General features: G+C 37.8%; 4 protein-coding genes across 8 annotated transcripts; 3 read left to right on the forward strand and 1 right to left on the reverse strand.

The window, feature by feature from the left end:
• Positions 1-13241: 13241 nt before the first annotated feature.
• On the reverse strand, positions 13242-39604 carry CHMP4C (charged multivesicular body protein 4C). The gene is made up of 5 exons (XM_079901779.1): positions 39409-39604; positions 19158-19335; positions 16871-16985; positions 13691-13856; positions 13242-13508 (listed from the first exon to the last, which is right to left on the reverse strand). Exons 1-5 carry the CDS (start codon positions 39596-39598, stop codon positions 13444-13446), a joined length of 714 nt encoding a protein of 237 aa, XP_079757905.1. The 5' UTR covers positions 39599-39604; the 3' UTR covers positions 13242-13443.
• Positions 39605-49080: 9476 nt separating this feature from the next.
• Positions 49081-78164, forward strand: ZFAND1 (zinc finger AN1-type containing 1). 4 transcript variants are annotated; one of them, XR_013824434.1, is made up of 9 exons: positions 49081-49943; positions 52816-52858; positions 53807-53846; positions 56267-56391; positions 56479-56570; positions 57345-57466; positions 74972-75127; positions 75218-76550; positions 77528-78164. XR_013824434.1 is itself a non-coding variant. In XM_079901140.1 (9 exons), the coding sequence occupies exons 1-9, from the start codon at positions 49889-49891 to the stop codon at positions 75386-75388; spliced, it is 900 nt and encodes a 299-aa protein (XP_079757266.1). In that variant the 5' UTR covers positions 49081-49888; the 3' UTR covers positions 75389-78164. The 4 variants fall into 4 exon arrangements, 3 of the variants coding, with proteins under 3 accessions (XP_079757266.1, XP_079757264.1, XP_079757265.1); XM_079901140.1 differs by adding an exon at positions 55166-55261 and having other exon boundaries at positions 75218-78164; XM_079901138.1 differs by having other exon boundaries at positions 75218-78164.
• Positions 78165-78589: 425 nt separating this feature from the next.
• SLC10A5 (solute carrier family 10 member 5) lies at positions 78590-80411 on the forward strand. The gene has a single exon (XM_079901928.1). It carries the CDS (start codon positions 79008-79010, stop codon positions 80322-80324), a length of 1317 nt encoding a protein of 438 aa, XP_079758054.1. The 5' UTR covers positions 78590-79007; the 3' UTR covers positions 80325-80411.
• Positions 80412-86585: 6174 nt separating this feature from the next.
• IMPA1 (inositol monophosphatase 1) lies at positions 86586-107813 on the forward strand. Of its 2 annotated transcripts, none has more exons than XM_079902065.1 (9): positions 86586-87043; positions 90040-90102; positions 90482-90615; positions 92430-92534; positions 93723-93768; positions 95993-96101; positions 97923-98031; positions 105090-105241; positions 106108-107813. In XM_079902065.1, the coding sequence occupies exons 1-9, from the start codon at positions 86663-86665 to the stop codon at positions 106221-106223; spliced, it is 1215 nt and encodes a 404-aa protein (XP_079758191.1). In that variant the 5' UTR covers positions 86586-86662; the 3' UTR covers positions 106224-107813. The 2 variants fall into 2 exon arrangements, with proteins under 2 accessions (XP_079758191.1, XP_079758192.1); XM_079902066.1 differs by having other exon boundaries at positions 86959-87043; positions 89985-90102.
• The last annotated feature ends 36366 nt before the right edge of the window (positions 107814-144179 follow it).

The raw sequence follows: 144179 nt of genomic DNA on the forward strand, positions 1-144179 counted from the left end.
AGGGATTCCAAAGACGACTTACTTTCAGGCTCAGTTAAACCATATGTCATGCCTTGTTGCCTAGTTTATAAAGAAGCATTTATCAATTCTAAAGTTTCAATTAATAAAATGCAAACTATTAGCGATTTTCCACGAACCGAGCTGCCTAGGGCAGATTTTAGCCGGCGGCTAATACTCGGCTTGACGATGAGCTTGGAGTGCCGCCTAGTGGGAACGACGCGTGGTAGCACTTGATAGCCTCGCATTCTGCGGAGGAAAAAACTATCAGGAGATGTCTGAGAGGCTACAAATTGAAGATCTCTGTCTGGCTGTTGTTTTACGGGTTTGTCAGACCTAAAGGAGATACATCCCAAGGAGATTTATCTTGAGAGACTATCTCATCTAAGAAAATGTACTACCCGAATGAGTGAACTCATCCCAGCTAGATCTCAAATAGCCTACAGAGGAATGTATTTCATTTACTGTAGAATTTTTGGTGAGTTTTTACATTTACCTTCATAAAGTGAGAACATAAAATTTACCCTTGCCTTACCCATTTTTATATCTGAAATGCTAAAAGTCATGATCAACTATTTTTTAGTTGTAATAAACTTTGCAATGTATCCATTTCTATTAGTTTACCTATTTTTCACTTAGGTTGCCAGCTACACAAGGTTGAAAGGTGTCTGTCTCTAAAGATTTTTAATAATTCTACTCCCAATATCACCCTTTTCATTTTTTCACATTCTCTTTATTCCTTTATCAAAACTTTTCTTGTGTTTTAATTCCTTTTACGGCTAGTTTTCTAAAAGTGGTATGTTTGAAAACTTTTTGTCACCTTATTTTGAAAAAAATAAAATTCTTCCTCTTTTCTCCATATCTTCCATTTGAGGGAGAGGTTGATTTTTGAAGAGAAGTGGCTTTGCTCAAATAATTAAAAGATGGAAAGCTGCTTCTTGGAAATAGGAATTTTTCCATTCTGTCAAAATATGTCATAGAAGCTAAAAAAAAACCTCCTGGATTTTCCATGTACCCTGTTCCTTCCTCAGTTGCAATTTCCACTAACTGGCTATTAGCCAGTCCTCTTCCACTCCACCCTCTTCTCTCTACAGCTGCAGTTTGCTGACTCCAAACTCTGACTCTTGTACAGGTTACCCTCTGCACTCCAGCCCTGAAATCATCAATGTGCACTAAACATCTCAGTGTTGATGTCCAAAACCAAACTGATCCCCTTCCTCTTACCCAGGTCTGATCCACCTTCTGATATCCCTATTTCATAGAAAATGGCACAACCATCTGCTGAGCCTCTCAAACCAGTACTTGAGGGTATCTATGACCCCTCATCTAAACCCCATTGCGGTGCTCTCAGTTTACACCTCTCAGTGGGTCGTTCTGTGTTCACTTCACCTGTCTCCAATCTAGTCTTTATTTTTGTGGTAGACTGGACTTTGTAAAATTACAAGCTCATCAACACTTAAAAATCCTTCCTTGACTCCCCAGTACCTTCAGCATAAATCCAAATCCTATACTAGGATATTTGAGACCTTCATCACCTGGCTCCTATCAGCCTCATCTCTCCCCACCCTCTGTCTTACACCCAGTGTTCTGGCCATCCTAGACCCCAGCATAATCTATCACAATGCCCTGCCTTAGCCACTGCCCGCCAGCTCCTTGGACTAGACACTTCAGTCCTCAACTCAAGCAACAGCTTGTCCAGAAGACCAGCCTAAGGCATCCAAGCAACAATGGAACACTTATCACATCGCATAGGCTCAGCGGCCATGGCTCACGGGCACAGCCACTCCGCGGCATGTGGGATCCTCCCGGACCGGGGCACGAACCCGTGTTCCCTGCATCAGCAGGCGGACTCTCAACCACTGTCCCACCAGGGAAGCCCTGCACTGTCTTTTGATGTGCCAGCCCTCCCCCAACCAGGAATAGTGGTTAGGGCAGGAATGAGGTTACCCATTTTTGAAAACTTAATGCCCTAGAGAGTAGTTGTTTTACTTATTGGAGAAGTTGTGAACAAGATGACAATGGAGAACCTTTGTGACTTCTCGTGTGCCAGGCACAACATGGATGTTACCTGTATGGTTATATTTAATCCTAATTTTGATCTTATAAAGATATTTTTAAATATTTATTTTACACATGAAGAAAACAAGGGTCAACAAAGTTAAATTATCTAAGGTGACTGTGGTGGAAGCTATAATGTACTTCCCACATCCCCTTCAAGATATTACTGACTTTCTCATCTCCTTGAAATGTTGTCTGTGGCACTCTTCTTCACGCCAAGACTATACCTTGTATCAAGGCAGCCACATTCAATAACCGATCACTATGGGGGATTGCCTCCACTCAGATACCACTTCTTATTGTCTCACAGGGTTAGCTAAGGCCTCCGTTTAGATTGCATTGCAGCTCAGCTTCTCCTTCTATCTAATCCTTTCCTTCGGTATTGATGCCAAAAGTACCCCTTATTAAACTTCCTGTGTTCTTTTCCATCTCAGAGTCAGCTTCTCAGGGAACCTGGCTGGTAATAGTCATGCAGCTAGTAAATGATGGAGCCAACACCTGGACCAGATCAGCAGCCTACAGCAGGAGCTGTGCTCGTGATCCATTAGACTACACCACCTCCTACGATAAACAAGCCTTACTTATCTTTGTATCCCTGGTACTAAGCATAGGTACTCAACAAATATTTGTCAATTCACCTTTTTATCTGTTCTTTTGACTTGGTTGGTTAGGGTTATTTGTTGACAGTTCTTGCCCTCAGGAACCTCACCATCTAGTCTATTGCCACAGAGGGGCGGGAAAATTATATTCTAAAGTTCATGATTTTAGGATCAGGTCAATAAATGATCCATTTAATTGCTTCAAACAGTACAAAAACGCTCTAATTTTAGACTTTGTTTTATTTATCAATGCTTTTAGAAACTCAAAAATTTAGCAATTATATTTCTACCCTTTAAATACAAGCCTGATCCAAGTCTTATTGATGTTATTTTAGTAAATACCTTTAAGGCCATTAAAAAGCGAAACATTTTAAGAGAAGGAGAGAAAAGAACTCACAGGCACGTAATGACCCTTGGGTCTACCAGGAGTGTTCATGTCACACGTTTAGCTCTCCTGCACTTTACAGTCTGCTCTGATTGACTTCAAGCATTGTAGTCATCTGAAACCTTTAGCTATGGCAGAATGCTCCAGATCCTGTCAACAAACATCTTCGGGAAAGAAATCAGAGTAAAAACAACTCAAATTCCTTTGAACCTTAGTTTTTTTCCTTTTTTAAAAAACTTTTATTGGAGTATAGGTGTTTTACAATGTTGTGTTAGTTTCTGCTGTACAGCAAAGTGAATCAGTTATACATATATCCACTCTTTTTTAGATTTCCTTCCCATTTAGGTCACCACAGAGCACCGAGTAGAGTTCCCTGTGCTAAACAGTAGGTTCTCATTAGTTATCTATTTTATACATAGTAGTATATATATGTAAATCCCAGTCTCCCAATTTGTCTCACCCCACCCCCCTTGGTAACCATAAGTTTGTTCTCTACATCTGTGACTATTTCTGCTTTGCCAATAAGTTCATCTGTACCATTTTTCTAGATTCCACATATAAGCAATATTATACGATATTTGTTTTTCTCTTTCTGACTTAAGTTCACTCTGTATGACAATCTCTGGGTCTGTCCATGTTTCTGTAAATGGCACTATTTCATTCCTTTTTATGGCTGAGTAATATTCCACTGAGTAGAGTTCCCTGTGCTATACAGTAGGTTCTCATTTATGTTAATCACAATCTCCCAATTTGAACCTTAGTTTTAAAACATGATCTTGAACTTGTAGATCTTGACTAAGAACTACAAATGGGCTAACTTTTCCAATAGGGGTCGAGGGAACCTGTTAGTAGCTCAATCTTTTCGGCTAAAGTTTGCTTTCTTTCTCTGCCAAAAGCATAATTGTTCTTTAAAATAAAAAATTAAAACTCTGTCAGAAAAACAAATAAACAATTAACTAATTAATTAGAAATGCATCCAATCTGGCCCAGTTTCTCAGGAGTTTATTACACAGTTTTAGGCTTATGTAATTTTGCATTGTCCAAAGTAAAATAACCTTCTAGGAGAAATACCAGTATGACGCACTCACCCTTTTCACAGTCTGGATTTCTACAGCCAAGGAAAGACAAGGAATGGTCCTTTCTTAGGTTCTACTGGTCTGGAACTATTTTCTTAAGGATTTTATGCCTGTGTCATCTTGTGAGAGAAGCAGTGGTATCAGCAGAAGTACAGAGAAGAGGTTAAGTATATAGGTATTGAACTAAAGGAGAACTGAATTCAAATTCTTAATTTAGCAATTGTGTGTCCTCAGGAAGTTGCTTCATCTCTTTGAGTCACTTTCAAGCTTATTATTAATGACTACTTATATTAATTAATTAATACCTAATTCATAGCCATGTTTTACAAACTAATGAAATATTGAATAAGACTTTTGCACTCAGTTGGCATAGAGATAGCACATGACAGATGGTGATAATTGTTACCTAACATGTCTCTGTTGCTTTGAGAATTGACAAGGGGAGGAAGAAAGTATTTATTAAGCATTAATTTTGTACCAGGTACTGTACTAGTTTTACATACATATTCCCATTTAATTCTCATGATAATCCAGTGATATCAAGGATAGTGTTCCTATTATATCATAGAAGAATTTCATCCTCAGAGAAATTAAGAAACTTTCCCAAGGTCACAGAGCTAGACTGTGACCTACCTAAGAGCAGCATCTGTGTCTTGCTTAAATTCACAATATCTATCATCAAGTAGTCTTTCGTGAAAAAATATATGAACAAATGAATAATTTGGGAATGCATAAACTAAACGTAAGCCTTATTTCCCATGTAGTGCAGACTGTGCATACGTCACATTCAAGGAAACAGGAGTCTTACTGAAATTTTAACAAATCATGTAGACTGTTATTATGCATTCATAAAAGGTACTGAGAGTGGTACACACCATTTTATGCAGAATATTTTGTTTTATACAACATACTTTATTTCCAGGTACTTAAGGAAATCTGTATCCAGTTATTAGCTGACCACTAATGAAACAGAGACTCCAATGGACACACACAACAAAAACTACAGACTTTAAAAAACTAGTTCAGAAAAGTAACTAAACAAGCAAACAAGTTCAAGAAACAACAAACAACACTAAGGGATGGATTATAATATTTGAATATATGATATTCAAAATATCCTGTTTTCAACAACAAAAAAAATATGATGAGACATACAAAGAAACAAGACAGTATGGTCCAAACACAGGGGGAAAAGAAGCAATCAATAAAAACTATCCCTGAAAAAGCCCAGATGTTGGACTTATTAGACAAAGACTTTAAATTGGCCATTTTAAATGTGTTCAAACAGCTAAAACAAACAATTCCTAGAGTACTAAAAGAAAGCATGAGAACAATTTCTCACCAAATAAGAAATATTCATAAGGAGAAAGAATTTCTAAAAAAGACCTAAATAGAAATTCTGAAGTTGAAAAATATAACAACTGAAATGAAAATTCACTAGGGAAAATCAGCAGCAAATTTAATCAGGCAGAGAAAGAATCAGTGAACTTGAAGGTAGATCCATTAAGATTATCTAGTCTGAAAAGCAAAAAGAAAAAATGAAAAAAAAAAAAAGAACAGAGCCTATCAGACCTGTCTGATAACACCAAGCAAACTAACATATGTAATTGGACACCCAAATAAAGAGAGAGAGAAAAAGGGAGCCAAAAGCATATTTGAAGAAATAATGGCAAATATATCCCAACTTTGATGAAAGATATGAATCAACATAGCCAAGAAACTCAATAAACCCTAAGTTGGAAAAACTCAAAAAGATCCACACCTGCACACATTGTAATCAAATTATCAAAAGGCAAAGAATCTTTAAAGTAGCCAGACAGAAGAGACTCATCATGTACAAAGGATCCTCAGTAAGATTAACAACTGATTTCTCAACAAAAACCACGGAGACCAGAAGGAAGTAGCATATTCAAAGTGCTGAAAGAAAAAAAACAAAACAAAAAACTGTTACCCAAAACTTTATAAACAAAAAAACTACCCTTCAAAGAATGAAGGAGAAATTAAGATACTCCCTGATAAAGAAAAACTGAAAGAATTCATTGTTAATAGACCTGCTTTATAAGACAGGCTAAAAGAAGTCCTTCAAGCAGAAATGAAAGGACACTAGACAGTAATTTGAATCAACACAAAATAATAAAGAATAGCAGTAAAGGTAACTATTGCTAGGTAAATATTAGACAGTATTAATGTAATTTTTTGTTTGTAACTCCTCTTTTTTCCCATTTTATTTAAAAGACAAGTACATGATGCAATAACTATAAATCTATGTTGATGGGCACATATGCCTAAAGATGTAATTTATGCAACATAAAGGGGGATGGAGATATATAGAAACAGAGTTTTTGTATACTATTGAAGTTAAGTTTGTATTAATCTGAACTAGTTATAAATTAAGGTGTTATTTGTAATCCCCAAGGAACTCACTAAGAAAATAACTTTAAATTACATAGTGAAAGAAGCTGCAAGGGAATTAAAATAGTACACTAGAATGTATTTATTTACCATTTATATATTAACTTTTTAAAAGAAGCGAGTAATGGAGAAATTAAGGAGAAAAGATAGACATAAGACATATAGCAAACAAGCAGCAAAATGACAAATACAGTAACTACATTAAATAGTAACACTTAAATTCTCCAATTAAAAGGCAGAGATTGGTGAATAGATAAAAACAGAATATCTAATTACATGCTGTCTACAAAAGACTAACGTTAGATTCAAGCACAGATATAGATTGAGAGTAAAAAGATGGAAAAAGATATCCCATGCAAACTGTAACCAAGAGAGCTGGAGGACCTATAAAAACACGAGATAAAACAGACTTTAAGACAAAGATGTTGACATGGAAGAGATGGCAGGAAAACTAAAGTAAACTTCTAATTGACTAGAGCTTGGGATAGAGGTCACAGCTAGAAATATACATGATGACAGGACTGTTATATTAAACTTTAATCCCCATACTAGCTCAGAAGTTAAAGTATAATATTTAGTAAATATTGGTTGACTGAATGAATAAATTTATACGTGAAATCGAAGTCATTCTCATAGAAGCGTAGTTGAAGCTATAATTTAAATGATATCTATGAATAGTATAGAAGAAAGAGAGGTCAAATAGCTAAATTATAGAAAATCTGGGAATGATTCACATTTATGAGTCAGGAAGAAGACTGAGTCTTCCAAAGAAAAAGAAATGCAAGAGTAGAGATTGAGGAAATACAGGAAAGTCGCAGAGGGCAAGGAGTAGCAGACTTTCAAGAGTACAGGACACACACTTATTGTATTAATATAGAGAGTATGTATAATTTGTATATAAGCATATATAATCTACATACACACATTTCATATATTTATAGATATATTACATGTAATCATGTCACATGCCACATACATGTCATCCTTTCAGTGCTTCATCGAGAAGTATGAATTGGAGTTTTTTTCTGGATGCTGAAAAGGAACACTCAGCCCTCCTGATACCACAAATAATAGGGTATATATAACTTTCAGTAGCCTGTAAATATCGGAAATGTTCAGGAGAATCATTCATAATCAGAGGCATTACCTACTTGCTCAGTGCTCGAATATCTCCCTTCTGAGTAACAGTTTTATTGCTTTGCCCTGTTTGTACGTCCTCAATGTATATCAAGTCTTTTTTTTTTTTTTTCTGAAAAGTAGCTCCAATGTCTTGTATAAAGTGCAATAAAACTTCTAGTCAGTCAGGAAACAAATGATGCAAAGTAAATTTGAAGTTAGAGGAGTATTTTAACTATTTTAAGAAACATTTTCTCCATGAGAAACATTAATATCTGTCTTAAATTAAAGAAATGAAAGGAAGTAGAGAGGTGAAATAGACATTGACTAACAGTTCATCAATTTGTTCCATTGGGCTGTAATGTAATGCTATCAAGATATTCTTATTGGTCCTAGCTTCTCTGAATTTTTCCCTTAAAATATTTTTTTCTTTCTTCTTGCTTGGATTGCTAACTTTGACACATTATTCAATTTGTTTTAGTAAGACATATACCACTGTGGTGTATAAACTATTTGCTGCTCCAATTTCTACTAAATAAATCAGTGCTTAGACTCTATGTTTGCCAAGAATAAGGAAATGCTGCAATTCAGAGTTAACTATTCTCGGTTGTTGAGTGGACATGTGTGGTTTGAAGCAGTGTTTTTAGGTTTAGGTAGATAACACCCCTTCTCTCTTCTTCAGGTAGGAGCACCTTGATTATGTTTTAGCAAACCTCCCTTCCTGCTTCTCAGTTCATGATGGTCCGGGTAGCTACTCCAGAGTTACTTATATGAGCCTACCTTGGTCAGTCAAATATTCTGGCTCTGGAATTTGATTCTTGAGCAGAATAACAGCTTGGTAGAAATGGTAGCAGTTTACATTTCCTCATCGTTGTCTACTCAGAAAAAGGAGTCCCTTAGATCTGGCTGCTGTGAATTCCAGAGCCTCTCTGGTTTCTAATCTTCCTCTGATTTGCATTTCAAGTGTTTTCTTTGATTATAGGAACTATCCAAATCACTTCCAAAAAAATCCAAGTTTGTCTCTTAAGCTACATTGTGTGTTTCTTACAACCAAAAAGAAGGAGAAAAGTCTAAGTGATACATTGGAAAACATTTTATTTAAAAATATGAAACAGCACTGCCCGAATGGAGATCCACCCCTGAGGTATCCCTGTAATATAGTGAAACCAATTTTTAGCAAACATACCAGAATTTATAACTTCCAAACAGAAGTTTTTCCATTCTAAGATGCATTGCTGGAAGCACCTTTAGATGTCTGATTAATACCTTTATTCTTTTCAATACCTCTTCAATCTAAGGATGATTTACTTTTCACCTTTCTTCTCATTTCTTTCATTCCTTCTTACTGTCAACAAAGGGGCAACAACATTATAATTTTATTTCAAAATATTTTATTTCTTTTTAGAGTAGGAGGTCACCTTCTGCAAAATTTATTTTATTTTTAACACTTCGGCATTTTAGTACTTCAAATCATGCATTACTTGTGCACTCATGGCTAATGAGGAACTGATCTTCTTACCCAAAGCTAACCAATAGAAATATAATGTGAGCCACATCTGTAATTTTTAATTTCCAAGTAGCCATATTCAAAAATGGTAAAAACAATCAGGTGAAATAAATGTTAATAATATATTTTACTTAACCCAATACATCTAAAACAATATTTCAACATAAAATAAATATAAAAGTACTAATGACACATTCTACATTCTTTTTATACTAAATCTTTAAAATCCAATACAGTAAGTCCCCTACATACGAACTAGTTCCGTTCTGAGAGCATGCTCGTAAGTCTAATTTGTTTGTAAATCCAACAAAGTTAGCCTAGGTATCCAACTAACACAATCGGCTATACAGTACTGTATTCTAATATGTTTATAATACTTTTCACTCAAATAATACATAAAAAACAAACACAAAAAATAAAGAAAACATTTTCAATCTTACAGTACAGTACCTTGAAAATTACACTAGTACAGTACAACAGCTGGCATACATGGGCTGGAATCGAGTGAACAGGCAAGAAGAGTTACCGACTGGAGGAGGGAGAGGAGGTGGGAGATGGTAGAGATGAAGGATCATCAGCAATAGGAGACGGAAGGCAAGCTGAAATTTCACTCACACCTGACGTTGAGGGCACAGTTTCTGGTTCCTTGCTGGATTCAATTCTATCTACCCTCTTGAAAAAAATGATCCAGTGATGTTTGAGTAGTAGTTCTTTTTTCTTGTCATAGATGACACTGTAGCACTGGATTGCATTCCAAACTGCTGCTGCAACCTTCATGTACCATTCTATGTTCAGGTCCTGTGCCTCAAAAACTAACAGTACCTCCTCAAATAAAGAAAATCCCCTTACCATTTCCTGCATCGTGAATCTCTTCGGTTCTTCAGTTATTTCTTCTTCCTCTTGTCTCTCTTCATCCTGTCTCTGGACCTTCAATTCCAACAGGTCTTCATTAGTAAGCTCCTCGTGTTGCACAGTAAGGAGTTCAGTGAAGTCGTCCTCTTGCAGATCTAGCTCCAGCTTCTTGCTAATGGTCACTGAAGACCTCTTTGGACTCCTCATCCACCTCCTCAAATCTACGAAAATCATGAACAAACTGCAGGCATCCTGGGCTTGAAATAAAGATGCTGTACTACTGTACTCTCTACAGTACTGTATAGTAAAGTACACAAAAGCACAACCACTTGTAGAGGATGCACACACATGATAATGTACGCCAAACACATGAACTAACTTACGTGACTGGACATTCAAACGCACGTTCACATCTTCAGAAGTTCATAACTTGAAGGTTCGTATGTAGGGAACTTACTGTATATATTTTACACTTAGAGCACATCTCAATTCAAATGCAAATTTCAATTAGAAATATTTATTCTGTATATATATATTTTATAAATTTTACAGTTGAAAAAGTATGTACCCAAGTTTTTTCAAGCATACTTAACATTTTCTTATAACCAAATTGAGCACTAGTTTTTAAATTTAAATTAATTAAAACTAAATGAAATTAAAAATTCAGTTCCTCAACTGCACTAGCCACATTTCAAGTATTCATTTCATGTGGCTATTGGATACTGTTTGGACCTCACAAGTCTAGCAGAACTAGCTAGGAATGTGTGTTTAAGTAGGTGGGGAGAGATATCCAAACATGTCTCAGGTCTCATGAGGTTTTGATGTTTAAGTTATGTTAAGCTTCACAGAACTGTGGGTTTATAGTTTTAATCAAACTTAGAAATTTCTCAGCCATTATTTCTACAAAGGGTTTTTTCTATCGTATTCCCTCCCCCCTACTCTCTCCACCCTGAAAAAAAAAATCCATCCAGCCCACCACCACAATTCCAGGACTCCAATTACATGCATGTTAGTTTAATATGGTCTCACAGCTTACTCTTGTTCTATTTTTTTCCAGTCTTTTTTTTCTTTAGTATTTTATTTAGGATAATTTCTGTTGCTATGTCTTTAAGTTCACTAACCTTTTCTTCTGCAACATCTAATCTGATGTTACTCCCTCCCACTATATTCTGTATTTTCATTTCAGATAATGTATTTTTCATGTCTAGAATTTCAATTTGGGTCTTTTTTTCATATCTGCCATTTCTCTCTTCATTGTGATCATGCTTTTCTCTTCTTTCTCAAACATAGGGAGTATATTTATTATAGTAATTTTAATGAACATATGAAATATATTTATAATAACTGTTTTAATAACCCTTGCCTTCAAATTCCATCATCTGTGTCATTTCTGAGTCTGTTCTTACTGTTTGATTTTTCTCTTGGTTATGGGTTGTATTTTCCTGCTTCTTTGCACTCCTGAAAATTTTTTATTGGATGCCAGACTTTGTGAATTTTATGCTGTTGGGTGCCAGTTTTATTTTAGTTGTTTTTTTGTTGGTACTTATTAGCTTTTATATTCCTTTAAGCATTTGGAGGTTTTGTTCTGGGATGCAGGTAGTTTACTTGGAATCATTTCATCATTTTGAAGCTTGCTTTTAAGCTTTTTAGGGTGAGCACAGAACAGCCTTTAGTCTAGGCATAATTTGACCTCACTAGTGAGACAATACCCTTCTAAGGACTCATTTGCTTTGTTTCCCTCTCATTTGTTTCCCTCTCAAGAATCATAGTCTAGTGCTGCCTGCTGTCAACTGTCTGGAAACTGTTGTCTCACACATTTTGTCCAATTTTCTAGTTATTTGATGGTAGAAGGTAAATCCAGTTCCTGTTATTCTATCAGGACCCAAAAGATGTAAAAACTTAATAGTCATTCATATAACAAATCTTTATTAAATGCCAACTGTATGTGAGGGACCGTGCAGAGATACACAATGGGATTGAACTGGAAAAGATACAGTCCATGACCTCAAATTACCACAGCCCAGCAGGGAAGAAGAAGAATAAAGTGATTGTTCAAGTAAATATGCAACATAAACCATGATAGATGATAGGAGAGAAAGCAGAGTGCTACAAAAGCATATAACAGGGAGACTTGATTTAGTCTGTGCAGTCAGGGAAAGTTTACCAAAACAAAGGACACTCTAAGATTTAAGGGATAAGTAAGATGTGGTATCTGTGTTGTAGAGGGTGGGAAGACTGCTAAGAAAAAACAGCATGTGCAAAAGGCCTGTGGCAAGATGGAACCATTAGACATCATCAAGTCCAACCCTTAGATTTCCCAGTGAAGACACAAAGGCAAGACACAAGAGTTTTTGACTTGCCTAGTTGTACTGTGTTAGTGTCAGAGCAGGAGATGGAATCCAGAACTACCTCCAGGTCTAGTGTTCTTTCCATCCCATTAGACCTTGTATCCCCTAAGCAAATGTGGGGAATTACTAGATCATTTTCTGTAATGATGTTTGTCATTTTATGGTGCATGAACCATTATGGACAATACATAATGTTGTACTTTCACTTAAAGATCATTATGGCCAAAACTTTATTCAAGATACACTTTTAATTTCCTTCCTATATTTTTACGTATTTACAAGGAATATGATGTAAAGTATAAATAAATGTACAAGAAAGCACAAAACAGAAAAGAATGAATATTCACACATTTAGCACGCTGAAGCCATAACAGCATCATAATGGACTGGGAACGTTAATGCAGCCCCCTAAGTGACTAAATTATACCCAGGAGATTCTTGCTCAGCAGTGTAAGCTGTTAGTGCTTCCGGACATTTTGTGAAATGCATCCATTGTCCCATTCCAAGCTTAATTGGCATAATAAATGTCAATTAAAACTCCTTTAAGATTTTAAACTCAAGTGAAACTATTTATGTATAGACTCACACAAGACTTCTCTACAAACATGTCTCCTATAAGAGATACATTTCTTATACATTCACCCTGGGCTACAACATGGATACAGCACAGCAAACTTGCATTCTCATAGGAAAGGAAGTTATTTTCCCCATCTTTCCTAAACATATCACTCTTAAGTTGCTTATAAACTGTTATATGTTTTATACGTTCATAGAATTCAGTTTTCTTTCAACAAATATATAGAGAGTACCAACTACGTGCCAGGACTGGAAATAATATAATAGTGAACAAGGTAGAATGCCCCCTCCCATCAGTATGGAGAGATCCTCCAAAATGCTACCAGGAAGTCCCATTCCATCCCGGATCCTAAATCTACACATGACTCCTTTTTTAACTTTTACCTATGAGGCTTAAAAGACAATTATTCATCCAGTATAAATATAAAACAGAATCTTTGTTAACTTCTATATTTGGCAAAAACATTTTTTGTGTCTTATGTACAGCTCATTAATTTCGGTGTCCAAAAATTCTGTTTTAAGTAGCCCAAGCTGCCAATTGTTTGATATCATCACCCTCTTCTTCTGCCCTCCTGGAAGATGCTGAAACAAACAAACAAAAATGGATAAAAATTAGTAATTGGTGACATTCATACTTTCAGCACAGAAAACAGGTATGAATTATGTATTAAAAGGTATATTTTATGCAATGAAAGAAAAGTGCTAAAAGGCATAGGCCTGGCTATTATTTCAGGTAATTATTTGACCACAGGTGGGGAATAGACCTGCTCGGGATCGATGTGCAGAGGAGGAAGTGCTAGACATGCGACCTGGTACTCTGTCTGGCTGTGCTGGGAGGGAGGAGGAAGGCACATTTGGAAGTCGGATATTTGCCATCTTCTTATTTAATTCTTCCTGCTCCAGTTCCTCAAGTTCTGCCATCAGCTCATCCTGAACAGAGAAAAAAGAAAGAATTAGGGAGTTAATGTTTCAAGAAGTGGGTTTCCTCAAACATAATAACAAGAACATCTGCTACCCAATTGATATGTGAGAACCCAGTGAAATGGAATATTTATTTTAAGACTAAGTCTGTTTTGCAACACTGAGCAATAATTAAAATATGAATATTTGGGGTTGTGCAAATTTGTTGTAGTTAATCTTATAATACTTCAGTCAACAGTTTTTCAAGTAATTTGTGCTAGCTGAATATATAACCTCCACAGTGTCTAGGAAATTTACACCTTGCCTGTCATTTTTCCAATGTATCTTTTATTTTCTACTGTTAAGAATTAAGAATCTGTGAGACTTTAACTAGAGGAAATAAATATTTTCATTTGGGCTAATGCTACTGAAATAAAACAACAGGTATAGCAAAACCATAACATACCAAAAGTAAAAAGAATCAAAGGTATTATTGTTCCTTTGTCAAATTACCAAAACTAGTAAATATCATGCTCTATGTCTTAGTTAAGAAAGCTTCAACTCAAGGTAGGTACACTGTATTTCTTTCTTTTAGCAATAGCCCCAGAGTCTGGTTTAATCCTAAACTATTCTCTGTCCCAAGAACCTTACAGAGGCAAGTCTAGTTTGAGGCTTTAAGGGTAAAAGTCACCTTATGACATATATGAGATGACTTGAGATGAATAGTTCATGTCTAACTGGCTCCAAGTGTCCTCAGGTTGAGTCCAACCCCCCTGAGAGAAGTTGGGAGTCAAAACTAAATTTGTCGTCATTAGAATTCTGAGGTTGTCATTATTAGAAATGACCTAAGATGCTCTTATATTCGACCAAGGAGATTTCTTCATTTATTCATCATAGAACAAATTTACTGAGAGCTCACTCCTGGCTGAACTCAGGGCTGGGGAGACCAAGTCCAAACAACAGTCCCTAAATTTAAGGAGCATATTGAATGTAGGAGAAAGGCACAGATAATTATTCTATATTAAAGGCACAAATAATTATTCTATATTAAAATGAGAGTAACAATACTATGGGCCAAGAGTGGAGTTCCTTAAGCCAACCACAGCATTCGATCAAGTCACCATGTATCAGACATACAGTAAGCTGAATGACTGTCTGACCACCATTATATCTACCTCATGAAAAGGAAATAAACATGAAAATGTATAGCATGAGGCCATGTGAAATAGTGTGGTCAGTGTAGTTGTGGGCTTTATGATGCTCCACAGGCTGAATGAATGATGTACCTTCAGCATGAATACTCTGATATCCTATTTCTGCTCACAAAACAATTAAGAACAAATATAGCAAATGTAGTAGTAGCAGAACACACTATCCTACACTGAATGTATGCCCAGATTACCAATAGTGCTTGATGGTTACCAACAGCACTGAAAAGATATTGATATTTTCTTTAGCAAATATGTGGTGACAGAATAATCATCTCCATCATTTTCAAACTTCAGGTATCATACACTTATTTATTCATTGATAAAAGAATTTTAGAATTTAAGAAGCTTTAGAGATAGTCTAGGGATCCGGTCATTTTCATTTTATAAATAAGAAAACTAAGGGTCAGAAAAGTAAAGGGACTTACACAAAGTTTAGTAATAAATGGCAGAACCCAGAGGTCCTAATGAGCCCAGAGCTCTTTCCACCATGTCATAGTGCACTCATTAGGTGCTTGTTAGTCTAACCAGGGATAGACAAACTTTCTCTGGAAAGGACCAGACAGCAGTATTTTTGGCTTTGCAGAACGCATATGGTCTCTGTCTCGTAGCCTTTTTTGTTGCTATTGTCACTGCTGCTGTTGTTTTCTGCAATCCCTTAAACATATAAAAACCATCTTGTTCAACAGGCCATACAAAAACAGAACTTCAGGAGGATTTGTCCTGAAAGCCACATTTTTCCAACCCCTGGTCTATACTATTTTAAAAAGCTATTGAAGAAACAAACGTACAGACAACAAATAGAAAACAAATTTATGGTTACCAAATGGGAAAGTAGTGGGGAGCGAGGGATAAATTAGGAGTTTGGGATTAACGTATACACACTACTGTATATGAAATAGACAACCAAAAAGGACCTACTGTATAGCACAGGGGACAGCACTCAATATTTTGTAATAACCTATGAGAGAAAAGAATCTGAAAAAAAATAGATATATGTGTATGTATAACTGAATCACGTTTCTGTACACCCGAAACTAACACAGCATTGTAAATCAACTATACTTCAATTTAAAAACGAAAAAGTAGAATGGAGAAAGATAAAATAAAATAAAACAAAACTAGAAATAAAAAGCTGTTGACACCCAGTTCTCACTTTCAAGGATTCTGTGGAACTACATCTTACTTATTAGATGTACCATTTTTAACACTACATGAACGTAGGAAGTCAGATTCTTTGCCATTGTAATCTGAGAATTGGAAATGTTTCAAAATTTGTGTGTACTTTGTGTGTACTTTGAGTAGAACAATTGAAATTCACAGTGCAGACATCACCATTATAATTATAGCCTGTATTACTGGACTTATTAATCTCAATGGAATGTGTGTGTTAATAATGTCACTCCACATTTGCTTTGTTTCATAGCCTAAGTAATGAACAGAGGCAGCCTAACCTCTAATTTAACATGAGCATGATCTGTTTCTTGCAGAGTGACACAGTCTGCTTTGTTTTGCCCAGATGTGCGAGCACTCAATTTTTCGTAATGGGGTTTTAGGCTTCAACCATTAAAAGGCACTAACTTTACATAATCACATGCTGCTTTTCCTTAATAGCTGAAAACTTAATTAGGGGGCTATTTGCCAAACTATATTAATCTTTCCTTTAAATCAGAGCTACCAACACTTCATTTCCCTCTTAAGACAGGTACTTTTCTAAGAAATTTATTCTTTAATGATATTTAAGGAAATGTGTAAGGAAACCTGCTTGCTCCATATGATGGGAAGCTGTCTTTTTTAGCGGCCACCATACTCCATTCTTTATATAGGGTCACCCACCTCATCAAAGTTATCATCAAATCCAACTCGTTGAGAAAACGCTTCTGAGATTTCTTGGGCAACATCCTGTTGCTCTGCGATCTCTTGCATCAAATCATCTACTTTGTTCAGATCCCTGGGAAATAATATTTTATTGAAATAGTTTAGAATTTTACTTTAAAATTATGAATTTAGATATAAATTAGAAAAATGAGTCAATTTAATATAAACTCTTAGTTATTTCAGTAGGATAGTAAACATTCTGGGTGATAAGACTTATCAACTTTAAGAATTGCATTTCAAAAAAATTAATAATTCTCTATATGTACATATATTTTAAATTATGTAAATTAAATTAAATTGATAGCCATTACATTTGGGAGTCACTAGAGGGCAAATTATTTGATAACTAACAATATTTGTAGACCCATTTTGAAATTTTGTCTGGTAGGGCATATGTAAAATTTAAATATAAGCTACTATGTATTAACTCTGCAGGAAGTGGTACCATGGGCCACCAAGGACCACTGTGACTAAGATAAACTCGGGAAGCTCTCAGCAGCTGCTATCAGGGCAACTTTTTGTAGAAGGTGAACTCTGGAACTAGAGATCTATTTTCTAGACTGCCTAGTACGTCTGAGGTCCTGGCTCCCTGAGAACTTTCCCATAGCTGCTGATGGTCTGAGAGATTACCGATGAGAGCAGGATTAGGCCTATGAAGCCCTCAGAAGAATCAGCAACTTCAGCAAAGGAATCACAGGCGCAGGACGGACAGCTGCTTTCAAGACAGTTTCTAGCACCCAAGTCCCACTGGCCTCCAACCACCCACTGAAGCTGCCAGTGTCCGAATGCCAGCATCTGAGCTGCCTCTCCAGTACCTTGTCTCTGAATCATTCCTCCAACTCTGAAGCTAGGCCAAACTGATTGGATACCAGAGAAGTGACAATTTTCCTCATTATTAAGCAATTAACACTGAAATTTTGATTCCCAGTGGAATAAATCTTTTACAAGTTTTCCATACTCTATACATGGGAAAAGCTGAGTATTCTGACATAATTTCATGTAGTAATCAAAAAGAATACTTTGCCATTCTCCTATCACCCCTTATTTCTAATTCTTATATTTATAACAAATATACAAGGATTATTTATTTAAAAATCATATGAGAAAGGTACAGCTAAAGTTTGGGCCTGGGAGTGAATTCTTCTCAAAAGGAACACCCAGGGATGATGCTGCTAAACTACCCGGAGAGAAAAACTATGATTTTGTAATACATTGTAGCACCCAGCTTACAGCAACAATATAGGACTGTGACTCTGATAATGAATTGAAAGATCTCTCAGAAGCTGTCGAAATGATGGCTGATTGTCGATTGATTATCAAGGCAAGAAAATGTTAGCAAAGATGTCTTCAATGACCCCAGCCTCTCTCTCTCCCATCTTTTCCCATCCATGGAATCTTCTCTACATCCCTCAGTCACTCTTCGCCCTTGCATACCTTTGGTCCAACCTTCACTATGATATTTAACTTTGGAAAAGGATTAGGTCCTAGACATTGATTCTCAGTGTGAATATAAAGCAAATTGTTAGCCCCACTGCCACTATGAATATAGATGACTGAGCACTTACTCTGTGCCAGGAACTCCTAAGTGCAGTATATCCTGTATCTCATTGAATTTCACAATAACCACATGAGGTAAGTACTATTATTATTTCTAATTTACAGATAAGGAAACTGACTCAGGGAGAGGCAAAGTAATTTGCCCAAGGACAGTCAGCAGGATCTGGGATTATAATCCAGAAAATCTGACCCAAAATCCATGCTTTTATCTACTATTATATGTCAATGGTTCTCAAACATTGCTTAGTATCAGAATCACCTGGGAGCTTGGTTAAAAACAAAAAGGCCCAATGCTTACTTTTCTTGAAGGAGCTTGGGCATCTGTGTTCTCATTAGTAGTGATTTTGAGGTCCCCCCAAAATTTGACAAACACTATTGTATAGTTCTAACACCTTCACAGATATTAACATTTAAGCCTTTTAAAAATTATAGAATGAAAATATTTGCAGGTGGAGTGTCAAACAATAGTGAGTCTACTGGAAAACGTTAAGGGCAAAACGAATGTCCTTTATTTTTTCATGGCTTTTTTTTCTTTTGCCAATATTATTTCTGCTCTTTCTCTGAAGGAACATTCCATTCCTACATGTCAAAGAGTCTCAAATGAGTAAGCCCATTCCTGTGCAGACCATCATATACTTCCAAAGCACTGAGGGAATTTATGGCTCAGAGGGAGACTAAAGTCACTCACATGTTTTCATGAAGTGCTTTCATGGCTTTTGCTGCAATGCCCATGTTCCTTAACACTTCCGTGTTGGTGTGTGAGTTTTCCAAGGCTTCTCTCTGGAACTCAATGGTGGAAAGTGTGCCATCAATCTGAGTGAGCTGCTTCTCAAACCTCTTCTTTCTCTTTAGTGCCTGTAATGCAGCTAAATAAGGGAGAAGCCACATTTATAAGGAGAGAGCCAATCACTCACTCAAGACACTTGCTGAGCTGTTTACTCAGCACCAACCATGGAATGAGTATTGTTGAAACCAAAGAGGATACCAAATAAAAAAACTAAAGGGTAGCATCTATCCTTTCAGTTGCTTGTACCAACTACTGCTTCCTGAAACATTTTGTTATTCTTCCAAAGATCTGCCAAGTGTCAGAAGATGAAAAGTCAAAATTTCATAGTCTATAAAATATACCACAGTAGTGTTTCTGTTAATATTGGATTTTAGAAAAAGAATAGATAAAATAGAAGTAAATATCACGTAATAAGAAAAATAAAACTTTAGAGAAAGAAAGAATTTTAAGAACTATCTATTCTAGCCCTATTTTCTTATTTCAAAGACAAGTTAATTGAGACCCAGAGAAGTTATATGACTTGCTTGAAGGTAGTCAGTGACTGACAGTCCAAAGCCTAGGATGCCAAGCTTGTCTTGGTCTGAAGTGACTATGAGATGATCAGTAAGGTTACATCTAATCATAAGTGTCCATAAAATCAACACTGTAGAGTCATTCTCAAGGATTAGATGGCATACTGGTGAGGGAAAAGACTGGTGCCTTCAGAGAAATGGTATCCAAATACCCTCCCATTAACACTTAGCAAAATCTTACGTGTTTCTTTCAAAAATCACAACACTAAGAGAGTTGACTATGGCACCTTGGAAGGAACCCCGAAAAATAGGCCCTAAAATGTGAGTTTTGATAAGGCATTTAGTGAGAATGCAAGAAAACAGCAGCAGCAGAATGCTAATATGAAGATAATTAAATGGAATTGACAAAAGAACGCAAATATTTTTATGGTTTCAGAGTGAACCATGTAAGTTATTGCAACAGAGATTTCTGAGGGAAGGCTGTTTTCTAATGGTTTTGGTCAATTTCTTCTTGTTCTTCCAACAGATTCAGTATATTTATTCCAATGCTTTTTGTTTGGTGCATGAAGACTTCTAGCCATTATACTTTCCTGCTGGATTTTATTAATGATCTATGAATCAATATTAGTTGATCTCCATTTAACCTTTGCCTCAAGTTCCATTTTGTTTTCTATTAAATTAATATTTAATATAAAGTTAATATTTATCTATTAAAATTTATATTTTGTATATTAATATTAATGTTTAATATAAAATTAATCTTTCAGTTTTCTTTTTATTACAATTTGCCTGTAATAATTTTACGTGGACCTCAATTTCAAAATTATTTTTAATTTGCTCTCTTTTGATATTGCCTATTACAGATAGCATTGAGTGTTTAATGTGTGTGATTATTTTTAACCATTCAGATAGTCTCCAACTTTTAATGTAAGTTTTTAAGTTATTCTTATTTATTGTAATAACTGATATATCATCTAGTATGGTCTTTTTACTATCATATTTATTGTGTTTTCTGTTTGTTATGATTTTTATTTTCTTTTTGCTTTCTTGTCTTTATATAGATTGATCAATTTTCATTTGTCCATTTTATCCCCCTTTAATTGTGGGATAGTTATATATACTAAATTACTCTAATGGATACCCTTGTATTTAAAATATACACATATAATTAAACTTAAGTTTTCTATTCATGTTGAAAATAAATCAAAATCTATAATTAATCAGTATCTATAAAATGTATTGTCCCCAAACAAGATTGTCTTATCACCCCAAACCTCACAGTATTTGATTGAAATAATCTAGATTTTATTAGTTCCAGATGATTACCAGTTTTTTAAATTATTCTTTCAATATTTAAGGAAACATTTCTTAAGTGCAGTAAGTTTCATAGATACAATTTCAACAGTTATTTACACTAAACCAACAGAGCTTGCTGGCTTATTTTCTTACTATTGCTTCTTGTATCCTATATTGTCATGAACCCAAGAGAAGAGAGATAATGTAGGAAATAGAATATGTTAAAAACAAAACTTGTATTAGTATCTTCAGGGAGATCAAGAGGCTATTGTGTTATAAGACAAGAATGAGCTTCCATAAAAATGAGCAACTAGAAAACAAGAAAAATTCTTAGAAATTAAAAACATAACTAAAAAAAATAAAAATGTTAAAAAAGTAGAATAAATATAACTGATGACTAAATTAGTGACCTGGAATATAAAGTTAAAGAATTCTCCCAGAACATAGAATGAAAAGAGAGATAAGTTAATATATTGGAGGACAGAGCCAAGGAATCCAACATCCGTCTTACAAGGATTTCAAAAGAGAAAGAATGTTTCAGGGGGAGTGTGGATAATAATACAAGAATAAATAACAATTTCAGAAGAAAATAGAAACAACGGTGGGGAAAGAAGTAATAAATAAATTAAAGAATACGGTTTCCCCAAGCTGAAGGAAGACGATTCTCCAGAATAAAAATACTCACTGAACACTTAGATGCGAAAAGCAAAAAATAAAAGGCACATGCCTAGACCTATACTAGTGAAATTTTGTAACTCCAAGGTAAAAAAAGAAAATCTTAAATGTTTCCAGAGGAGAAACAAGCAAAGAGATTATCTACAAAGGAATGAGACTGATATTATTATCAAACGTTTGAAATACTGGCTATCCAACAGCAATGGAATAGTGTCTTAAAATTTTTGAAATGTTTTGAAGCTAGAATTCTGTAAAAATCCAAACTATTATTTAAGTCTGAAACAAAATGAAGTCATTTTTAGACCTATAGGCATTTAGAGAATTTATATCTATGCACTGTTGCCAAAAAAAAATACTTTTACTCCAGTAAAAATTTTTTTAAAAATCCAAGAAAGGACAATATAGGATACAAAAAGTAATAGTAAGAAAATAAGCCAGGGAACACTGTAGTTTAACAGTGTAACTAACTGTTGAAATCATAGTTACATAAGAGTGTTTCTCCATGAGGTCTCTCTCTTGAAAGAGAAGGCTGCCCAGAGCTCTACAGAAGCGCCTGGGGCATGCCAACAGGCAGGCTTCCTTCCAAGGGTAGGCAGGAAGCAGACAGGCTGGGGATTCTTACAGTTGCCAAAGAAAGGCTTTTTAGGTGTGGATCACTTTTCTATATTTCCCTCATGAGTGGTAACTTTCTTTCCCCGCCCCTTTCTGCCCACTGTGAAGGTCCAGGGTCAACTCGGTTCTGCTCTACTTCCCTCCCCAGGTGCAACACCACAATTTCTGTCCTTGCTGAATAGCACTAACACTTAATTTAAAGAACAGCTTTTATTTATTTATTTAATCTGTCCTTTAGGAAAGAGCTAAAAAAAAAATTAAAAATTAAAAAAACAACTGGCACAAAGGCCTTTCTACAATATCATACAATATCACTGTGGAGAGGCTGTTCATGTGAGTGACCAGAGTTGTGTGAGGGTTTTCTCCTGAATGCAGGAATATGGCCAGCTGACCTTCTGTGCTGTCACTCTGCCTGTAGATCCACACCCACTATGACATTTATTACATTGGATTATAATTTTTGTAAAATGTATTCTACGCCATCTCCCCTACACTAATTATAAGCCCTTTGTGGAAAGATACAGAATCCTATCCATCTGTTTCCCCAGTTCCTGGCACATGTCCAACAAAATACTGTACATAATAAAAACCAGTGTTTACTGAGCATTTGCTAGATGCCAAACTGGTGTTAAGTGTTTTATGTGTATTATGTGATTTATATCATTAACTCTTACAAAAAAACTACAAGAGTAAATACTATTATTGGTCCATTTTAGAGAAGATAAGATGAATGAATACTAAATGAATAAATTTGATAATTTTGTGCACCATGACAGCATGATATAACGGAAAGAGTATGGCCTTCAAAGTCAGAGTGTGAAATTTTCTTCCATGACTTAATAGATGTATATTCTTGGATAAGTCACTTTCCTTCTTGGATAAGTCATTTTCCTTCTCTGAGCTTCAGTTTGCTATTCTGGAAATGAGGACATAATCCCCAAGAGTCAGGGTGATTGTTCTAAGAACTAGTGATAATTTATGGAAACCACCTTATAAAGTACCTGTACACAGTAGAGACTGAGCAACTATATATTATTTCTATTAATAATAGTGATTTATATAACAGTCATTCATTAATGAGATTGCATATCTTATTTCTGAGACCTCCGAGCAACAAGTTACCTGTTTTTTCACTCTAACTCACCATAACAGGAACATAATATTACAAAACAGCTCTGCATTTCAATGGTACAATACATAATACTATACAGCAGAGTATCCTAAGAAGCTAAACTCCAAATACACATCTCCACCCAACATACCCAGAGGTGGAAGATTCAAAGTCCGTCTCCTTCCTATCTTGTCAGGCTGGTTCAGTGTCCATACTTATTTGGAACCTAACTATACCCATTGGCCCAAAAGTATTTTCTTTTTTTTGTTTTTGAGAATTTTTAAAACTTTTCATTAAAAAAATATGCCACGCTTCCTAGTAACAATTAATTTTACATTACTTTCTGTAAATTGAAAAATGCAATTTGGTATAAAAGATGGGGCTTTGGAATCACTAGCATTGCATTTTAATCTTACCTTTAATCTTACCTCTACCAATTAAAAACTGTGTGTAATAACCTTGGAATGTGACCTTAACTCTCCTTAAATGATGCTCCCTCAGTTGAACAATAATTATAACAATAAAAATAACACCTAGAAGATGACAATAGAACATTGTACCCTGGAGTCAGGTTTCCTTTCAAATCTAGGCTCCATCTACCCACTGCTACGTGGCCTTACATAGCTGCTTATTGGAAAATGCGAATATAACTCATGCAGTTGTTAAAGATTAAATGAAATAACATATGTAAAGAAATTAGCCTGGCACATAGTGAGTGATTACTAAATATTAGAAACCTTCATCATTACCATCATCTTCTTCACAAGATTTCAGAACTATATTTTGGGAGCCACATGATATAATGCCCAACCTTGTTAATATTTTTTATTAATAACAATAAGTTCTGGAATTCCCTGGCAGTCTAGTGGTTAGGACTCTGTGCTCTCACTGCCAAGGGCCCAGGTTCAATCCCTGGTCGGGGAACTAAGATCCCACAAGCCACATGACGCAGCTGACATAATAATAACAAGTTCTGGTTTGGACACAATTTTGAACACCTATATTAACATATGGTTTCTGCCCTTCAAAATAGTTGGGAGAAATTTAAAAATTCACCAAGATGTGAGATCTCAACTTACACTATAATCTCCATATCACAAACTACCCATTGGTCTGAATCAGACACCTAAACTCTGAAGGAGGAAGCAGGTAATGAAAGTAAGTGAAGGAGCTCCTTGTAAATTTTGGAGATTAATCCTTTGTCAGTTGCTTCATTTGAAAATATTTTCTCCCATTCTGAGGGTTGTCTTTTGGTCTTGTTTATGGTTTCCTTTGCTGTGCAAAAGCTTTGAAGTTTCATTAGGTCTCATTTCTTTATTTTTGTTTTTATTGCCATTTCTCTAGAAGGTGGGTCAAAAAGGATCTTGCTGTGATTTATCTCATAGAGTGTTCTGCCTATGTTTTCCTCCAAGAGTTTGATAGTATCTGGCCTTACATTTAGGTCTTTAATCCATTTTGAGTTTATTTTTGTGTATGGTGTTAGGGAGTGTTCTAATTTCATACTTTTACATGTACCTGTCCAGTTTTCCCAGCACCACCTATTGAAGAGGCTGTCTTCTCTCCACTGTATATTCTTGCCTCCTTTATCAAAGATAAGGTGACCATATGTGCGTGGGTTTATCTCTGGGCTTTCTATTCTGTTCCATTGATCTATATTTCTGTTTTTGTGCCAGTACCATACCGTCTTGATTACTGTAGCTTTGTAGTATCGTCTGAAGTCAGGGAGCCTGATTCCTCCAGCTCCATTTTTCATTCTCAAGATTGCTTTGGCTATTCGGGGTCTTTTGTGTTTCCATACAAATTGTGAAATTTTTTGTTCTTGTTCTGTGAAAAATGCCAGTGGTAGTTTGATAGGGATTGCATTGAATCTATAGATTGCTTTGGGTAATAGAGTCATTTTCACAATGTTGATTCTTCCAATCCAGGAACATGGTATATCTCTCCATCTATTTGTATCATCTTTAATTTCTTTCATCAGTGTCTTATAATTTTCTGCATACAGGTCTTTTGTCTCCTTAGGTAGGTTTATTCCTAGATATTTTATTCTTTTTGTTGCAATGGTAAATGGGAGTGTTTTCTTGATTTCACTTTCAGCTTTTTCATCATTAGTGTATAGGAATGCCAGAGATTTCTGTGCATTAATTTTGTATCCTGCTACTTTACCAAATTCATTGATTAGCTCTAGTAGTTTTCTGGTAGCATCTTTACAAGCAGCTCATGCAGCTCAATAACAAAAAAACAAACAACCCAATCCAAAAATAGGCAGAAGACCTAAATAGACATTTCTCCAAAGAAGATATACAGATTGCCAACAAACACATGAAAGAATGCTCAACATCATTAATCATTAGATAACTGCAAATCAAAACTACGATGAGATATCATCTCACACTGGTCAGAATGGCCATCGTCAAAAAATCTAGAAACAATAAATGTGGGAGAGGGTGTGGAGAAAAGGGAACACTCTTGCACTGCTGGTGGGAATGTAAATTGATACAGCCACTATGGAGAACAGTATGGCGGTTCCTTAAGAAACTAAAAATAGAGTTACCATATGACCCAGCAATCCCACTACTGGGCATATACCCTGAGAAAACCATAATTCTAAAAGAGTCATGTACCAAAATGTTCATTGCAGCTCTATTTACAATAGCCAGGACATGGAAGCAACCTAAGTGTCCATCAGCAGATGAATGGATAAAGATGTGGCACATATATACAATGGAATATTACTCAGCCATAAAAAGAAACGAGATTGAGTTATTTGTAGTGAGGTGGATGGACCTAGAGTCTGTCATACAGAGTGAAGTAAGTCAGAAAGAGAAAAACAAATACTGTATGCTAACACATATATATGGTATCTAAGAAAAAAAGAGGTCATGAAGAACCTAGGGGCAAGACGGGAATAAAGACACAGACCTACTAGAGAATAGACTTGAGGATATGGGGAGGGAGAAGGGTAAGCTGTGACAAAGTGAGAGAGTGGCACGGACATATATACACTACCAAACATAAAATAGATAGCTAGTGGGAAGCAGCCGCATAGCACAGGGAGATCAGCTCCGTGCTTTGTGACCACCTAGAGGGGTAGGATAGGGAGGGTGGGAGGGAGGGAGACACAAGAGGGAAGAGATATGGGAACATATGTATATGTATAACTGATTCACTTTGTTATGGAGCAGAAACTAACACATAATTGTAAAGCAATTATGCTCCAATAAAGATGTTAAAAAAAAAAAAAGAAAGAAAGTAAGTGAAGGAGAGAGCAAGAGGTTAAGGGGAAAGGCCTTCTTTGTTTTCTCACCTGTGAGAAAGAGATAGAGGAATATTCCTCTATTATAACAATAAAAAATAGTGCAAGAGTGACGATAAATGGCCATGGACACTGGCTCCAGTATCAAAGAGACAACAGGAAGAAGTGGGAACTCCAGAGACCAGGAGAGATTAAGCCTGATCTATGGAAGCAACACCACTGGGCTCCAGTCCTTGGCTGCCATGCAGACTGCACGCCCAGCCTTCCACACGATCAAAAGAAGCAAGGGATCTGGATTTGCATCCCAAATCCTTCAAATTTAAAAGCTAAGCTACATTTTTCAAAAAAACCTTGTGTGAGCAAAACAGATGATTTCTGTATGGCTGGATCCGGCCCCAGGACACCTGACACTTCTTGTGGCTTCTATCTGGCACAGTATGTTTCTCCCAAACACTAAGACCGGACGCTTCTGTTCCAAAGAGTCAAGAGGTGTATGTGAGGAGTATCCCTGTGAGCTGTTTCTCATGTGAAATGATGATGCCATGCGCCCACCATGAGATGGACAGGCTTTAACTTTGTTTTCTAATAACCAATTTAGGAAAGAAACAGTTGTATTTTTTTCAAAGACATTCGACAAATGTTGCAAGTAAAGCATCACTCCTGATTTAGCAAAGAAGGACACTTTTCGAGGGGTGTAATGTAACCTATGTAGAATGTGCAATTCAATCTGCCAAACTCCTACATGTGCTTTTAGGCAGCTGATGAAACCTGGAAAACATTCTTTCTAAAACAAAGGAATCTACTATATTCCTTTGTGGGGGAGAAACTTCCAGGGGTTTTGTCTCTTTGTATAACAGTGATGTTCCTTCAGCGACGGAGCTGCAGAACAATGTCCAGTATGTACTGCTGCCAAGGGATGCACGAAGAGCCCTTACTATACAGCCCATTGAGAACTGGGACTGAAATGTAAGAATTACCCACTTGAACCAAAATTCAACTAGCCCTCTGCAACTCTACCACATTGCCAGAGGAGGAAGGCTTTCAGTCATCTATGAAAAATAACTTCAAATAGCAGAAAAGAGTTGCAGTTTCATTGCTTAGATAATGTAGAGGGCATCTTGATTGGAAAGGTCAACCTGTTATTCTTTGCTTGTTCAAGGTGTATAAATCCATGCCATTGTTCATCTATTAGTTGGCAAAAAAAGGAAGAACATTTTAGGAACCATCATATCTAGTGACTACAAACAAACCTATCTGTGAAATATGAAACTAGATTACGACAGCTCTACTCTCTCCCAGGAACGGATGATTTCTAGAGAAGGCCTAAAAAAATGAAGCTTGGAAGATTTAATCCCAGAGAGTGCTTAAGTGACATGCCACTCACAATTGGTTATGTCCTCTTTTTCTTTTAACTGGGAAGTCTCCTAATCGTGTTGTTTTATTCGAGAAACTTCAATGTAAGCCCCATTCTTACTCACATACAACTCACTTCATTAATCAAACAATAGTTCTATTTATGGCAACTCATTATAGTTCTCGAAAAACACAATCTGAGTAAGCATCACCATGAGCATTCCATAAATGGAATAAAAACAAAATGTTTCTGTTCAAAGTCACAGGTTAGATTGGAAACAGCTGGGGAAATATTAGAAAATTCTAACATTCATTTATTTGTCCAGGGCCAACCCATTATGAATTTTCCCCAGGCTTCATCATTTTTTAAAAAATATCCTTCATCCATTCATTTCAGTCACTCCACAGGTATGCACTGGAGATCCACCACATGCTTGACACTGCAGGAGCAAAGAAATAAGGCTACAATCTCAGAGGAGGCAAAATATAAAACGGGCATTCAATCACTTATTCATCATTCAACAAGCATTTATTAAGCACCTACCATCTTACAGGAACTGTCTCCATGGATACCAACTTGTATAAGGTACATCCTTCACTTCAAGTAGCATAGGAGACATTGAGGAAAATAATAAGAGACACATACACAGCACAATGGATACACAGAGGTACACACTACACTCTCTCTGGAGGGTAAGGGAAGACCTCACAGGGAAGGTAATGAAGCCAGGGTGACTGTCTACACAGATGCTCAAACACACTGCCCAGTAAGAAGCATGAATGATGAAACATATTATTTCTAGCCCCTGACCCTCTCCCCTGCTGCAAATCTCTTTACTAAATGATGTAAAGTTTCTGGCTGAGAAATCGGAGCAAATCACACCAGTTTGCCACACTAGCTGGAACTTATAAGTAAGATCACACTTTCAGAGGTCTGGCCAATATTAAATGTCATTAAAAAGGGTAAATAGCAAGCTAAAAGAAGATTACACCACAGAAATGATGTAGTGTAGTGGGTTATACAATGGCAAAGCATATGCTTGAGAAAACAATAAAAAAGGAATGAGAGATATTCGGAGGAAAGGGCATTTGGAAGAGGAATATTGCTGGAAGCAAGCCAGTAATGTTGTACTGAATTTTGTGTTAAAAAAAAGAAGAGTGATTGATTAATATTATGAAGTGTAAAGGATTACAAAGAGGTGGCCTTAGCCATCTGAAGAAAGATAGAAGAAGACAAGGGAAATGGAAGTTATTGTCCAACAGAAATGATGTTCCTCTCCGCATCCTAAAAAGCTCACACTTACTTTTGGAGATAAGGCAGTTCTTACTGCCAGGATGTCACCCAAGAGATTAATAGAGGAGATAAATCTGAGAGGGGAAGGTCATGACCTAAAAGTGCTATTAGGCTTGAGTTGCCAAAAAAGGAAGAAATGCTTGCATAAAAGACTTTTCCTTTTTTTCCATTTTTTCCTTTTTTTTAAATTAAAAAAAAAATTTTATTGGAGTATAGCTGCTTTAGACTGCTGTGTCAAGTTCTGCTGTACAGCAAAGTGAATCATCCATACATGTACATATGTCCCCCCTTTTTTGGATTTTCTTCCCATTTAAGTCACCACAGAGCACTGAGTATAGTTCCCTGTGCTATACAGTAGGTTCTCATTAGTTATCTATTTTACACATAGTAGTGTGTATATGTCAATTCCAATCTCCCATTTCATCCCACCCACCCCGATTTCCCCATCAGTATCCATACGTTTGTTCTCTATGTCTGTGTCTCTATTTCTGTTTTGCAAATAAGATCATCTATACCATTATTCTAGATTCCACCTATATGCGTTAATATACGATATTTGTTTTTCTCTTTCTGACTTACTTCACTCTGTAAAAAAGACTCATTTTAAATATCTACCGAAATTCCTATTTTTCATAATTAATTGCTTCCAAGGTCAATTTCCAGGCAAGTAAAATTAACTTGTTATTGGAACACTATACCAATGTATTAATTAAAATCTACTTGACATTCTTTGTAAAGACCCAGTTAAGTGACCAGGCAGAATATATAACCAATTGAATGAATAAGTTTTCTACTTGCTACTAGTATTATTAGTAACCTGATAAATTGGTAACCTTTATGGGCCTGCTATTGCCTAGAATATAGAGGAAAAAGTATGAACATGAAACCAGCAAATATTAAATAGAAAAACTCAGAAAACAGCTGATTATGCTTCATTCTATAGGGTAGACATAGGTACCTATGGGTATAATTTTGTATGCTGTGTGTGTACCTTTGTGTATGTCTGTATATACGAATATGTGTATATGCATGTGTTTATATGTGCATGTGTGTATATGTATCTATATATGGATATATGTGTTATGCGTATATGTGTGTGTGTGTGTGTGTGTGTGTAATGTGGTTCTATTTCCTACTTGTAAATAAGTATTCCTTGTTCATATGATGCACCAATAGTTCCAACTACTGTGCCCACAGCTTGTAGGTGCTCCTGAGAACCAACAAACTTTACCCCTAGAGCCCCCATTAGTTCCCACTGTTTATGATTCTATGATTATTCCCCAGAGATCCTATGACCAACAAATCTGGAGGAATACCAAAAAAAAAATCTGGAGGAATACATAATTCTTATCCTCAAAGCAAGGTGACTATTACTAACTTAAATTCTTGAAGAAAGGTTTACTTTGACATTGGTGATGAACTCTATGTACTATTCTTTAGTTTTTCAAATGTAAGTGAGAGAAAAACACTCAACAAATATAATAGTTTACGTAAATATAGTTTACATGAATAAAAGTTGTCAAACTGCTCAAAAAATGATAAAACATAGGTTCTTGTGTATATGATTTTTGAAATATGTGTAAATTGGCTTAACATAATCATAACTTTTTTTTCTTGCTTCAGTCAACACAGTAGAAGTTCTGAGTTAGGATAATATCTTTGTTCAAACTCCAAGGTTACACTGACCTTCCTTTTACATGAATGAAATATACAAAAAGAATGGTAATATAAATAGCACTGCTCATTGAGAAAGGCCTGTTGAACAATGTTCCTGCTACAGCAAAGAAGACACACCCGTTATGACTGTGCAGCATATAGTGCTCTGTGAAAGAACCAAAAAGATTCACTAAAAATTCATGTTCAAATAGAGAATGAAATGTCCAAAATGTTTTGTCGCACAATTTTATTTCTCTAACTTCATATGTAAGCCAAATATAAAAGTGTAAACTTTATTAATTTAAGCTCACTGGTTGACATTCAATTTTAAGTTTTTAAATAACTTCTAATACAACGATTCCCAAATTTTAACGGAGAATAATCAATTTTTCCTTTCCTATACTTTAAAAATCACCACTCCTCCTTGCTTGCCATTTTGGGTTTGTTTTGTTTGAGGGTAGCAATTACACTGTTGGTATTTAAGTCACTAGACTGCTAGATTGAGAAGAGGTGTTGGAGGCTGCACAGAGCAGATGATGGGCAGGGCTTTAGCTATTCCCCATTCTCTCACTGGAAATTCCCACAAGATAGAAATATTTGAGAAAAGGGCTTAGCAGTGGGCTGAGAGAGCCACTGGTCCAGGTTTAAGAGCTCTTACTGCTTTAAAGTATGACCATATAAACTTCGTACTAAGTCCTAAATATTTCCAATAAGTAATTCTCTATTAATACCACTTGTTTGAGGTAAGTAATTAAAATCTCTGGTACGAGAAAGTCAGTTACTCAGGAAATGTCTTATTATTTGCTTTATATTTATTCCAGACTCTCGTTTTGTTTTTTTTTCCTTCACCTTCTGCAAATTTTTGAGCAATTGTGTATGTGTTAGAACTTCTATAAAATTATAGTCAGAAAAAGTAGGAGAAACTAAAATTACTGGTATATGCTGTAAGTTCTGGATGTAGTTTGCTAAAGCAGAGGATTGAGAGTGTAGTTTTAAAAAATAAAACCTCAATATTATTTATATATTTTAAGTGATTGTGATAATTTTGTCCCTTAAGAGCACAAATAGATTCATGTGTACTTAAGCGTATTACAAAAATTGAATACCAAAATAGATTATTCATGCCCTTTCCAAAACTGACCCCCAAAGCAAAGCATCATAAACTTTAAAACTCAGAATCAGATGTCTTGCCTTATAGGCATAGGCTAGAGTATTATGTGTTTTGAGGTTTCTTTTTCTGTTATCTTGAAAATAAAATCTGATCTGAAATAAGTAGCCCTAAATACTGAGAAACATACTAGTAATACTAAGTACATCTGAGGACAGTTCACAGTAATCTCCTGTTGTAGTTTCTTGAAACTGCATAAATCATATGATTTTGGCATAACCATGGTGTTAGTAGTAACTTTTCTACCTTATTCTATTTTATTGTGGCTGATTCAGTAAACTACAAAATAGCATAAATCAAGTAAAATTATATTTTTGCTGAATGTAAATATTTCCCCAAATATGGTGCTCTATTCCAGCTTTGTGGAATTTAAATGAAGAATAATAACAAATGAACGTTCCAATATTTATACTATAGCTTCAAATTCATGAAGGAAAAAAATAAACTAGATGTAAAGTTATATAACACAAGAAACGGTCCCAATTACCCTCATAGAAGAAGCTACGGGTTAGCCAAAAAGTTTGCTCAGGTCTTTCCATGCCCGAATGAACTTTTTGGCCAATCCAATATGATAGGTCAGCAAACTATCAAAATTTGTACCACAGATACTTGAAAGAATGATTCTAGAACAGATACACTCTATACTCTAGTTTCTGGGGAAGTAGAAAAGAAACCAGTGGTAACTAGAAGCCAATACGAGTTCACAAGGTGAAAATTTAGTTCAAAAACTAATCTCATGGGCTTCTTTTCTTTGGGTTACTGGATGATGACCAAAGAAAAAATATGGACCACCCACTGGCCTTCTAACTTTATACATACCAAAATCACCCAGAAAGCTATGAGTACCAGAATTCTAAACCTTATCCCAGATCTCTTGAAACAGAATCTCCTGCTGTGGCAGCTTAAAAAGCTTTCCAGGTGAATCTGATGAAGTTAACACACTACCAGTTCATAAACCAGCATTGTGAACCAGAGGTGTGTGAATATAGTTTGGTTTTAGGAATGTACTTTGTAAGGTATACTGAGGCATTGTTAGGGAAAAGAGAAAAAAACTTAGAGAAATAAGATGGTGTGGGCTAGAGATAGAGGTCAGGTGTATTCATAGCTAGATGAATAACTAAACTCACTGAGTGCTGGAGTGTCAAACCGGTAATCATGCCTTAGCTGAATCTTACATGAAACATCATTGCTATCATGCAGAGGTGATCCTGGAATGAAGTCCCTAGTGATGTGTCATGAGCTTCTGTCCTTGGTTCTGTCTTATTCAATAAATTTTAATACTTGGACAACAACAAAAAAGGCAGCTGAATAAATCTGTGACTGATTCAACCAAAAGAAATGGCTCATATATAAGCCAATGAAATTGGAATTTTAAAATCTTAATTTTAAGGCAACTGAAAATAAGATGATATTGAATAGAAATACATGTAAAACATGGAATGCAAGTTTAAAATATTGTTTTTAAAAAGCGGGGGAAGGGTAAATCTGGCTGGGATTTTTAATTCTTTCCAAGTCCAGTTGTAGATCCTTGCCAGGGCTCAGAGGGGAGTGGGAGGTATTAAGAAAGCGAGAAGTTTTAAAATTACAGTTTAAGTGAATAGGGCTCCCAGGAGTGGTTCAGACATTTTAGGTCCCCCCCAACCAGGGGGTAAAGCCTGATGGGAGTTCCCGAGGTGAGGGAGGAAGTTGAGGGTGGAGGTTGAGGAAGGGTCGCATTTCTATTGATCTGTCTTTTCCAGAAGAGAAATGGGCAGTTGACCTGAGAATAAGATCCAGGTATTGGATGCCCCAGGAATAAAATTCTTTTCCCTGGCCCCAGAATACACAGAGTGTGGTACAACAATTGGATAATCAGAGGCAAACAGAACACTATTGTGATGCCTGGTTGTAATTTGAATACTGGGGGACTCTGGGACCCTGCACAAGGATTGTGCAGTAATAGTACCCTATACACTTCCCTAAAGAAAACTAATTCCGGTGCCTAAGATGACTTGTCAGAAGCTCTGGGAGTGTTTCTTCACAATTAACACAGCAGGAGTATCTGTGTAACACATCCGGGTATCTGAGTGATGCCAGAGGAGAGGAGAAACAAGAGAACAGAATGGGGGAGGAAGAAAGGAGAGAAGAGATAGTGCCTCCCAGTTTAACAGCCCATTAAATAATACATACAGGTTCTCAAATTGCATCAGAATCATTGAGTTATTTGTTCAAAGTTCAGGTTTCTGAACTCTACACTCAACCCTAAATTAGAATTTTTAGGGGCGTCCTTCTGAGTATACACTTTAACCAGCATCCTCCAGGGCTTCTGATGCAGCTGATCTGAGGCCCACATTTTGAGAAATTCTATTAGGAAAAGAGGTCGCCAGGTAAGTGATATCTCCCAGGGGAACTTCCATCTGGGTCCTGCAGTCTGTGCCTGTCTCCTATTACCTGAGCCATGCTTTCGCCCTCACTAGTTTGGCACTCAACCAGCTGATACCGATGTGGTTCTCTTTACCAATTTCTTCTGGTCTCCGGTGTCTGAGATTGCAGACTTCAGCTCTGTGACAACTATCATAAAAAGCCCAAAGAGATTCCAGCATTGAGCTAAACTAGTGGGACTGTGCCCACATCCCGACTCCAAGGAAGCCCCAAACTGCATCATGACTCTGAAAACAAATTCATCCTTGCCCCCAAACACCTCAGGGCTCAAAGGGAGCCAGCTATGCACACAAGACTCTCTGCCTTGAGGTCTCATTTCACCAAACAGACACCTGGCAAAGACGTTGAATGACCTCGGCTCCGAGTTGTCACTGGAATCCTGTGAAATGAAACTGAGGAGGGATTTTGGTCAAATTCACTTCCTCTCTGTCTCAACCTCTCACCTCTGTAAGTCCACTTCCCAACAGCCTGAGGCCTAGTGATAACTCCAGCCTGGATCCACCCCTTTTCACATAGTTACATATTTGGAGTTCTTGTTCTGCCTGGGAAAATGTAAGCAACAGGGCCACCACAAGAGTGAGGGGAGAGAGTAGAGCGGTACCGAGGGGGAAGATGTCAAGGGCCACTCACTCTCTGACTGACCTGCCCTGGTGAGCAAACCTCAGCACGGGAAGCGGTAACTGAGGAAGTGACAGAGGTGGGGTTGCAGAACAGGAGACTCAGGCAAGTGACTGCTGTCCTCAACTATGTGAAAGGTCTTCACATGACAGGTGGAGTAGATTTATTCCGTGTTATTCCAGAAGACAAATTGGAGCCAGTATGTGGACCTTACCAGGAAACTGATGTCAGCTTTAAAAAAAAAAAAAATGCTATGTTATCACAAAGGGTGATATATATAAAGTGCTGAATGGAGGGCTTGACACAGTAATGTCGTTAATCATCAAACCTTTGAGGATCAACTTTATCACCACCATTATGCAGATGAAGAGACTGAGACTCAGGCCAAGTAAATGGTCTAAAGTCACACCGTTTCTAAGTGTCAGGACAGGGCCAGGAATCAAACCCAGGGCTATCTGCTTTGAAGCCCAGGCTCTTGACTACAACACTAAGTTACTTTCTATCAGATATTTACACATTGATGAAAACTGAAGAGGGATATTACACTTAAGCAAATCCCTGTGACCATCTCTTAATGATTTTATTAAAAAAAAAAAAACTCATAAGGGAGGTTAGAACAGTGACCTCTAAGATGTTCCACCAACTAGTGTGGCAGGAGGGAGTTGCAATGTACTAAAATGTTGATACCTTCAGCTCCTGAGGCCTCCAGCCTGGGGTGTCCAGAGTCCTCGAGCTGCTGGTCCTTGGTTATCCCAGTGACACATACAAACATTATCGGTGCCCATGGGTGCCATGATATGAAAAGAGTTAGGAAGCACTTCAAGACTAAGAGACCTTGTATTTCTACCCCACTAACATTACCATGGATTTAGTTTTCTCATCCTTGACCCTGGCTACAGGGCAGAATCACCTGGGGGCACCTTTAAAAAATATTGATGTCCAAACCCCACCCCAGCCAATTAGATTAGAATCTATGCGGGCAGGATCCCGCAGGCATCAAGGTGACTTTCACATACAGCCAGGACTGAAAACTGCTCTAGATGACAGTGCTCAGCAAAAATAGAAAAAAATTAAGGGACGTATAAAAAAATCTGCTTTTCCACAAAGCAGATTACTAGCTTATATAAAGCAGGAGTTCTATCATAGTAATCTGAATAAACTGCACTAAAGAATGCCTGCTCTTCTCAAGTTTTTAACCAAATTATAGATCTTGCTTCAATTGCTCCTCTTTTAGATAAACAGAGCCTTGATATCATGGCTGTTGCAAAACCAGTTTGGTGGTGCCCACTCCGGCTCTTTTTGGTAGATTATGGTAATTGCCAAAGAGGTTTGAAGTAAGAATTAGCTACCACTGCACAGCCTTGCTACAAGTTGCAATGAAAGCAAGTTTCAGACTCAGATCTGCAGATACATTTATTAAGCAAACATACATTGGCCAAGCAGGCAAAAAACAGTTTCTCAACCTGTTCATGAGCTCACTGAAGTTCCAGCTCTATGTCCTTTTAGTCTAATACACCTTATACGAAAGGCTCACTGAACACAGACAGCGACCTTCCCTGGCAGGGTGCTGTGCTCTGTGGGAGTTCAGACATCCACCTGAACCAAGGACTGGACACTACACTGATTTGATCAAGTCCCGGGTACCATCCTAACGTTGTTAGTTATACACCTAGTACATTCTTAACGCCTGTTCTTACGTGGGGAGCAAGGAAGTATCTCTAAACTATCTCAGCCAAACCACAGGTTTAGAATACCCACAATTTCACCAGGGAGATCCCATTTCTAACATTTATTATGCTAATTTAAGAGTTACTCATTCTACCAATAAAATCCATATTTGACATTGAGAATGCTAACTGTCAAAACTTCTGTTGTAGAGAACTAGATCACGGAAGAATTTGTACTGGCTGGGAGTATGGTCCTTTCTGATATGATACTAGCTGGCCACTCAACTAGTATTCTTGACAGCATGTTAGCTGACTAACCGCCTCTAGAAGTAAAACTTTAACTGCACATACATATGTCACTTTGATTAACAGGTAAATTACGGCCATTCTGACACTGACATTGTGTAGCACAAGACCCATTTAGTACTAAATATATTTGGCCTTATGTGTGTGAAAATATTTCTTGGGGGCTAACGGAAAACAGTAACCATATGTATATGAAGTTATTTGGTTTATTTGGAAGATGCTGATATTGACAGCGTTTCGAATGCATGGCCTGTGATTGGATTCTTTCCATAGTTTAGATTACAGATGGCCTCATGCTAACCAGACTTCCTACTTCCAGGGCCACTGTCGAATCAGGCTTGGGCTAACTCCAGTGAAGTTCCCATGGATAAATGATGAAAAAGAAATAGCTTTTCTGAAACCAATTGATTATTTGCACTTGATACATCTCTAGCTACTCTGATTTAAGGAAGTTAGGGTGATGTTCCTGATTGTGTTGCCTTTATTTATTTTTTTTTGGTGTCTTTATAAAGTCTACTCGTAGACACTTTATTTAGTGCATTGCCAACTCAAGAACGTTATATTATTTTACATTCTTTTCTTCTGAAAGCAAATCTATATTTCTACCACTTCATAGAAGCAGACGTTTCATTTTTCAGATTTTTTTAAGCCAGTATTTACTGAGCAACCACTGTAGATAAAGCTACATACAGATCCAAGTGGATAACAAATCAAAAAAAAAAAACACAAAAAAAACCTTTGACAGAGTACCTTGATGGGTACTCTAAGCAAATGGCAGAGTACCCATCAAACTGAAGAGGAAGGGCCCAGGAACAGAACAACAAATGGCTTTTTAGCAAGTCATATTGGCATAGTCTCTCTGTAGAAATTGCCATTTAATAACATCCCAAAATATTTCAGACACAAAGTAAAAATAGAAACCAGCACTTAACTCTAAAACAGCCTATAATGTGGACAAGAGTTACATGCAAGAGCAGAGGAAAATGAAACTTGGCCTTTTTGTTGTTGGTAGTAAATGGGCACAAATGTCATTTTTATGGAAAGAGCAGGATTTTCAAGGTCGACTCCAGGAGACATGATTCCTTTCCTGTGTTAAACAATAGCAGGGTCATTTAGGGCAAACTAAATCTTCCCAAGGCTTCATTATGACTCAAGAAGCCCAACTTGAGGATGCAAGTTCAGGGTTTGGTGGTGAGCAGAGTCCTAAATTGCCACTTCTATTTCTGGGTCTGTCACTGAACTTGTGTTACAAGAGCAAATCACTTCAACTTCTTGCTGGGTTTTTATATGTGCCACGGGTGTTGTTTAGATCTATTTTCTATAGGGAGAGCCATACACTGAAGAAACCAATTAACTCTGGCAAAGAACAAAAGGTTCAAGGTGCAAGGGGATCACCAAGAATCATTACTGACTTAAAGTCCTTTCCGCGTGGCAAAAGCCAGTGATAGAATTAATATTTAATTCTCCAACATTACTTTTTTGGTATAATAGCTCAACTGCACAACAGCCAACTAAAGTCTTCAACAGCTGAGGAAAAGGGAAACCAGAACATACTAGAATATACTTCAATGGAGATTTACAAGCAAGTTAAAATGTACGATTCAAAATACAAACACACGGCAGAAAAGTTGATATTTAGCATCGAAATCAGCAGGACTGGACCAGGGTGAGACAAGCCAGGAGCAAAATTTAAGGGGGCACCCAAAAAAGCAATAATCAAGATAAATAATATTTCAATGCAATATTTGTGAAATTCAAAATTAATGCAAAAAAAATCCACGATGAACAAAACATCACATTTCAGAATGAATTTGAAATAAAGAAGGGCTGTGCAGAACACATAAAGGCCAGCTGCAACAGAAAAGAATCAGTAATACCAATCCTGTTTTTATTTTAAATATTGATATTTTGTTCATTATGGATGCTTTTGTATCAACTTTGAGTTTTTAAAATATTGCATAAAAATATTGTTCATCTTGATTCCTGAGATATGTGATGCCTCCTTACATTTTGCCCTCTAGGACTGTGCTTTGCTCAGCTCTCTCTAACTCCGGCCCCCTGGGCGGTCATTACCAGTTTCTAGAAAGGCCATGGGAGCACACCTGGTGGCCTGGGGGACAGGTGCTGTGGGCCAGACCGGACTGTCCCCAAGGAAACGGCTGGAGGTAGGAGGGGGAGAGTTCACGCCTGGGGCCAGACCCCGAGCCTACCTCGTTTATTCTTCGTGCCGTGCTTCTTGGCCAGGCTGAGCTCTCTCTGGATTCGATTTTCCAGGTACTCCTGTTTCTTGCTCAGCATCTCTTCTGTCTCCCGAAGTCGAACCAGGGCTTCCTGGGAGCTGGGAGCAGCTCGGCTCTTGGAAGAGCCTCCCCCTTTAAAGAACTTGCCCAACTTGCTCATGGTTGTGGAGTTGAAGGGTGAGAGCGGTCCCGGGAGCGTCCCAGGGCTCCCCGGGGCCGCGCCTGGGGAACAGGTGAGCGCTATCGGGCTCGGGTCTCGGAGGCCCAGACCCGGGAAGCCGGCGATCCTGGGAATCAACACGTCGTCGGGCTTGCCCAGGTGACACCCTCTCCTGGGCATTTCCTGGCCGCCGGCTGGGCCCCGCCCCGTCGCGCGGCAGGGGCGGGGAGGGCACCGGAGTCGGACGTGGCCGACCGGCGCCACCCGGCCCCCGGGGAGTTCAGGCGGAGAAAAGAGTTGAAAAGAGCGACGGGACTGCAGCCGAGTTGCTCTTTTATCTACGCTGGGCACGCACCCGGGGGTGAAGGACTAGTTTGTGCATGGCTCAGAGAAAAGCAAATCACTCTTCCAAGGGTCTTGGGCGGGGCATGAAAGCCTGTGTATAGTAAGTGCGCTTTGCTGCCCTGGATGAACAAGACGCATAATTCCACATGTGTTTTTGTTTGTGATCGTGTGAGCACAGTGTCAGGTCTCTGTCCTTGTGAATAAGAATATTCAGGCGCGTTCATCTAGGTGTGCATGGTGTGTGTAGGAGTGTGGAGGGCAGCGGCTTGCAGGACATTTGTCTGCCACTGTGATGCAGGTGTGTGGGCAAGTAGCGCATTCTCAGGACGGCTGGTCTGACTGGGCTGGTTGCCGCAGGTGTAGAATCTGGGCAGGTTGATGTGTGCCTGGTTGCCAGTTGGCATGGGTGGATTCTAGATCATCCTTACATGGCTTGAGGTGACGAAAGACGGTGGTCATCTCTTTCCCTAATGTGAGGACTTCTGAGTGTGTTGATGGCTGCATTCAGTTCTGTAACTAGGCATCTGAAGCTTTCAGTATGATTGCTAGTGTACCAAAGCCTTTAATGGGGCGCCTGTGTTTGGATCTATGTCAAATACATTTACAGAGACACCTAAGTAACAAAAAGGAGACAACGTCTTAGGAAAAAGCAGCATTGTTTTGTTCATTCTCACTATCTCAGTCCCATCTCGTAGAGCTGTAACCAAAGAGTTTGGTTAAGATAAAGGGACCACAATAAATAATGATTATGGATGATGCAATTCAACTGAAAACCTGTACAGAGCATGCTGCGAAGAAGGGGAATATGGGATTGAGTCTATGCTCTAGTTTTCCAAGGCTAGTATGTACTCCACATAATACAGCCCTATTTGAGCAGCGTTACTCACCGTCATCAGAACCTATTTGTGATCATTAGCTAACTAACCACTGATTGTTAAAGGGGGAAAAAGCATCCATTACTATGACAGATACAGCTTGCTACTCAAGATCAATAACCCAATTTTGTCTGCCATCATATTTACTCAGAAGCATCAGGTTGATGCTTTCTATCATTTTATCCAACATTGGTAGAGCTAATGACAAAGAAATTGAATATTTTTATAGGAGGCTTACTGGTCTATATCTTACACACACAGACATGGGAACTTATCATTTCCCAATAACTATAGCCAGCCACCTCTTACCATTTCCTGCCTGGCCATCCAAAGCACTTATGGCCTGTAACACCTATGTTGCTCTAATCTTGTATATAGTACACTATAATAAGGATTGTATTTTGTTATTATCTAAATATTTCATGAATCTGTTTTGGAACTTATTTTCATGCTTAGATTTAAAACCCGTTGAGAGTGGAGAAGTAGCACATATTCTGCTGGTCAGTTTAACCAACCTTTACTAAGAGTATTCTATACATAAGGTTCTGGGAATGCAAGTGTATTCTGCCCTCTAGGAGCTTACCTTATCGTGATAGTAGTAACAGATGCCATATTTTGAGCACCTATTATATGGCAAGCACACTACATGCATTATTAATAATCCCTATATCAACCACACAAGATAGGTATTGCTGTTTCTCTTTGACAGATGAAGAACCCATGGCTCAACTGGTAACTTAGCCAAGCTCACACAGGCAGTCAAAGTGTAAGAGATCTTTCTGTTTTAAAGCTTCTGGTCTTTCTACTGTTTACATGACCTTTCCCTCCTGTGTAGTTAGGTCCAGAGGAGAAACTCATAAAGTATTTATTTCATTAAATAACATGGGAGGTAAAGAGGCTGGTATGAGGCATCAGCTTTAAGGGATCCTACAAGCATTACTGAATTCATGGAGGAGTATGTTTAAATAAGAACCTGTCCGGTATAGAAAAACATTCCCTCTGGTTCACTAACCACTATTTTTTTGTTGAGAGAACATTGAACAAGTGGAACAAAGGGACTGAAATTTATAATGAGGAGTTGCTTGACCATCCATCTGTCCATGTTTTCATCCAACAGCTATTTATGGAGCATGTCTCTGTTCCAGGCATTTTGCTAGATGTTGGGGAGGTGATTAAAAACAAGATAAGGACATTTTACAGTTTAGAAGAGAAGACGGGAGCTAAGCAAATTATCTCACAAATAATGGACTTTATAAGTTAAAGTTCTAATAAGTGCTATTGAGAACTTAGACATACAGAGACATGTAAGAACACGTCGTAGAGAAAGCTGATCTTGCCCTAGGGGTCAAAAATGGTGGCTTGAAAAAGTGACATTTAAGCTGGAATGATGAATAGAGGGTACCTAGGTATAGAGAAGGGAAATTGGTATTCCAGGGTAAGTAATCATTCATTCATTCATTTATTCATTCATTACGATTTTTTTCTGAATGCATACTATATACCCAGCACAGTTCTAGATACTAGAGATTCAGCAGTGAGGAAAGAGAAACTAAAATCCATGCATTTTTTGGAGGCTACTTTCTAGTTAGGGAATGACAGACAAATAATTAAGAAAGTAATGTACTATATGGAAAAAATAAAGCAGGTAGTGTTAGAGAATGAATATTTTATACAGTGTGTGCAAAAATCTCAAGTCTGAAGTATTAGGGTTTGAAAGAAGATCAGGGTATCTGGAGACAGAAGAGCAGAGTGCTGTGAGGTTGTCTTTAAAAGTAGTCTGAGTCCAGATCACATAGGGGCCACACGACGTGCTAAGGATCTTGTAGAGCAAATGATAATCAATAGGAAATTAGAACAAAGGAGTTAATCATTAATTTATAATTCAATGGAAAATCTGTTCTACTCAATTTGATGTGTAGCACTTTCAAAAACACATGTGGTGTGCAAAGCAAGCTACCTTTGAATTAAAAATAATTCCCTTCCATTAATATATAATCTCAATAGGGAAAAGATAATACTTGCAAACAAGCACACCATCCAAATATATATTAGTGTTTAATCCAGCAGTGGGATATAGAGAATAAATGTTTAAATCAATGATATAGAAGCTGAAAATAACACATTAATCTTCATTCAATACTCATCTTACAAATGTGGTTTCATAAAAAGTTCTCAGCATCTAGTGTATTTTTCATTTTCTAACCTCAATTGATCTCAGTTAATAAGGAGGTTGTTGGTCAAAAGAATGATCTTGTTCAGGATGATTTACCATGGTTAAAATGGCAAAGGAAATTGGAAATTTAAAGATCTGTTAAAAAGACCTAGATGTCAGGCTAATTGACACATTTTGGTTACCCCTTGAAATTACATCCATTTTTAGAATGCCAGATGAACTGTCCAAAAAAGAAGAATTACCCTTTAAACATACTGCAGAATCATCATCAAATAGTTATTTATTAAACAGCTCAACAAGCATGTACACATTCTTTCCATCAGCAGGTTTTTTGTTTGTTTCTTAGAACCAAATATTCATTGTATATAACACTCAATCACAATAATGACTACAAAAGTAGCCATTATGGAAAACAATAATTTTGCAAAAATAAAAGTTTTGTTGCCCTAATTCATAATGAAGGTCTCTGGTACCCGTGACTGAGTTTTGCCTGCATAGCTCTTTATCCATGTTTTCTCATATCTCTGTCCATCCCTGATTAGAAAGAAATTAAAGAATTTAAGGGTTAACAGATTTGGCTGTAAAGTGTTTTCTACACCAGTCACTTAATGTATATAAAAGGAGATGTAACCCGTTTACCTCAACACCATCCTTACTGCATAGCCTTCCCAAAGTTGATTCTTAACGTCTTCATTTACCTCCAGAACTTCATTATACCCGAGTGCACTCAGGTAAGATTTTGTACCTAATGGAGGAACATATAAATTATCTCCAATCCAGCTCCTTTCCCTCTCAGGTGATAACTGTAGCCTTCCTTTCACCCAAGCCCCAAACCTTGCAGTCATCCCTGACACCTCTCTTCTCTCACCCCACATCCAATCCATCAGCAAGCCCCACGTACAAAAACATGGCCACTCGCCACCACCAACCCTGCTAACACGCTGCTCTGAGCCACTCTTAATCTCTCAGTTAAATACTGCAGTAGACTTCTGACTGACCTCCCTATGATCACCTTGACCTTGCTGCTGTCTCCCTACACAGCAGCCAGAGTGAGCCTGGCTCAGAACTTTCCATTGACTTCCCACCTCACTCCAATAAAAAGACAAGATCTTCACAAACATCAAGCTCTGACATGAAGTGCTGCCAACCACACCTTCACTTCACCAGTGCCTCCATGTCCACACATCCTACCGTAACTGAAAATGGGGTCTGGCTACTCTCCCCTCAAAAGCCAATAAAGAGGCAAGGTTGGTCTGCTTTATTTTGGATGCCGGCAACCGGGCAGAGGGCGGACTCCTGTCCAAAGGCTGACTTCCCCCCACTGACAATCAGGGGGTAAGAGCTTTTATAGGTGAAGGGAGGGGGCTACATGCAGAAACAGCACAGTCAGCTCTGACAGTCATTTTGAAATTGGTCATCAGGGGTCTGACCAGCGTCATCTTGTTTTAAGTACAGTTAATCTTCAGTTCCAGGGTTGGTTTGTTTCCATTTCTTGAAGGCAGTTCTCGGAATTGTGGCAGCTGATGTCATGGACACAGTCTGGTCATCATGTAGTTAACTTCTCCACCTGATGAGGGTTTCAATATTTGTAAGATAGCTCAAAGGATAGGGCTCAGAATATTATGTATAGCCCTGAGGAGGAACTAAAAGTCCTTGAATTTGCTTAATGACTAAACTATTATTATTTGGTCTCCTTCGGCTGTTTTCCTTTGTTTCCGTATTTTCTCACTTCTCTGATTAAACTTATTCTTTGGCTAACGTTTTTTCCACAGACAAAAGGCAGGCAGAGGACATGGGGAGCAAGGACCGTAGCGTCCTGCTCTGTTTCACTACCATTCCCCCCAGTCCAGTCTGCTCCAGCCACACTGGTCTTCCCTCTCCAGCTAGAATGCAACAGGCTCACTCTCACTGAAGAGCCTTTGCACTGGCTGCTCTGCCCAGAAACCAGACATCCATTTTGTTCACTCCTTCACCTTTTTTAGGACTTTATTTAAGTATCACTTTCTCACCCCACTCTGTTTAAAATTGCAACCCTCTCCCCTCACCCATCTACTCCTACAGAACCCTTATTCCCTTTCCCAACTTTATTTTTCTTCATAGCATTTACCACCATCTATCATGTGCTATCTTGGTCTTGTTATTCTGTCTATGTCTCTTGCCCCTCCCCACTAGAATGCTCCCCATGAGAAATGAGATTTTTATTTATTTTACTCACCATTATATTCCCAGTTCCTAGAACAGACCCTAGCACATCGTAGGCACTCTATCAATATTTGTTGAATAAATGAATGAATGAAGAAATACAACATAAGTGATAAAATATTCAAGTGATGGTATAAAATACGAAAATATTTGGAAATGCATTTCCTAGATCTAGTCATCTTTGTCATGATTCTGATACAGAAGAGACACCTATACTTCTAAGTTTTAAGTCTGAAACCAGTTTGCAAAGGTTCTCAAAAAATCTCTGGCTGTCTTACCAGGGCAAAGGAAAAAACTTTGGACAGATGTTGCACCCAGCACTTTAGAAGGAAGAAATCACTTTCTCATATTAAAAATGTACTCTCTAGAAATGAATGCATATTTTAAAATATTTGATTCCTTTTCATTGGTGAGGATTTCAAGGAGCCGTGCTAATAGTAGCTGTTATTGCACATCCAAAAATCTTTTATAGTTAATTAATTATATGTGAATACCCAATTTGTCCCAAAACACAATTGAAGACATCATTTCAAAATACTTTTATGTATGTTTATCAGGACAACTAAAATTATTTTTCTAAAGAATAATTGCCTGTGAAAACTCCTTCTGAGACAAACCGTTGCTAAAAAAAGATGATACTTTCCAAAACGCAGACATGTAATGCACAAACATACACACACAGATGCACACATTGGCTGTTATAATAATAGTGGGGACAGTAGCTTTGATGATGGGTTTTTCTTTGTTCACACCCTTCCTCAACTCTACTGATTAAGCCCTAAACATTATAAAGGCTCTGAGTTTCACATAACACTGTTTTTTGTTCTTCACAATTCTGTTGCCTTCCTTTAAATGTGCCCAAGATTGCCTCTTTCACACTTGAAGTGCGGTACTCAGACCAAGCACAGTATCCCAGGTGTTTTTGACCAGTCAAGCAGAGTGAAACAAGCTACCACATCCATGTTCCTTGTTCTGAAGATTCTATTTTTATTAATACTGATTAAGATTATAAAGCTTCTGGTGCAGCTGAATGTCAATGTAGACTTGTTCATTCATTGATTCAGTGGACCGATATTTTTTGAGGCCTTACTATGTGTCAAGCACTGAACAATTCTAGGAAATATAAGAATGTATATTGGGGTAGGTAGAATAATTCCCCCCTCAAAGTTGTCCACATCCTAAACCCTGAAACCTGTAACTATGTCACCTTGTATGGCCAAAGGGACTTTGCAAGTGTTAGTAGTTAAGGATCTTGAGATGGGGAGAGTATCCTGAAATATCCAGGAGGGTCCAATGTAATCACAAGTGTCCTTAACAGAGGAAGGGCATAAGGGTCAGAGTAAGAGAAGGGAGAAGTGGAGAAGGACAGGAAAAGAGAGATATTTGAGGAGGACACATTGCTGGCCTTGAAGAAGGAGGAAAGCATCAGACAGGGAGGCAGGAGGTGAGTAATTTTTTTATAAGCCATTCAATGAAATGGGGATAATAATGGCATATATCTTAAAGTGTTGTGAAGATTAAATGATTCGTTTAAGTGCTTGGTACATAATAAAATAATCAAGAAATTTTAGCTGTTATTGTTAAGTTTGAATTTAGAATATTCAAGATTTGATTTCGAATATGGTATGCAAGATAAATTGATATTCAGGGTTATAACAAATTTACAGAAAGGTACATAAACATATAGAGACAGATTAACAAAGAGTTATACAGTGAATATCTATATAACCACAACCCAGGTCCCTGTTCTCATAGAGCTTACAGTTTAGAGGGAGAGAGAAACATTAATCAAATAATCATACAAACAAGTAGAAAATCGAGTCTGGGACAAATGCCTTGAAGGAGATACAAAGTGAATGTCATAATAGCAGGATTTGTCCTAGTCAGGAAGAACAAAGAAGAATTTCCTGAGGAAAAGATACTTGAGTCGACAGCTAAAAAAATAAAGCAGAACTTAACCAGATCGAATGGGAAAGGGAAGAGCATGCCAAATAGAAAGAACAGCAGTTGTGAAGTGATGGAGGCTCCGAGGAGCACCCATTATGAAGAGGCCTTTGAAAGATAAAGAGTGAGAGAAAGTTGGGTTGAGTCAAGATTTGAAAGACTTTAAATGCCAAGCAGAGTCATTCCTTCCTAGACCATGTGAGCTCCTTGAGGTTGGGTCTCAGTCGATTCTGTATCAAACCTAGAATAATATCTGATATATAATACATGCTCAAAAGACTTGCTAAACTGACTTGAGTGCAGAATTTATTTTGTAGCTAATAGAAGCCACTGAAGATTTTTTTTGGTCAGGTAAATTATAATCTTGCCTGGTTAGTGCTAGTAAGAAAAGTATGTAGCAGGTGCTACTTTAGCACGTGGCTGATGTCCTGGAGGACTGAATTTGGTCTGTGCATTCTGAAGGCTTCCCCAGGTGAAAGGTTAACAGAATTCCACTCTGAAGGTGGAATAAGAGTGAAACCTGTTTGCTAAACTGATCCAATGACAAGAATGAATGTGAGGGCACTTGTTAAAAACATAGCTTCCCAGGATCCATCCCAGACCCTCTAAATCAGACCCAGGGAAGATGTAAGTAGCTGTATTTATTAACAAGCACTTTACCTGATTGTTATTCTCAAGAAAGTTTGGAAAACTCTGGTATAGAAAACATTCAAAGGAAAAGGAAAGGCATGTGCCAAAGTATGAACATCTGAAAAAGCCAGAGGTATTTTATGGAAATGATTGGGAAGTAGGGAGACAAGGGGAAGCAGTTATTGCTGAGGCTGGAAACTGTGACGAGCTTTACCAGTTAAGTTTGTCCCAACTAAGCTAAAAAATCTTGTGAATAATGGAGACCCAATGGAAGATCTTAGGGCAAGGAAGTTAGTTTTTTGGGAGGAAATTACTCAAGAAATTGAAGAGTACAGGTTTGAGAGACATTTCTGAGACATAATTGAGAGCGTTTAATGGCTACTTCCATGAGAGAAGTAAGAAAGGAGAGGTGGAAAATGAATCCAAGATTTCTAATGTGGCAGACTTCCCTTGTTAGAGAGGGGATGGTATGGTAAGAAAGCATTCCAGTTTAGAATTAGAAATATGGAACTAGAAACCTCCAGTTTGGGAGCAAGTTCTCAGGGCAGAGAATATGGTTATGGGATCACTGGAACCATGGGAATTTCATTTGAATGAGGATGCAAATTGATAAATGGACCAAGCACAAAATTACAGGGAAACAGGCATGTTTAAGTAGCACCTAGAGGAGAAATCAGCAAAGGAGACTAAACAGAGATGGAAGAGTTAGCAACTGTGATCTTGGCTATCTGAATCATTTAATGCTTCCTATACTCCCAAGCTAGTGAACTGAAAAAACATTTCCATTAAGATTGGACTCATAAATAAATATTTGCCACCTATCTAGAACATTTTAACAGTAAAATTCTAGAAAACCTGCCATTGGTTGATCCAATCATCTAAAAGAAACATACAAAATCTAGATAAGCCACTGATTCTTAAATTCAAGAACACCAGAAGTCTTTGATACTTGGATTTTAGTCCTGGCTCTTCCACTAATTTGGGCAAATTATTTAACTTCTATGAACCTGTCTTCTCATCTTCAAAAAAAAAAAAAGGCTGGGATAGCTAGATTTCTTCTGTTACTTCCAGTTCTAAAATCTAAATTTTCTCCAGAGACCCAAGCAAAGTCTGAGATGAAAATTTTAAATAGATTTATTCAAGAGCAAATCTTGAAGTAAGGATACCTATTTCCCAACCCCACCCTTCCCTCTTCCTCAATGAATATTGATTGGGAAATATTTAAATTTATATAGGAGGCACTGGATATTTTTACAATTCCTCTCAGTACAGCTTTGATTGTCACTCATCCACTCTGAGTCGTGTCTAGTGTCACCTAAGTGGAATGGCATCCATTTGCACCCCACCTAGAAGAGTCTCTCCTTTCTCAGTATCTTTGGAGTGGCTTGTCAAGCACATGAAGCTCCCTACCTCCCTACATCCCAATGGAATCACCACAAGCTTTCTTCAGGACGTGTGTTAAATCAGTCTGTGCTCTCAACTGAGGGACCCTATGCGGCTCAGTGCACACTCAGGACTTCAAGAGCTAGAGACTTTTTTTTCCTACTAGATTGTAGAAAGTAAGGGCAGGGCAGAAAAAGAAACGTCTACTTTTTAAAAACCCTGACTCCTTTGCAAGGAGCATTTATATAATCAAGTAACACTGGTGTAGGACGAGTGAGGAATTGAACCAGGGTCGGTCTATTTCACTTGATTCCTGCAAATACTTGTGCCAAACTGTGCTTCCTAGAGTTATGGAGTTATGTTAATTCAAAAAAAAAAAAAAAAAACAAACCCTTGCGAGGCCGTCCGGGACTCCGATTGCAGCACGGAGGAGGGAACGCACGCACGCAATCTTCCATAAAGGCAGTTGGATATTTTCCTAAGGACTGGGCGACAGGACTTCCGCCCGAGGGAAAACCGAACAGAGAAACCACCTTTTCCTCCTGCCGCCTCACTAGGCGACCCAGATAGCAAACATTCAGAACTCAGGGCACTAGGATCAGCCCGATCGCATTCAGTACGAGCCCCGCCCCCACCTGCGGACTCCGCCCCTGGGCCCACCCCATTCCCAGCAGGCACCGCGCGAGCGACCTTGTCCCGCCCTGCCGCGGCTGTGCCCGCCTCTCGCGGCGCTGGGAGATGGCGGAGTTGGACATTGGGCGGCACTGCCAGGTGGAACAGTGCCGGCAGCGAGGTGATTCTGGAGCCCCTACCTCTGGTCGCGGGAGGGAAGGCCGTGGGGCGAGGCGGAGTCTGAGGAGGCAGGGCGGGCGTGTCCCTTGGGGGGGGGGGTCTGCCGTGACATGTGTTGATGCCCTCGATGCCCATGTTTTTTGTTGCCCTTGAGCCTTTGGAAGAGGCTTATGGTCTCCTTGGAAGGGAGCCATGCGATTCCCAAAAACATACCTTGCAGTGTGAACTTTGATTTTCAAGTGCGCCTTGCCAAGTAGTCGCTTCGCGCCCACTCCTTTCTGATGAGCACGGGTAGGGAGGACGCTTCGGTCTGGGAATCGGGAGAGTTCCCCTCTGAACCTGCCACTGCGACCTCGGGCAAGCCACTTCTCTCCCAAACTTTTTGTTTGCTTATCTGTCAGAGCAAGGAGTTGGGTGAGATCAGTTTTTAACCTCATTTTCGCGGGCTGCTCAGGAGACGAGCCCTTAGCATTTCCTTCGGATGATCATTACGCTCTCTCAGCTCTGTCACTCTTTGATTCTGATTATCACTGATTCAGTAAACATTTACTGAGCACCTCCTTTGGTGCTGGGACCACATAAGGGTATAAAATATAGCCCTTTGCACAGAAAAGCTTTCAGGATAGTTAGCTGCTTTTTTAGAGCATTAGTAAGGTGATGTTCTCTCTCCGCTGAACTGAGAGACCTTGTGATACACATAGCCCAATCTAATAGCCAGTGGTAGTGGGGTACAGGCCTTAGAAACATCTGTAGCAGGTATGTCCTGAAGCACTAGAGCCACACAGAATGCTCAGTCTTTGGTACCTGGCTTTCGCTCCAAATGGATGCTACCACATCTGGCTCATACTACATTGGGTGGCAAAATAGGTTTTATCTCCCATTGCAGCTACAGTCACTGGCAGCAGGTAGCCACCCGATCACTGTTGAGAAGGACTCTGGGGTTTAGCCCAGAATTAGTGGGAGTGCTACAGTTGATAAATGATACATGTTGTGTGTGGTGGGCAAAAGGACACAATCCCTGCTAGGTTATTGTTACTTTCAGCACTCTGATTTGTATCTTTCACCACGGGCTGTCATCTTCAGCCATTCAGCAGGCAAGAACCAATGTTTCCTTGCAGATCTTTCATAGGGAAGCTTAGCCAGTTGGGTTTTGACTGTAAGTTATATAATTCTGGTATACCTGATTATCTCTAGCAAGTCCATAATATCTACCATTTGTGACATAGTTCATCTTCCTTTCCAACTTCAGGTGTCTCTTAAAGTGTAAATACCTGAACTGAGGCAGGGTCTAGCTCTTTTGGACTAGTGGAGAGCAGTTAAGAGTTAGAATACGTTAAGTGAGTATCCTAAATTTCATTTAGCTTCTGGATGAATAGAAGGATGGTGTCAAGTGTTAGGAAATTATCTTGATCTTAACTCTTACCCCTGGATTTTCTTGGTTTGCGTCTAATATTTAGTTGGTCATCAAAGTCTCAAAATAGTGAGCATGTACATTTTTCCGATTTGAAAGAGACATAAAAGTTTTGTAAAGTATCATATACTTCAGTTTCCTTCTCTTTTTGACAAATGTATACCTACTTTCTTGGTATGAAACAGATACTTACAGTATCATGCTTTCAGGACAACAGTGACAATGCATTAAGTTCGCTTTTCAGGTGAAGGAAGAACTATATTTGGGCCCTCTTGTCCCACAAGCAGAAACATCCAGCGGTCCCTTTGGGTTATAATAGGACCTCTTCTTTTTCTTTTGGGTTAAGATACTCTGTAGGGTGAGATATTTTGGGACAATAGTAACTTTCTCTAAAGTGCAGTGCTTTTTGTTTTCATTTTGTGAAAGTGGTGTGATTAGATATAGCCAGCCTCACTTGGCTGTATACTGTAATTTAATATGAGGTACACTGAAAACAATTTAGAGAAGAAATGATTGTATTCAGTGATTTATGGTCAATTGTCACATCTAAGAATGGATACTTTCATGTGCTTTCCAAAAATTCATTTCCTAACTTAGTTGTTACTTAGTCCTAACTTAGTTTTTCCTCAACAGCAAGGAAAGAAACAATTCAGGACTAAAGTTTGCGGTATCAATCAATCCATCCATTGAATTTCTGGAATTTCTTTGAACACATCTCTACCTAGTCACCACAGGATTTTTCTGAGTTGAGTGTATTCAGAACAAGTTAATTGCTATAATTATTCTTGTTAATTACAGGTATTGCCTTACTATTCTTATCTTTTACATGTATCTCATTTGGTTTTTACAATTACCCTCTGTAGTAGGTGTGGCATATAGCATAGATACATACACACATATATACATATGCACACAAACACAATATACTTATATCTATGTCTATTTTTATGCATATTACCTAATAATAGAGCTTTGGTTTTGTATACATACACATACATACACTGTATACTATATATCAAATATATATATACACAATATGTATGTATATAATCCAAAACTCTACTGTTAAGTAACTTGCCTAGCATTGCTAGATTAGTAAGCAGTGGAATCAAAATTGAAACCTAGGATTGTCACTTCAAATGCAGGATTTTTGCATTATACAGTCCTCAGAAACACCACCTAGTAAATCTGGGAAACAAACAGAAAACTCACAGGACTTTTTTTCTTTCTGGTTTAGCATGCTACAGCAAGTAACATTTATCTTCTGATAATCCAGTTACTTTCAAAGTGCTTGAGGTTGTGATGGCTTTTGTTTAACCACTGCTTGCTGCACTAGGATATTGTTCAAAAAGGAAAGTTCTCCTATAGCCATAGTTCAGTACTTTAAGATTCTTTTTACTTAAGAAAACTAAATCAAAATCAGCTACTGACCAGAACATATAACATTTCCCCTCAATTTTAGATTTTCTTCCATTTGTATGTGATGGTTGTTCAGGAATATTTTGGTAAGTTAAGTTTTTATGCTTTATTTGGGAGTAATTTTAGTGTTTATAATATGAGATTTATTTCTAAAAAGTAGAATGATTTAAAATAGTTTTTACTTTAGCCACTGATATCTGATATTCATTATAGTAATCACTTGGGGAAAAAAAATAGACTAGTCATAGACTCTGATTACTTGTACATATATGTGGCTAGTCTTTAAACTTTCCAGAAATGGGGTGATACGTGTGATTTTTATGTAAAAGTCACATATATGTCTTTTAATCACAAGGAGAGAACATATCCACAATATAAAGGATATGGTAAAAAAAAATCCAGTGATGATTATTAGTCTTTATTTTAATTAATAAAATGAAAAGAGCCCAACCTTTATATTTCTTAAATTGAGTACTATACGTCCTTTGCACACACATCACATGTAAAGTAAAACCTGGGAACAAACAAGAATTTTGGAAAATGCATTTTCTTTTCAATTAAACTTTCAAGTATCAGGTATTTAATTTATTACATAGAGCACTGAAAGAATAAATTCTTTTCAGAAGATGATTCAGAAAGATTTATTAGAAGTAAATAAAAATAATGCATATTTTAAGTCATTCAGAACTAGAACACTCCTTTGACATTTTATTACTGATTATTTTTGAGAAATAAAAGAATCAAAAGGGTCTGCATTTTCACACACCTTAAAGCACTCAAAGTAAAGGTAATTAAGAGTGGTGAATTTTTGTACTCATATTGAAGTTGAATAGTAGTTGGGTTTTAAAACTTTTGAGACTATAGATGCTCTTTTATTTATCAGTTTATTCTTATAGGCAGAGTTGTTAATGTAGTGTGAGTGTAGTTAATCTTAAGGATACTAACCATTAAAATATCTCAAATTACTGCAGTTATCTTTAAGTACATTATTTGATTACATTTAAATAAACACTTTTTTTTTGTTGTTATTTAAGCCTTGAACACAGGAGCAGGGAGTCACATAGCTGTCCTGAGGTATGTTAATATCTCCCGGTAAAACATGTTTGTGTTTATGTACTTTCATTCAGAATTTGATTCAATTTAATCCCAGTGTACCACAGATTAAAATTTGGCAGACTAAACTGATTATGTAAGAGGGTCTTACTTTATTTATATTATTTTTCTCAGTATGTTTTAACATAAAATAGTCTACTTGGTATTTATAAATTTTTGTTCTTATAATTCTTATTCCTTTGTACTTCATTTCTGTTTACATAGCCTGCTTATAGCTTTAGGCTCTATATTTATAAATACATAATGGAATTAACATATATAATCCTCATCATATAATCCTTCCAGTTTGCTTCACTGTTTCATTCATTTTCACTGGTGCCTGGTGTTAGGACTCTGTGGTAATACATTGTTCTGACTCCATCAGCCTTATGTCACTAGGAGCAAACCTGTAGTCCAGCAAAATCTCCCTACCCTAATTTGGACCAAATCAAGAGATTAAAAAGGGCTGTTAAATAGAAGCCGAAATATCATCTTTATTACTGATAAAGAATAAGTTGAATGATATAGCTTAGTGTAGAGCCAAAAATGATATAGCTTAGTGTAGAGTCTGCAAAGGAAATCCAGAATTAGGTGGATTTGCCCACCAGTCACAGCAATGCTGCACCAGGTTAGGCTTCCAAGGAAAAAAAGAGAAAGCTGAGCCTAATGTAATTTTCTCAAATTTGTAATCAGAGAAGTTGTTCCACCTCCCTTGGATCAGAGGTCAGCAGGAAGTTAAACTGAATTTACTCTATTTGGAAAGAAGCATTTACCTCACATTTTGCAGTTGATATTTATTCCTGCCCACCATTTACCAAACACTTTACTGAGTCTCTTGATTATAGAAAATTAAGGTTAAATGAGCTTCAGTCAAAATCTGGCCCTTTGAAGTTTTGGTGATTTATTTGAGGAAATAAAAATTAAGTAACATATTGGTATTATTCAGGATTACTTGGAAGGAAATACTCATATAGAGTCATATAGTAAACATATTCATGTTTGTTATACAGCTTGTAAATCTTCCCTGTGTTTTCCTTTTTCTTATATGATTTGATTTCTATGAATGTCTCATAGAATGTCTCTCAATTAGATCTTATTAATTTAAAGGTGAAATAAAAATCTTCTACCTTTAGACCATTGGAATAAATTGGAAAAAATAGTTAAGAAGTTAATTCCAACAGGATGTAACTATCATTTATATAGAGGAATGCCCTTATAGATTTCAAGCAATTACAGTTGACCCTTGAACAACATAGGTTTGAACTGTGTGGGTCCCCTTATACGTGGATTTTTTTCACTAGGTATGTACTATACAATGCATTGGATCTGCAGGTGCAGAACTGCAGATACGGAGAGCTGACTGTAAAGTTATACTTGGATTTTCAACTGCGTGGAGGGTTTGTACCTCAGCCCCTGAGTTGTGCAAGGGTCTACTGAGTTCATTCAGTTCTAGAAACCTAGTTACTTAATATTCAAAATAGCCTGAGTGATCTGGACTTCTTTTTATCTCATAAAAGCTCTTTTTCCTCTGATGTAATATTTGCTAGTAATACAGTATTAAACACAAAATAAAGTATATCGTGTGGGACTTCCCTGGTGGCACAGTGGTTAAGAATCCACCTGCCAATGCAGGGGACATGGGTTCGAGCCCTGGTCCAGGAAGATTCCCACATGCTGTGGAGCAGCTAAGCACGTGTACCACAACTACTGGACCTGTGCTCTAGAGCCCACGAGCCACAACTATTGAGCCTGCATGCCACAACTACTGAAGCCCACATGCCTAGACCCCATGCTCCGCAACAAGAGAAGCCACTGCAATGAGAAACCTGTGCACCGCAACAAAGAGTAGCCCCCGCTTGCCGCAGCTAGAGGAAGCCCGTGCACAGAAATGAAGACCCAACACAGGCAAAAATAAATAAATAAATTTATTTTTTTAAAAAAAGAATAGTATATCATTGTGAAAACTGTCTTTAACCCTCTGTATCATGGAAAAACATATAATTTTAAGTGTTCTTTTACATGTATTTAAGCCTCTAAAACCAGTATAGAAAGTAGATATGACTTGCCATTTGAGGAGTGATGAGCTGATTACCTAAGCATATTATTATGGAGGCATCTTTGTGTGGTATGTTACAAAGTAGAAGACTAAAATTATGGAGAGTAACTGAGTAGTCATTTTAACTTGACTTAGAAGATAAGTACACCACAGTAGGAAAACTTTGGAAATGTAGAGCAGTCAGCACAGTAATCATTTCTTACATGAACAATTTTTATAATCTATGTGAGAATGTGTGAGTTTCTCTTATAAGTTTAAGCAAAAATGATATGGATATCCAGAATAGATTTGTTGATTTGCTTTAAATGTGAAATATAATATCATGTCCCCCATTTTACATTTTCAGGTTACTGTAATTGAGAGACTGAAGTCAGATACACATACATCTTACCCATGCTCATTCAAGGACTGTGCTGAAAGAGAGCTTGTGCCAGTTATGTGTCCTTATTGTGAGAAGAATTTTTGCCTGAGGTGATCACTGAGACCATTCAAACTCTGTATATCTGTTTAAGTCATATGCAAATACATGAACTAGTGTCACTCTTCTGTTGCTCATAGACATCGTCATCAGTCAGATCATGAATGTGAAGAACTGGAAATCCCTAAGTCTCGTATGGCTGCCACTCAGAAACTTGTTAAAGACATTATTGGCAAGTATCTAGAAAGCTTGTTTTGTTGTTTCCCTACTGCTCTATACTCTATATGAGTTCCAGAGCCCTGCTTCTCGTGTCCGCTTGCCAGTTATGGAAGGTGTTGTTAGCAACCCTGATGGTTATAACTTGCTATAGATTTTGATGACATTCTTGTGATAGTATTTCTCACAAGGCTTTCCAATGAAAATTTGGAAATTCTATGGAAATATCCTACCAGATGTTCTCTTTTGCTGGACCATTTATATCAGCTGGTTAACCATCTTGGCTAAAAATTGTATTCATGAGGCTGAAGTAGTGGTTTACATTCTTTAAAGACTAAAGTTTAAGCCCAGTCAGCTGTCCTATGAATGCTGCTGATATTCTGACATATGAGGAAAGAATGTATCTGTGATTTAGACCAGTCTGTCTGCTACCATGTTAGTTCAGCTGAATTTTCATTTTATATTAAGGGTGTTACTTTAAATTAAATTAAATTAATCAAATTAAAATCTTCTGTAACCAAATCTTAAAATTCTCTGTAGAAGTGTTAGTGATTGCTCCGGATTAAATAGATTTAAGCTGGAAAGAGGCACATAACTTGTTTTTGATGTGGAAATCACTTAGGTCAACTCAGTGGTATTTTTCCATTGATCATACCTATAAAATGAATGTGGTCTCTATATATCTCTATTATATGTAATTCATGTACATTTCAGGCCATAGTTAATAAAAATAAAACTCTGGAAAATGTAAAAGTTCTTATTTGCTTATATGCTTACACTTATTTCTTAGATTCCAAGAGAGGAGAGACAGCAAGTAAACGACGGAAAGGTGCAAAAAATAGTGAAACAGCTGCAAAGGTAGCATTGATGAAATTAAAGATGCATGCTAATGGAGATAAATCATTGCCACAGGTTGGTCTTAGAGATTTTAGAAAACAAAATGTTCTAAACATAGCTAGAGCTCCCTTTTTACTCTTCCCTCTCATTAAGTATGAGAACCTTATATGTATCATTTCTACTATTACATGGCATCAGTCTGCATAAATAATACATAGTTTTTATGAGTTTTTTTCACTTTATAGAAACAGCAGTAAACCATATGTATCCTTCTTCAACTTTTTTCTTTTACCCTTGGTATCATTTTTTTAAAACTTTATCCATGCTGATACATTGAGTCTTGTTCATTCATTTTGATAGCTCACATTTTTCTGTAGTGTGAATATCCATTTATCCATTCTTTTAGTGAACACAATTCAGATTTCTTGTCCAAGTTGTTTGCTATTATAAACTGTTCAAAAGTGAACATCCCGCAAAAAAAAAAAAAAAAAAAAAACTAACTGAACCGTATTTGGGGCTTCCCTGGTGGCGCAGTGGTTAAGAGTCCGCCTGCCGATGCAGGGGACACGGGTTCGTGCCCCAGTCCGGGAGGATCCCACATGCAGTGTAGCGGCTGGGCCCGTGAGCCATGGCCACTGAGCCTGCGTGTCCGGAGCCTTGCTCCGCAACGGGAGAGGCCACAACAGTGAGAGGCCCACGTACCGCAAAAAAAAAAAAAAAAAAAAAAGTGAACATCCATGTGTACTTGTAGGAACATTTCTCTAGGGCAGCTTCTTTAAAACTCCATATTGCCAATTACATTTTCTATAACAGTTCAGTACATATGTACATACATACATACCTTAACACAGTTTCAGTAAGTAACTGATGTGTATACCTTATGTGTATGTGTATTTTCTGATATTTTTTATTCTACTTTAAAGATTGTTGATTTTGTAACCCCTGAAGGATTGAGACCATCAAATTGAAAAATGCTCCTCTAGGGAACATACCTAGAAATAGAAAAGCTGGATCATGGGGTTTGCTCATCTTCAGCTTTACTAGATATTTTCAACCTTTTTTTTTTTTTTAATAGATATTTATTGGAGTATAAGCGCTTCACAATACCGAGTTAGTTTCTGTTACACAACAAAGCGAATCAGCTATATGCATACACATGTCCCCATATCCCCTCCCTGTTGAGCCTCCTTCCGATCCTCCCTATCCCACCCCTCTAGGTCATTGCAAAGCACGGAGCCAATCTCCCTGTGCTATGCTGCTGCTTCCCACCAGCCAACTATTTTACATTTGGTAGTGTATATATGTCGATGCTACTCTCACTTCACCCCAGCTTTGCTGTCCCACCCCGTGTCATTCAGTCCATACTCTATGTCTGCCTCTTTATTCCTGCCCTGCAACTAGGTTCATCAGTACCATTTTTTTTTTTAGAGCCCATATATATGTGTTAGCATACGGTATTTATTTATCTCTTTCTGACTTACTTCGCTCTGTATGACAGACTCTGGGTCCATCCACTTCACTACACATAACTCAATTTTGCTTCTTTTTATGGCTGAGTAATATTCCATTGTATATATGTGCCACATCTTCTTTATCCATTCATCTATCGATGAACATTTAGGTTGGTTCCATGTCCTGGCTATTGTAAATAGTGCTTCAATGAACATTGTGGTGCATGTCTCTTTTTGAATTATGGTTTTCACAGGGTATATGCCTAGTAGTGGGATTGCTGGGTCATATGGTAGTTCTGTTTTTAGTTTTTTAAGGAACCTGCATACTGTTTTCCATAGTGGTTGTATCAGTTTACATTCTCACCAGCAGTGTAGGAGGGTTCCCTTTTCACCACACTCTTTCCAGCGTTTATTGTTTCTAGCTTTTTTGATAATGGCCATTCTGACCAGTGTGAGGTGATATCTCATTGTAGTTTTAATTTGCATTTCTCTAATAATTAGTGATGTTGAGCATCTTTCTACATGCCTCTTGGCCATCTGTATGTCTTCCTTGGTGAAATGTCTATTTAGGTCTTCCACCCATTTTTTAACTGGATTGTTTGTTTTTTTGATATTGAGCTCCATGAGCTGTTTGTATATTTTGGAGATTAATCCTTTGTCTGTTGATTCATTTGCAAATATGTTCTCCCATTCTGAGGGTTGCCTTTTGTCTTCTTGTTGGTTTCCTTTGCTGTGCAAAAGCTTTTAGCTTTTAAGTTTAATTAAGTCCCATTTGTTTATTTTTGTTTTTATTTCTTTTACTCTAGGAGATGAGTCAAAAAAGATCTTGCTGTGGTTTATGTCAGTGTTTTTCCTATGTTTTCCTCTAAAGTTTTATAGTGTCTGGCCTTACATTTAAGTCTTTAATCCAGTTGGAGTTTATTTTTGTGTAGAGTGTTAGGGAGTGTTCTAATTTCATTCTTTTACATGTAGCTGTCCATTTTTCCCAGCACCACTTACTGAGAGGCTGTCTTTTCTCCATTGTATGTTCTTGCCTCCTTTGTCATAAATTAGGTGCCCATATGTGCGTGGGTTTATCTCTGGGCATTCTATCCTGTACTATTCATGTAAATTCCTGTTTTTGTGCCAGTACCATACTGTGTTGATTACTGTAACTTTGTGGTATAGTTTGAAGTCAGGGAGCCTGATTCCTCCAACTCCGTTTCTCTTTTTCAGGATTGCTTTGGCTCTTCAGGGTCTTTTGTGTTTCTATACGAATTGTAAGATTTTTTGTTCTAATTCTGTGAAGAATACCATTGGTAGTTTGATAGGGGTTGCATTGAATCTGTAGATTGCTTTGGATACTATAGTCATTTTCACAATAGTGATTCTTCCAATCCAAGAACTTGGTATATTTCTCCATCTGTTTATGTCATCTTTGATTTCCTTCATCAGTGTTTTATAGTTTTCTGAGTACAGGTCTTTCGTCTCCTTAGGCAGGTTTATTCCTAAGTATTTTATTCTTTTTGCGCAATGGTAAATAGCAGTGTTTCCTTACTTTCTCTGTCTGATTTTTTATTGTTGGTGTATAAGAATGCCAGAGATTTCTGTGCATTAATTTTGTATCCTGCAACCTTTCCAAATTCATTGATTAGTTCTAGTAGTTTTCTGGTAGCATCTTTAGGATTTTCTTTGTATAGTATCATGTCATCGGCAAATAGTGACAGTTTTACTTCTTCTTTTCCAATTTGTATTCCTTTTATTTCTTTTTCTTCTCTGATTGCTGTGGCTAGGACTTCCAAAACTATGTTGAATAAGAGTAGAGAGAGTGGACATCTTTGTCTTGTTCCTGATCCTAGTGGGAATGCTTTCAGTTTTTCACCATTGAGTATGATGTTTGCTGTGGGTTTGTCATATATGGCCTTTATTATGTTGAGGTAGTTTCCCTCTATGCCCATTTTCTGCAGGGTTTTTATCATAAATGGGTGTTGAATTTTGTCTAAAGCTTTTTCTGCATCTATTGAGATGATCATACGGTTTTTATTCCTTAATTTGTTAATGTGGTGTATCACATTGCATGATTTGCATATATTGAAGAATCCTTGCATCCTTGGGATAAATCCCACTTGTTCATGGTGTATGATCCTTTTAATGTGCTGTTGGATTCTGTTTGCTAGTATTTTGTTCAGGATTTTTGCATCTATATTCATCAGTGATATTGGTCTATAATTTTCTTTTTTTGTGATATCTTTTTCTGGTTTTGGTATTAGGGTGATGGTGCTTCATAGAATGAATTTGGAAGTGTTTCTCCCTCTGTAATTTTTTGGAAGAGTTTGAGAAGGATGGGTGTTATTAGCTCTTCTCTAAATGTTTGATAGAATTTGCCTGTGAAGCCATCTGGTCCTGGACTTTTCTTTGTTAGAAGATTTTTTTTTTTTATTTATTTATTTTATTGATTTATTTATTTTTTGGCTGCGTTGGGTCTTCGTTACTGTGCGCAGGCTTTCTCTAGTTGAGGTGAGCGGGGGCTACTTTTCGTTGCGGTGCACAGGCTTCTCGTTTTGGTGGCTTCTCTTGTTGCAGAGTACAGGCTCTAGGCATGCGGGCTTCAGTAGTTGCAGCACGCAGCCTCAGTAGTTGTGGCTCGCAGGCTCTAGAGCACAGGCTCAGTAGTTGTGGCACACGAGCTTAGTTGTTCTGCAGCATGTGGGATCTTCCTGGACCAGGGTTCGAACCTGTGTCCCCTGCATTGGCAGGCGGATTCTTAGCCACTGCTCCACCAGGGAAGCCCTGTTGGAAGATTTTTAATTATGGTTTCAATTTCATTACTCGTGATAGGTCTGTTTATATTTTCTAATTCTTCCTGGTTCAGTCTTCGAAAATTGTACCTTTCCAAGAATTTGTCCATTTCTTCGTGGTTGTCCATTTTATTGACATATAGTTGTTTGTTGTAGTCTGTTATAATCCTTTGTATTTCTGCCTTGTCATTTGTGATTTCTCCTTTTTCATTTCTAATTTTATTTATTTGCTTCCTCTCCCTTTTTTTCTTGATGAGTCTGGCTAAGGATTTATCGATTTTGTTTATCTTCTCAAAGAACCAGCTTTTAGTTTTATTGATCGTTGCTATTGTTTTCTTTGTTTCTATTTCATTTATTTCTGCTCTGATCTTTATGATTTCTTTCCTTCTACTGACTTTAGGTTTTCTTTGTTCTTCTTTCTCTAGTTGTTTTAAGTGTAGAGTTAGATTGTTTATTTGAGATTTTTCTTGTTTCTTGAGGTGAGATTGAATTGCTATAAACTTCCCTCTTAGAACTGCTTTTGCTGCTTTCCGTAGGTTTTGGGTCATTGTGTTTTCATTGTCATTTGTTTCTATGTATTTTTTTATTTCTTCTTCAATGATCTCTTGGATATTTAGTAGCACAATGTTTAGCCTCCATGTATTTGTGTTTGTTGCAGTTTTTTTGCTATAATTGATTTCCAGTGTCATAACATTGTAGTCAGAAAAGATGCTTGATACGATTTCAATTTTCCTAAATTTTCCGTGGCTTGATTTGTGATCCAAGATGTGATCTATCCTGGAGAATATTCCATGTGCACTTGAGAAGAAAGTGTATTCTGCCACTTTTGAGTGGAATGTTCTGTAAATATCAATTAGATCCATCTGGTCTATTGTGTCATTTAAAGCTTGTGTTTCCTTATTTATTTTCTGTTTGGGTGATCTGTCCACTGGTGTAAGTGGGGTGTTGAAGTCCCGTACTGTCGTTGTGTTACTGTCAATTTCTCCTTTCATGGTTGTTAGCATTTGCCTTTGTATTGAGGTGCTTCTATGTTGGGTGCATAAACATTTATAATTGTTATATTTTCATCTTGGATTGATCCTTTGATCATTAGGTAGTGTGCCTCCTTATCTCTTGTAACTGTCTTTATTTTAAGGTCTATTTTATCTGATATGAGTATTGCTACTCCAACTTTCTTTTGAATTCCATTAGCATGGAATCTTTTTCCATCCCTTCACTTTCAGTCTGTATGTGTCACTAGGTCTGAAGTGGGTCTCTTGTAGACAGCATATATGTGGGTCTTGTTTTTGCATCCATTCAGCCAGTCTGTCTTTTGGTTGGGGCATTTAATCCATTTACATTTAAGGTTCTTATCAATATGTATTTTCCTGTTACCATTTTCTTAATTGTTTTGGGTTTGTTTTTCTGGGTCCTTTTCTTCTCTTGTGTTTCCCACTTAGGGAAGTTCCTTTAACATTTGTTGTAAAGCTGGTTTGGTGGTGCTGAATTTTCTTAACTTTTGTTTGTCTGAAAAGCTTTAGACTTCTCCATCGAATCTGAATGAGATCGTTGCTGGGTAGAGTAATCTTTGTTGTAGGTTTTTCTCTTTCATCATTTTAATTATATTCTGCCACTCCCTTCTGGCCTGCAGAGTTTCCACTGAAAACTCAGCTGATAACCTTATGGGGATTCCTTTGTATGTTATTTTTTGTTTTTCCCTTGCTACTTTTAATATTTTTTCTTTGAATTTAATTTTGTTAGTTTGATTAATATGTGTCTTGGTGTGTTTTTCCTAGGGTTTATCCTTTATGGGACTCTCTGTGCTTCCTGGACTTGGGTGACTATTTCATTTCCCATGTTAGGGAATTTTTCCACTGTAGTCTCCTCGAATACTTTCTCAGACCCTTTCTTTTTCTCTTTGTCTTCTGGGGCCCCTATAATTTGAGTGTTGGTGTGTTTAGTATTGTCCCAGAAGTCTCTGAGATTGTCTTCAATTCTTTTCATTCTTTTTTCTTTATTCTGCTCCTTGGCAGTTACTTTCACCATTTTGTCTTCCAGCTCACTTATTTGTTTTTCTGCCTCTGTTATTCTGTTATTGATTCATTCTAGCATATTTTTCATTTCAGTTATTGTGTTATTCATCTCTGTTTGTTTGTTCTTTAGTTCTTCTAGATCTTTGTTAAACAGTTCTTGTATTTTCTCAATCCGTGCTTCCATTCTATTTCCGAGATTCTGGATCATCTTTACTATCATTACTCTGAATTCTTTTTCAAGTAGATTGCCTGATTTTTCTTCATTTATTTGGTCTTGTAGGTTTTTACCTTGCTCCTTCATCTGTGACATATTTTTTTGCCATCTCATGCTTTTTTTTTTAATGAGTAGGATTGTGTTCCAGTTTTACTGGTTGTTTGGCCTGAGGCTTCCAAGACTGGAGTTTGTAGGCTATTGGGTAGAGCTGGGTCTTGGTGCTGAGAAGAGGAACTCTGTGAGCCCTCAATCTGATGAATATTCCCTGAGGTCTGAGGTTCTCTGTTAGTCCAGTGGTCCAGACTCGGAGCTCCCACTGCAGGATCTTCCGCCCAACCCCGTGCTCACAAATCAAGATCCCACAAGCCACGTGTGGTGGCAAAAAAAAGAGAACAATAACAAAGTAAAAAATAAAATTAGATTAGGAAACTAACAGATATGTTAGAAAGAATGTAAAAATAAAAATATAGATGAATCAACAACTGGAAGGTACATCAGTACTACAGTAGTAAAAAAGAGGAGGGAAAAGAAAAAAAAGAAGGGGGGGAAGGCCTTGGCTGTGGAGAGTGGGGCCTAAGCAAGGATGAGGTTTGGGTGGTGGGCGGGGCCAATGCTCAGATCCCACGGGCTGGAAAAGGCCCTGGGGGCTGTGGGGGTGGGGCTTAGGCTCAAGGAACAGAAGGGGCTCAGGCGTGGCTTCCACTCCTGGGCTCAGAGAGCAGGAGACCTCACCTGGGAGCCTAGCAGGCTTCCTGGGCTCGAGTGGGCAGAACAGACGCCCTCCTTTCCTCTCCTGCTCCTCTGGTCTGGGGTCTGGGAGGACCTCTACTGCCTGCCTCTCCTGATCTTCCTGGCCTCCTTCCTATGCCCCCAAGGACCCACGCAGCCTGTAGTGGGCTTGGAGAGCAGGGGATCGGCCTGGGAGCTCAGCAGGTGAGTGGGCGGGGCAGTCGCCCTCTGTTCCTCTCCTGCTCCTCCCGGAGGGCCCCTTCCGCCTGCCTCTCCTGATCTCCCTGGCCTCCCTCCTATACCCTCAAGGACCCACGTGGCCTGTAGTGGGGTTTGGAGGGCGGGGGACCGGCCTGGGAGTTCAGAGGCTCCCTGTGCCCGAGTGGGCAGGACAGTTGCCCTCTGCTCCTCTCCCGCTCCTCCTGGATGGCCTCTCCCGCCTGCCACTCCTGATCTCCCCAGCGTCCCTCCTATGCCTCCAGGACCCTCATGGCCTGGATGGGACTTTGTATGTGTGTGGGTGGGGACCAGCTTGGGAGCTCAGCAGGCTCCCCGGTCCCATGGGCCAGGCGATCGCCCTCTGCTCCTCTCCCACTCTTCCCAGAGAGTCTCTCCCACCTGCCTCTCCTGATTTTCCCAGCCTCAAGGGTGCCGGTCTTGTCTGGCCTCCACTTCTCCTCCTTCCTCGGTCCCCCTACATCCTACCGGTTCACTCTGCGTTTCCTCCCATCTCCTTGGGGGTTAAAGTCCCCCACCAGTGGCTGACAGGTGCCCTAGTTGTGGGGAGATGCTAACTCCACATCTTCACGCACTGCCATCTTGCCTTCTCTCCTCCTTGTCAACTTTTTATTTTAAGTAGTTGTACAAATTTATCTCCTTCTTGTAGTGTCTGAGAGTTTCAGTGTTTCTTGCCACCGTAGGGTATTATTCATTGTTACCAATCTGATAGATGTGAAATGATACTTCAGTGAGGTTTAAAGTTGAATTTCCCTGTGACTAGTGAGGTTCAGCTACTTTGCATATGTTTATTGGATATTGGGCTTTCTTTTGTGAATTATTTGTTCATATCCTTTGCCCATGTTTTCTGTTGGGTTGTGGAACTTTTAGAAAGGTTTATAAAAGTCTATATATTCTGAATTCTAATCTTTTTTTGATTAAGTATGTTACACAAATCTTCTCTCAGTCTGTAGCTTGTCTTCACTTTGCTTTTGATCTCTTTAGTAATTCAGACTTTCTAAATTTTAATACACTCAAATTTATTAATGATTTCATTAAGATTGTACTTTTAAAAATGTTATTTTCTTACATTTTCCTTTAAAATTTTTATTTTATATTTTTGTTTAGCTCTTTATTCCATCTGGAATTTAATTGTAAGTGAGTAGAGGTAGAGATTTCTTCCTTCCCCTCCCCACCCAATGGGTTACCTATCGTTGTAACATAAGATATTGAAGCGTTCATCCTTGTAATGACATTTCTGTCATACACCAGATTCTTTTGTATATGTGGGACCAGTCTGGGGATCTCAGTTCAGTTCCTTTGGTCTGTTTGTCTCTCTTTGCATCAATTTAAACTGTCTTAATTATAATAGCTTTATAATAAGTAGGACAATCCTCTCCACCTCATTCTTTGCTTTCAACTGTGTCTATTCTTGGCCATTTATTCTTTTGTAAAAATTTCAGGATCACTTTGTCCTGTTCTGTTAAATGGTGATTTTGATAGAAATTGTGCTGAATTTAAAATTAGAGACAGTTGACATCTTTAAAATTTCACTCTTCCCATTCATGTCCATGGTCTATCCAACTTTATTTAGGTCTTCTTTTATGTCTTTAAGGAACATCCTATAATGCTTACCATACATATTTTATATGTCTTTTCTTAGGTTTGTTCTTAGGCTCTTCATAATTTTTACTGCCATTGTAAATGGTGATTTTTTTAAATTAACATTTTTCTAATTGTTTATTCCTGGTTGTTTTATAATGCCCTTCCATCCAGCAAATAGACTCTAATAGTTCCCATAGTTTATAGATTTCCTGGCTTGTTTTCTGTGCAGTCACATCTTCTGCAAATGACAATTTTGTGAGTTGTTTTTTTTTTGTTTTTGTTTTTGTTTTTTTTCAAATTTGCTTTTCTCTTGCTCTTCCACCTTCTCATTATTATTGTTTGTGTTAGTGCTTTGGCTGAAATCGCCACAACAATGTTGAATAATATGAGTGATAGCAGGCATTTTCATCATATTTCTGACTTTTAATGCAAATTATTCTAAAGTTTTATCATTAAATATTACATTTGCTGTAGATTTTTGATAATAGCCTTCCTTAGGTTAACAATATTTTTCTATTCCTAGTTTTCTAGGAATTTATATCAAGAATAGGTATTAAATTTTGCTATAATTTTTTTTCCTCCATCTAGTAAGATGATTATGTTGAGTTTTTTTTCCTTATCAATGTGGTAAATTACATTGATCAGTTTTCTTTGTTGTGAATCACCCACATATTCTGGGATAAACCAGTTCACTCTGGTATATAATTCTTTTAAAATGTGCTGCTAGTCTGATTTACTAATATATTATTTAGTGTTTTGTCTTCACATTAGTAGCCAACAAATAAAATTAGTTGAGTAGCTTTCCCTCTTCTATTCTTTGAAATATTTGGGTATTATTTGTTCTTGAAGGTTTGGTAATGGTTGTTATAACTTTCAGATTTGTTGCCTTTTTTTTTTTTTCTTTTGTGATACACGGGCCTCTCACTGTTGTGGCCTCTCCAGTTGCGGAGCACAGGCTCCAGACGCGCAGGCTCAGCGGTCATGGCTCACGGGCCCAGCCGCTCTGCAGCATATGGGATCTTCCTGGACCGGGGCACAAACCCGTGTCCCCTGCATCGGCAGGCAGACTCTCAACCACTGCACCACCAGGGAAGCCCTGTTGCCTTTTTTTGAGGGGAGAATTTTGAATACTATTTTAATGTATTAAATAGTTCTTGGCTTATTTGGGTACTCTATGTCTTCTGAAATATATTTTGGTAAATAACATCTTTCTTAAAAATTTCTGTTTGATGTAGATCTTTCAGTTTATTGTTATAAAATTGTTCAACTTATTTTCTTATGTTCCCAAATCTCTATTGTGTCTTTCATTAGTCATTCTTAATATTTTTCATTCGTACTTTTCTTTGATTTCCCCTTGAACAGTCTTGCTAGAGGTTTGTGTTTACTTTTTAAATTTATATTTTAGTTTCTTCAAAGAATCATGTTTTGGTTTTATTGACCTCTATTGTTTCTTTGCTTTCTGCTGCGCTAATTTTGCTCTTATTATTTTTTTTCTGCTTTGTTTACATTCTCTCTGATGTTCTTTTTCTAACTTCTCACACTGAATAATGAACTTGCTTATTTCAACCTACTTGTTAGGTGTATTTTTTTTTTTTTTTGGTAACTTTATTTTGATACAGTTTCAAACCGAAAAGTTGCAAGAATAGTACAGAGAATATTTTCATATTTGTTACCCAAATATACCAGTTATTTACATTTTGTCCTGTTTGTTATTTCATTTGCATTCTCTCTCTGTCCATATGTATATGTGTGTGCATGCTTACTAATTTTTGTTTGGCTTGATGTATCAGTTTCTGAAACAGATGGTATCAAAATCCCACTGTAGCTGTGGTTTTGTCAGGTTTTTTATTCCTGTAACTCTAATAGTTTTGCTGAGTTGTATATTATCAGATACATTGAATTTCTTCATCATTATGTCTTCTTTATGAATTTTGCCTTAAATCCAGTTTTGAATGATAATAATATTGTTTCATTACCTTTCTTTTGATGAATAGTTAACTATTATGTCTTTATCCCTTTATATTCAACTTTTCTTGTTTTATTTTTAGGGTGTTTCTTGTAAGCAGCATGTAGCTGGACTTTGTTTTTTTAATCCAATTTGATAGTATCTTTCTTTTATAGGTGAGTTGAACCCAATTATATTTATTATGATCACATGTATTTGAATGTATTTCTTCCATCTTATGTTTTTTGCTCATCATCCTTTTCCTTTTATTATTTATTTCTCTCCAGTCATTTTTTGTATCGACTGAATTTTCTGTATTCCCTTTCATTCTGCTGGTTTAGAAACCATTGATTATAGTCTTCTTCTTTGCATATCCTTAATATTTCTTTTTTGAAAACTTCTTTATTTGTTTTTAAAATTATAAAGATACATACTTTCAACAAGGGTAACTTAAAAAAATTGTATAAAGGAAAAGAACTAAACACACCCTCCTGTGCTCATGTCCATCTCAACTGAGGATGGTTTTGCCCCCTTGGGGACATCTGACAATGTCTAGAGACATTTTTGGTTGTCACAACTGGGCATGGGGGTGCTGCTGGTATCTAGTGGGTAGAGGCCAGGGATGCTGCTAAATGTCCCACAGTGTACTAAATGTCCCACAGTGTACAGGACAGCACCCACAGGAAAGAATTTTCTGGTCTAAAATGTCAATAGTGACATAGTTGAGAAGACCTGCTCTAAAGTATCCAAAAATATTATTCACATTACTTTGCAATTCTTTTATTACTTAAAACATAATAGCAAAAACTTCTATAGCACTAACTTTGTTCCAGGCCCTCTTCTATCACATTTAATCCTCGCAACAGGCTTGTGAAATACGTACTATTATCTCTGCCTAATAGACAAGAAAACTGAGGCACAAAAAGGTTAAGTAACTTGGTAGTAACACAGCTAGTAAGTGGAGAGCTGCAAATTGAAACCAGGGAGACTGCCTCAGAAACCATGTTCTCAACACACCTAACACTTTATCTTGGAGCATGCAGGTCTATAGATAGAACTTCTTCCCCTGTATCATTAATATTTGTGTGTGTTTATACATATATGTACTGACACATATTATTTATGTATATATATGCATCCATGTATATATGTGCATATACATGTGTATAACTTTACATAAATGAAAATGGCTATTGGTATGTGCATACAAAGACATAAAGAGTGTTTTAGGGTCATTATTTCATAAAAATGGCATGATATTCCTTTAGTTAGCACTTTTTTTGGAATACGTGCTATATACCAGGTTCTGGGGATACAACAGTAGGTAAAACAAACCTGGGGATACAACAGTAGGTAAAACAAAGTCCCTTCCCATATGAAGTTTATATTCCAGTAGGATGAGACCGCTATTAAATATATACTACAATTTCAGACAGTGATTAAGCCTATGGATAAAAATAAAGCCCACTTCAGGTAGGTAAGATATCCTTTTATCTCTATATATTCTTCTTATGAATGCCTAACAGAAATTCCCCCAAGGGAACTGGTATGGTTCTAAATCATTTTCTTTAAAAGCTTGGATAATTTTCCAAGTAGTGTGGATCTACTGTGACTTATATCACCATTTTCCTATTGATGAACATTCACTTCCGTTTCCAGTTTTGGCAACTGTGCTAAGAAGTTTCCTATTTCTGTGAGATAAATTCCCTGGAGTGTGTTTTCTGGTTCAAAGGGTATGTGTATTTTAAATCTTAATAGATGTTGCCAAGCTGCTTTACAAAGTTGAAACAATTTACATTTCTACCATCAGTAATTATAATAGTCAACTTTTATTGACTGATTGCACTATGCCAAGCATTGTTTTGTGGCTCTAGATTTTTATCTCCCTTAGTACTCATGACTGTCATGTGATATATTATTATCCTCATTTCACAGATTAGTAATCTGAAGTGAAGTGCTGTTAAGATCACTCACGTGGTCAGAGCCTGCCATTCTACCCTGTTTATTATTATACTGCCTCTTGTGGCCATACATGAGAGTACCTTTCCCCTCCAGTGGTTTCCAGTAGTTGTTTATCTTTTAAAATGTATTCCAGTCTAATGGCTGTGAAAAGATATTTCCTAATTGCTTTACTTTGCATTTCCTTGACCACTGTTCAGTTTGAGCATCTTTTGTTATGTTCATTGGCCATGTATGATTGCTCTTCCTTGAATTGCCCATGCATATCCTTTGATCATTTTTCTTTTAGGTTGTTATTTTTATTTCATTTATATTTTGTTTGGTCAACTATGGAAACTCTTGGAGTAGAATGGATATTAATCCTTTATCTATAATCAATCCGCTTTGGAATCTTTTTTCAAAATCTGTCAGACATCTTGATTTTACTTAGGTATCTCATTGACATATCAGGATTCTAAATTTTTCTAAGGTCTGTCTTTCATATCTGTTTTCTTAGGGTTTTCATTTTTTTATCTGTCTTTAATAGATCTGGAATTTGATTTTAGCATATGATATGAGCTAAGGACCCAATTTTATTTTCTTCCAGTTGATTAGCTAGTTTCTGCCAACCAATTAAAGAATTCATCTTTGTCCTATTGAATTGAAATACCACATATCACCTTCATGATAAGTTTAAAATTTATTTTTACTAGATCAGTTTTTGGATTTCCTATTCTATTCCATTCATCTATTTCTTATTCATATGTTAATACCAAGTTGATTTGATATAATAACTTTATAGAATGTTCTAATATATGATAATGTAAGTCCCATCCATATTTTTCCATAGTTTTTCTTAGCAGTTTTTTTTTTTTTGCTTTATTCATCCATATGAACCTTGTGATTATTATATACAATTTTTTTTTTTAATCTCTCGGGATTTTCATGGTTGTCATAATGGGACAAGGTTGTAAGTGACAGACTCCAGCAGATACTGTTAAAGAATATAGCCTCTTTAAAGGTCAAAATGTAGAAACTGAAAGAAATCATTATAAAAAGCAAGAGAGAACACAACATGGTTTAGGCAGAAATGTGGCTTCTCATATCTTTCAAAGTTTCCCACAAGGATGTTGGCTGTGAATAATAGTGCCTACAGGAAGTGAGAAATCTGCCATTTATGAGAAGCCTGATTTGCCATTCTCAGGAGGATTTTATTACCCAGTTGGCCTCTTCCTTTTGATTCTGGGGATTCTGGCTCCTTCCCTACCCACAAGGTGCAAGTAACTGAGGGAAAACCTTCTTGATACATTATCAAGTGATTTCTGTGAAGTTGGGTGAAGTAAAATTCAACTTCCCTGCAGCATCTATTAACAAGTCCTGACTGAGGATCATTTCCTGAAGGATTCTCTGAATTTGCATTATATGATATATATTAATTTTGAGAGAAATGACATTTTTATGACATCATCTTCCTATCTAAGAACTTTACGTCTTCTCTTTTAGATCGCATTTTATTGCCTTCTGTAACATTTTATATTTTTCTTCATTTAAGTCTTATTACTCCTTGCTTATTTTCATCTCTAATTATCTTATGGGTTTTCTTTTCTTTGTGAATAGAATATTTCCCTTTACCTCTATTCCTAGTACTTATTGTTAATATAGAAGAAAAAGGTCTTGAATTCTGTATATTCATCTTATTCAATCACATCGCCAAATTCTTCTATTTATTTTAGAAGTTGTTTTTTTTTTTTTTTTTGCCTTTGACTTCCTAGGTATACAATCGCATCCCATTGACAAGTAGCTTAGTTTTTATTTTTCAATAATTATATTAGTTATTTCATTTTCTTGTATTATATTATCTATAATCTTCAATATAATGTTTTGTAATAATAGTGATAATAGGCATGTGTTTACCTTTAAAATTTTTAATGTGTATAATTAAATACCAATTCTTCTCTCAAAATCTAAAGTTACTTGGTATTGTATCCTCTTGAATAAGACAAAGAGTTTGATATGGCTTTATGCAGTTGAATATCTTCCATCCCATCATCTTTGTTCACACATGATTATTTTTAAGTCACTTGCTATTTAAATTTACCAATATATTTTTTGTTTCTTTTTTCCTTAAGACTCACTTTTATTTTGGCTAAAGTCCATTCTTTAGCAGTTCATTCATTAAGAGTCTTTGTTGGTAAACTCTTTCAGTCTTTTGTTTGTCAGAAACTGCCCTAATTTTCCCTCACTTGAGCTGGATTATCTGTTAGATTCTCTCAACCCTGAATATACTATTTATTCATTGGCTTCTTTTGTCTATTGTTCAGGAAACTTGTGCTGTAGATCTTATTCTTGTTGCTTTTTGCGTAATTTTTCTTTCTTTTGTGTGTGTGTGTAGCTTTTAAGATTTTATCTATGATATTTTCCAGTTTCAGTGCAATGTTGCTAGGTGTGGATTTGTTTTAATTACACAGCTTGACCCTTGAGATAGATTTTAAAATCTGACTTATCTCTTACTCTTGGAAAATTATTATTTTCTTTCTGAATATTACTTACTTTTCTTCTCTTCTGAAACTCTTACTAGACATATTTTAGAGATTTGTAATTTCTATCTTTATGTCTATTTGTGCTGCCTTCTAGATGACTGCTTCAATTCATCTTCCAATCAATTAAACCTTTTTATTGAAGATTATAGAAATTTAGTGTGCTTGAATTTCTTATTTCAGAAACTGTATTCTTAGGTTTTTATATTTCTAATTGGATCTTCATAGCTTTTCCTGTTTCATTTCTGCCTGTTTCGGTTTTACAATTTTCTGTTCCATTTTTATGAATATTATTCTTTATCTCCTTGTACATTCTAAATAACTTTTATAAATGTCTTTTTCAAGTTTATTTAGTTTCACCTGCCCAGAATAAGTTAACCTTTGATTTGTTTTGAAATTTCGGCGTACAGCTTCTGCATGTTCGTGTTGAGTAGGAGTTTCTTTCTGTGTCTCTCTTACTGTTTTCACTCCACCTCTCCCTGCTAGCAGTCTCACATTTTCTTCCACAGGCCCACCTACCCATGACCTCTATTCCAAACCCAAGCTTGAGATTGACACTTTGTGCTTCTGTTCTATGAAGATTTTCAGATTATTACAGATCCATTTACTGAGCTGGAAGGCTTTGGCTTTGTTCACTGTCAAGAGGTTATATCTGTGCTTTTCTGCCTCCCTGTATATCGGTTTTTGTAAGCAACAGCCTACATCAACATTCAGCAGTAACTTCTTAAGCCTCCTTTCCTGGAGTGCACGTCCCACACAAGCTCCTGCTTTCAATCAGTGAGCCGGACGTAGGTGCCGCATCACCATGTGACACTGTTATTTCCTGTTAACCCAAAAGCTCTTCCTCTTCTGGAGCCCTGAAAGCCTGTGGCTCAACCTGCCTACTGTCACTTTGCCTTTCTGTTTCATTTTTGGATCCTCAGACTTATTTATTTTTTTACTTTTAGGTGAGGGTATATCTTTTTAAATTTCTCTTTCAGATTAATGCTCTTGTTGCTGTGTTTTTGGAGCAAGGACTACGAGGTTATAGAGTTGGCCCAAAGCTTGAATTTCCAATGATTTCTTATTTTTCTTTTAATACTTGTTCTCTGTAATAATGCACTCCACTGGTCTCTAACAAATCTAAATTCCTTAGTGCTGAGATAGAAATTGTGTTGAATCTATTATTTCTTAGAATAATTGTGATCTTTCCCTACAACTTAGAGATCCTCCAGTTATGCTGAAATATTTACTGTAGCAGGAATTGGTCTGTAAAGCCAGCACTTCTTTAAAGCGATTTTAGGAAGAAGGGAAAATCAGAAGCCAATACCTTTGCTCCTCTTCTTGTTTTCTACATTTGTTAATTTTGCAAGAAAGTACAATATAAAGGAAGCATACAGGGTATAGAATACTGGAGGAACCATCTCCAGATTTCTGAATCTTTCTCTTTTGTTGATATGGTGCTTGTCTAACTTTTTTTTTTTTTTTTTTTCGTTTCTTTATTTTCGAAAGCCCTGCTGTCTCTAAATATGTAGTGAGGTCTTTCAGGTGAAAAGAAATGTTATATGTCTCAGGAATCTTTTAATTGTAAGTGACAGAAACTTGACAGAAACCAACTAGCTTACTCAAAACAATTTTTCTTTTTCTCACATAATGGGGAGTGCTGCACTGATCTGGTCTCAAGGTATGACTGAATTCCAGGACTCAAATGCTGTTGAAAGAGGCCATCTCTTTCCTTGCCTTCTCTTTTTTGAGTTAGACTCACTGTTTTTCATTTGAGGAAACTTTTCCACATTGGTTCAGGAATGGCTGAGAGGCATGGAGGATAGCTGCAGGCAACCTCAGGTTTAATTCAGCAAGACTTAAAAAAAACTCTGGAAAAATATTGCTCCTCCCTGCCCCCAGGTTTTGAATGTAAAATCCCAGGAAAGGACCTTGATTGGCCTAAGGTAGGTCACATGCCTGTTTTTTCATAGATCATCCTGGCTAGGGTCTTAGATCCTCTGCCCATGCATTTAGGTGGATGCTGGGGTTCTATGATTGTATTCCCACTAGAAGTTGTATCATTAGAGGGTAATCCTTCTCTGACCAGGATAAGAGAGGAAGAAATGTCACCAGACAAAAACAGGTGTCCATTTCATGTATATAATCTGTATTTTAACTTTTTATTTTTACAGACGGAAAGAATTTACTTTCAGGTTTTCTTACCTAAGGGGAGCAAAGAGAAGAGTAAGCCAATGTTCTTTTGCCAGCAGTGGAGCATTGGAAGGGTCATAGACTTTGCAGCTTCTTTAGCCAGTCTTAAAAATGACAATAACAAATTAACACCTAAGGTAACAACAGGTTATAACTTTTTCCCTAAAAGTTTTAGAATACTCTATAAAGCACGTTTATTACATTATGATGTATCTCTCTCTTAACAGAAGTTGAGATTATGTCACAGTACCTCAGGAGAAGCCTTACCCTTGGATCATATTTTGGAAACCTGGATTGCTAAGGAGGATTGTCCTTTATACAATGGCAGAAGTATTATCTTGGAATATCTGAATGATGAAGAACAGTTTTTAAACAATGTTGATTCTTACCTGGAATAGTCATTCAGGGAGTCAAGCTAGAAATCACGAGGAAAATTCATTGTTAATCAAATTCTTTTACTACAAATACTATGTATTTTTTTATTTTTAAAACTTGCTTTTTATTTCATATTATGTCATAATTTACATTATCAGTCTTCTATTAAATTGGATTTGAATTTTTGTGTTTTCAGGTTTATGAACTGACATTTAGCAAAGTCTCTTATCTAATTAACTTTTATTAGGTTATGCTATAATAACAACAACAAAGATATATTTCTCATTTGGTTAATGTCGGCTTTGATTGGCTGTGACTCTGCTCCATGTTGTCTTTACTCCAGAATCTAATATGAAGGAATGACCCCTTTTGGGGACATTGCCATTCTTATGGCAGAAGAAAGAGATGGCTCTTAGAAGATAACATGTATCACTTTTGCTTTATGCAAGACACATGACCAAGCCTACCATCATGGAGCCTTAGTATCCACCTACATCATGATGTATAAATTGATGTGTATACATGAATCGTAGAAACTTAGAGGTCATCTCACTCACTCTTCAAAGTTTGTGGATGAGGAGTCTCAGGCCTAGGAAGGGAAAATTATTTTCTTGTTGTCACCTAAGTGCTTTGGGGCATATCTCTGATTAAAAAACTCCCTCCAGTAGGATTCACCATTTTATTTGTATCATACAGTACAGATAAGAAGAAAGATGGGATAGCTAAACTACATTACAAGTCCTTTATATATATACCAAAGCAAAACACATGCCAAAAGTAACTACATTTTACCAACACATTAAAATTAATGCTCCTGACTGATGTATTCTATCTATACTCAGCAAAGTACTACTATAGAGAAGAAATAGAAGTTATTTCTGTTTGTTATTTGTCCCTTTCCTACTTTGCGATAGACAGGGATAGTGGCTTTAGGTTTAATTAAAGGAATAAACTCACAGTGTTTATTTCATCTCTAATTCTTTCTTCATATTATTTTCATGCAGTGAATGGAGATAACTTCTGACTCCTATCAGCTGCTTAGACATTCATTTATTAACCTAGTTATTCAAGTACCTACTAAATGTAAGGATTTGATTCTAACTGCCGTGGTGGATACAATGAAGAGATGTATACGTACTTAAAACTATAATACAAAGCAGCGTGGCAAGTGCCAAAGAATATATAGTAAGTATAGCTATGTTCTAATAGCTCTTTTATCAGAAACCATAAGACCAGAAGTAGAAATAATATTTAAATATATTCCCAGATACCAGAAAGTTTTAATACAAATACCTTAGCATCTGCATAATTACTTGCACAGGGTAGATGACCAACACATGTCTCATGAATTGAACTGAAGCTAAATATACCGGAAAAAATACCAATGCGGGTTGAAAAGAAGGGAAGTAAGGTGAGCAGAGATTGAGCTACACTTGAGACTAAAGAAGAGGTCCTGTCAATGATTAGAAAAGAGACAAAGCAGCATGGAGGGAAGGACTTATGTCATCTGGTCCCAGATAGTGGAGCAAACTAGTCTGTAAGAGACACAGGTGCCAGCATTCTTGGAGGCTCTATGGATGGGAGATCTGGCCTGAGAAGTCTCCTAAAGAGAACAAGATTGTGGGCACGAGAGGAAGTCCCCCCAGTGTCTCGTTTCCAAATTACTCTGAAATCAGACATCTTTCTCAGGCTTTCTTTTAGGGCTTTCAGTTGAGTCCGCTTAATATAATTCTAGGGTTGGCTGTCCCCACCCCTCCTTAGAATCTTTCTACCTGCTCACAGGCGACTAGAATTACAAGCAGAAAACCCACAAGTAGAAAAATGTTTTAAATTCAGATAAATATCTAACTACAGTATGATACAAATGAGCTTAAGCTTCATATAATCAGCCAGTAAATACACATGAATAATAAATTACTAGATTTTTCCCAGATTTGTCAGATTTTATTCCAGGCAGTTTTCAGATAAGAAGCCTTGGAGAACCTGAAGAAGGGTAAAGGCTACAGATGGAAGGATCTGAGGAAAGTAAAATTTACATTCCTCACCTCTTTGACCTGGGCAACAAAAATTGTGAATTAAGATATTTGGTCACATAACTGTAAAGATAACTTTGGTTTCATAAAGTTCTTGTCTTATGTTTGTTTTTTGTCTTTTTAAACCAGGGAAGTTCTCTGGGAACTTAACTGAAATATCACAGAAGCATTAGTTCCAGTCCCTATTTTCAACATTGGTATAGTGTATTTTGTTTTTCTCAGTGTGGTACATGGAAATAAAATTGATGGACTATAAAGTCTATTGTATTTGAAAGATTAACCTACATAAGTCAAAATTTCAAAAACTTGTAAAAATATCCAATAAAAATTGCTGTGACAATTTTTGAGGAGCAAACATTTTATGATCTAAAATACTTAATGTGTAACTGTCATTGTTGCATCTGACACAGATTGTGTCATGATTACAGGAAGGATCTGCTGAAATGATTATATGATCAGAGACTACTAGATCTGTAGGCTCAGTAGATAACTGTACTGGGGTTTTTTTGTTGTTCTTTTTTTTTTTTTTTTTTCTTTTTCTGCTTAGCATCAGAAGCCCCTCCTCTTGTTTGGGAAACAGAAAGCATTTGTGAATCTGTGGGTTGAAGTTCAAAAAGCCTGACTCTTTTCCTTATTCCTTCCTTATTCCAAGACAGGCATATGACCTAAGTTGGGTCAATTGAATATCCTTGCCATAGCTGTGAGTAAGGAGTCGTGTTACTAGGAAGGAATAAAAGATTAGAATTAGTCAGTGGGCTTCGATTGCCCCATTGTGTCAGGGTCCAAGTGTCCAGCAGCAGTGGTCCCTTAACCAGGCTGTACCTTTGGCCATGGATCTGGCTATGTGCTCTCCCTAGGTTGCCAAGCTATCTGGTAACCATCCAGGAATTTTTTTTTCTACCTAAGGACACCACAAACCATTTCAGTTTTTGCCTAACTGATACCATCACTGTTTAGAGTCATGGGAAAACCCTAACTAGCCTAAGGATGCTGCAAGGCCAATTTATGGGCTCTGCAGTTTCCTAAGTAATGATAAAGAGCCTCCAAGGCCAAGCTCCAGGAGGGAAGAGTCACCTAGCTTGATGACTGTGGTATACTCAGCTCCTAGCTCAGGGCCCTAGAACACAGATACAGTAAATTTTTATTTGATTCTGACCTGAATGAATAAAATAGTAACACCCACCTCTAGGCCTCCTCAACATCTATTTAAAATTTTTGGATCCTGTCTGCTTTTAGTGTAGATTTTCCTTAGGAAGGAACAGAACTCAAAAAAAGATGACACTAAGGTTTTAAAATCAAATAAGTAGGAGGCTGTTTTTCCAGTGGCAGAAATGAAGTCAGGAGTAAAGATTAGGTTTCTGCTGTGATAAACTGAACCTGTTAAATGCTATGACTTTAACATTTCGTAACTGTAGGTTAAACCGTTATGTCACTCATTAGATAGCTCTGTATTTGTTTGAAAAGTACAAGAGTCCCTCCTACTGGACTTTGATCTAGCAGAAACAACTGTTACCTAACAACCTCAGACCATCACTGGAACACCTGTATGAAGAACGTTCTTTAGTTTATTTAAATGGTTTTGCATATGTAATTTATTTAAGCCTTCAAAATGATTAGAAAACTTTTTATGGTCCTGCTTCTGTCATCTGTGCCTCTTGGGGAGGCAAGGAAATCGTTTCTCAGTTTTCTGAACATAGAAAAGACTGAAATACTATTTTTCACAAAGACTGAAGAAACTGTCGTTGTAAGGTCAAGTTACAGAGGTCAACAGCCAAACTCCAGCTACCTCTTTGTGCAACTAGAAGATCCTAAAATGCTCCAAGTGGTGAATGTGACTAAGACCTTATCAGATGTTACCAACTTTAACATAAACCTGGTGACAGATGAAGACGGGGAGACAAATCTGACCATTCAATTGTGGGATTCTGAAGGTAGGCAAGAAAGACTCATTGAAGAAATAAAGAATGTCAAAGTCAGAGTGCTCAAACAAAGACAAGACAGTCTTTTCCAGACATCAAACCTTATTGATAGAAATATCCTTATGCTTTTTCTGCCAATGATACTGTTAAATAAATGTGCGTTTGGTTGTAAGATTGAATTACAGGTGTTTCATACAACATGGAAGAGACCTTTGCCAATAATTCTTGGGGCAGTTATACAGTTTTTTCTTATGCCATTTTGTGGATTCCTTTTGATGCAGATTTTGGCATTGCCTGAAGCACAGGCTTTTGGATTTGTAATGACCTGTAGCTGCCCAGGAGGGGGTGGGGGCTATCTGTTCGCTCTGCTTCTAGAAGGAGATGTCACTTTGGCCATTTTGATGACTTGCACATCAACGTTATTGGCCCTGATAATGATGCCTGCCAATTCGTACGTATACAGTAGGATGTTAGGGTTATCAGGTACTTTGCATATTCCTGTTTCTAAAATTATGTCAACACTCCTTTTCGTACTTATACCTATATCAGTGGGAATAATCATCAAGCGTAGACTACCTGAAAAAGCAAACTTCCTGGAGAGGATCATTAGGCCTCTGAGTTTTATTTTAATGTTTGTAGGGATTTATTTGACTTTCAGAATGGGATTAATGTTTCTAAAAACAGTGAACCCAGAGGTGCTTTTATCGGGTGTCTTAGTTCCTGCTTTGGGTTTGTCGTTTGGGTACTTTTTTGCTAAAATGTCTATGCTGCCTCTTCCTGTTTGTAAAACTGTTGCTATCGAAGGTGGGGTACTGAATAGTTTCTTAGCCCTTGCTATTATTCAGCTTTCTTTTTCACGGTCCAATGCAGACTTGGCTTCTGTGGCTCCTTTCACAGTGGCCATGTGTTCTGGATGTGAAATTTTACTGATCCTTCTGTTCTACAAGGCTAAGAAAAGATGTATCCTTATCATAGAAGAGAAAAGAAAGAAAAATCCCCCGGTCTAACAGTTAAAGCTTTACTGAATTTTCCTACTCTGAATGAGGTACTGTGGGAGATTCAAAGAATATCTGAAATGATGCCTGCTCTCAACTCACTTATGATCTGATTGAAAACTTGACATTAGGGGAGAAATATATACATACATATAATCATATGTGCTAAACACCAATGAATAGCACAGACAGTTAAATGTACAGGAATTCGGAGGAAGGAGACTACTTTTCAACTGTATTGGCTTGGAAATGTTCTATAGAGTTGGATTTGAATATAATACTTTATTATGGTCTCTTGAACAGAAAAGAACAATAAAAAAAAAAAAGTCCTCCTATAGTGATTATGATATATCCCAAGTATTTACGGAAGGGCTGCCCTTCCATAATAGGCATTTGGTAAATGCTCACACAGTGAATGAATACGTAAATTCATATTTGGAATCAATGTCTTAAACTAAATATAGCATTTCTGCTCTCATAATTATACTTCCTCCTGTCATCCACGTCTCCCACTAAAGACGTTACCATTTACCCTGAAGCACAGGGTCATCTCTTCCCCCTCTTCTCCTTTCTTCCCTCTTCTTTTTACAGGCAATTTCCTGTAATATCTTTTTATCAGTCTCCTCTCTATTCCCAGTACTACCACTTTTGTTCTGCCCTAGACTGCTGCTTCCCTAAACCTTTCTTACCTGGCTTTTGGCCTCTCTGTCCACTCTCCAAGCACTGGCAGATTAATCTTCCTAAAATCTAACTTTGATCATGTGCTTTCCCTGCTACAAAACTTTTTGCCTCTTGAATAAAGTCTGTATTCCTTAGTGAGGCATTTTGTACACTCTGCTCACTGACTTCACTCTAGCGTGCCAGTTTTATCTCCCCTCCCACTTCTTTACAGGTAGTCTTTGCTCCAATCAACAGATAACTTGATAACTCATGACTCTGCCTTTGTTCACACTGTCCCTGAAACCTGAGGGGACCACGTCATCTCTGTCTATATTTTGATCACTCTCACAGACCTGGCTCAAATACCACCCTTGCCATGAAGCTTTGACTCATCCCCCTTAGCTACCGGGAACTAAAATTTCCTCTAAATTCTCATCACAATTTTTTATGCTCATAGTACTTAGCCAACCTGGCTTTTATTACAGCTATTTGTGTTCCTATCGTATCCTCCCTATTTTGCTATAAATCCTTGAGCATGCAAATTATCAACATAATATAATATGTAAACAATATAACAATACTAACAGTACAATATAATAGTATGAACAGTATAATATAATAATATAAACAATAGAATATGATAACAATATTCATTTTGATACTCCCCATAATATGTAGCATATTTCCGGTGTGCTTATTCAAATAAGTGTTGAAGCACAGACTAGGGCCCAAATGAATAGTATGTTTGTTTTTACACCACTGTTGAGTTTTCAAAAGCAATTTTTAGTATCTAGTTCCAGTTTGCACTTCTCTGCAAAGAAAGTGAGGGCATCAAGAAAGAGAAATAACACTCTAAATAATTCTGCTTCCCACATTTCCCAGGCCTTAGTTATAGGCAAATTACTTAGCCATCCTGTAGTACCATTTCCTTACATAAGAAATGGAGATAATAGTGTAAACTCCATCAAATTGTCATAGGAATTAAATGAGATCATATTGACAATGTACTTAGAACAGAGTACGTGCTCAGCAAGTGTTAGCTGCTATAATTATTTTACCAGACTTTAAACTTTTGACAGTGATATATCTACTGTTGGTTTGAAATACTAATCTGATAACTCTGCATAAAGCCTAAAACTTCGAGCATTTTCCTATTAGTGTTATTCACCATCTTACTCATAGTATTAGGGAATTTTTGTTCAGTTTGCCAGCTGATAAGACAACCAAAGTTCTTTTTTTCTTATTTCACCAAATCCAGTATGTTAATACCAAGATTCATCAAAGCGCTGGTTTGGCATGGTTATTATTCATTTTATAAAATGTTAATTGCCTACATGAAATACTTTACTACTGACTCCTTTAAATGGAAATCTCCACTTAGGGGCTTAAAATATAATTAAGCTTGCATAAATTTGACTTATGTACATTTTCATGAACAAATTTTACTGATTGGGAGACAAGAAACTGCCTTTCTAGTTGCTCTTTATCCTTAACTTTGTGGTCTCGAACAAGACACTTCTCTGCAGTTCAGTTTTCAAATCTGTAAAATGAAGAGATTCAACTGAGGTTTAAGATCTTGCTTAACTCCTAAGCCTGTAATTCTGGCATAAAACTCTGGGACATTAACACCACGGGCAGGGCAATGGGTTCAGGTTGACAAGAATAACCACTCACAGTTGCTGTTTTCTACTTAAAGCAACAACCAAAATATAAGTTTCTTGAGGGCAGGGACCACATATTATTCTCTGAATTCCCTACAGTTTTTAACCAATACTTTTAATTGAGTTGGTGCTCATAAAACATTAAATTAATTAATCATTAATATCTATGGAAGTCAATATCATATACTCTAGGGCCAGATTATGCCGGGGTCTGCAATTTCAGCTCTGTCACCAACTGGGTGACATTGGTCAAGTTACTTAATCTCTCTATGCCTAAATTCATGTGGAAAGTGGGGATAACGATAGTACCTACCTCATGATATTGTTGTGAAGATTAAATGAGTTAGTATTAATAAGGTCCTCAGAATAATGCCTAACACATAGTAAACTCTATAATTATTATGGTTACTCTCTGTATGTTTGATCTTGCACCTTAAAAGCAGATGAATGTGTACAAATGGAATATATTTTATTTATCTTATAGATGTATCATGGAAGATTGAGATTTTTATGTAGGAAAATTTGTCTAATTTGGATGGGGATGAAGTTATTCAAGCTATTTATTTATTGTTTAAGAATGAGAGGCATAAAGCAGGCTAACTAATTGCTTGAGTTCATACCAACCATTTGTCCAACAATAATCAGTATCAAGGCTGCAAAGAACAAAAGGCTTTATTTGAAGTCTTAAGAATTGCAATTCAGGAGACACAGATTTGGGACTTCCCTTGTAGTCCAGTGGTTAAGACTCCACACTGAAGGGGGCCTGGGTTCAATCCCTGGTCAGGAAATAAGATCCCACATGCCGTGCAACATGGCCCCCCCCAAAAAAAAATTTATTTTAAAATTAAAAAAAAAAAGAGAGAGACAGGAGACACAGATTCGGGTAAAACTGAAAGAGTATTGCAGGGGGGAGAAAGGAGCTTATGCAGGCAAAAGCCACAAGATTGTTCAAGAATTATGACTGACCCTGATTCAAGAAAGGAAATATTTGTCCTGAAGGCTCTCATGAGTTATTTTAGGGTAAGGGTCCAATAAATATCTTGAGTTTCTGGAACATTGGGTAGATGTTCTGGATGCATGTGTTAAGGTAATAAGTGGTCAAAAGTTTCATTTTGTCTGAGACATGCATAAGTCACACTTCCTCGATGGCCTCCTGGCTGGCTCCATTTTAGAGAGCTCTCTTAGCAATACCAACTCCATTTTGATTTTCCTTTCACACATTTTACACAGCCATGATTGATTAAACAAAAGATCCAGAGGTAGAAGGATAAGCCATTTTTTAAAAAATAAACTTTCATTCCAACCTTTAATAGAGATGATTCTATGATACATTTTTTTCCAGAACTAAAAACTCTGTCTGTAATTCCAACCTATGTTATGTCAAAACGTGAAATCTTGTTAGGTATCCTGAAGATTCCACCCATAAGGAACCTGCATTTTGTGTTTATAAATTTTTGTCATTTTTAATCAAAGTCCACTGAATAATTAACTATTAATTAAGAAGGTCTTGGTAGGTGGAATCTGTATGTGTTTTTTTTGTTTTTGTTTTTAGTGAAAGGAGTTGCCATTTAAAATAAGTCAGCTCCGGAGACTAAATAAAGTTAGCAAGATACCCAAGATCGCAGGGGAAGAAATCACCATGAAGGGCGCTCTTTATTATGCAAATACAAGGCACCTATCACTCATGTAGGTGATGACCAGAGCACTCTGTGGCTTGACAAAGGCCATCCTTCCCAGAACCCCTCCACGAATAGTCAGGTGTCTGGGGAGGTGTCAGGGGCATTGGATCTGGCCTGTCTTCCATTTTGAGGTTTAGCATAATTGGAACCTCTGTCATGGATGTAAGTCCGTTGGTAGGAAAGGATATCAAAGGCCCCCAAGAGGGAACTCCCCATTAGGGAAGTCTGGAACAGTGATCTGATCACCACGCCAGGGAGCAGATTTTGTCCTGGTATAGTGTGTGGCTAAGGCTGGAACCTGACCCCTCTGTAACTCCAAACCACCTTGGCACAGCAGACAGTCTTCGGGGTTGGGAACACCAGCTGCAAATGTGACTATAGCTTTAACAATTGCCCTTTTGGGAAGCCAAGATCAATGCACTAGGTACCAAGGTCTCTGCAGCCATCTGAATCACTCGCAGCACTGGACAAAAATCTTTTGGATTGTGTGGGACCAGTTTGCAACACTGCCAAAACCAGATCGGAGCACTAGACCTCCCTGTGTACTAGAGGATTCATTTTACTTTCAGTCAGGCATTTGAAAGCAGAACAACCTCCTTGGACTGAAAAACCCCTGAGTTACTTGAGGACAATTGTAAAGTAGCAGCTGAGGCTCCTAGAAAAAGATTGTACTTCTTGCTCACTAGAGGTAGGAAGCTTGAAATGGTTTTAATTTGAAGGAATGAGATATTCTATCTACTCTTCGATTACACCGATTTTAGCAGCTTTGTTTATTTAAACGAGACTTAAAGAGGACTCAAATGACATTTCTGCAAATGCCTGGAAAATTTTATTTGGTTAAAAACCAACACTTGTCACCACAGAGTTGGCAAGATTTTTATTTTAAGATGATTGACAATGAAGAACCAAAAAACTAATTTCTAAAGTTTTTTGTTAAATTTTTTTTAATCAAGAAGACAAAAGCATCATTTGCTAGACAAATTGAGGTGTTCAAATCAGATACTTAGAAGGAGACAAAGTTCTGGCTTTTTGTGAGGTTTGGTCCCAGACTTCATGTCATTCATTTTTGAGAACTCTCATTTGCAACACATTGGTGACAATATCCTGTCTTTTTTTTTTTTTTTTTTTTTTTGCGGTACGCGGGCCTCTCACTGTTGCGGCCTCTCCAGTTGCGGAGCACAGGCTTCGGACGCGCAGGCTCAGCGGCCATGGCTCACGGGCCCAGCCGCTCCGCGGCATGTGGGATCTTCGCGGACTGGGGCACGAACCCGCGTCCCCTGCATCGGCAGGCGGACTCTCAACCACTGCGCCACCAGGGAAACCCGAAGCGGAACTCTTTTAAGGACCATAGACTAGTCCTTGTATTTCATGTGATGCAAGCTTATCATACTATGTATTCCCTGAATATGGACTTTGGAGTCAGTGTGTTCTACTCTTTGCTCTTGCTGTGTGACTTGAGGATAAATAACTTCCCCTGAGCCTCAGTTTCCTCGTCCATATGATGAAGCTGATCATATCTTCTCATGGAACTGTTGCAACCTTTAAGTAAAATAATGCATATGAAAACAAAAGTGCCTGAAGCATGGTAAGTCCTCACTACATGGTTACCAAATGAATTATTGAGAATAGGGGCAGTTGGTTCTGGCCAATAAATGTCTGTCTGTCTACCTATCATAGGTTTACTATAGTGTATATTGTTGAGGAGGAAGAAAACTTTCCTCTAGGAAACCTTCTAAGTTCTTCTGGCTGGTCTAAGAATTAAATTGACATGAGATAGATTTAACAGGAGAAAATCAAATTTAATTTTATACATATGAGAATCCCCCACACATAAAGGGGCCAGAGACCCCACGTGCATGAGAGGGTCAGAGGCAGAAAAGTAAAATGAGGACTACATGCCATCCTGAGCTAAGGAAATGAGATGGGGGCCTGGGGCTTCCAAGGACAGGAGGATGATAAGAAGAAAAGCAGATGTTTGGTAATTAGATATTTGCCCTACCATATAGATGGGGCCCTTTAGATAAAGCATATCTCCAATAATAACTCTTTTCTGAGAAAAATTTCCAGTTTAAATTCTTCTAGGTAGTTAAGGGAGGGAGAGTATTTTCTCTTGCACTCACCAGGTCTCAGTTGCCTTTAGCTCAAAATAATCCTCATTCAAAAATGGAACATTTGGGGGACGCTCCGTTATGAACCCCTACAATATGTATATAGTGTAGGTTTACCCAGCATAGTTTTAACAAATAAAAGTTGCAAAGCTAGAGTCGTATCTCCAGTTTGTGTTTTGCCAAAAGGGTAGTATGGAATAAAAGACTGGGACAAAGAAAGGGAAACAGGAAAATTGGAAGGAATGGAAGACATAAAGGATGGGCAAAATAGAGGAAAGGAATTTTTTTTAAATTACAGAAGAATGTACAGGCAGGAGAAAGAAAGTCAGAAGAACCACAGACGAAAAAGAAGAGGTCAGATCTGGAAGGACCAGGCAGAGGGGGACGGGTCGGGAAGCGATCAACAGCGCAGCTTGGGTCTGGGGGTGGGGCAGGGAGTCGGGGGTTGGAGGGCTATGCTCCGTTGTGGGGTGGGGCCAGAAGAACCCGAACCCCGTGGGCGGGGCTGCAGGGGCGGGACTTCCTGTCGGAGGCGTTACCAGCCTGACCCTCCTCTCTCTCCGGAAGAGGCCAGCGTTGGATGCGGCTGGTATCCTAGCGAGCCTCAAGCTCTTCACCCCGAGGTGAGACCTTCCTTCCTGCGATCCCGCACCAGCCCTTGGGCGGGGTCGTCGGGCGCTGCGGGCGCGGGCGGCTCTCCGGAGTGGTTTGGAGTGGGTGGGCTCGGTCAGCGGTGCGGGGTGGCGCCCAGCGACAGAGGCCGCAGTTGGGGCGCCTTCACCCCTGCTGTTTTGTCTTGAGCCGCGGCCGAGTGACACCAGGAACGGTCCCTGCGTGTGTAGCGGTTTCGCCCCCGGGATCTCGCTGAACCTTTGCGGCAGCTTGTGTAGAATAATTCCCTCTTTTTCACTTTATCGATTCCAAAGAAGCTCAGAGAGTCCAGGGGCGTGTAGTCCCGGTGTAAGCCCCTGATCCCGTGCTGTCCGCAGTCCCGCTGCTGGGGACAGGTGGCAGGAAGGTGGCATGGCTCCCACCGCAGGGAAGGTGGGAACCAGGTCAGAAAAAGTTGAAAATGTTTCATGTGTTTGTCTTTGAGAAAGTGAAGGTGAACAAAATGTGTTCCTTTTGAGATATACTCAAAACTGGTTGGAAAGATAAGGCATGCACGCAAATGACCGAAATGTAAGGAAAACATTCCTGAGTGCCCTAAGAGTGGTGTACAAAGTTTTATGGGGTCTTCCAGGCTTGGGTGTCCTCTGAGCTTCTCATAGCATGTTCCCTCCTAAGGAATGTCATTCAGACTCAGGACTCAGTTGTTGCCTACTCAGGTGACTTGCATATTTAAATCTGCAGGTCATACCTCTCCTCTGAGGTCAGGATGCATACAGTCCGCTGCCTAATTGACATCTTCGTTTGGTTTCACAAAGGTTCCTCATCCTCTACTCATTAAACTTTTGTTCTCCCGACCTCCTACCCAGATCCCAAATTTGACTCTTCTATTGCTCCGTGTTTCAGTAAATGTCATCATTATCCATTCAGTTGCCAAAGTGAGATATCTGGGCATCATTAAACTCTTCCTCTCCCTCATACTCCATATCCAATCTATTGCTAAGTGCCCTCAGCTTTACCTCCCAAAGCAAATATCCCCACTGTCTACTCTTCTCTCCATCCTCTAATCCATTCTGTTTAGCAGCCACAATGTAGTGATTCCTCATGGCTCTCAAATCAAAATCTTACCTCTAAGGCCTCGCTGGGGATGAGCCCTACTATCCCCCGGCCTCACCCCTCCCCCATTTCTCTTGATCTGTGAGCTGTCACACTTAGGCCTTTCAGTTGCTCTTCACATACCAGGAGTCCTGCAGTTGAGTTAGTTAATACCTATTCTCTTGTCCGTCAAATCTTGGTTGAACCATGTTCTTAGGGAAACCGTATCTGGTACCTAAGACCAGGTCAGAGTTCCCCTGTTACATGCTTCTCATTGCACTTCTGCGTAGCCTTTATTGCATTTGTGATGTTGCATGTGGTCTGTGATTTTTTTTTTTTGATTAATACCTGACTACCCACTAGAGAGTAAGTGTGAACTCTGCCTGTTTTTCTTCACTGTGATGCATTGCACAGCATATAATAGATATTCAGCACATAGCTCTTGAATGGTTAAACAGATTATGACTTCTGGGTGGAGAATCCCTAGAAGAAAGGGTAGCTTTTGAAGTGAGCCTGGAAAAATTGGTAGGAGATATCAGTGCTGTTAGTACAGGGAGATATGAATGGCTTAAGCAAAGTTTCTGGCTAGAAAGCAGATTCATAGTGAGAACATCTAGTTCTGTTTAAGCCTAGAAGAAAGAAATGGGAGTAAGTAAGAATGAAAAAAAAAGTTTGGAAACAATTCTTGAAGTGCTCTAAGCAGTTACTCCTATAACTCAAAAAGTGGCTTCCTTTTAAAATTATTTAAACGCTCATATCAAGAAGAAGAAGCAACTAGCAGAAACAGCTCAAAGTATCTGTCCTTTGTCCTCCCTTCCCTTCCCCTCCCTCTCTTCCCCTCCCCATTCCTATACTGTGAGCACCATGATCGGGATTTCCGACCAGTCTTCAAGGTGAAACTCTGTGTAAGTTATTCTCAAATATAAAGATGACAAAATTAGGGTTGTTTTATAAATGATCCACATTTTTCTGAGTCTGACAGCTTGAAAAGCTTCACTGTCCTGGGTACAGGTTTGAGAGTGTGGTCAAGCCAGTGGTGAGTTAGTTTAGTCTTCTCTTCAGAAGTCAGTGGAAAGCTGGACAGTTCAGAAGACAAAAATGTGTTGTTTTTTTCCCTCTCTGAAACTTGGGGAAATTCCTTTTTTACTTTATTGTTATTTTTTTAGTCCTGGAATTTTCTTTCCTCAGAATGTTATGATAGAAAGAGCAGTGGACTTTAAATTCAGAATTGAGTTCGAATTCTGACTGGGTCATCTGTCTAATAAAGCAAATTATTTATAATCACTGAGCTTTAAGTTCTTCATCTTTACAACCTCATTAAAAATAAATTTGCATGTATGAAGTACTGAACTACCTGACATTCAATTAGTACATGCGCCTTCTACCCCTTCCCTTCAAAGCTTCTTTAATTTCTATCTGTGGCTAGTGGAATGCACGGATGCCAAAACTGCAGATACTGAAAACTGTCTGTGTTCCCTGTGTTCTTTCTCTAATTTTCACTTTATTCTTAACCCAAACATGCACCTGTCTTTTAAGATATTTCTTGTGTCCTTTCTTCTCCATTCCCTAGACCAATGCTGTTTTTTAAAATGTATGGTATGGGCACTTTGGGAGACACTTTTATAGAATAAAATTTTATAGAATAAAATGAATAAAATAAAATTTTATAGAATAAAATTTTTTGTTATGAAAATGTTTCTACAATAGAAGTGAAGTAATTTAGATAAAAAGTGTTTCTTAATGGACCTGTGAGTGAATACTGAAAAAAACTGAACTCTAGAATCAGGTAGAGGGTGAATCCTGAATAAAAGTATTTTGCAAATTGAGCTGTTTTTGTGACCTAACTATTCTATGATTAAGATTTTTAGAGATTTGTAACTGCTGTATCTTTGTACGTGTTAAATCTGTTCCGAAGATGGCTGATCCTTGGCAGGAATGCATGGATTATGCAGTAACCCTAGCAAGACAGGCTGGAGAGGTATGGCCTGAAATCTTTTCAGCCATGATGTGTTGGATGTGGACAGCGTGTGGTTGCCTTGTTAAACAAAACATATACTTTGATTAATCTGTATTTGTTTTCATTTTATTGAACTTTAGTGGAGTGATAGTTTAATTTTATGTGACTACACTTTTTGTGATGACAGTTGTGAATCTAAAATAGGATGTAAGATTCTATGATTTTATACCTAGAAGGTCATAACCCCTAAGGATTTATTTTATTTACACTGTGGTAAGAAATATTTAAGAATATCATTTAAGACAGATTGAATGTTTCAAACCATTTCTGTATTTCATCTTTTAGTTTGATTTAAAATGACTTATGCTTTTCCTATTTGCTTACCAAAAAATCTTTTTAGATGGCTCGTGAAGCCCTAAAAAACGAAATGAATATTATGATCAAAAGTTCTCCAGTTGATTTGGTAACTGCTACTGACCAAAAAGTTGAAAAAATGCTTATCTCTTCCATAAAGGAAAAGTATCCATCTCACAGGTATTTCTTATTTCAATTTCTTGTGATAAAAATGAAATCTAGGTTGGAGTCAATAGTACTAGACAGAGGTTTTGATTTTAGACTCAGTAATTGACTATACTTAATTTAAGCTGAACGGGAATTTATTTGGAGGGTGTTGGGCAGCTCAGGAGCCCTGAGAGCAGGGCTCAGGTGGGAACCAGGGAGGAAGGCAGAGCTGGTTAGGATTGGGTTAGGGTTAGGGTTAGGGTTAGGGTTAGGAGCCATTGCTTCAGATGCTGCTGGTAGCCTCACTCCTGACCCTGCTCACTTTGGATATCTTTACCCCATTAGCTCAAGATTACAAATCCTGGGCAAGAACATCTGCTAGCTGAACTGAGATTGTTTGCCTAAGCTCACACTTCCAGGGAGCAGTGAACAGGGGCTATTTGGATTCCTTTATAGTAAGAGGAGTGTTTGGATGCTGGGAAGTTGACGTGACAAGTGGCTGGCATAGACAAGATTTAAAAGTTCAGTTTTATTCTCTATATTGCAAACTTTTTTAGGTGCTACAGTCATGGTAGCTTTAAGGAGTTTGAGAGAAAATACTAAAATCAGGGCTTTCCTTATAGGCACAGAAATATAACCAAAATATTGTCATCATTTTAAGGGTTTAACATTGTCATTCTCTACTTCTTCGTGATCATGCCATTGGCCATTCCTGGTATTTTAGTCACTGAGGAGAAAAAAAATGTTTAAAGCTAAATATATGTCTTCTCAATGAAAGGGTTTATAGCCAAGAGAAAAAGAGATACAAGAAAATTATGATAATGATTATTAGGACTGTTCAGTATTGAATAAAGGACATAAATAAAAAAGAAAGTAGCAACGGAAAGAAGAAATCCAGTGAACTCAGACACCATTTACAGAATTCACCTGAGATTTACTGTGTAGCGTGTTTTAGGAAAGCATGTAGACACAGTAATTTTGGTGGGTGATTTGCTTTCTCATTGACTTATTTAATGTTCTGTATATTATCTATTGCTGTATAGCAAGTTACCCTAAAAACTTAGCAGCTCTAGACAGCAAACATTTATTATCTTCGAGTTTTCTAGGGTCAGGAATGTGGTAGTAGCTGGCCTGTGTTGTTCTTGCCAGGGTCGCGTAACGTTATAGTCAAACTGTGGGTCACCTCAGGCTCAACTGGGGCTGAAGGGGCCATTCACTTATGTGATTGTTGGTGACTTCAGTTCCTCATGGGTTGTCTGCGGCAGCTCCGCTCAGTTCCTTACCATCTGGGCCTCTCCACAGAGCAGCTGATAACATGGTGGCCGGCTTCCCCCAGAGCAACAGAGGGAAGGGGAGGGAGGAAGAAATAGAGTGAATAAGATGGAAACCTCAGTGCCATTTTGTGAACGAGTCTTCCAAGTTGCACGTTGTCACTTCCACTTTGTTCTATTGGTTAGAAACGAGTCACTAAGTCCAAATTCACACTCAAGGCAAAGGGTGTTAGGCTCTACCTCTTGAAGAGAGGAGTATGAGAGAATCTGTGGACTTATTTTTAAAACCTCCACATTTCCTTAGTAAGTTCTCATCTGCAACAAATTCCCTTTTCAGCATGTGTGCCTTCACTTATCCTGGCATTACATTTGAGAATTTCAGATTCTGTTATTTTTCACATGACTTTGTTCTGGGGGAAGTAAAACTTTCTCACTTTCATCAGTCTGCAGGAAAAACAATAGAAAAGTGTAGTGTACGGACTTTTGTTATGTTTTATAGTAGACCCTGGGTAGCTTAAGGTTTGAAAATTGTTGAAAGCAATGTAAAGATTCAGAGTTTGTCATTTTTGTTTTTAGTTTCATTGGTGAGGAATCTGTGGCAGCTGGAGAAAAAAGTATTTTAACTGACAGCCCTACGTGGATCATTGACCCTATTGATGGAACAACTAACTTTGTACATGGGTATGTTTTAAAAATTTTAATATTGTAATTGCTGTTACTGTATTAACTGAATGGACTGTTGGATATTTTTTTTTGTTCACAAACATATATACTTTAGAGAACTGTGTAGATTGTAGAGTAGTTTGTAAGTGTATTATGCATAATTTTCATCAGCTATGGAAGAGGTGATGAAGTATTAATGTTGTAGACTTGTCTTGTGCAGGGAAGTGCCCTGTTTACTATTCTTTTTCTCACTGTTGAAACCACATAAAAATGTATGCAAGCAACATTGCTCCTTTGAGATCAATTAAGGAAATAACTAACTCAATACTGGAGTGTTGTCTATATAGAATGGGTTCAATCCAGGAGAAAAAAACTGTTAAAAAGAGCATGGGTTTTAGGATGTGTGAATTGTGACCTTGAGCAAGTTGCTTAATCTTTCTAGGCCTCAGTTTTTTTTTTTTCATTCTATAAAATGGGCACATTAATGGTACCTGCCTCATAGAATTGCTTGTTGATGGGACTCAATGAGTTGTACATTTATATAAGAACTTACTCTAGTGCCTGGCACAAAGTAAGTATATAACTCAGGATATTTAGAAGAAAGCCTGATAGAATTGCCAGTGAGAGTTCAAATGAGTAGCCTAGTTTGGTGGGATGACACATAGTTGTTATATTTGAAGTTACCATGTAGCTAGCTGTACGTATCTTTACTAATAGAATTGTTAAAGCCATAAAGCTAAGATGTAGAATCGTTTTGTTAATGTGGAAAGATGCTCATAATATTATGTAACATAGAGAAGATTATAATATATAGTATGATCCCATTTTTGTTAAAATTAAAACTATATTAATGGAATTCTACATTTAAATTGTATGAAATGGCATACAGTGCCAAGTGGCCTTCCCACTTCTGACCCCAGCTTCTCAGGACCCATCTCTGGAGGTGACCATTGTTATCAGCTTCTTGTGAATCCTTTCAGAGATGTCTCATGCCTGTAGAAGCATCCTGTATGTATGCATCTGTATATTCTACCCTCCCCATCCCCTACGATTTACACGAAGGGTTGCATACTGTACGCACAGTTCTGGGGGAGGAGGGATAAGACTGTTCACATGAAAAAAATTGTAAGCAGTTTTATTATGAAAACACGTTTGTTGAAAATAAGTTCTATTTTGATAAATTTATGTGTGTGTTTTTTTTTAAAGATTTCCTTTTGTAGCTGTTTCAATTGGCTTTGTTGTTAATAAAAAGGTATGTCGTTTAAATTTATGGTTGGTAAAATGCCTTGCTCTCATTTTCTGAGAAAAGAGTAAATGTGTCTCCATAATAAATTTAGGTTTGTCTCTATGCAATTTATGTAGCTGCATTATTTTGAAATAAACTCCAGAACTGTTAAACTTGTCATGATACTTTTTCCAGTGAAGAAAATGTAATGTTTTCTGAGAAGATTTTACAAGGAAAAAATGCACACAAATAACTGAAATATGATTCAGTATTTAATCACCATTATATATATGATAGAGTCAGATAAGATAGGCATTGATGTAGGGTCTGAAATGCTTAATGGAAGAGGTGTGCTTTGAGCTAGGAATGCTTTAGTAAGCATTGTGAAGGGAAACATCAGGAAGTGAAAGGGGCCAAGCATGGTTAGAAAAGGCAGACTATGTTCAGGAACCTGAACACTTGCTGTATCTAAAGCCCAGTAGAGTACAATCTCTACCTGTTGCATTTCCATGCTGTTTGGGTATTTGATTGATCAAAACACGAATGATGTTTACTAACATCTTATAACTGTCTTCAAGGGGCTTGCGATATATTTGATCAGCATGTACACAAGAGAGTTAAGAAATCTCTGAAAATAAAAACACAGATTAGTGCAAATGAAATCTTAGGCACAGGATTGTGTTAATCACTGAGAACATTCAAAGGGAGATAGGTGAGCATTTCTCATTTAATCAGCCCTGGGCTGTTGAACTCCCAGTTCAGTGCAAAAGTTACACGTGTGAACAGATAAAGGTAATATGTGGTGGAACTGTGAAAAAAAAAATACTATGAGAACATGAAGAGGGTGTAACCAATTCTGCCAGGAGTTGTTTGGGGAAATCTTCATACTAAATGTAATGGGTCTTAGAATTTGGTCATGTGAGTTGGGTCATAGCAAATTAGGGGTTTGCCAGATAAAGAAGAAAAGGAAAACATTTTAATCAGAAAGAACAGTTTGGAGAAGAGCATGATGTGTGTGGGGAACGGTGAGATGTTCATTGTGGGCAAACCTCTAGAAATGGCAGGAGCAGAACCAATGAGGTGAGTTAGTTGTGGTCTTGCTGTGAGGCACCGTGGCCTGTCCATGTCAGAACATTTAGATTTTGTTTTTAGGTGGTAGGAAACCAGTAGAGGTTTTTAAGTGCAGAGTGACAGATATTTCCAGCAATGTAGAGGTCACACCAGAGGGGCAGGTGATTCTGAACTCAGATGGAGGTGGGGAGAATGGCTGAGGAAATGCCAAAAATCAGGAAGTGTTTTCAAGATAAAATTGGAAGGAAGTGACTAATGGGGAAGGAATGAGGTGTGAGTGATCAGGTAGTGAGTGAGTTTGACCTCCTCAGTTGAGGTTTCTGCAAGCCTAGGTTCTGAAGCACAGCTACTGACCTGTTAAGATGGGGTTGGTGGGAGCCACAGTTAGAGAGGTAGTTGAATTTGTGGACTGGAAAGAACAAACCTGTAAGAATCGAGAGAGCTAAAAGGGAAATGGAAGAAGAGGAAGAATGAAAAACTCTGGGGAACACAACTTTTAGGGGTTAGGCAGAGAAGAAGGTCATAAGAAACTGTGACACCAAGACAGATCAGTGAGTGTAGTAGGAGGTCTAGGAGAATACTGCCAGGAACACGGAGTATGGGATTAACTGGTGATGGTCAGCAGTCTCCAAATCTTCAGAAGACGCATTTGGTCAGCAAGAGTGCATTGATATGCGTGATCAGGGAAGAAGCCAAATTGTAGTGTAGTAAGAGAATGGGAGATGCAAAGTCTAGACCACTCTTTGGCAGTGAAGAGAAAAGGAGAAGGTAATGTTTTGAAGGTTTTGTGAGAGAGGAAGAAATTTGGCGAGAAGTCCCGGAATGAAAGTCCAAGAGAGGAGGGATCAGTTGATGGAGCAGTTTTTCAGAGAAGTTTAACAGGAAGAAGAATTCACCCTAGAAAACAGGAGCAACCTGTCTTCATCTGAGGCAGGAAGGAGAGAGGTCAAGGTGGGTGCCCTTAAATTTAGAAATGGATGAGACAGGAGTCAAATGTTTAGGTCTGATGACTTCTTTCCTCTGACTAAGCTGGGAATTAGCATTTTAAATATCCCATGGTTTAGCCATTTGAAAACATTATTGGTATACCAGATTTTCTTGTTACTTTCTTAGAAAAAGTATGGATGACATGAGAAAGAATACTCAGGTTTGGTAAAGGAAACTTGTTTTCCTTCTGCAGATGGAATTTGGAATTGTATACAGTTGCATGGAGGATAAGATGTATACTGGCCGGAAAGGAAAAGGTGCCTTTTGTAATGGTCAAAAACTACAGGTTTCACGCCAAGAAGGTTGGTTTATCTTCTAATTTTTGGTGTGATTGATATTATGTATTCGTATGCTACTGTTTTTGAATGTTAACCTGTAGAGCTCTCCAAGTGTTAACTGATTCATAAATTGTGTCTGTTTTCTCTGTACTTTTTAATTGTGACCACAATTTTGGATGTAGTAGTGGAAGCAGGGGAAGCAAGTGCGATGGAGCAGAAGACACTTGAGGCTTGCGTTTTGTCAGGGGCTGGGGAGGAAGATGAGTAAGAATGACTCTCTGCCCTCATGGCCTTCATGTTTTATTGCTTCAGCCACTGCATCTCAAATTCTTTGTAGAATTCCTTTGTTCTGATGCCATTGGGCCCAGTTATTAGTAAATTGAGGGGGAAAAGGCACTTCAAGTTGGGAATCATTAAAAATGAGGCATAAAACTATTATATATAGGATGCATAAACAACAAAGTTCTACTGTATAGCACAGGGAACTATATTCAGTATCCTGTGATAAGCCATAATGGAAAAAAATATGAAAAAGAATACATATATATGTATAACTGAATCACTTTGCTGTATAGCAGAAACTAACCCAACATTCAGTTATACATATATATATTCTTTTTCATATTCTTTTCCATTATGCTTTATCACAAGATATTGAATATAGTTCCCTGTGCTGTACAGTAAGCCTTGTTGTTTATGCATTCTGTATATAATAGTTTGCATCTGCTAGTCCCAAACTCCCAATCCTTCCATCCCCCTTGGCAACCACAAGTTTGTTCTCTATATCTGAGTCTGTTTCTGTTTTGTAGATATGTTCATTTGCATGATATTTTAGATTCCACATATAAGTGATATCATGTGGTATCTTTCTCTTTCTGATTTACTTCGTTTAGTATCATAATCTCTAGGTCCATCCATGTAGCTGCAAATAGCATTATTTCATTCTTTTTTATGGCTGAGTAATATTCCATTGTATGTATATACCACATCTTCTTTATCCATTAATCTGTTGATGGACATTTAGGTTGTTTCTGCATCTTAGCTATTGTAAATAGTGCTGCCATGAACATAGGGATGCATGTATCTTTTCAAATTATAGTTTTATCTGGATATATGCCCAGAAGTGGGATTGCTGGATCATACAGCAACTCCATTTTTAGTTTTTTGAGGAACCTCCATACTGTTTTCCATAATGGCTGCACCACTTTACATTCCTGCCAACAGTGCTACCATTTAATTTTAATTTTTGTCTTTTTCAAATCTATATATAAATTATTTAATTTCTAGATTCCACTTTTTTTTTTTTTTTTTTTTTTTTTGCGGTACGCGGGTCTCTCACTGTTGTGGCCTCTCCCGTTGCGGAGCACAGGCTCCAGACGCGCAGGCTCAGCGGCCATGGCTCATGGGCCTAGCCGCTCCGTGGCATGTGGAATCTTCCCGGACCGGGGCACGAGCCCGTGTCCCCTGCATTGGCAGGCGGACTCTCAACCACTGCGCCACCAGGGAAGCCCCCTAGATTCCACTTTAAAAAAAAATATGTAAGGCGTTTGCTCGTTTCCCACTAAATGTGTCATGCATGCAGGCAGATTGGTTATATTCTGTACTTTTGGGGGGGTGGTGTAAGGAGCTAGACTCTTTTTGATGATTATAAAAATGATGATAAAATAACTAAAAGATAATAAATTGATAAGTATTTTAATATTTAAAGCCTTAGAAAGAAACAGATATGATACAACTAGAAAGAGGAATAAAAATGTCCAATTTGTTCTGAGTTACAAGTGTCAAATTTTTTATCAGAATTCTTTTTAATAAACTCTAATGATTATTTAAAACATTTTCTTTTAGATGTTACCAAATCACTCTTGGTGACAGAGTTGGGCTCTTCCAGAACACCAGAGACTGTGAGAATTATTCTTTCTAATATGGAAAGGCTTCTTTGCCTTCCCATCCATGGGTAAGCTCTTTTCACTTTTTCCCAAAATTTGAACATTCTATGTTAACATTATAGATAATTTGACATTCTAAGGAATGAATTTTTCTTTAGAAATGAAATTTTTAATTAATAGACATGGGATCAGTACCGTAATTCTAATTTTATAATGTAATTTTTAAAACTTTTATTTGAAAATAATTTCAAATTTAACAAAATTTTCGGAAATAAAAAACTACAAGAAACAGGAGTATACACTTTATCCAGATTCACCTATTGTTAACATTGTACCCCGTTTGCTTTATCATTTTATCATTCCTTCTTTTCTCTGTGTCTGTCTGTCTCTCTCTCTCTCTCTCTGTGTATGTGTGTGTGTGTGTGTTTGTGTATACTCCTTTCTTTCCCTGAACTATTTCATGGTAAATTATTTAGATCATGGCTCTTTACCCCTAAATACTTCAGTTTGTTATTTCCTAAGAATAAGGATACTCTCTTCCATAACCACAGTACAATTATTGACTTCATGAATTTGCTCTTTATCTAGTCTACCATCCATACATATATAGCTTTGTCAGTTGATCTAATAATGTCTTTTATAGCATTTTTGTTCCTCCAGTGCAAGATTCAGTCTAGTGTCAGTATTATGTTTAGTTGCCATGTCTCTTTAGCCACCTTTAATCCAGAACATTTCCACAGCCTAAGTAATTACCCACTTCCTCTAAGTTTTCAAGTTATTTGCATGGAGGTATACAAGGTAGAATCTTATAGTTTATTTCTGGCCTCTCTGTATCAGTAGTTATTTCCCCCTTATCATTTCTTATTTTGTATATTTGTGCTTTCTTCTTTTTAAAAAGTCTTGATTAAGTTACTTGGTGGTTTGTCTATTTTATGTTTTTTCAAAGAACCAGGATTTTGCTTATTAATCTGGTCTACTGTTTTTCTCCTCTGCTTTATTATTTTCATCATTGTGCTTTCTTTTTGTTCATTTTGTTGTTTCCTTTATTTTTCCTTTTTAAGTAGAGAATTTATTTTTATGCTTTGATTTTTATTGATATAAGTATTTAGGCTATGAATTTTTATCTGATTACTGCTTTAAATGTATCCCATAGATTCTGATGTGTTTTCCTTTCAATTAATTTTCACAAAATTTGTTACTTCTGTTTGTATTTCCCTTTTCACCCAAGAGTTGTGTTCTTAAATTTCCACGAGGAAATGACTTTTTTTGCTTTTTTAATTTCATTTTTAATTTGTAGTTTTATTACATTGTAATAAATATATATTATGGAACTTTATGTTTTCCTTGTGCCCTGTATATGATCAATTTTTGTGGAACTTCCATATGCACTGAAACAAAAGTACATTCTGTATTGTACTTTGATGTTTGAACTTGAAATCTGCTTTGACATCAGAATTGTGCCTGGTAAATCTTTGTCCACTCTTATTTTTAGTCCTTTTGAATCACTGAGTTTTAAGTGCATCTCTTGAATACATCATAGAGTGGAGTTTTGCTTTATAATCAATTTGAAAATCTTTTTTCTTTCCATAAAAAAGGTAGGCTTGCTCATTTATTGATATGACCGTTTTGTTTGGTCTCAATTCTGTTGTATTATCTTACATTGTAATTACTTTGTATATTATGTTATAGTTACTGTATTTATTTGGTGTATCCCCTCTGCTTTTTTTCTTTTTTAGAAATAGAAATTTGTGAAAGGTTCAATTTTATTCTTGTGGGTTTCTTTTATATTAAAACTCTTTATAATGCTCTTAATATTCTCTTTTCTTACTTGACCATTTACTCTCTGTAAAGGCTCCAGAACGTTTTGGCTTCCGCCTGTTACCTATATGACATTCACTGATTTTACTCTACTTTCCCCTTTTTCTCACCCTTTTCATCCAGTTTTTTAAGTTGCATTCTTTCTACTTTGTCAGACGTATTATTATTACATATTCTTTCACCCACGGTCCCATCCTGTGGTCTTAGTTTTTGACTTTATAAAATGCTCACAGTCCTTCCATGAAGTTTTCCTGGTGTCAAAAGTTCATAAATAACAGAATTAAAACCAGCGAATCACTGAAGTATAATTAGTAAAAGTTGATTGTGCACACACCAAAAAGACAGTTTGCAAACCAGGAACACCCTGACCAAAACATGAAATGAGGCTCAGGCATATATTGTTATAAAGCAGCTTATAAAGTGAGAAAGCAGTGACTATTTATTCTTCACAGTGATTGGCTATAATAGAATTTTTTTAAATGGTAGGGAATTGATTAGTGGTTACCTCATATCAGCCTTGAGAAACAACTTAAGTTTTGCTTGTCATTTCCAGAAGCATAAGCAAGAAATGACCCAGGTTGAGTTAGTTTTGCAAAATATGCTAAATTAAGCTTTGTTTGCATGACTAAACTGGTTTTGTCTGCTCAGGGAATTTTCAAGGCTGGTCTCTGTTTGTTTTTGATTTAACACCAATCACCTTTAGATTAGATGAAGCTCATCTCTTAGTAGATTCCTTGAGAAGGGCACATGTACACAGTATTCCATGAGGTCTGGCACATTCCAAACTGTTTTTCTATGGTCTTGAAACGTGAAAGACAGCTTGGCTGGATAGAACATCTTTAGTGAAAGAAAGTATAAAGTACATTTCTTTTTTTTCTTCTATTTTTAGAAATTTATTATTTTTTTATTTACTTACGTTTTGCTTCGTGGGTTTTCTCTAGTTGCGGTGAGTGGGGGCTACTCTTCATTGCGGTGTGTGAGCTTCTCACTGTGGTGGCTTCTCTTGTTGCAGAGCACGGGCTCTAGGTGCACGGGCTTCAGTAGTTGTGGCACGTGAGCTCTAGAGCGCAGGCTCAGTAGTTGTGGTGCACAGGCTTAGTTGCTCCAAGGCATGTGGATCTTCCCGGACCACGGATCGAACCCATGTCCCCTGCGTTGGCAGACGGATGCTTAACCACTGCGCCACCAGGGAAGTCCTGAAGTACATTTCTTAAAAATGCTATTACAGGGCTTCCCTGGTGGCGCAGTGGTTAAGAATCTGCCTGCCATTGCAGGGGACACGGGTTTGAGCCCTGATCCAGGAAGATCCCACATGCCGTGGAGCAACTAAGCCCGTATGCCACAACTACTGAAGCCCGCGTGCCTGGAGCCCCTGCTCCGCAACAAGAGAAGCCACCGCAATGAAGAGTAGCCCCGCTCGCTGCAACTAGAGGAAGCCCGTGCGTGGCAATGAAGACCCAACACAGCCAAAACTAAAATAAGTAAATAAATAAAAAACCCAAATTAAAAAAAAAAATGCTATTATACTGTTGCCTTGCTTTGTATGTTATGAGAAATCTGATGCCAATTTAATCTTCTTGGCTTTTAAATTATTTCATTTTTTACTTGGAGGCTCTGAGAAAATTTTTTTTCTTTTAATCTTCCATGGCTGACACTTTTATAATGGTATATCTTGGAATTGCTCATTCTGGGATGTTTTCTCCCTATAACAGGTAGATTCATATCTTTTTTTTTTTTTTTTCTGGAAAGTTTTCTTGAGTTTTAGTTTTAAGTATTAGTTCACTTCTGCTGTTTTCATTTTCTTCTTCAGAGACACCAGCAGGAACATTAAATCTTCTTTGTTTCTTCACTTGCAGCCACTTTCTCTCTGACCCATTTTACTTCTTTCTTTTATCGCTTTTCCTCACTGCCCTTTATTAAGTTTTCATTTGCATCTGTTCTCTTTAGGGGACCTTGCAATTTAGTCTTCTTCTCTGATAGAATTTTGTCTTTTTTGTCCCACTTCTTTTCTGAGTTCAGTCATCTCTTGTTTTATTTTTTCCTTGTTTTATTTTGTTTTGTTCATTTCTGTGCTTAATTTTTTGCAGAGACACTTGATGAGACAAAAAAACCCCAAACACTTTTATTAGCAATGTCTGATGTTTCACAGTAGATTTGTGTGGATGTGTCTGCTTTTTCTATCTCTGTTCACTTTGCGATCTGGGTTCCTGGTTTCAGAGCTCCTTATCCTGTCAGTTCTACCCTTCTGTATAGGTTCTGTTATGAATTTCTGCTAAGTGGTGGTGGGAGGTGAGGATTGGCATTTCTTGTTTCTCTTTCATTTCTCAGGATCTTTAATTTTTTCACTCTTAGCTCCTGCTTTTCCTTTACTTTGTCCCAAGAGATACCACCTCCTTTTATTTTAAATTGAAGTATAATTATATATTAATTATAAATGACATTTATGAGGCAAAGTAAATCATTATGGGTCAATTTCCTTTGTGTAATTTTTGGGGATTTGTTTAATGAAATGCACTGTATTTGTTTACTTTAATGATGTTTTCTGGTATCATGCTTTAGGGAATAATTTCTTCATAAGTATAGCTACTATTTTTTGAGGCTCTTTTATATGCTAGGCCCTCTGCTAGGTGCTTTACGTCTGTTGTTTCTAATCATTGCAGCCGTAGCCAAGGTAAGTTGGTATTTCCATTTTGATGACAAGAAAGCTAAAATTTGAAGAAGAAACTTTTTCAAAATTATAGTTTTTAAGCAACTGAGTAGGGGAGCAAACTCAAATCTTTGTGATTCTGAAGATAGTCTTTTTTACTCTATACCATCCTAGCTGTATAGGAGGATCAGACAAACATAGAATTCAGTACACATATGCAAAATCTAGACCACAGCCTCAATTATTTGGTAATTAATAATATTTAGTAATATTTGTCCATAAAAGAATATGCTTTCTGATCAAAAGACCTCTTGACTGAGAGCCATTGATACACATCAAAAGTAGACAGAAGCATACCCTATATGCTGTGCTGGAAGAACTGCCTATATAGCATTGTTCTTCCAGCCTAGGGTTCTATGTTTGAATAGAATACCAAGAGATAATTTGTGAGCGATCTTGGTATTTTCTTTCTATGACATGAGATGTGAACTATCACATACCCTTGAGAAGAGGAGGAAAATACACCATTATTTATAAACTAAAAAAAGCCACTAAAGTTAATTTGGGTTTATATATTTGGAAAGCAGTCAAACACCTATGGAAGTTTATTGAGGTTGCTAGTTCTTTCTTAAATTTGATATATAGTAAGAATATAGGCAGTAAAATATATTTGAAATCAAGGCATCATGTAATTCTGATCCTTTTTAAAAAAGAAAAATTGCTTTGGCATGAAGGATGTACTCAGGTGCAGTACTTTTTTTATTTTTAAGAAACTAAACAAATACCACATTAGTGATCAATTTCCCATTATTTCTTTTTTTTATTTTAATTTTATTAGGGTATAGTTAATTTACAGTGTTTTGTTAGTTCAGGTGTACAGCAAAGTGATTCAGTTATACATATACATATATTCATCCTCTTTTAGATTCTTTTTTCATATAGGTTATCCCAGAATATTGAGTAGAGTTTCCTGTGCTGTACAGTAGGTCCTTGTTGGTTATCTGTCTTACATATAGTAGTGTGTGTATGTTCATCCCAGTGTGTGTATGTTCATCCCAAGCTCCTGATTTATCCCTTCCCACTGTGTCTCCCCTTTGGTAACCATGGCTTGTTTTCTATATCTGTAAGTCTGTTTCTGTTTTGTAAGTAAGTTCATTTGTTTCATTTTTAAAAATTAGATTCCACATATCATATGATATCACTCATATGTGGAATCCCCTTATTTCTTTAAAAATAAATAGTGAAGGAACTCAGTGAACAGACCTGACTGCTTTATTTTCAGAGGTTTAAACAACTAAAAAAGAAGCTTGAGTAAAACCCATTTGAAAGTAGTAACTTACAGACATGATGACCTCTTTTTCTTAAACATTTCAGTGTGTATATTTTTGATAAAAGGGACATTCTTTAACATAACCACAATTACTAAAATCAGGAAATTAAGTTTGATACATTATCTAATATAGTGACTTACTTCATATTTTGAAAGAATTCTAATCCAAGATCCAATCCAGGATCATACACTGCATTTAGGTGCCATTTCTCATCAATTTCTTTTAACCTGGAACAGTTGCTTAGTCTATCTTTTATGACCTTGACATTTTTGAAAAACATAGGGTAATTATTTTATAGTATGCCTTTTGATTTGAATTTGTTGGGTTTCCTCATGATTAGATTTGGGTTATGCATTTGGGGCAGGAATGCTACAGAAGTACTGTTATTTCCTTCTCAGTGCATTATATCAGGAGGCACATGGTACCTTTTTGTCCCATTATTGAATATTAACTTTGATCACTTGGTAATGATCTTGCTATCTTTCCCATTGTAATTATTGTGTATCTCATAGGGAGATACTTTGATATGTAAATATCAGTCATCCACTCATTTTAGCGTTTATTTTTTATTTATTTTATTTATTTATTTATTTATTTATTTATTTTGCGGTACGCGGGCCTCACACTGCTGTGGCCTCTACCGTTGCGGAGCACAGGCTCCGGACGCACAGGCTCAGCGGCCATGGCTCACGGGTCCAGCCGCTCCGCGGCATGTGGGATCTTCCCGGACCGGGGCACGAACCCTCGTCCCCCGCATCGGCAGGCAGACTCCCAACCACTGCGCCACCAGGGAAGCCCTAACGTTTATTGATGATTCTTTCCTGAATCAGTTATTATTATAATGGCTAATAAAGTAATGTCTGTACTTACCTTAACTTGATATATTTCCAAGGAAAAGCTACTGTGAGAAGGCAAACCTGAAATAATCTTTCCAGGCAGGGCTAGATCTAAGCAGAGCCCACCAGTGCTGTTATCTCTTTGGTCACGCGTACTGATGCCCATGCAGTTGGGGATGACCGGGAGTACATTTTCACCCTTCTATAAACTACTTGTATTGTGGGGCTATTGTCCCTGGGTTTAGACCACGATGAATATACATGCATACCATGATAGTAGAATTATAGCATTTTCTTCAGTTTTTTTCCCCAAAATATCCTTGTTTTAAAGTTTATGTTACAAATGATTGCTTCATAAGGATTAGTTTTGTCATTTATATAGTGCATCATGACTGTTGCATCAGGCAACACTTAAAAGAAACTGAAGTTAAGGAGGAATGCCTTATTTGAAATAATTTCTTTTTCTATCTTATTTTTAAAATGTTATTTGTTAGGATCCGAGGTGTTGGAACAGCAGCTCTTAATATGTGCCTTGTGGCAGCTGGAGTTGCAGATGCATATTATGAAATGGGAATTCACTGCTGGGATGTAGCAGGTGCTGGTGTTATTGTGACTGAAGCGGGTGGAGTACTCTTGGATGTAACAGGTAAAATTATGGGACAGTAAAGCATTTTTCTTTCCATATCTGTTGGACCTTCCTCTATATATGGCTTTTTTCCTTTAATGTTTGTTACATGTTATACCTCAGCTCTTAAGGCAAAAAAAGCCAGTAATTTTCTACACAATCAAAATAACAAACATTGCGAGATAGAGGCAAGGATAAGAAGCTAATGGTAACATGGAATTAATAATGATAAATGGCTTAGCCTCTTCAAGTATGAGTATCAGGAACTCTTGAGAGGCTATAGAAAAAGTCAAGAAGGTCACTGAATCTGAGAATTGTACCAAGAGTTCTCTGAATGGTGACCATGGTGGTGGTTGAACATGGACTTCCTCCACCATCACTTTCTGCCTTGAGCCTAGACGGGCTACGTATTTCCTCTGTGCTGGTGGTGAGATTTTTAAAAGAGTAAACCTGGGTTAAAATAATTCATCAGTGGCCTGGGAGAAAGGCAGCAAAGTATTAAGGAAATGGGAAGGAGAGTGGTGTGAAAATGCATTGGAGTCAGACTTTCTGTCCATAGATTCCCAAACATTAAAGAGGTAATAAGAGTAATAAAAAGAAGAAATAGAACACACAAAAGGTGAAATAGAGAAAAGATGACATTTTCCAGACTAGTGTGATTGAGATACCAGTTCCCTCCACAACTGGTATTTACTAAAAGAAGGTGCTTAGAAACTCATTTATGTATAATCAAAGCTTAAACATTATGGTTATGTGACAGCATAGATCTTTTTAAAGATAGTCGAAAGTATTAAAATGTTATGATTGACCATAGTACATATTGTTATGCAAGTTTTATAGGAATTACTTTTGTACAGGATATAACCATGTTCCATATTTGATTTTAGGTGGACCATTTGATTTGATGTCACGAAGAATAATTGCTTCAAACAATAAGACATTAGGAGAAAGGATAGCCAAAGAAATTCAGATAATACCTCTTCAAAGAGATGATGAAGATTAATTCTAACAGCTTCACACATTCAATCACAGTTGCATCTCTCAAGGTTTGCTGATGGTGTTACAAAATTCAGGACATCTGTTTCACTTGAATAATATGATTGGTTTAAATTGTCGTCGATGTCCAGATTAAAAATTGCAACTTGTTCTGTATTTTACTAAGAGTAGGTATGCAAGAATGGCTGAAATGTTTGTTGCATTGTTTTAAAAATTTTTGCGTGTTAAGAATGTACTTTGGGAAAAATATGCAGGCAGTTGATGAGACAGGTATCACATCAACTGAAATAGTCAATTAGCAATTTAGAGTTTCTAAGTATTTATGAGCCTCTGAAACCTTGACTTAACTATTTATGTGCATATGCATTCTTAATTAGAAAGTTAACTTTTTGGAAAATTTTTTTTCTTTAGTTCCAAAAGCCATACTTAACTAAATTTGTAAGAAGTATATAATGAGTACTTCCTAGACCAAGGTTTCTTTCTTTGCAGAGAACCGTGTTTTATTAATCAGTGTAGCACCAAACATGGTACCTGTTAAATAGTAGGCAATCCAAAAATAAGCATTGAAAGAATTAATATTTTAACGGTAGCAATTCCTAGTTGCTACATAAAGTAATGAGCTCATCGTTCTGTAATTTTACTTCAGAATGGAAGTAGAAATTATCTAGTCATCCTTTTTATATTTCACATTACCATTCCTTTTAACATTTCACATTACCATGCCATTTCAATTAACTGTACCTATACGTCCTGATATATTTCAGTTACTGTACCTCCTGATATCATTTGTTATTGTGGGCATTTCTGCAGTTTATATGTTTTTCAAAACACTGCATTGCAGTATTTGTTTGGATTTCTTTAAAGTCCATATATAAAAGAGAAGAAACAGTTTCAGAAAAGCACTTCCATCAGGTATCTGATGTAACTAGATACTGTATGACACTTTACTAAACTCAAAATTCATGTTTTCAAGATGATCTGGCTGAGCACAGGAACCTGGCAGATATCCTGCTTTGTTAATATTGAACTATTTCTTTCTTCCCAATCTCCTAATTTACCTTTGTTGATTCTATTCAGCCTTAAAATATTCCTTAATAGTCTTTGGCTTCTCAAACTCAAAAAGAAAATTGTTCTGGTTCATAGATACTTTTAAAAGAATAACTTATTGCTTAGCCTTGTCCTTTGACACATGAACAGTATTAAGTTTTGTTATAGGCTCATGTGAGCCTTATATTTGATGAAAAGAGAAGTGCTTCTATAAAGTTTTCAAGACAGGATTGTTTTTTTTTTTAATTGTCGTGCACATCTAATACATTAAATATCTATGAACCTAAGATTTGAGTATTATAATTACTGTATTTGTACTGTTGGTCAAATGCATCTCATACTGTAGTATTCTAAGACAGGTTGTTTTGCAATTAAATATATTGTGATTAAGAATATGATCATAAATAAAATTTTAACTAAAAAGTATATATATGTTATAGTCAGGGTTTATAGTCTTCCAAAGTGTACACACACACACACATATAAAATATACACACTTGAACACCCCTCCTTTTTAAAATAAAAAATGAGCTCATTCTATCATGTACTTATGTGTGAAGTGTTCTTTGGATTCAGTATGAATTACTAGCTATTCCTAGAAATGATTTACAATGTCTGGGTCAGTAGTTTGCCTGTGATATATATCATTTTGACTCAGTTGTCCTTCATTTCAAGATCTAATCTAGAGCCTAAGATACAATGTTTAAAGAAAGAAAAAATAATCATTTCAAATTGTTTCTATTTGCTTCAAGTTCATAACCCCCTATCTTTACCCTTCCTCATTTGGAAAAATTAATTCTTTTGTTATCCAATTAATATATACACATAGTTGAAAATTTCAAATAATATACAGAGCTCAGAAGGAAAAGCAACATTTTCCTATCCCATTCCACCTCACCCCTAAGTTGATCTCCCCAAACTCTTTAAGTAGTTTCTTTTGGTATTTACCTCCATCTTAAAAAAAAAAAGATAAACATATTCTGTTACATCTTTATTTATTGACTTTATTAATTATCTATTAACTTGCTATTATGGAAGATGAGGATTTTGTACTCTTAACTCCATGAATTACTTTTAGCTTCTCCTTTCTATTCTTCTAGTATAGTGATATCTATTATTTGTTGTTGTTGTTAAATTTATATTCAGTGTTTAACTTAGGACTTTTATTCACTGCTAACTTGTAGTGTGTTATGATGACATTTTCTTTCCTGTGCAACTTTTTGTTCTTTCTGAAGTTGACAGCTTTTCCACAGGACTGTAAGTGTTTTTTGTTTTCCATTGTTCAACCATAATCAGGTATTCTCTTCTATTAGTACTATTTTCTTTTCCTCTTGAAGATAGATCTTTTGGGACCCTTTTCCTTTTCTTCTAGACTGATTGGTTCCTGGCTAGATATGCTGCATGGCCGTCCTTCTGTGGCTTCCCTTTGCTTCTAGAAGATAGCAGAGGAGAATATCTTCCTGACCTTTGTAGACAAAGAACTGGTAAATACGACACAAAAAGCATTATGCATAAAGGAAATAATTGATTAATTGGGCTACATTAATATTAGGAACTTCTTCCATCAAAACACACCAGACAGTCAGAGGGCAACCCACAGAGTGTAATACATACACCTGACAAAGTATATCCAGCGTATATAAATAACTCCTACATATCAAGTTCCAACAAACCCCGAATGATACCAAGGATTGATAAGGATGTGAAGCACCTGGCCACCTCTATCAGTCCAAAGGTTCTGCCCTTTTTGAAGTGGCCAGTGATGTCCTAATTTAAAGAAGCCAGATCTTTTATGCTATTAATTTACTTGACCTCTCTGTAGTTTTTCATCTCACCCGTTCTCTGTGTTTTTAAAATTACATTTGTCAATTCTCCTCTATCCACTTCTTGTCAGTCTTATTTGCTGACTCTTCTTCCTCTGGTGAAGATACTGTGCTATTAGAGAGCCATTCTTGGTCCCCGCTTCTATCGAGTCACTCAGGAAACTCATTCATGTCCCTGACTTCAGCTATCACAACCATTGTGCTGAGTCCCAAATCCAGATCTTAACTTAGTGCCCGCATTGCCCTTGTGAGTTCTTACCCTTCATCTCCGTCTCCTTGCGGGACGGTCCCTTCTGAATGCCCTCTACTTTTATCAGCCCAACATGTCTCTAACCAAACCAATTAATTTTCTGCTCATAATTTTCTGCTACTGTCCTATATACATTCCCTCCCTACCCCATCCTCTCAAATAAGAATCTGTTATATTTGATGTGTCCTTTCCACTAGTCTTCCATTCCAATTTGTCAAAACCAAGTTTTTCATAATATTCCCCTCTCCCCACCCCCCAATATTCCCATTGAATACTCCAGCCAAACAAACACTTGCTCTTCACTGGACTCCTCTGAGACTTTTCAGATGATATTCTTTCTGTCCAGTATTATTACAGTAATACTGATCACTTTTTATGATTGTAAAGATACCTCTAAGTCACAATGATTCCCCTTTCACTGGGAACTGCCCCCGACACACAGGGCTGTCCCTACTGTTACCATGTCTGTAGGTGATATGGTTCTGCCCCCTGATGAATTCATGAGATGACATCTGACCCAAGCAGGACAAGTGAAATTTACTAGGGAATTGGGCATTTTGAACCCAGTTAGGAATAGGAATAGAACAGAAATTAGGAATGATTTGGAATAACTTATAAAGTTGAGGTCAGTACTGAATATGAAGTCACGTGCTTCTCAGGGAGTGGCTGACCCTCAGGCTGTGCCAGGCATCAGCATTAAATCCCACAAATCTTCCAGTTTAAGAAGAATAGAAATAGGCCATAGTCACACGTTCTAATTTCTAGTATTCCATGTTATATATTTATGTCCCTTAGGTTGTTTATTCCCTTAAATAACTCATAAAATATCCTGATAATAAATATTGTTATTAATAGTTAGCATTTGTTGAGCCCAAAGTACCATAAATTATGCTAAGGGCTTTTCATTCATGATCATATTTAATTCTCACAATAACCCCAGGAGAGGTTATTATCCTCATTTTACTGAGGCACATAGATGTTATTAAACCAATTTTCCTGCTCAAGGCCATACAGCTAAGTGGTGGAACTCATGTAGAGATACAGCTGAGTCCACAGTCTTAACCCACCACCCAGTGGTCCTCTTCCTGGCTATACGTTAGAATCACCTGGGACATGAGTCTCACGGAGTGAATCTGACTTACTAGGTCTGGAGAGTGGCCTGGCCATCTGTATTTTTAAAAAATTTCCCAGGTGATTCTCAGGGTAGCGCAAATTGGGAACTGTTTGCTCCAGTGTACTGCTTCCCAGAAGTAACCGATGTTTTAGAAGTAGCCAACTCACCTGCCCACACACTCCCTCAGCTCCACAAACCTCAGAAGGTTTCATGATATAATTTGATGTCTTAAACTTGAAATGTTGCTTTAAGTCATCCCTCTGCCACCGAGTGAGACAGATTTGAAAATTATTGTACCAGCCTTTTTTATTTCCACAAATTAACACTAGATGGCAAACTATACATAGGGAATCATCTTACGTTAAGCATTTTTTATCTCTGAAATATTTGATTTTTTCCTTCAAATAGCCTTATTAGCCAGTATTTGAGTTTAATAACATAGTATTAAAACCAGGGGGATTTTTTTCATAAATTGAATTACTCTGTATTGTGGATCAACTCATATTCCCTTAAGCAGAACCATAGATACCCTAGATGTACACTATGGCCTTAATTTTAGTTATTTTTTCAACTTCAGCTTTAAAAAGGGGTTCATTAATTATAAACGTATATAAAATGAAATATTCGCGAACACTTTTCTACCAATAGATTTTAATGTCCTGTCAAAAACTTGACTCATTAATTAAAACGTTTACTAATGCCCTGCTTACGTTTCCTAGGAAGTTTGTGGAAAGCCAGCCCTGCAAAGCCGGGGTCACTTAGACAGTGTTATATGCCCACTTTTCCTAATGGCTCCCTCATTTTCTTGGAATACAGTTTAAATTCCTAAGTATGGATTAGAAAACCATTCAAGATCTGGCCTGACTCTCCTGTTTTCTCAACTTTTTCACTCCCAGCCCCACATATAACATATAGAGCTCAGACTAGATTTCTTTCATCTTTAGCAACTTATCTTCTTCTGTTTCATGAATGTTCACTACAAGCTGGGATTTGTTTGTTTCATAGCATTCTCTCCCACCTTCCATTTTGAAGCCCATCTCAACCCACCTTCACATGTTTAACTTCTACTTACATATTAGGTCTTAGCTTACATGTAACTTCCTCCAAGAAGCCTTCCCTGACCACTCAAGTATGGTTTTGTTTCCTCTCTTTAGAGTTCTGCATTTCCTCATTTACGTACTTAGCACACCATGTTATAGTTACCTCTTTTGTGTCTGTAAAGACCTCAAACACCATGGAGGCATTCTTGGTTACTCTTGTATTCTCATCAGTTGTCTCAGTGCTTGGCAAATACCAAGTCCTCTACAGATATTTACTGAATAAGTGAGTGAGGTCTCAATATCTAATAGCACCCTTATGCCATTTTGTACCCACGTTTGAGAGCAGTAACTTTTATGCACACCTGCAAATAACAAATTGTCTAAAACCAGCTCAAATTGTCCCTTTCCTAGAAAAACAAAAGACCATCCCATCTAGTTATTGATTTATTTAAAAAACAAGACAAAACAAATCATTTAGAAAGCACCCCCAGAGTCTTATAGATTTACTTCAGATTCAAGGTAACAGGATGTGAGATGTGGAAAATAAAATGGATGTCTCTTTTGCCACAAAATTGGAAGGAAAAAAACTTTACATGATCATGCAAAGTTTATGTGTATAGAGGATTTCACCACATTGAGAACCTTTGATGATTTGGTTCCACTAAAAACAGACTTAGGTCTTCACAAAATTTCCATAATAAGGAGGAGCTCACTTCCTTCCTTCCTTCCCCCTCCCTCTGCTTCCTCCCTCAATAAGAATTCAAGCCCTGAGAATAATGTAATTTCTCAAGAATAAATTCTGAAGATAACTAGATAACATTTCTTCCAAACCAAAGGAGGCAAGAATATACAGTGGAGAATAGATGGTCTTTTCAATAAGTGGTGCTGGGAAAACTGAACAGCTACATGTAAAAGAATGAGATTAGATCATTCTCTAACACCATACACAAAAATGATCTCAAAATGGATTAAAGACCTAAATGTAAGACCGGATACTATAAAACTTCTAGAGGAAAAGGTAAGCAGAACTCTCTTTGACATAAATCGAAGCAATATTTTTTTGGATCTATCTTCTCAAGTAAAGAAAATAAAAGCAAAAATAAACAAATGGGACCTAATTAAACTTAAAAGCTTTTGCACAGCAAAAGAAACCATGGACAAAATGAAAAGACAACCTACTGAATGGGAGAAGATATCTGCAAATGATACGATCGATAAGGGATTAATATCCAACATACATAAACAGTTCGTACAACTAAACATCAAAAAATCAAACAACCTGATTAAAAAATGGGTAGAAGGACTGAATAGACATGTTTCCAAAGAGGAAATGTAGATGGCCAACATGCGCATGAAAAGATTATCAACGTCACTAAGCATCAGGGAAATGCAAATCAAAACAACGAGATACCACCTCACACCTGTCAGAATGGCTATCATCAAAAAGAACACAAATGTTAGGGAGGATGTGGAGAAAAGGGAACATTCCTATACTGCTGGTGGGAATGCAAATTGATGCAGCCACAGTGGAAAACAGTATTGAGGTTTCTCAAAAAACTAAAAATAGAACTGCCATTTGATCCAGCAATTCTACTCCTGGGTATATATCCAAAAAAAAACCCCAAAGACTAATTTGAAAAGATACAGGCATCCCCCACCCCGTTCACAGAAGCATTATTTACAAATGCCAAGATAGGGAAGTGTCCATCAACAGATGAATGGATAGAGAAGAAGTGGTATATATATACAATGGAATACTATTCAGCCATAAAAAAGAATAAACTTTTGCCATTTACAGCAACATGGATGGACTTGGAGGGCATTATGCTAAGTGAAATAAGTCAGACAGAGAAAGACAAATGCTGTATGATATCACTTATATGTGGAATCTAAAAATACAACAAACTAGTGAAGATAACAAAAAAGAAGCAGACTTACAGATATAGAGAACAAACTAGTTTATACCAGTGGGGGGGGGAGGGGCAATATACGGGGGGGAGTGGGAGGCACCAATTATTGGGTGTAAGATAGGCTCAAGGATGTATTGTGCAACACGGGAAATATAGCCAATATTTTGTAATAACTATAAATGGAGAGTAACCTTTAAAAATTGTATAAAAATAACTTTTAAAAATTTTTAGGGGCTTCCCTGGTGGTGCAGTGGTTGAGAGTCCGCCTGCCGATGCAGGGGACACGGGTTCGTGCCCTGGTCCAGGAAGATCCCACATGCCGCGGAGCAGCTAGGCCTGTGAGCCATGGCCGCTGAGCCTGCGTGTCCGGGGCCTGTGCTCCGCAATGAGAGAGACCACAACAGTGAGAGGCCCGCGTACCGCAAAAAAAAAAAAAAATTAAATGGAATAATAATAATACTTAGTTAATGGGGTTATTATGAAGTTAAATGAGATAATGGATGTTGAAGGCCTAGCACAGCATTTGATGCAGCTGATTTTTTAATAAAGTAAATTTCCTTCATTGTGAAAAAAGAAAAAAAATGTAGGTAAACCTCAATGCTGACATAGCCCTGAGACTTGTATGCTTTGCTGACATATTTACTAAGGGAGTCTTGATTTTTGACTTCATATAAAGATAATAGTATTGAGTAGATATAAAATCCTTTTTAGTTCCTATCCTGGGTTAAGCAAAACTGGCAAAAATAAAGTTCCTGCAGAATGTTGGTTTTTTTTTTTTTTTGCCCTCTCTTTACCAAATCTCAGTGTAATTACTTTCACATAACTATATGAAATTTATTTTGAAGGTTATTATAAACAACAGTCTGTGGGCTTCTAAAACTCATCTTAAATCCCTGTAAGAATGTTCATTGTATTTCTCAAGGTTCTCCTTGTCATTCCCTGGAAGAAATTTCTGTATGATCTTTATATATATATATACATATAGAAGATTGTTCTCCTGAGAACTTGGATTGCTTTTATCTGAGAGATAAGTAGGAATGTGCTAAGATTATGAATTCCATGATCTTACCTCAGATCAGCAGAATTTGAAATTCTGTTGGTGGGGCCTTACTGATTCTAGTTTTATAAACTCTTCAGGTAACTCAGGTACTCAGAAAAGTGTGGGAATCCCTCTTATAGACAAGATTTATATAATTGACTAGATTTCTCTTCAAATTTGGCCACTGGCAAGCTGAAAGACACATTTATGGTGCACTGGTAGCAGGTGTGTAGATTATTGTATTATGCTTTTTAATTCTTTTCCTGTCTCCCTGTGTTCTCATCTTTGGTTTGTTTTTAATTTCTTCTTTCACCTCACTTCTAATTTAAATTCTTGTCATATTACATATTCACATATGCCATCTTAAATCCTTTTTGGAATATGACAAGAAACAGATGTGTAGATAGCCACACAAATATATAAATAATTATTACACTCAGCTTCTGTCAAGAAAAATATTGCAGTTGGTACACAGATTAAGCACCCTTGGCTGATCTGGAGAAAGCTGCGCGCACGTGTGTGTGTGTGTGTGTGTGTGTGTGTGTGTGTGCGCTTGCACGTACGCTCGCTCATGCTGAGAGAAATGGGAGAGGGGGTCATGCGTGTGCATTACAGAACTATTGTACATCTGTTTAAAAATCAGTAAATGATTTTTCAATTTTTCTGTCAAAAAGCAACTATATATCCTGGTTGCTCTTCATTAAACTCATGGTACATGTACCAGCTAGAAAACTTACATCTGAAACAATGACATGGATGTTTTGCTGGGACTGACCCTTTCCCTCCATTGTGCCCTTTTTCGCTTGGCCCCAAACACTTCCATCTTAATCCCTGTCTTGTCTTCCATTACTTGCTAGCTAATTCCCATGAAGGCATTAAGTTATAGGAGCTTTAGAGAGTGATTCTTAGAATTAGTAAAGGGGACCCACAGATTGTTTTGCTGTATTTCACTAAGGTAAAATACACTCTCTGCCTTTCTATCTTTACTACAACTACCAAGCCTTTGAGAATCACTACAGATGGGATTAAGCCTGGCAATTATACCACATGGGTAACTGTCTGCTTTATTTATCTGGATGACTGGTCATGTGTCTGCAGCTGGGAGAACCAGACATTCCTCTCTTGTTTTACTCTCCTCAGTCGTTCCCAGGAGGAAGCTCCAAGCTCTAGTTGGACCGCAGTTTGAGACATATCAGCTAAATGACATCAGGGAGCTATTGGGGTGATGTGGCCTGACACCAGCTCTCTGTCTTAGAAACCAAACTGAGGGCTCTCAGGCTTCACTGTATTTGCTGGGTTTTCACTTTTTGCATATCTACTTATCACACGGCTCCATCTGTTCTGAAACATAAGTGACAGCTAGGCTTCACCATACAGAGATCAGCTTTATAATAATTGGGTCATGTTGGCTCAGCTGAAAACCCTAGAGTTTGATAAATCTAGTTGGGAAATATTCTTCAGGGCTCTGTAGGTCAACACAATACTTGTCAAGCTGCTACTAGATTTTGAGGTAAGTATTAAGCACAGGGATCCACCTAAAGGCAAGGTCCTACTTCAACTCAACCAATATTCTGAGCACCCAGTTTGTGAAAGGAATGGGGTAGGCATTACAGGGATCTGGAGATGGGAAAACGGATCATTAGAATTGATAACAAGAGCCAACATTTAGTGAGCACCTGGTAGTTAATATACATAATTTAATTGAATTTGAAGAAGTTGAGCATAACTCACTTCTTACAAATAATATAAGGATAAGAATAAGGATGAGGAATGGATAAGGAACTTGCCCAAGGCTATTTAGAGAGGTGTTGGAGCTGGGATGCAAAGCTGCTGTTTTTTCCCAGCTATGGTGCCACCTGCAGCACAGAGTGCAGTGTGTGTGTGTGTCTCATAAGATATGTAAATCAATAACTATAGTACCAAGAAGAAGAAAATAAAGTGTGATGGAAGAAAGACCAACAATGTGCTATAAAGATTTGGAGAGGGCTTCCCTGGTGGCGCAGTGGTTGAGAATCTGCCTGCCGATGCGGGGGACATGGGTTCGAGCCCCGGTCCAGGAAGATCCCACATGCCGCGGAGCAACTGGGCCCGTGAGCCACAACTACTGAGCCTGCGCATCTGGAGCCTGTGCTCCGCAACAAGAGAGGCCGCGACAGTGAGAGGCCTGCGCACCATGATGAAGAGTGGCCCCCGCTTGCCACAACTAGAAAAAGCCCTCGCACAGAAATGAAGACCCAACACAGCCAAAAATAAATAAATAAATTTATAAAAAAAAAAAAGACTTGGAGGAAAGAATTCTGTTAAGAGGAATTGGAAAATTGACTTTTGAATTGAGTTAAAGCCCTTAAGGAATGGATGGAATTGAGAAAGATGGAGTTGAGACTGGCATACCATGAAGAAGAATCAGCCTGAGAAAACACCTGGAGACAGGAAAAGCCTGGTTAGTTTAAAGAAGGGTGAGCACTCCCATTTAGTGAGCATCTTAGGTAAGTCAAAGGGCCCATCAGGAGGACAACATTGTGGAGGGCCCTGGATGCCTGGCCAGGATGAGGAATTTCTCTTAAACTTGCTAATGGACTCTCAAGGTTTTTGGGCAGCAGAGAGATTGACAACAGTTGCACCTAAGAAAATGAATAGCAGATTGCAGACAGGAGTGGTATTTAGAAAGCATGAAGGACAGTTAAAAGAGTTTTAGAGAAGTCCAAGAAAGAATGAGGGTGACTTGGCTGTGGGCATCAGGAACTCACAGGAGGGGGACAAATCCAAAACCCATTGTAGAGATACCATCTTCAGGACTTTGGCAATGATTAGAAAGATTAGGAGCAGATTTGGGGAGAAGTTCAGTTTGGGACATGTTGAGCTTCAAGCAAAAGTAGGAAATCCAGGTAGAGATGCTTAGAGGGCAGTTGGCATAGCTACCCAGAGTTTGGAAAGAGAGGATTAGTAAAACATGAGAGATTTTGGCAGAGAGGTTGACACCATTGGAGAATAGGCAATTACAGAAAGGTGTAAAGAAGAGATGGGAGATAAAGATCCTCATCAGAGGATCTTCAAAGAGTGTGGGTCCATTCATTTGGAGATAGATTTATCAGGAAAGTTGATACATGTAAAATAAAAACAGTGATAAAGAGCAATTTAATCCCATCAGAAACTAGTATCTTGACCTCTCAAAATAAGATAGTGGTTATCAACTATAAACACAATCTGACTATTGTGAGAAAAAAATTGGAGAAAAAAATCTAGGTGCAGTGAAAGAAGAGCTGTATAGGATCAACAAGCAAACTTACCTTTACATGTTACTGAATGCAGGTCCATGTGCCTGATGCACAGTGAGGCCAAACAAACCTAAACATTGTTGGAGTTTGGAACAGAGAAAGATTTATTGCAGGGCTGAGCAAGGAGAATGGGTAGTTTGTGCTTTAAAAACAAAAAACATACAAAAAAACTCCCCAAGGGTTTTATTTATTTTTTTAAATTTATTTGTCTGTGTCAGGATCTTCATTGCCACTTTCGGGTTCTTTGCTGCCGCATGTGAGGTCTTTTAGTTGCAGCATGGGAACCCTTAGTTGTGGCATAGGAGCTCTTAGTTGTGGAAGGTGGGATCTCGTTCCCTGACCAGGGATCAAACCAGGCCCCCTGCATTAAGAGCATGGAGTCTTAGCCACTGGACCACAAGGGAAGTCCCTCTGCAAGGGTTTTAGCAAAGCACTTTTAAAGGCAAGGTTTGGGAGGGGCATCCCAATCAGCTCCTGCACAATTCTCTGATTGGTTGATGGTGATCAATCCTTAGGTGGCAGAAGGTCTGGGGGCTACATGCTCATGATCATCAAGTAGTTAATTTCTTCCCTTTGGTGGGGTTTTTAGCATCTATAAAACTCAGGAAATATGCATCAGATGCTATTATCTAGGAACTTCAGAGGAGCTAAAACAGAGGATATGGGGGATGGGTCTGTCCTGGGAAGGCCCCATAGGGTCCTGCTTGGCTACGTACAGAACTCCACACACACAAGACTTAACAAGGAGGAAAGAGCCCACCCCCATGACTTTAGAAAAGATTGGATGACAGCCTAGGCCTCTTGATCTGTGATATTCAGGATTCCCCTGGGTTGGTTTTTGTTGTTGTTGTTTGAATAACTGTCAGCCTGAAGTCGCCTCTTTTCAGCCTTCTCCTTTCAGTTTGTTTTACTATGACTTGTGTAATAGGAGCGGACACAGGCAATTCCTCTGTAAAATACAAATTTAAAGGGGAGGCTGAGACAGATCTACCCTACAAGCTGTTCCTGCACGTAGTCATTTTTCCTGCTTGCCCCAGCCCTGGATCCTGCTTCTTTACCGAGTAATTACCTGGGCAGTGCTACAACATGAGTGAACATTTATTCAAGCCAGAAGCACTTCAAATGGCAAGAGTATTCTTTCAGTATTTACCGTTCTGCCATGGACAGCTTAGGCCAGAATGCTGCTAATGACTTTCACACACACAAAGGTTAATAGATTTGAATGATAGCTCTCAGGTTCTTTAGTCACTTGGTGAGAGGCAAATACTGCTATAGGGCATATAATGATTGAGGATGTAACTACTATAAAATAACAAAATAACATCCTGGAAATCGACCCCTTTATATAGGCATGAAGTCCCACTCACAGGAGTACGTGAGAAAGGGCAGCTCACATTCTGTCCATCCTCTGCTCTCTACCCGCAAAGCATGAATGGCTCTTTAAGGAAATCCATTTAGCCCAGAGTGAATGTTGCTTTGGCTTCTTCCTGTTTCCTCTAGTTGTAAAATTCAGGAGAGGCAGCGAGTGAGAATCTGTTTCAAGATTTTAACTCTTCTAAAGAATCAGATCTTGTTCATTTTAGATTTGGTTTTCTTTACCTACTCTTTAAGAAAATGGAAAGGATGTATAACTCTAAAATAATTCAACTGAGCCAACCAGTAAGGGGTTAGGGAGAAGGATTTTGGAGTTGATTAGTTCCCGAGTTTAATTTTTCCTCGCTGATTTCATTATCACTAAACCATTAAACCAAGTTATTCTGGAGGACCTACTGTGGCAGGCTGTAGGTGCTGGGTTATGTGGATAAACAATCAGGCACAGTGCCTGCTCAGGGAACATACATGTTAGTTGGAGAAGACAGGCAATTTTTTTAAATGTCATGATGAAAATCAAAACAGCCACTAGATTCAGAGTTCCCAGGTGGTCTGGTCAGGGAAGCTCTGAGGTACTGTTGTAACTCTAGCTCTCTGAGTGATGTTGGCAAATTTCTTAGCTTCTCAGTTTCCTCATAGGGTTTTGGGGAGGATTCAGTTAAATGATATTTGCAAAACACTAAGTACCTAAGTCTGGCATGTAGGAAGCACACACACAGTGAACATTACCTTGTTTTATTTTAACCTCCTCAATGACAGAATTTTGAATCATTTTGTTCATTTACTGTTGTATCCCCAGTACCTAGAGCTGTGCTTGACACGTGGTAGGCATTTAATAAATATTTGTTGGCTGAATGACTTTAATGATGAAGAGAATCATAATGGGAAAAAATGACAACAGTGGAGATAAAATTAAACTACAAAAAGGATGGAGCCTTGGTAAGTTGAATGTAACAAAGTGTAGCTTCTCAGGGGGAAACTAAGCCGAAAAGCAGAGTTAGAGGTCAGAAATTGAAATCCTAACTAATCCTCAAATCAAGAAATCAAATACTTTCTTCTCTCCTTTACCCACTAGAGGGAGTGTATTACTTCCCACAAGTCAGCCTTTGCCAAGCACATCTGACCATGAAGCCCTTTAAAATGATAAGTTAATGGAACACTTAGAGCTGATGCGACAGCCTGTACGTTTTTGATTTAACTAGAGAGTTACAAAAAATGGTCTCAGATCAAATCATATGGTAGCCAAGAGAAATGATCAAACTCAGAAGAAAAGAAAATTAAAGGGAATAATTTTTATTTCATTGACTGCAAAAAGAATAAAATCTTTAGTAACGGACTGTGTGTCTACTCAGTTTTAATTCTTTAGGCACCCATATTACGATGCTCTAAAAATCATTATGCAAATGTTATTACTTGACTGTTTTAGAAATCAAAGTTTGCCAAGGTTCTTTTTTTTTTTTTTTGGCACATTTTCTTGCATGTTTGATTCAGACAGTTTGTGAATCATAATATCTTGCTTTTCATGAAAACTTCTTTCTCTCTCATATTCATGGATGGAGTCTGTAAAGTATGAATGGTCACTATGAAATCAGTGTTGAACATATGCTGGAATGGTGAGACAAGCCGCATAAGTAGAGCAGTAATCCTCTCACAGAGCCTGGTAATCCTCTGACCCTGGGGGGGGGGGGGGGCCGGCGAGGAGAGCTGCCTCTGTACAATGTGCGCGTGAAAGTCCCAGGGTCCTGCCTCAGGTGACTGCTATGTGACTTCCTGGAACTCTCAGGTATGACACACTGCTGCTTAAATTAAGATGATTTTATTATAAAAAGAACAATTTTTGAAATGCCTTTGGCATTTTATGATATATGTCTAAATAGAATGTTGTCTGGAATTTTCCGTGTTGTTTAAAATTTCAGAAACTCAGAGTTATGAACAAAAGTCATTCTATGGTTCCAATTCCAAATTCAAGGAGGCACCTGTGTTAAAGCCAGCTGCCTCCTGAAAGGCTAACAAGGGAGACCCCAGTTGGAGCTGGCTTTCTTGTTAAGGTTTGATGACTGGGAGAGGGGAGAAGGCAGTCTGTCTTAGAAAGTGCAGTTTGCAGAGAAGGTGGGTTGTTTTGCTTCCCAGAACCCAAAGAGATGGAGGTGTCAAGAGAATCCTCATAAGGCTTGGAGCTGCCTGAAAAAAAGAGAATGGACACTTTTCCCCTTAATTAGATATCTTCTTAGGGACTTGTTGATCGGTCCCATTCTCCTTACGCAGGGGGAAGGTCATTGGAGTGACCTGGCATTTAACATTCTGGGCCAATGATGTAACCTCCTTGTTTTCTCATTGACAAAACCAAGGGGTGACTCTATGAGCCTTTTAACTCCTCTACATAGTAAGTAAAAGTCTTGTAGGACTCATTATCTTGAGATGTGGACCAAGGTGGAAATCAAATAGTTCAAAATATGTTCAATGGACTCATGGCTAACAGATGGGCGTGTAAAGAGCAACGCAGACAGAGACGAGAAGCATCCGCAGAAATCTGTGCTGGAAGTGAGCCAGTCTCAGGACAGCTAGTTTGATGAGAGACAGGTTGTAGTAAGGTTAAAGGGGCGAATACTGGGGGCGGGGGTGGGCTAAGGCTTTACGCTCCTCGATTTTATAATCATATTTGAAAGCGATTCCTTTGGGATCTGAGAAAAGAAAGCACACAGGAAGGCTCAGGAGAGAGAGAAACGGTTTACACATTTGGGAACTAAGTAGCAAAATGAGGTTGACAGTTGAGAGGTCAAAATTAAAATGTTAGCAGGTGTATGCTCCCTCTGGAGGCTCCGGGAATAACCTGCTCCTTGCCTCTCCCAGCTTCTGGCGGCTTCTGCTGGCATTCCTTGGCATGGTGCCACATCACTGTACTCTCTGCCTCTGTCTTCACATCACCTCTTTGTGTGTGTGGAACTCTCCCTCTGCCTCTTCTCTTACAAAAACACTTGCGATGGCATTTAGCACCCGCTCCGATAACCCAGGATAGTCTCCCCATCTCAAGGTCCTGAATCGTGTTGGCAGAGACCTTTTTTTCCTGACTCCTGAGTGAGGGTGCGTGTGTGTGTGTGTAGATAAGTATCTTTTGCTCTTCAGTGAGTGTTCAGCTGACTGAGTCTTCTTGAGGCGCTCTAGACCCCCTTCTCAGAGGTGGAGAAGAGTGGCCCTCAGCTGCCACACTATCGTTGATGACCGCTAACCATCTGTGTGCCTCAGGTCCCCTGCCTTGTGGTGCCCTCACTTGTGCGGTGACCTTGAAGTCACAGCTAACCGCTTACTCTCGAATCAGCCACCAAACTTCTCTAATTCTCAGTTGTGTGAACCCCAAAGTACATAGCAGCACAGAGCCCAGCCCCAAGGGTCCCTTAACAGCGTGAGTGCTTTCTCTGGGTGCTGGACCCTTGACCGCTGAGGTTCTCTGGTGCCAGAAAGTCTGCAGGACCTCAGGATCCTCTGCCCCAGAAGCTGATGTGCTCCTCTGGTAAACAGTCACCCTTATCTCAGACATGGGGTTGGCTGCTTATCAGGTAGTTCGTTCACTGACCTCAATCAGGAAAACAACCGCTCATCTGCCAGGCCCTAGGAAAATTACTGAAATGTTTAAGACGGCAAAATCAATAGCTAAGGACTCTGTAGCTTGACCTTGGAATTATTACTATGACTGAAGACTCAGCCCACAGGGAAGACAATTGTGGAGTGAGTTCAATCATAAACACGCCAGGCCTGGAAGAAGAAAAGGGCGGGGCCCACACAAACACGGCTTTCTCGGGTGAGCCTGGACATGCCCAGCTTCTGAAGCTCTAGATTGAGAGCTGATCCAACTAAAACAGGCACTTTGATGTTGAATTCCCAGACTCTGTTACTGAAGGTCTTCATTCCTTCACTCCCTTTCCTTGTTTGCTCACATTCTAGCCAAGTCTCTCGATCATTGTCTACGTGACAGTATGATGTACATACAATCATGATGAAGATGAAGAAATATACATTTTACAGTGAGGAAAAACTACAAAGTGGCCATTTTGGATATGAATAATCTTCGCCTGACGTATTTCTTAGGGAAGATTTGGGGCCAGTGCACTGATGTTTTGTTGACTTGTTTTCATAGTTCCTAGTTTATTCCATGAGCCCAAGCCAACCTCATTTACTTTGCTACTTGGTGTGGTTTGGGAGCTTGAGCCTTGGGTGGAAGTGAAGTTACACGTTCTAGTCCAATCTACTTTAGATGGTAATCTCTAACCCCCCAAATGCCACAAACTCTTTTTTCTTTAGTTCCCCCTGTAATATACATGGTACAGTAAATTAATGACGAGGATCTGAAAATGGAAAGGATCATGGCTACAGGAAGGGCTTAGAATCATTTGAGAGAAAAGAGTAAAATGAATGCAAGATATTCCTATTACTCTACATAGACATCACATGAGTGATAAGCATAAAGGTTGGTTAATGAACTCATATTATGTGTTCTAAAAAATAGTCAAAACTACATTTTTACTGCAAAGAAAAATACATATGAGAAAAATACATGGAAAAAAATTTATGGTTCCCATAATAATAATTAAAGAACAATTTTTTTCTCTTCTATGAAAAGCTAACTTTCTGACACATTTAGAGCATAAATAAGTGAAGGGAATTTGTTTGCTTTTGAAAGTGAATTAATACATAGTTTGGCTATTTTCCCTATTCTCCTAATAAGTGAAAGCCTCTGTAAGTCTTTATTGGTTCCTGATCTCTTCTCTCCTTTATGAACAACTTAACCTCTTTCTCCCCCTTCTACTATCACACAGTATTTGTATTTCACCCTAGAGTTTAGGAGCTTGAGTTCTGGGGTCAATATCTCTGGATTCAAATTCTGGATCTACTCTTCTTGGTCATATGATCTTGGGCAAGTTTCTTAACCTCTCTGGACTTTGGTTCCTTCACCTGTAAAGTGGGTATGATAATAGTATATACCTTAAAATGTTGTAGTAGATTAGTGCTGGGTTCATAGAAAGCTCTCAATAAATGTAAGCTAGTAGCATTACTTTCTTTTAATATATGATATATTGTTTCTTGTATTAGACTGATTTATGTTTGTGTCCATCTCTGCCACTAACTCGTGAGCTCCTGAAGAAGACATGGGACTATCCTCTTCACCTTTATGCATCTCCCAGGTGCCCTAGCACAGCACATTGTACACAGTAGATATCTAATAGGTGTTTGTAGAATTGAATTATCTCAGGCACTTGGAAAATCTATGCACATACTATGATGTTTCAAATTAACATTCGGAAATTCAGTATATTGGCAGAAGCCAATTCTAAAGGGAAAATGTCTCCTTAAAGACCACACTTGAATCATTTCTCCCTCCTACTGTCTACAGGTTCAAGCTTAAATCAGGCCTCTTACCTGCTGTTTGCATTGGGTCTCCAGACGTGTCAGTGGGCTTGCTCATCAGCCCTGCCCTATACCACTGATAATGTCAGAGCTGATTCTCCCCTTGAGACTTATATAAAATCATGTCTTCCTGTGGGATGTATGGAATATTCCAAAGCAGCCCTCCACTTCGGTTCTTATAGCTAAACAGCTCTCAACTCTCTTAGGACCCAGTGTCTATCTAATGTGAAGTGGGATTTGCAAAGTTGAAATCTCATGAGTCCCATTCTACTTATCCTATAAACAAATAATAAATGTATAATACCATTTAATATGAAAGCTCACACAGCCACCCATTTTAAGCAGTAACCTTTGCTAAGAGATATGTTTTTTTGTTTGTTTGTTTGTTTTGCGGTACGCGGGCCTCTCACTGTTGTGGCCTCTCCGTCGCGGAGCACAGGCTCCGGACGCGCAGGCTCAGTGGCCCTGGCTCACGGGCCCAGCCGCTCCGCGGCATGTGGCATCTTCCCGGACTGGGGCATGAACCCGTGTCCCCTGCATCGGCAGGCAGACTCTCAACCACTGTGCCATCAGAGAAGCCCGAGATATGTTTTTTTTTAAGGGTCTCCTCTGGAGGCAACTGGCTGAAACCTCTGAGCACCTGGAGCAGGTGAAGGTGAGCATGTGTAGTGACAGTGGATCTGCTGCATAACTCTTGGGTCTAAGAAATGTCACATTTCTTTATTTGTTCAAAATCAAATCAAATCTGGTTGTAAGCTTTATGTCCCCAATCTCAGTCAGGATTGGGGGAATTCCTTCCATTTCCTGAGGATCAAGAAGGGGGTGTTTCCACTATTAAGGACAGTAGGGAATAGAAATTTTGGACCATAGTTGAAGTCCTCCTTGCCCAGGTCCTGCGGGTGGGCAGCTGCAGCCCCTCCAGGTTGAATGGAGCTCTAAGAGCCCTTCAGAGCCGGCTCTCCTCCGAGCCTGCTACCCAGCCTTCACCTTGTGGGTGCCTCCACTAGAGCTCGGTGAACCTACTCAGCAGGAGACCGTGGGTTTCTTCTACTCTTGAATACCAGCCCCTTCTCAATCTGTCTCAGCCCATCAACCTCCTCTTGCCCTGGTTTAGAGGTTTGCTTTCAGGCCACACAGTTAAGACAAACTCTTCTTGCAAATATATTCTCCCATTCAGTAGGTTGCCTTTTGGTTTCGTTGACAATTTCCTTCTCTGTGTTTCACTGTGCTGTACACCTGCATCTAATACAATATTGTAAGTCAACTATAATTCATTTTTAAAAAGACCTCATTTCTTCCCAATGACAGAAGCTTCCAAGATGAAACTGCTTGGATAAAAACTTAAGGAAGAGGGAAAAAATGTCTCGCTCTGTCCTGAGTCTTACACAATAGAAAGAATAAGATAGAGTTTGATACCTCTATAAACTATTTTGCTATGTATTTGACTAAAGCCCTTTGCCTCACTACAGCTTCTCTTTCAACCCAAACTCAGAAATGTAGGCAGAAAGGCCTGTTGCAAGTAGCCAAATGGGCAAGGTAGGTGTCATCAGCTGGACTTGGGCCCAGTGTGTGGCTGAGAGGAGTTGACAGAACCTTGCTTTGTTTGGACAATGGAAACCTCCAAGAGACTAGATTGGGACCAGTATCTTCATTCTCACTGGGGAAGTATGTGCTTTTTCCATGGAAACCATCCTAAAAAACAACCAAGAAGACCAGATTCTGGTCCTTCTTATCTTTGTTGTGATAAGCCTGCATTTTAGCCAATATTACATGTGTGTCTACTCTATATAGAAAATAACAAACCCGTCCTTGAGTAGACCACTGCCCTTTTGAATCAAAGGAACAGGTTTATTTAATGGACTCATTTTGTTGATAACATATTCAGAGCAAAAATTTTAAGTTTTAGAGTCAAAATTCATCCATATTAGTTAATGCTCAGGAATAACTATGAATTAAAAAACAAGTAAACTAGAGATTATCTAAGGATAGATAAATTGTATTAGTTTCAATTTCAAGCATTAATAAATTGAACTAATATAGTAGGACCAAATTCAAGTTCTTAAATTTTTTCTTAAAAAAATTAAGCATATTTGTAATTAGAACCTGAAATTTTAATTATTATTATTAATTATTATTAATTTATTTATTAATTCTGAGAATTAGGACCTAACTTGAGTATCACTGGGAATTAGGGGCAGTAAAGCTAGGCTTAGGTATATTTCTTTAAAAAAAAATTGTTTTTTCAAGGTATGGAAATTTTTCTTATTTTTTCCTTTTCTTTCCTTTAAAAAAATTAAGATATAATTGACATATAACATTATGTTAAAGATGTGCAACGTGTCAATTTGCTTTTTTGTTGTATTTTTTAAATTTTATTTCTTTTTTTACAACGTGTTCATTTGATACACATGTATATTGCAATAAGATTACCACTGTCGTGTTAGTTAATGCCTCTATCACATCACATAATTATTATTTCTTTTTTGTGGTGAGAACATTTGAGATCTAGTCTCTTAGCAACTCTGAGATATATAATACACTATTGTTGACTATAATCATTATAGTGCATTAGCTCTCCAGGACTTATTCTTATCTTATAACTAGAAATTTGTGCCCTTTAACCAATGTCTCCCCAGTTCTCCAGCTCCTGGTAACCACCATTCTTCTCTCTGTTTCTAGGAGTTTGGCTTTTTTAGAGTCCACATATAAGTGAGACCATACAATATTTGTTTTTTTCTCTGTCTGATTTATTTCACTTAGCATAATGCACACTGGGCGCAAGTCCATGTTGTCACAAATGACAGGATTTCCTTCTTTCTCCAGGCTGCACAGCACAGCTGCCCCCTCAGTAAAGAATTATCCAGTCCCAATGTCAATAGCTCTGTTGTTGACAACCCTTGGTATTTACCAATCCAGAGAAGAATATTTCTGTGACTTTAAGGCAGCAGTTGCTGGGACCACGCAGTTGTGTGGCTATGGCAACTCCAACAAGGAGGAAGTCAGCAGGTACCAACAGAATCCTCTCTATGGCCAGAAAGCTGACATTTGTGCCATCATTTGAGGATACAGGAGGGACTGAAGTTAAAGGAATGAAAGTGTGAGATGGTCACACTATAAAAATATTGAATCACTAAGTTGTACACTTGAAACTAATATAACATTGTAAATCAAGTATATTTCAATAAAACAAGAACATATGTACTACCAGGTGTAGGTGTCCCATATAAGGAATACATCAGAATATTCTTAAAAATCATAATAAAAAATCATAAGAGTAAAACAAATTAGAGATATTAAAAAGAGTTTACACGAGGAAGTGGGACTGAAGAGATGTTTGTCTGAAAAGTGTTGTTATTTTTCACTAGGAAGCCATCAGTATTATTTTTTCTATGTGTATGTATGTAATACAAAATTAACACATACATATGTATGCTTATTAAACAAAATTAGTAAAGAAAAAAGCAAACATTTCAGTGTTCATTGTATTTTTAACAGCATATGTATAACTGATTCACTTTGCTGTACACCTGAAACTAACACAACATTGTAAATCAACTATACTCCAATAAAAATTAATTTAAAAAAAAGACAATGTTAGAGTCATACAGAATTTTTTTACAAAGCAGTAACAGCGAACAGATTTTTGGAAGTGTGTTATGAAGGTTCAATAATTGTTGGAGGAAAACGGGAAATAAACTTTCAGGTTGGGTTTATCCTGAAAAATCTGGAATGAACGGCTTCTGAAAATTAACCATGTTGCCTCGTTGTTTGTTAGTGGTTTCACTGAATGCAAAGCCATGGCTTTAAATGACCCCAGCATCTTGCTGATGAATTTTAAAAAGACTGGAGTGTGGATAAACACTTATGATGCTCTGTAAAAGAAGGTTTGGGTTCAAGTTTGGCCTTTGCCATTTACTACCTAAGTTACCTAAGTAACTTAGTCTTTCTGAAATTTAGTTTTGTTCATCTATAAAAAAGAAATATCCTCTCTCACAGAAGAAGATATTTGAAAGAGCTCTGTAACTGTAAAGAAAATGCTATTTATCACCCAGAGGGAATTTTTCAGTGACTAGGAATGTCTTTTTTTTCTTCTTTAATCATGACTTAAAGAAACATATTTCATTCTAAAACTCCTTGGAGTAATTTGGACCTTCTGAGTGGGTTGTCCTAACTTGGCACTGCTTACTCAGTCTTGAAGTTAGCACTTCCCTGTGTCTGCCATGTCTGGGTTGGTCTCCTTACTCTGGTGGAGACATAGATTAAAGAAAGCAGAGCTTTTCTCCCTTTTAGTGCTGAGTCCACACCAAAGAAGAAACAAAGGCAGAATTGCTAAGTCACCTGCTCTCTTCAGAACACTGCAGAATCAAACTATTTCTTCTTCTAGATGTCAGCTCTTGGGGCCCCAGGGTTCAACACTGTGCATCTCCATTTGACCTCATCAGTGTTTAACCTGCCTACGCTCCAGAACCACACAACAAACCACAATGGCTAAAACCTGTCTGACCACTATCTTGGTTTCAACCAAAAGCCTCTTTTGTTAAATCAACAGTTTAAACACCAATGCATTTTAGAATCTTAGCTACAATATTAGCAAAGGGAAAAAATAATCAATGCAGTTTCACTTTTTTTTGCCATTGGGTGTGTGGTAACTAACCTAATTTTTGGAACTTAAGCCTGGACTGGTATGTCACAGAATTTTTTCCTATTTGTGAAATACATTCATATACACTATCACTGTGTGATTCTATCAGGAAGTGTGGGAGATGATTACTGCATTTTAGAGATTCGGAACTGAGAACAATTATGTGTTGCTTAAGATCTCACAGCTACTAAGGTAGACTGAGACTAAAAAGGAAAAGAAAATTCTGCCAAATCTCCATCAAACTTCATTGCTTCGGGCTTCCCTGGTGGCACAGTGTTTGAGAGTCCGCCTGCCATGCAGGGGCCACGGGTTCGTGCCCCGGTCCGGGAAGATCCCACATGCCGCGGAACGGCTGGGCGCATGAGCCATGGACGCTGAGCCTGCGCGTCCGGAGCCTGTGCTCCGCAACAGGAGAGGCCACAACAGTTAGAGGCCCGCGAACCCCCAAAACAAACAAACAAACCAAAAAAAACAACTTCATTGCCTCAAGGAGCTGGGGAATGATAATGAAAGTTTCTTAAAAAAGACATACGATCTACTCATGAAGTGAAATGAGAGGACCTGTGTGCTGGGAAGGGCGGCCAGGACCCTCTGCAGCAACTTGGCTCTTCCAGGTCACAGTAGCACCCTGAAGACATAGCAACTGAGGGTTAGTTCATCAAGGAGGATTACAGTTGCTATCCTCACTTATCGAGTGGAAGTGGCACAACTTAAGATTAAGAGGATGGGCTTTAATGTCACTGTGTTCTTGTCCTAGCTCTGCCACCTACTAGATTATGTGCTCTGGGGGAAGTCACCTAGTCTCTCAAAGTCTGTGTTTCTGAAAAATGTTGAGAAGATTAAAAGAGATAATGACCTTAATAAAACCTGACCCAGGGTCTGCTGTAGAGTTCTTAAGGAACACAGAGGAAATGGAAGGTAGAACAGAAGAAATCTGCAGCGTCATGCAGGTATAGCTGATGGTTTTGGTTCATAAAGGTGTGTCCCTTTGTCTGAACACAAGCCAAGATATCTTTTGTTTGGCTGACAGAGGGATGGCCTACCTAGTATCTAGGCTGTAAAACAACTTTTTGGAGGTAAATAAAATAAAGACAGGAATTCCTTGACTTTGATTGTAAGGTGGTGTGCATTTAATTTTTTTTTTCAGTTTGTTAGTGTGGGACTTTATTCCAGCATCTTCTCATAAGTTTGGAGGGATGTGGTTCTCTCCAAGTCCTGTCATGTCAGCACAAGTAAAGTATGAGAGAGATAAAGAACAGGAGAAGACAGTGGGATAATTGTGCCAAATTAGTTACATCTTCCCTTCTTTCAGTTGGTATTCTTTATTGTAAGTTTTGTGTCATTGTACCAGCAGACCATTACTACAGCTGTAGATAAATACAGCTGAGGGTGTGGTGAGAAAAGATTTTGTTGGGAAAATATCTTTTATGATTTTTTTCTCAAAATGAATTCAAGGAAAAAAGGTTGTGACCTGGCTGGGGCTGAGGATGGAGGTAAAGAAAGAGCAAATGTATAAACAGAGCATATCATTTTTCCATATAGTGACGTCTGAAGGTTACATTCCTACAAAGAATTGTTTGTACTACCGAGGAGTCCTTGCCGCTCGTAAATTACGGTTCAGTAGTTCAGAAGTTAAATTGCTTCCTCCTGGACCAGACCATAGAGGTTTCTCACGTCATGCTTCAGACAAATTATAACCTTTGGAGTACTCAGTGGCATGAACCTCTCCCCAGGATAGGTAGCAGTAGTGTTGCAGTACTCACCCAGCCTTTCTTCAGCTCTCAGGAACAGAGGCTCAGAGGCTGAATTTTCTACAAAGAGTATAGTCTATATTACCAGGCAAAACCTATCTTTTGGAGGTTTCAGGAAAGGGTAGGTCAAGGATCCCCCGTGGCAACTTTATTATAGTTGTAGAAAGCAAGTCAGATGATAAGAGAGAGAAGCTACCTGGCAAGGCAGGTGAGGAAAGAACTCCTTTTCACCACATGACTCTTGATCCCATTTGAACCAGACCTCTTAACATCCTGGCCGAGGAGAAGGAAATGGGTCCTAGACCCAGAAACGAAAAGAAATGAACATGAAGTTTGCTCTTTGCTGATCCCATATTTGGATTAGTAGAGTTACCAAGACACCACTCTACAGGGGGAATAAAGCTTCGCTAGGAATGTTATAGGATGGAAAACATTTCGTCACTGGAATTCCTTCCAGGGAGAGAATTGTTAAGTGTTGAGAGGAATACTTTGATAAGCTGCTGAGAATGGGGGTTGGATTGGGGTGAGACTCCCAGGGGAAATGCTCCAGGAACAAGATATGATTGCCAACCTGCCTTCTAAAGAGAAAGGGTCGGCTTTAGCCAAGTCTGTGTATTGCTGAGTAGAGCAGAGCAAAATTGTAAGGACATAAGAGAGGCTCTCCCTACCACCAAAGGTCCTATTCCTCTGCCTTCCCCTGGAAGTACTCACTCAGCCTCTATCCACTTAAATGCCAAAAGTACCTTGCCCATGTGATCCCCGAGGGAAGCTGACTGAGTCCTGGTTGGCCATGACCATGATTGCCTTGGTTGGGAACATAGTGCAGGCTGGAAGGTGGTGTGGGTAGCAGGCCCAGGCTCCCTGTGCTGCAGAGAGAGTGAAGGAGGGGACCTCCAGGGAGTGGGGGCCCAGTCTTCACAACTCCCACTGTTACCCGTCCTAGAGTAGCAAGTGGCTCAAAATCCAAGTTACTGAAGGATGAATCGGCAGCATTCTTATTCTAGTCGCCATGTACCCTCTCGGTATTTGCAGAAGAGTCTCCCCTCTCACACATATTCCCTCCATTCCCACTGTGCGAGGAGGGCTGGGAAGGATGTGCCCTTATATGCCCTTATGGCTGTTTCTTCTTTCTGGGGGAGAATTCTGACGTGCTCCCTCCTTTCAGAGCATGGGGCAGAGGAGCAGGGACATGCCACAGAAATCACTTCTCTATTTGCCAATAGTACTGTTCACGCAATGCTCATGTCCATTTGGCCTAGAGGGGAGCTTGGGCAACCGTGTGCTGTGTGCTCCGGTGGCCTCTCACCCACTGGCTTCTCATACGCCCCTCGCTGAGTGTCCTGTGCTGATCTGGCCCCTCCACAGGCCCCCTGCCCATGCAGATCTTACGCTTGGGTACCAGGGTGTCAGCTGTCAGGCCTCAGGACTGAAAGCAGAGAACAACGAATGTTTACCTGATTAGGTCTGTATGAGATTTCAAAACCAAATTTAAATGATTTTAGAATCAATCATTTTTCTTTTTTTTTCTTTTTTAAGAATAGGGAAGAGGTTTTTTTTTTTTTTGCAATTGTCTGAAACTTATTTTATTTTTATTTTCTTAAACATTTTTATTGGAGTATAGTTGATTTACAATGTTGTGTTAGTTTCAGGTGTACAGCAAAGTGAATCAGTTATACATATGGGAAGAAGGTTTTTATTTATTTGTTTATTTACTGGCCATGCCACACGGCTTGTGGGGTCTTTCCTGACCAGGAATTGAACCCGGGGCCATGGCAGTGAAAGCACCAAGTCCTAACCACTGAATCTCCAGGGAATTCCCCAACCGTTTTTCTTATAACAAATGTCTTATTTTATTCTTTGACTAATAAAAGAAAACAAGACAGAAAATTTTGTTTGTAGAAATGTTTCCTGTAGAAAACAAAATGGAAAATAGAATCTTATTTTGAAAATAAAAGTTAACATGTTTAACCCAGATGTCAGCTAGGACCTCCCTGTAGTTTGAGAAAACATTTAAAGGTTTTAATTGATTTCAGTCTGTACTGAAATAATCGTTACTTACATAGCTTTCTTTCAGACAGCTAATCTAATCTTACAGTCATGTGGTATGGTTTTCAGATCAACTTCCATCTGGATATATGTTTAATTTGGGGCACCACATTTTCAGAAAATCTTGGAAAATTTGAGGCATATTCAGAGGAGATGATGAAAATGATCAAGGGATAGGAAACCATGTTAAAGAAGGTTCAGGAATTAGTTACCTTCTTCCTAAAAAAAAAATTACTTTGGGGGAAACGTTAACTGTCTTAAAATATTTGGAAGACAACTAGATTTATTTTGTCCATATCAGGAAAACATAATTATATCTAATAAACAGGGAGTTATAGGAAAATGAGTTTGACTCAGTGTAAGGAAGATCATTCCAGCAATTGGTATCCTCTAGAAACAAAATGCAATGCCTAAGAAAGGAGTGAGTTTCCCTTCCTTAAAATCATTCAGTCAACCATCAAGTATTTTCTGAGTGACTATATTCCAGGCATTGTTTTTTATTTTTTTAACATCTTTTTTGGAGTATAATTGCTTTACAATGGTGTGTTAGTTTCTGCTTTATAACAAAGTGAATCAGCTATACATATACATATATTCCCATATCTCCTCCCTCTTGCATCTCCCTCCCACCCTCCCTATCCCACCCCTCTAGGTGGTCACAAAGCACCGAGCTGATCCACGCATTGTTTTAAGTACAGAGATATAGCCAGGAATAAATTCAAGAGAAGGCTGATAGCCACAGTGTAGAATGTTATAGGAAGTTTTTGTATCTGAAGAGGAAAGTTAAGTTATGTTATTTCCATGGGTTCTTTTCCTACTCTAAAATTTTATACTTTTATTCATTTGAAGAAAACAATGATAACAAAATCCTATTTATCATTTACCCTTGGAATTAGTCCTTTCTGGATTATGATTATTGTCTTATTATTTTTCCCCAGAGCTGCATATTGTATAAGAATAGGTGCTTAATTAGTTCTGGATTCTGATCTTGGCAAACCCAAGGGAAAGGTAGCAACAGTAATGAGTTTCCTATCTCAGTAGCCGGACAAGTCTGCCCTTTTACAATTGTTGAAGTCAATCAAGACGTTTTTAGTCCAACCTTTCCTTTCAAACATATTAGCTTTGATTCTAAACTTTGCGAATCAGTACATTGGATAACATGCCTTTGGTGTCCTCATTCAGAACAGAACAAAGTGTTCCAGCTAGCTTTCATCAAACCACTAATCCATGTTATTGTGTAAGCAGAAATGAAACTTGCTAACTGTAGTACTACATACACAATTGAAAAAATTTTGTTAACACAGATATTGTGAAAGATTTTGAGAAATGACTTAAAAAAATATGAAGGCACTGTGTTTTAGCACGTTCTGTTCTACTCATTAAAGACTATGATTTGTTATTAAAATACCATGATCTCCTAGAATCACCATTTCATTTCCTACATACTCACAAACTATATTCAAGAATTTATTTTAGCAATTTTCCACAATCCAAATCTCCTTTTTTTTTTTTTTTAATTAGAACTTCTAAAATCTTTGGTCACTCAAGCTAACTTTCTCCTCTAGTGTCTTTAGGGGTGAAATAATTGTCCTGAATACTTTTGATGTTGTCCCATGTCCTCTTTTCCATTAAAAATTTCTATTAAGAATATACTTTAGAATTTATTCCAAGCCAGAATTTAACAGAATAGGTATATTTTAACTATAGTATAGGATGCTGCTTTAATTGAATTGACACTAATAAAGAATACTTATAGACATAAAAAATAAAATTTGAGAAATCTCCTAAATGTATTCAAGACTTAAAAAAAAATCCTTAAAAGATGGAGAACTAGCCTATGCCACTATATTCTTTCCATCATTCCCATGGAAGTTTTATCAGTCACTGAATAAATTTTCACTTTAAAACTGGGCTTCCATTTTCGAGTATTTTACTGCTAATTTAAAAAAAAGAAAAAGAAAAAGAAAAACTGGGACCATTTGTCTGGCATTAGGACTTTGCATTTTTAAAATTTCCTCAAATTATAAAAATTAGGTTTTCCAAATTCTGGGCTAATTGTCCAACTTTTATGTTTACAATCTCGTTGCCACCGATTAGAATGTCAGCTTTCTGAGAGATGGGACTTTGTATGACTTGTCCTGTGCAGCCACAGCCTAGAACAATACCTGACACAGAATAGGGGACAAATAAAAATATTTTGACTACCTAACTGACTCACAGTTATATTCTCTGACTATTTAAAAAATTAAGACAATGTGGTAGCTGTTTCCCAAGGAACACATGACTCCCTCTTTAGCCCACAATCTTCCCTCAGTCAGAATTGAGCATGAAGTACGAGTTTTCCTCATTACTACTTTTTAACATTTTAAGAGTGGAAATTGTCATCCAATAAAATTCATAGAAAGAAAAATATAAAAGTATGTGCCCTGACCTCACTCCACCTCAAACTCTGTGGAGGAGTTCAGGCTGTCAGCCAGGACCACTTTATCTGAGATCGTGGCTCAAGACTGGTTCTTCCCCTCAGCCCTGGGGATTTGGCTGGGCTTTAGCACCTGAAGATGGTAAATGGTGAAGGAGGCAAGGAAAGTCAGTTACTTTATCAGCTCCTGAACAAGTAGAAAATGGTCCCCTGGAAGAAAATCATGTTCCATCTTATTACTGAGAGATGAGCATAGAGCCGGCTGGATTTCAGTGATGTCAGCATATCGTCGTGGGAAGAGCATGGGCTTTGAGTTCAAATCCTGCCTCTGTCATTCAGTTCTGTGTGCCTTTGGGAAAATTACCCCAAATCTCTGATTCTTGGTTTCTCTACGTGAAGATTGACATAAGATTGTATATGCAAGCCATCTAGTACAGTGTTTTGTACACAGTAGGGCTTCAAAAATGGATTCCATTGTTCTTAATATCCAGTCAGAGGATGCAGTCAGTGGTGTGTGGATAATCCAACACCCCCTTGCCGTTCTCTTTGCCGTCCTCAATAAGCTTAGAGGATGGCATTTGGGATACAGCAGTGAACAAAACAGATAAAAAGGGAAATCACTGTCCTCTATGGTACTTAACTGGAGCCTTAGTCTCCACGATTCTCCTTAAATTTTTCACAAATCACACTTTTCTTTACCTCACTGTCATTACCCTAGTCCCAAGCATGATGCACTCTTAATTCCTTCCACAACTTTCTAACGCGTCTCCTTTCATTTGGTCCCCAGTTCCTCTCCACAGAGTAGCCTGAGTGAATTTATTAAAATCCTAATCTGATCAAATCACTCCTCCATTGAAATATTTTTAACAGCTTCCAATTGCACGAGGACAGCACCTAATCTCCTTAGATCCACAACTTGTGACCGGACCCCAGCTTCCTTTCTGGCACAGTGTTGTAACACTCCCACCTTGCCACCACCTGGTCCTATGTTCTGAACTTCCTCCAACTGCCTTAAGGGACCTTGTGCTCTTCCTTACACCAGAGCATTTGTAACTGTTCGTCTCGCTGCCTGGAATCTCTCTCCCCACTGTCTTTTGTTCCTGCTATTTCTATTCATTCATTCCTTTTTTTTTTTTTTTAAATCAAAATGGTTTCCTACTATGTGTACTGGCTGTGTTCTTTTTTTTAACATCTTTATTGCAGTATAATTGCTTTACAATGGTGTGTTAGTTTCTGCTGTATAACAAAGTGAGTCAGATATACATATACATATATCCCCATATCTCTTCCCTCTTGCATCTCCCTCCCACCCTCCCTATCCTATCCCTCTAGGTGGACACAAAGCACCAAGCTGATCTCCCTGTGTGATGCAGCTGCTTCCCACTAGCTATCTATTTTACATTTGGTGGTATATATTAGTCCCTGCCACTCTCTCACTTCATCCCAGCATACCCTTCCCCCTCCCTGTGTCCTCAAGTCCATTCTCCATGTCTGTGTCTTTATTCCTGTCCTACCACTAGGTTCTTCATAAGCACTTTTCTTTTTTTCTAGATTCCAAATCTATGTGTTAGCATACAGTATTTGTTTTTCTCTTTCTGACTTACTTCACTCTGTATGACAGACTCTAGGTCCATCCACCTCACTACAAATAACTCAATTTCATTTCTTTTTATGGCTGAGTAATATTCCATTGTATATATGTGCTACATCTTCTTTATCCATTCTTCTGTCGATGGACACTTAAGTTGCTTCCATGTCCTGGCTATTGTAAATAGAGCTGCAATGAACATTGTGGTACATGACTCTTTTTGAATTATGGTTTTCTCAGGGTATATGCCCAGTAGTGGGATTGCTGGGTCGTATGATAGCTCTATTTTTAGATTTTAAGGAATGTCCATGCTGTTCTCCATAGTGGCTGTATTAATTTACATTACCACCAACAGTGCAAGAGGGTTCCCTTTTCTCCAACCCTGTCCAGCATTTATTGTTTGTAGATTTTTTGATGATGGCCATTCTGACTGGTGTGAGATGATACCTCATTGTAGTTTTGATTTGCATTTCTCTAATGATTAGTGATGTTGAGCATTCTTCCATGTGTTTGTTGGCAATCTGTATATCTTCTTTGGAGAAATGTCTATTTAGGTCTTCTGCCCATTTTTGGATTGGGTTGTTTGTTTTTTTGATATTGAGCTGCATGAGCTGCCTGTAAATTTTGGAGATTAATCTTTTGTCAGTTGTTTCATTTGCAAATATTTCCTCCCATTCTGAGGGTTGTCTTTTCATCTTGTTTATGGTTTCCTTTGCTGTACAAAAGCTTTGAAGTTTCATTAGGTCTCATTTGTTTAGTTTTGGTTTTATTTCCATTACTCTAGGAGGTGGGTCAAAAAGGATCTTGCTGTGATTTATGTCATAGAGTGTTCTGCCTATGTTTTCCTCTAAGAGTTTTATAGTGTCTGGACTTACATTTAAGTCTTTAATCCATTTTGAGTTTAATTTTGTGTATGGTGTTAGGGAGTGTACTAATTTCATTCTTTTACATGTAGCTGTCCAGTTTTCCCAGCACCACTAATTGAAGAGGCTGTGTTTTATCCACTGTATGTTCTTGCCTCCTTTATCAAAGATAAGGTGACCATATGTGCATGGGTTTCTATCCTGTTGATCTATATTTCTGTTGATCTATATCCGTTGATCTATATTTCTGTTTTTGTGCCAGTACCATACTGTCTTGATTACTGTAGCTTTGTAGTATAGTCTGAAGTCTGGGAGCCTGATTCCTCCAGTTCCATTTTTCTTTCTCAAGATTGCTTTGGCTATTCAGGGTGTTTTGTGTTTCCATACAAATTGTGAAATTTCTTATTGTAGTTCTGTGAAAAATGCTATTGGTAGTTTGATAGGGGTTGCATTGAATCTGTAGATTACTTTGGGCAGTATAGTCATTTTCACAATGTTGATTCTTCCAATCCAAGAACATGGTATATCTCTCCATCTGTTTGTATCACCTTTAATTTCTTTTATCAGTGTCTTATAGTTTTCTGCATACAGGTCTTTTGTCTCCTTAGGTAGGTTTATTCCTAGGTATTTTATTCTTTTTGTTGCAATGATAAATGGGAGTGTTTCCTTAATTTCTCTTTCAGATTTTTCATCATTAGTGTGTAGGAATGCAATAGATTTCTGTGCATTAATTTTGTATTCTGCTACTTTACCAAATTCATTGATTAGCTCTAACAGTTTTCTGGTGGCATCTTTAGGATTCTCTATGTATAGTATCATGTCATCTGCAAACAGTGACAGCTTTACTTCTTCTTTTCTAATTTGGATTCCTTTTATTTCTTTTTCTTCTCTGATTGCTGTTGATAAAACTTCCAAAACTATGTTGAATAATACTGGTGAGAATGGGCAACCTTTGAGTACTGCTTACATGTCATTTTTTCAGGGAAGTCTTTCCTGAATCCTACCACTAGTGCTTGTTTGCCTGTGTGTGCTCCATACTGTGTTTTACAGGATGGATCACAGGACACTTTATTGCCTTCTTCCCTACTGTATCCTAGGACCTGGTAAGTGAAAGGCCCAAGGTAGATACTCAAATATTTGTTACATGCATAAATGAATAAATACATATATAAATGAATAAAATGAATGTTTGGAAGGGCAGTCTCCACACATTAGCTGAGACCATAAAGAGATAGGCAAGTAGAAAATGTTATGGACATAGAAATGATTTGGTGAAATAGGGAATTTTTCCCCCCTCTTTTATCCCAAAATATTTAGAATAATGACAGGGAGAAAAAAAAGAATAATTTAGTTACATAATGCATTTTTATTTTGTATAATTCCTAGGACTTAAATGATATATTAATTTAATCTGCTTTTTGGAAGAGGAAAGAAGTTTCCTTAACTTTGAATATACCTCTCAGAAATACTGCAGCTTAACTTTCTGGTTCCTAAATATAGGTATCTCCAAAAGAATAATAGAGGACATGCTGACTCTTGTAGATTGAATTGTGTAGAACACCGCCTCCCTCAACATTTATGTGTTGAAGTCCTAACCATCAGTAACTTCAGAATGTGGCTGTATTTGGAGATAGGGCCTTTGAAGAGGTAATTAAAGTTAAATGAAGTCATATGGGTGGGTCTTAATCAAATATGACTGTTATCCTTATAAGAAGAGGGACAGGCACCAAGGCTGTTTACACAAAGAGAAGAGGCCACATGAAGACACAGTAGGAAGAACACAATCTGCAAGCCAAGAAAAGAGCTCTTAGGAAAAACCAAATCTGCTGACATCTTGATCTTGTGAGGCAGGAGATAGATGGGCCCCAGGCTTAGCAGCTGAAGTCTGTCCCCTGTGTATAGAAACTCCAAGATAAAGATAATGGCAGGGGCAGAGAGGAGCTGAGCCCTGCCCAGATAACAGATAAACAGACCACATATTTCTCATTCTTGAGGTCAAGGAGACATTCCCAACTACACATGCCCAGAAAGGTTCCTTGGGGGCCATAAAGGGAGGGGACGTCACCCCATAATATGTGATGTCAACCTTCCCACAGGCCTCTGCACTGGAGTCTGTCTTGGCTAAGAGATGTGCACACACACAGGGGAGGACCCTGAATTAAACCAAATATGGACTCAGAGTCAGGCAAAGCAAGATGATTGGCCGGAGGAAGCCCAGAAGAAATGCCCCATATAAGTGATTTAAACTACCATGAAGGTGCGACTCTCTCTCTGAGCCTGCCTGTGTGTGTCTATTCACACGTACTCTTTTTTTTTCCTCCTAATAAGCACTATACTTGTTGCACTACTTTTCGTCCCTTTGTTGCAATTTATTTATATAAAGCGGACATGCCAGGGCCTTGTCACTAGCCACTGGCCCTCGTGGTCTAGGAGCTAGGATTCAGTGCTCTCACTACCACAGCCTGGCTTCAATCTCTAGTTGGGGACCTGAGATCCTGCTTCAAGACACTGCCGGCTGAGGCCACCCAAGATCACTTGGACTTTCAGCTTCCAGAACTTCAAGAAAATAAATTTTTGTTGTTTAAGCTGCTCACTCCGTTGTATTTTTTTTTTTTTTATGGCTGCCCTTGCAAACTAATACAGTGACCTCTTAATTTATAATAGGGGAAACCCACTCCATAAGTTGGAATTCTCCAAATTGACTAAAGGATTGGTGATTGCTTTATTCTTTTCTTGAGTTATTTTGCCTGAAAAAAAATATTTGCAGTGTTAGTTCTAAGAAAGTGTAGAAAAGCTCACTCTGAGATGGGTAGAATACACTGTGTGTTTATGTCTCCCCAGACAATGGCCACAACTGGTTATTCTTTTCATGTTACAACATCGGCCCAAAGATCCCAGTATCTTCATGAAGTTTCCTAAGATTTCATGTTTTCAAAACCACTCAGGCTTAAAACCTGTGAATAATTTTGACTCATCTTTTTTTTTTTTCTTTACCACATAGGTATGGTCAGTGACCAACTCTTTTTGATTCTTATTTCAAAATGCCTCTTTCATACATCACATTGTTTTTCTTCACACAGTCATCAGGAACACCCAGACTCTCATGACTTTACAGATAAGTTATTGCCAAGCCCTCCTACCTAGCTATCTTTCTCTAATCTTTCGCTTCCATTCTGCAACTACCGACAGGTTGATATTCATTAAATGCCATCTTTTTTTTTTCACTATCAAGAAGCATTTATTTAGTGTCTGTATTTTTCTAAGTAGAGAGTTTTTTTTAAAAAATTGAGATACTGGGGCTTCCCTGGTGGCGCAGTGGTTGAGAGTCTGCCTGCCCATGCAGGGGACACGGGTTCGTGCCCCGGTCTGGGAAGATCCCACATGCTGCGGAGCGGCTGGGCCCGTGAGCCATGGCCGCTGAGCCTGCGCGTCCGGAGCCTGTGCTCTGCAACGGGAGAGGCCACGACAGTGAGAGGCCAAAAAAAATTGAGATATAATTGACATATAACATTATATTAGTTTCAGATATACAACATAATAAGTCCATATTTGTATATATTGTGAAATGATCAGCACAATAAGTCTAGTTAACATCAGTACACATAGTTACAGAATTTTTTTCTTATGATGAGAACTTCCAAGATCTACTCTCTTGGCAATTTTCAAATATACATACAGTATTATTAACTATAGTCACATTATATCCCCAGGACTTAGAGCTTTTTTATAAGGCAAAGTATAACCCCTCCCACCCCCCATCTACCTCTAATATCTGTCTCTCCTTTACTTCCAACTTTAGAGACTATACCCCCTGATTATCTTTTCCCTCCTTTTTTTCCCTCCATTAGTTATCTGATTTTTCTTCTGTTTTCTACTTGTTCCTTATCACTTACTATATCTATTCAGCATATCAACCTGTTTGTTTTTCTCATCTTAAAAGACAAACAAAAATGAAAATAAAGCTCTTTTTGTGGTCTTTTCATGTCTCTTTCTTTCTGTCATTGACTTTTCTGAAAAAATAAGCTTCAGTAATGGTTCTCAAAGTGTGGTTTGTGGGCCCCAGGTGGGGGGATCCCCAAGACCATTTGAGGGGGGCTCTCAGGTCAAAATTACTTTCATGATACTTCCTTTTTTTTTTAATGGATGGGGGATTAATTTATTCACAAAATTTTAATATCAATAATATTGCAAAAAATCCAATTATATTCCAATTGTATTCCTAACCCTCTTTTTTCTTTCTTTTTTTTTTTCACACACACACGCTGTAATTAAATGCCATCTTATCAGCGTGCTGCTGAGGAGCTTCAGGGTGTCCTCTTGGTTAGAAATTAAAGCATAAATGTTTGCACCTGTAATTAAAAGGACTCCCCAGTCTGGTCCCACTGTATTAACGCAGGCTTCTTTCCCAGGATTACATAGCAGCACATCTACATTTCAGCATGATGGACAGTTTCCTCACCATTTCTTGAATATCTGCTGCTTATTTCCAATGCTGCACCATTTCTCCATGATCTTCCCTCTTCATGTAATATTTCCCACACTTCCTGCTCCCTGTCCTCTCTACTTGAAAAAATTTTGCACCTGCTAAGGCCTACCTGACCTCCATCTCCAGGAAGCTTTCCTGATCATCGCATTCATGTCTCTCTCAGATCAGTTTCCATGGCTTGCATAATTTGAATTGCTCGTTTAAGGTCTCAGGATTTAAGTTTAAAATTTATAGTCACCATAGTTGCAAATTTTTGTTTTGTTCTAAGTGTCTGTTGAGCAAAATACAGTAAGCTCCAATATACATCCCCACTAGAATTTGTGTCAGAATGTCCAGTCTTCAGATAAATTTCAAACCCAGACACAGTGTTTCACAGGTACCCCAAATATTCTCTGCCTCAAGACCTTTCATAAAACAAGTTTTTAGTCTCTGAAGTGAATTAAGCAACCATGATCAATAATACGTGATTGCCTTCTGAAAATCCTGGCACCTTTCTTCCTTGAGTCAAATACTTATAGAGTGGACAAATTTGAGAATACAGTCAAGCCCATTCCAAAGATCAGAGAATGTAGGTCGTTTTGGGAATAACACTGATCCGTGGATAGAGATCACAGTTTCCTGGTGGTTCTTAATCTTAGCTTCACATTAGAATCAACTGGAGAGTTTAAAAAAATAACAAACTGAGGTATAGTTGATTTGCAGTGTGTTAGTTTCAGGTGTACAACAAAGATAAATATATCTATCTATTCTTTTTCATTATAGGTTATTACAAGATATTGAATATAGTTCTTGTGCCATACCATAGGTCTTTGTTGTTTATGTATTTTATGTATAGTGGTTTCTATCTGTTAATTTCAAACTCCTAATTTATCCCTCCCTCAGCCTTTCCCCTTTGGTAACCATAAGTTTGTTTTCAATGTCTGTGAGTTTATTTCTGTTTTGTAAATAAGTTCATTTGTATCATACTTTAGATTCCACGTATAAGTGATATCATATGATGTTTGTCTTCCTCTATCTGACTTTCTTCACTCAGTATGATAATCTCTAGGTCCATCCATGTTGCTGCAAATGGCATTATTTCATTCTTTTTTTATGTCTGAGTAGTATTCCATTCTATAAATATACCACATCTTCTTTATCCATTCATCTGACAATGGACATTCAGGTTGCTTCCATGTCTTGGCTGTTGTAAATAGTGCTGCTATGAACATGAGGCACGTGTATCTTTTTGAATTAGAGTTTTTATCTTTTCCAGATATATACCCAGGAGTGGGATTGCTAGATCATATGGTAACTCTATTTTTATTTATTTATTTATTTATTTTTATTTATTTATTTTGCGGTACGCGGGCCTCTCACTGTTGTGGCCTTTCCCATTGCGGAGCACAGGCTCCGGACGCGCAGGCTCAGCGGTCATGGCTCACAGGCCCAGCCGCTCCGCGGCATGTGGGATCTTCCTGGACCAGGGCACAAACTCATGTCCCCTGCATCGGCAGGTGGACTCTCAACCACTGCGCCACCAACAAAGCCCTCTTTTGGGGATATTAAATATCAGATATTTTATGGAACATTTTAGAGGAAAAAAATCATGGTTGTTCCTAAGAATTCATTGAGACTCAGTTGAACTGAGCAACTGCTTGACTAAAACCTGATAGAATTTTCTGTAAATAAGAGCACAGGTACTTAGGTTTGGTGCTGACTGATTCTTCAGACTAAGTGAGCTCTCCTGTCATTTCTATGTGAGCCTTTCACTCATTGCACTTGTTTCTAGAGTTTACATTGATCCGTATGATTTTTGAAACATTTTCTGTTTAATCCCTACTTTATTGTAAGCTCTAGGTGTGCAAAGACTGTGTTTTTACTCATTGTATCCTCACCCAGCTTTCTCCTTAGTATGGA

Source organism: Stenella coeruleoalba (assembly GCF_951394435.1).
Source record: "Stenella coeruleoalba genome assembly, chromosome: 17".
Taxonomy (NCBI): Eukaryota; Metazoa; Chordata; class Mammalia; order Artiodactyla; family Delphinidae; genus Stenella; species Stenella coeruleoalba.

Coding starts and splice junctions, on each gene's coding strand:
- CHMP4C (XM_079901779.1), bottom strand. CDS start 39,598: ATGAGCAAGTTGGGCAAGTTCTTTAAAGGGGGAGGCTCTTCCAAGAGC. Junction 19,336..39,408: donor CGGCACGAAGAATAAACGAG/GTAGGCTCGGGG, acceptor TCCCTTATTTAG/CTGCATTACAGGCACTAAAG. Junction 16,986..19,157: donor AAAGCACTTCATGAAAACAT/GTGAGTGACTTT, acceptor ATTATTTCCCAG/GGATCTGAACAAAGTAGATG.
- ZFAND1 (XM_079901140.1), top strand. CDS start 49,889: ATGGCGGAGTTGGACATTGGGCGGCACTGCCAGGTGGAACAGTGCCGG. Junction 55,262..56,266: donor GATTTTCAACTGCGTGGAGG/GTTTGTACCTCA, acceptor TTACATTTTCAG/GTTACTGTAATTGAGAGACT. Junction 75,128..75,217: donor ATAACAAATTAACACCTAAG/GTAACAACAGGT, acceptor CTCTCTTAACAG/AAGTTGAGATTATGTCACAG.
- SLC10A5 (XM_079901928.1), top strand. CDS start 79,008: ATGATTAGAAAACTTTTTATGGTCCTGCTTCTGTCATCTGTGCCTCTT.
- IMPA1 (XM_079902065.1), top strand. CDS start 86,663: ATGGAAGACATAAAGGATGGGCAAAATAGAGGAAAGGAATTTTTTTTA. Junction 87,044..90,039: donor CTCAAGCTCTTCACCCCGAG/GTGAGACCTTCC, acceptor TCTGTTCCGAAG/ATGGCTGATCCTTGGCAGGA. Junction 105,242..106,107: donor AGTACTCTTGGATGTAACAG/GTAAAATTATGG, acceptor ATTTGATTTTAG/GTGGACCATTTGATTTGATG.